Here is a 136274-nt window from a genome sequence, read left to right as displayed (position 1 = left end):
CCCCTCTGCCTGGAACACTCTTTGGTTACAATGCCACAAACTTTGTTTTCACTTAGAAGACCCCTTATATTAAAAAGGGTCTGATCCAGTCTTGTACCCTTTGAAACCTGTCAAGCTGTCTGTGGCTCAAATCAAAGAACCGTTTTACATCTCTTGTCATGTATGTCAACGGCTGCCCTTTCAAAGCATACAAATATTGCCTTTGTTCCTGTGACAGACACCGTCCTGCCTACACCTCTCAGGGCTCCTGGTGTGGTTTCTGTGATTCTTTTCTATTCTACTGGAACTTCCTGCCACATCTGTAACTAAACAGAAACCCAAAAGGAAATCAGCTTTCACCTGTCAACTGCCATGCGCATATGACCTCCCCTTTTCCATCGCTTTCCATTAGTGTCTTTCATCGTTTCAAAGGCTTTTTTCATGTTTACTTCTTTTTCTATCTGCTCTTTTGGTAAGTGCCTGTCCTGGTTTTGACTGGGATAGAGTTAATTTTCTTCCTTACCGTTTTCCTTTTTGGTTACAGCCCCTTTGTTGTGTTTATTGCATCAAACCTACACATAAGTGCCAGCTCCTCTTTGTCCTTGGGAAATGCATCCTTTGGCCTCAGGAAGGGGTCTCCCCAACTGTGTCACAGTGATGGCCTTCCTATGAGGAGGGTTACCTTTGGCATCCACCGCTGCTTACCAGCCCAGTTCTGCTTTTGTGCAACAGCTGTTTGGCTCACAATGCTCAACCGTGTTCTCCACCCTACTGACCTATGCTATAAAGCAGCACTGGCTTGCAAAAGACCAGATGGATGGAGTAGAGAGATGTGAGGGATTTTTTATGTGACCCTAAATACTCAGAATTCAAGCAGATTTGGCAGATACCGTATACTCTACAGCAAAAGTCCCTCATTCCATAGGCAGAGGAAGGAAGAAACTTAAGCACAAATTAAGAGTGTATTCAACACAACGGTTGCACAACAGTTGTTCTGTATTACACAGCTTAGATTTACATACTCCCCAAACTTCCCAGTGTAAATAAACTGTAAGTCTATACTACTTATGAGCGTAAAACCACACAGCACTTAAAACCAGCCCATGCAACTACCATAAATACACAAACAGCACATGATCAGAGGCCAACTACTAATGTGGAAGATCAATATTGCTTGAAGCTATGAATCATTCAAATTTGATCCTCTTCAAATGTGCGTCAGATTGCTGTGTTTATTACCAGAACTCGGTAAAATAATTTCTAATTTCATCCATGCAATGTATTTTTATATATCTAAAAGCACAGGAAGAAATCTTGCCCCACAGAACTTGATCCAAGACTGGCCATTGACTTCCATAGAACTAAATATTTACCCATAGGATTTTCTTTCCTCTTCCACTGTTCAGGGCTTAATAAAATACAGAGAACCTCAGGAAATAGTTACTTTATTTTGAGCATCAATAAAGGGTCAGTCTTGTGGGAATTTGGAGGCTTAAGATTACTGGCAAGAGAGAGTTTTCAGGGGGCTGCCCTCAAACTGCTCACAGCATCATTGCATTTCTTTTGCAGAAACTCTCTTTCTTTGGAGGCTTTTGAAAGTGTGTCTTCATAGTACATGCCCTGTTAGGTACTTTCCAGAGGAATATTTATGTTCATGACCTGACTTGGAAAACATTCTTAGATGCAGGGTTGGTTTCCAGCGAGGTTCTGCCTGGCTCATTTTGGTTTCCATGAAACACAAAGAGCTCGTGACTGGCCCAGGATGATTCAGATCATCTGGTGTTAGATGCCGGCAGCCTCCTGGCACTCCATCCTCCCATCTGACCACATAACCACATATCCTCATAAGTATAAAACTCTGAATTTTCCTGCTTTGTTCCATTTTCTGCATGCACAGGCCATGGTCGTTATGCCTTACACGTTATGTTATGATAACGCACATAACCTGTATATTGTTCCAGCTCTGCTTTTCCCTTTGCTGTTTTCTCTCTGGATGAAACCTACACCTCTTTAAATTCAATTATACTTCTTTTCTGTATGCAAATAGCATCAAGATTTGGCCCAATTCACATTCTTTGTTTCATCCAGTAGTCAGGCCATATAGTATAATTCTATATATACATATATATACACCCATGCCTTAGTTACATTTTTAACATTGACATATAACAGTGACACTGAGGCGGTGCTTTGTGAGGACACAAAAAGGACTTTTTATTATGTTAGCAATCATTTTAGTGCTTATTTTCATCTGACCCTTATCAGCTTCCATCCAGATAGTTTACTCCTGCATAGTTAAATACATAAACATGCACCCACACACTTATCTCCGTGTTCATACACGTCCACACAAATAAACATTTCCAAACATTCCTGGGTGGTGGTGAACTGCTGTCTCTGAGAAACAGGCATACGGACAATGTGGACCTCCACATGCTCATCAGAGGAAGTGGTAGCCAGTGAAAGCAATGGCATGGACTATTAGACACCTAGTACCAGAAACTGTTGTGAGGAAAAGTGCAATCTAGAGTCGAGAGAATTTGCAGAGTGATGTTATATGTATATATATATGGCCATATTCCTGGCTTAGTTTCTGACATACACAGCAGAAAGAGGCACTTCTGAGAACTATTTTTGGTTTAAGTAAAAAAAAAATGGGTGGCATTTCTTATTTTGAAATTATGTGTTCAAGCACTAATAAGCTTGAATTTTAATATTTTACAAAAGTACAACTTACCTGTGGCAGGTTTTCTTTCATTTTTCAACACTGTCAAGTCAATGCACAAACACAGATGAGCTGAACTGCTCAGGATCCATATTTACAGATACTACACTCTCAAAGTGAGCTGCTAGATACTGTGCACTGATCTTGCAGTAGCATTTAGCAGTGATGTGGAGTGCTGCATCTTGGAAAATTCCTTCTTAGGGCCTTTCCAGTATCATGAAGAGACAGGATTTGGAAGTTAAACAGGATTTTCTGATCTTCCAACCACATTGTGTCTCTGTGTATGGGTTCACTCTAACAGATTACGATCCTCCAAAGTATTCATGCGCCTAAGTCTTCTTGGCATTAAACCCTTAGTGTTAGGCATTGAAGAACTCAAATCACTAATTCTATCTACTTATAACATCATGACTTCATATATCCAGTTCTCTGCCTTCCTCTCCCTTCAAACCCACAGAACGATGAGCACTGTCTGACACTCATACAGATTCAGCAGGGTAGCTGGGGAAGAACCGCAGCCTAGACCCAGCTGCGGCATAGCTGTTGGTCATGAGTTAGAACCAGAAGACACAATCTAAATCTCATTTCCCATGAGCAGAAGATCTCTAATGCTCTGTTTTATTAAATGGCAATCATAGAATAGTTAGGGTTGGAAAGGACCTTAAGATTATCTAGTTCCAACCCCTCTGCCATGGGCAGGGACACCTCACACATGTCACCCAAGCCTTGTGTTGGATGGTTTAGTGAGAGGTGTCCCTGTCCATGGCAGGGGGGTTGGAACTGGATGATCTTGAGGTCCTTTCCAACCCTAACCATTCTATGATTCTATGATTCTAAGGCTTCGTCCAACCTGGCCTTGAACACTGCCAGGGATGGAGCATTCACAACCTCCCTGGGCAACCCATTCCAGTGCCTCACCACCCTAACAGGAAAGAATTTCCTCCTTATATCCAATCTAAACTTCCCCTGTTTAAGTTTTAACCCATTACCCCTTGTCCTGTCACTACAGTCCCTGACGAAGAGTCCCTCCCCAGCATCCCTATAGGCCCCCTTCAGATACTGGAAGGCTGCTCTGAGGTCCCCACGCAGCCTTCTCTTCTCCAGGCTGATCAGCCCCAACTTCCTCAGCCTGTCTTCATACGGGAGGTGCTCCAGTCCCCTCATCATCCTCGTGGCCTCCTCTGGACTTGTTCCAGCAGTTCCATGTCCTTTTTATGTTGAGGACACCAGAACTGCACACAATGCTCCAGGTGAGGTCTCACAAGATTAATCTTTTAAAGAGAATGGCAGCCACCATGACTTTTTAAAAGCAGACTAATGTATCGGCATGTGCTAGAAACAATCTGGGAACAGTTCCCTCCTGGAAGCCTCATGGGATGAGGTGGGGAGCGTGTACCTTTCGGGGCTCAGTGGAGAGGATGACATGCCAGGCTGCTTGGCAGGGTCAGGGCTGAGGCAATTCTGGGTTTGCAGAAGGGCTCAAAACCAGAGAAACTTTAAAGCCAGAAAGTGACAGCCGCTTGTAGCTGAGAGGCCTCTGAGGTGAGGCAATAAATGATTAGTGGTTTCCATGATCTCACATTTTGACTTAGCTGCCCTGTTTAGCCTCTGTGACTGTTTATATGGAGCTAGCCCCTAGAAACCTCCTCCATGTGAGGCAAGAAACATGTGCCCCGAATAAGAACTGGTCTTTCACATCCTTTTAATGGTTTTAGGGCTCTCACTGAACATACTCTCATACGTTTTACAAGTACAGCATACCTGCAAAAAGTAAAGCCGCCAGCACTGACACCTAAAAAGAGAAGGATGTTTACCCTTCATTAGCTGACACCATGGTTTTAGGAGATGTCACTTTACTGACTGCAGAAAGTTTTCTAAACAGTGAACAAGAAGGATGATTATTTTTTCCCATTGTTGCTAAAACTGCCAAGTACATATTTCGAGCAGCACATGCTCAGAATATTGGTGGAATAAACTCTGAATCGGGATTTGCCAAATTTCACACTGGTGCAGTTACCAAATTCACAAAAGAGACTGATTTACATTTCCAAAGTCTGGACCCTCAAAAGCCAAGGAAGATTTTAAGTTGTCTAATTTTCCTAGGTATTTGGTTTCTGCCAGTGAAGTTTCCAAAGCACCTGCATACCTGTTTCTCATCATGGAGAAGACTGGAACCTATCTTCGCCTTCAGCCATATTGGGCTTCATAGGATTCCCTGCCTGTCAGTGCCAGGTAGACTTGCTCAAAACTTAACTTACCCTTTTTTACAGAAGAAAAAATGCTTCCTTTGATGTGCAATCAGATCTATAAATAGGCCTGTTGAGGCTAGTTGAAAGTCATTCTGTTATTGCAAGTGAAAATGCGGCACTTCCCTCAGGAATGTAATGACTCAAGTCCCTAAATAAGACAAAGCCAAATAAATAAAGACAATAACAAACCCAGGACACCTAAATTCCAAAGCAGTGTTTCAAAAACTTGTATTTAAGTCATTGCCCATAGACCACTGATTAAAGTACTTACCTGTAATGTAAACCCCAAGAATAATTTTTTTTGCTTTAGTTGAGGTGACTCAATCCTTACCTCACACAGATGTGCTCTAACCCTTATTGCTAAAATGTATGGCTTTCTAAAGTGGGGAATTTCTCATGTGAAAAGTATTTCACTTTGAATGGACAGCTAAATAGGCTTTGGGTAACAGAAAGTACTAGCAAATGAGGCTTTAGCCTGTGTTTAAAGATAGTAATATCCCTTGGAGGGAGGTTGGCTGGCCATACATCATAAACTAGCAGGTAGGCTGCAGGTGTTGCCAGCAGGCGAAGGTGCTCTCTATTTCTTGACCAAGTATTTGAGCCACAAGCCCCATACTGGGCTTTTTAATTGGTTGATTAAGAAAGACTGCTTGAAGAAAGGTTGGGAGTAAGTGAGCTGCCCCAGCCAGCTTGTGTGAAGAACAGAGTTTGCTCTGGCTTCAACCAGCAGCAGAGGAACTGACCCCAGCCCTCTTGCTGTATGATGCCACCCTCCAGCCTCAGTCCTGTTGTCTGAGTGGTTCCTACAAACCACCTGGATCATTTTGCCTCTTTGGTTTAAGTGGCCACCAGCAGTGTCTCATTCCCATTGCAACCCGTGCCCTGTCGTGTGCTCCCTCTGTTGGTATTCTGGACATCTCTGATACCATCTTTGCATGGCAGCATCCCATCATATAGAATCATGGAATAGTTAGGCTTGGAAAGGACCTTAAGATCATCCAGTTCCAATACCCTGCCATAGGCAGGGGTATCTCACACTGAACCATGTCACCCAAGACTGTCCAACCTGGCCTTGAACACCGCCAGGGACGGAGCATTTACCACTTCTTTGGGCAACCTGTGTCAGTGTCTCACCACCCTCACAGTAAAGAACTTCTTCCTTTCTAACATGAACTTCTCCTGTTTTAGTTTGAATCCATCACCCCTTGTTCTATCACTACAGTCCCTGATGAAGAGTCCCTCCCCAGCATCCTTGTAGGCCCCCTCAGATACTGCAAGGCTGCTATAAGGTCTCCAAGCAGCTTCTCTGCTCCAGGATGAACAGCCCCAACTTTCTCAGCCTGTCTGAACATCCCAGGCAAATTTTGGCTCAGGTTTCATCTTTATGCATGTGATAACAGCATCATCTTATATGTGAGGGAGTCTTTGACACTTTATAGGCCTCTTAGTCATCATTTGGGAGCTACATATTCTCTGTGGGCTACTAGCTGAAGAGCTCTGCTTGTGTTGCAAAGCAAATGATGACCTCTTCTTTTTGGAAAGAAAGTTGCCATGATTGCCAAACTAAGTGTGATGTTTATATGTATTGCGCACAGCTTGAGCACATCTAACTGACTAGTCACATCTCAGTATCAGATTGATAGAAGTCTTAGTTTCTGAACCTCAAATGGATTGAAGGATATAGACATCCTGTGTTCGCTCACTTCAAGCCTTAGGACATGGTCAGGAGCAGAGCACTAAGCAACTGCCTCATATCTCAGTGGTGCCAATGTGGACTACATGTCCCTCTCTTTTTCTTTCTTCCCCTGGTGATTCTTGGACTTCTGCCTCCCGAGTTTACTTTCAGGCTCTTTCTTTAGCCAAACACTGATTCTGTTCTTATGCCTGATTTTGGTTTTGATTTCATGAGAATGCCATGGTAATGCTAAAGGTTGGCCTAAAAATTAGATACTGGAATGAGGAGCTTGAGCCTTGCCAAGAAACTTTGTCCTATGCCCACCAACATGTCTGATAATACTTGTCAAATATTTGACCAATTCAACTCTGATTTCCTGTTTTCCTCAAGGTTTTTAAACCATCCTTGTTCTTAATACATGTTGTTCATAAAGCTCTCTGGGAATCCTACAATATCACTGCCCTGGGCAGGACTGCTTAATGGCAGAGCTAGTCTAAAGTTTGTCTTTTAACATGGCTTTTCTGGCCCAAGCTCCTGCATACAGTTGCCCACACATTCACTAACGTGGACAGATGCTTTGCAAATATGTTTGAGAGGAAGGTCAGCTCTGTATATCAAAAGTTCACAAGTCAAGCTGCACTGAAAGGCCTCTTTAACCTCAAACTTAAGCATCCTCAGCGTATCATTAGGAAGATTTGCAAAGCCTTTAGCACCCCACTGGATTTCCTTATGTATGGAAAGGCCTGGCAGATCAAAGGAAACATTACTTCAAATAGCTTGTGACTTATCTTGCTTACCCTAGCATCAATGACCTCTCAATCATCATATTTTCTTCCAGTAGGAATTGCTTTTAAGATCAACAATTTATCCTCCAAAGTCCTTCTTTTGACCTTTCCAGCTAAAATGTGTAATTAAAAGAAATGACAAACCAAACATTTGGCAAATAAAATGTGTTAAATATAAGAAAATAGTTTCAAGTCATAGTTACTGTGTGGTTCTGCTAATGAAGGGAGCAAGAATACAAGTGAAGTCATGTTTACTGTTTATAGATTTGGCTTGTACTTGGCAGAAACTCTTCACAAACACTTAGGTCAATGATATTTGACTTTCTCTGGCATATTCCAGCTAGGATGTGAATGACTACAGAGGGCTAAAAGGTTAGTCCCTGTTCTGCAGGCACATCCGTATGTGTTTGTAGTCCTTCACACCCACACGGAGACCTAGAGACGTCAGCTCAGTGTTTTCCAGCTGCAAGGCCCACACACATGGACTGATGTGAAGCATAGGTGCCTGCTTCATGAGCATGCTTTTTATAAAACTATTATTCATCAGCTCAGGGTATTAATCACTTTATATTTAAATTTCCTTCAGGGGCTTGTTATTTATTCTGTGGGTGTGTTTTAGCATGCTCGAATATGAAATTCACATTAATTTAATCAGCACTAAAATATTTTCAGGTTTATTGCTTACAGTTAAAGCTGAATTGAGATATATACATGCAAGAACCATGGAATGTGAGTTTGTAAATAAGATATTTGACCTTTGCCTTTTGCAAAGTTACAACACTGGCAACTCATGCCTACATGAATCATCTGAAGAATTAAAAATCACGTACATAATTGTTACTCTAAAGTATCTATTTCAGCTGAGCATCAGCTGCCATTTCCATTGTAAGTCCTATTTTCATGGCTATATAAGTTGATGTTTTCAATTATATGGGGCTTAAACTTTACTTAGTACCCTTAACTTAACAAATAAGCATGGCAAGACAAAGTGAAACCACTCTGTAGTCAGAGCTGGTTCAAACAATGCCATTTACCAAAGAAAGGATAAGATTTGTGTTCTAAGGTTTTTTTGTACAGATGGTGAGAAGGGACATGATAGATTTATGTTTTAGATCAGTTCAGTTTGAATTTAGTGACTGTGACATTTTAACAGCAGTTTAAACTAAGTATTTTGTTACTTCCATTCCATTTCTGCTTTAATTAACATTCAAACACTGCACCATTCCCACAGCTGGAATATGTATCATCTATCAGATATCATCAATCTCTCATCCTTAGACAGATGGGGTATGTAAACAGTCTATCACTAATTAGTTGCAATTAAAATCAGTATCAAAGAAAACATACAGTCTTTATACAGTGGTCCAGAGCATTTTGAGTCAGAACCAGAGATATTGTAAAGAAAGAATGTGAGAAATGTAATCCCAAAATCTGCTCCTTTAGCTGCCTTCTAACCCTGACACTGACAGAGAAATGTACCTTTCATTCTCTGCTGCCATGTAGATGTTAAATTTGTCAAAACCCCAGTGACATACAAAAGCCTAGGAAGAAATTCGTGAAACCCTGTTGTTTTCAAGAAGATAAATTACAGTTAGAATCATAGAATGGTTAGGGTTGGAAAGGACCTTAAGATCATCCAGTTCCAACCCCCCTGCCATGGGCAGGGACACCTCCCGCTAAACCATCCCACCCAAGGCTTCTTCCAACCTGGCCTTGAACACTGCCAGGGATGGAGCACTCACAACCTCCCTGGGCAACCCATTCCAGTGCCTCAGCACCCTAACAGGAAAGAATTTCCTCCTTATTTATTAGTTATTAGGGTCTATTGGTTATTAGTTATTAGAGTCTATTGGTGAAACAATATTTATCCTCTTACTTTATCTGTGTAGGCATGGTAGGAAGGCAGAGATGGACTGCAGAATTGATCCTGTTTTGATGATTAAAGGGACACCCACTTGTCACAATTAAGCCAGGTCTAACAACTGGTCTAACCACTGTTCTGAAAGCTGAGGAGTAGGTGTAAAGTCAGAAACCGAAAGATGATACACAGAAGGAATTAAAAGGCAGACTAGTAAGGAACAAAGGAGTAAATATTGGTGCAATATGTATCCCTGTGGGACACTGGCTGGATGCCACCACTTTAATAACACACATCTCAGGACAAAGAAGTGGGTTATCCTGGGTAAAAGTACCTGGGATGTGCCATGTTTCAGCAATACACTTAATGCTTTCAGGCATTATTAGAAGCTGAAGGGAAGTTGAGAAAAGGCTAAATACTGCCTTCAGAGCAGGGTATCAGCCCTGAGAATCATGGAATGTGGAATGTAGCACAGACCTGCCTTCATCTGTGCTAAAGGCTACATGATATGCTTGCCTTTCCAATCCGGTGGCACCTTAATTTCTAACATTCCCAAACCAGTGCTTCTGAAATGCTGGACATACGAGTGATTAGTCTGTTCCACTGGTTTGCAAAACCACTTGGAAGAAAAAAAGGGATCACCAAACTGAATCTTAATGTCCCCTGAGAAATCTGCAGAGCTGATTTAGGTCAACAGGAATCCCTGTTCCCACGAGTCCTTCCTGAGGGTGAACCTTATTTGAATAATTTAGTAAAAAGGGAAGGGAAAGAAAAATAGATCTCTCTCTCTCTTTATATCCAAGACTTCAGAAATACGCAGTCGAAACCCAGGTAAACTTTGTAAGATAAGGTTAATAAGTATATGACATATTCATGCAAAGCCATTAGCACTAGACTGAACACAGCTTTACCCAAAGGATTCTGCCAGGGTTTGATTTTTTTCCCCTACATTTCCTTCCTTCTTGGCTGAATTCATAAGCGCTGTATTTATTTCCCCCCTGAGGGTGCACTCACAAGTGCCTGGGCATGGCAGATGAGAGCTAATCCCAGCCAAGTGTAACATCATTGACATCTAAGGTCAAGGTCTTCCTATCATAACCCCAAGCTTTTCACCTGTTCATCTGGTGTATATTTGTAGTCTGCCAGCATCACTTTGCAGATTAGACTCGGGTGGAAAACTAAACAAATTTGGTACGTTGTTGCTTTCACTTGAATCCAATATCCATCCTTTTTCAGGCAGGGTATTAATGGTCCAAGTCTCTGTGTATTGTGGCAGGTTTTATGCCTGAGTGGAAGCAGAGATGGTTAGATTCCCTTTACTCAACTTTATTTGGTGCTGAGACCCTCTCCTAAGGTTTGACTTAGCAGCCCAGGCTTCTCCTGGTCATATACTAATACAGGATCCCCCCTCCATGCATGTCTGTCTGTCTTCTGAAATGGTTGTCCCGGGGAGGTGAGCAGAATTCCAGCAGCATTGCTCACCGCCATCATGCTTTCCTACAAAGGGGAATTGCAAACCAAGGCTGGCTGGTTCCCCCTTCACTCCTGGTGCCTTTGTTCAAGTTGCTCTTGCAAAGGCAAACCTACTGTGAGTGGCAGAGACCATGTTGTGCTGATGCATTTGGGGTGGAGGGATCAATTTCCACCTCAGTAGGCTCCATAGATTGCTGCTACCAAGGGTAATGCTATGCAGGCACTGGTAAGGGTAATCCTATACAGGCACTGGTAAGGGTAATCCTATACAGGCACTGGTACTTTCTCCAAAACCTGTGGTGCAGAGGGGAAGGAGATGTCTGATGCTGGCACAGAGCTGATGACCCTCCTGCTGCAGAAGAGGGAAAAGAGCTGTGTGGTGGGCTTCAACCACATATTATTAGCATTCATAAACCTCATTTCCTGCTGGGAACAGCCACTCAGCTCTGAAAAATCAGAATTTCACAGTAGATTGTCATGCAAGTTGAAATAAATCCCTGAGGCAGCGCACCACACGCTCTGTCCTGTAGTGTGGCATGCAGCCCTAGGAAGCCCACTAAAGGAGATACTGTAGAGATATACTCCATCTTACATGATCTTTTTTATACACATAAATGTAGGGGGGGTCTTAATATATGTGTATATATATGCAAATGTGTGTGTATGAGAAGCAGATAAGTACTCTGGGAAATGTAATTCCCTACGAATGATAGCTGTTATTAGGAAGAAATGTGAGACTCTATTCCACCTCTGTACCATCTGTGTTAAAAAACAGCTTTAGGGATCTGGCATCACTAAAAAAAGCTGGCAGTGCATTTTTCTTACCCTGCTGCCTCCAAACAGAAAAGTATTAAAGGTTCCCTAATATTGAGCAATCAAACATGTTTGCCAAAAGTGACCATCAGCTACACGCAATTCTGCTTTGGATTCTGTAAAAGGATGACTGAAATATTTCTTACCATTTACTGTGCATCTTTCTCCTGCACTTACCTTTTTAATAAGTATTTTAAAATATCCAGCATGGTCTTGCTGTTGCATTTTTAACAGTAGTTTGAGCAGATAAGCTTACTGATCTCTATATTGTGCTGAGTCAGATCTTCGCATTCAATTGCAGTGACCAGAGTAACAGTCCCTCCTAGTACTAAGCATTTGGCTCTTTAAAAGTAATGATGAAAGCTTGAAACTTTTAGGTTTTCACTTTTCATTTTTCTGTTGGATTCAGAAAACAAGCAGTAGTTTTCCCAAATAAGTCTTTTCTACAAGGCTTCTTTGCTCAGAGAGCTTTGTAAACACAGCTTGTAGAGAGAAGCAGCACTATAGGGCTGAGTTTGGTTAAGACGTCAAACCCCACAACCAAATGGAATAATTGACTGGGAAGATGGATGCATTTCAGAAGACACAAGAGCCAGGAATGCCATCTGCCTGCACTGAAACTAGCAATACAAGCTACTGCTTATTGTAACACAGAACCAAACAGAAGGAAATACTCTCACAAAATAATCTGCTATTATTATTATTATTATTATTATTATTATTATTATTATTATTATTATTATTATTAAGGACTAGATTCTGATCATTGTTAATGGACCAGGGACCAGCCTTTGGTACCACTGCATATTACACTTCTAAACCAGCATTAAATCACATATCCAGAGTCGAGATCTTTCACTTAGGCAGCTCTTTAGCTGGTATGATTTGATTCAACTCTATGTATTGTGCATGTATTTAAACTGAGTTATAACATTGCAGTGTAGATCTCACCTAACTTTGTGTGTCCTAATTCATCTTTGTAGTGACTGTCTTCTTGAAACCATAGTGAATAGCACAACTTGGAACATAACTGTTCCTGAAAGCCGAGATGGGATATGAAGTGCCTTTTTTATCACTCTAAGAAGCTATGAACTGTTCAATGTATGCTACTCTTTGTCAAGAGCACACAGTGCTTTATTTTCTTGCAAGTTCTTTTACACCTATGCAAGGTGCCTGTTTCAATCTACTTCTCCATGATGCAATTCATTAGAACAACATTAAGGGGCAAATCTGAATGCTTGTTTCTTTGACTACGCAACCTGTATGCCAAGGAGGGCAGCAGATAGATTACCAGTATGAAAACAAAGGTGTGAGCTTGCCCTGTAAAAGTGGCAGGTGCATTGCATGACTACAAAGGGAAACTGCTCTGTTTGGGAACCCTGCCATAAACACAACGGCCTAAGCAGTAAGGGTTACAATGAGCTCATATTTATTTTACTCTTGTTTGCTTCTCTGCCCAAACAACTCCCTGGATTATTTTGACCTCAAGTGTTCAGTCCAAAAAGGAGCTTATCTGTAAACACCACCTGCATGGTAGAGCACATCAGGAGCTACCACTGCCACTATATTGCTTTCTTATCATGCATAATGTGAACATTCGATTGCCCATACAGCCAGCCTGCGGGCTGCCAGGCTCTGCAGATGGCAAACACATGTGTGCACAACATTTGCATTTTACACCTCTGATGAGAACAATCATAAAGGCTTTTCCACCCCTATCACTATCTTGGTACAAATTGCCTTTTTTTAGTTGCTGTTTTGTACCTATCCCTATAATTTCCAGATGATGCTGATTTTAAGTATTTGTGCTTAATTTTGGCATTGGTAAGCAGTTGGCCCACCCACTGGATTTTCCTGAAGCCAATATTTTATTGGTGTTATCTGGTGGTTTAATTCATTAGCTTCCCTCCCTAGTAAAGGATTAACTTTCATCTCATCTTATCTGCTATTGCGTTTGTAGTGAAAGGAACTTCTCCAATGTAATTCCTTATTAGCTGGGTTTGCGTGGGTAGATGGTAAACTCAAAGGTTAAAATCAGCTCTCCTCCTCATGTCTGTCATGTCCTAGGGCTATGTAGTCACCTCACCCTTGTCAAGGCATTTGCACATGGACGGTGATGTGCACCTCTGAAGATGGTGGTATCGATCATGGTGAGAGCAGGAGCAAACCTGCATTTCATACCATGCAACATTGTGTGCTTTGGGTTTGGATTCACTGTGCTGTGTGTCTACAGTGAAGGTTTCTACTGGTTTATTGTCTGAAGATTCAAGCTTCTCCATTGACTTGTCCGAGGATATTTGGAACTGGTGAGGACACAACTGAATTACCACAAACTCAGCTTTTCCTATTGTTTTAATTCTGAATATCAAAAGTTGAACCTTTTCAGGGACTGAAGAAGGAAAGGTAGGGAACTCTACAGGCAGCAAAATATGCAAAGCTCAGACCTGCTTTCACTGAAGCAGACAAACTCACTGAAATATTTTCTATCTCTTTTGGCTCCTGAAAAACAGTTCTAATAAAATTATAATATTGCACATTAAAAATAAAATATTTGACTATTTACTTATTTATTAAAATGCCTATTCAGCTATGATATATCTAATACACAAAAGTGGTCTGTATAGTACTTTGTGTCCAGAGGAGTCATATGAGTCATGCAGACTTCAACAGATGGCAGTTTCCACAGGTTTCATTACCTAAAAGTATGAAGACAGTGATCTGATCACATGGAAGGTCTCACTACCTCAGTCCACTCTCTCATAGAATCATAGAATAGTTTGAGTTGGAAGGGACCTTAAGATCATCCAGTTCCAACCCCCTGCCATGGGCAGGGACACCTCCCACTAAAACATGTCACCCAAGGCTCTGTCCAGCCTGGCCTTGAGCACCGACAGAGATGGAGCGTTGCTCTCAGACAGCATCCGTAGACAAAGAGCAAGAACAGAGCAAGCACAGATGATTTCCTCACACAAGCCTTCCCTGCTTCTGTGTAGTTTCAAACGTGGTTTCGATGATTTAATAACCCTCAGTGGATTTCAATTCCATGAACTTGTCCAATTTCCTCTTAAACCAGTGTAAACCTTTGGCATCAACAATATCATCATTTGTGATTTTATAGACCCCATCATTACCTTTGTTGGCTGCCTCTCTTCTGGAAGAGTCCTAGTTGATTTGGTGGTTTCCAATGGGGCAGCCAAGAGTGATTGCTACTTTGTCATTCTTCAAATCGCTTCCAGCTACATAAAGAAGAAATGTCACAGGTGACCAGAATAGTAGATCATGTAGCAATTTTCCCATGTGAATTATTCTGTGCTGGGAAATGGGAGATATATGATTATCTTACACGGATACAATCAATCCATTTTTATCAATCCTTTTTATCAAGCTTTCTAAGTCCTACATGATATAATGATTAGAATGAGTGTATTGAACTTTAAATTGCCACTACATGAATGTCTCAGCCATCAGAAGAATGATATATTTTGGTATGTACGGTGTTTACAGGATTGAGAAAGCAACTTCTGGAAAATTCTTTTTTACTATGCCAGTGGTTTAGGAGCTTTCTGGTTATCAGACCCAATAGAGAGATCATTCTCAGATAATAACATCTACTTTTTACTGTAGTTCCGATAAGAGATTGTAAGGTGTACTATCAGTATAACTGCCTTCGGGAACAAATGGATTAAACAAAGTATGAGTTGCTGGAGCAGATAATGGTTCTGTCCTCTTGACCACATGCTGTTCTGTAGACATACAGGGAATCCAACTGCCCAAGTGCTCATTTACTCTTCACATGACCATAATTTACACAACTAAATGGTATTTTTTGATTGACTTATTGAGGACTTTAGATATCATAATTATACTCCCATGTTTAAAGCTGCGCTGAAAGTTTAATCGCTAACATTATAGTAGCTCAAAGTCTGTCCTTACATCAGTGTGTATAGTCTCAGATACTTGCTGTAGAACTTGCTATTTTTTCCCTTCTACTTTGAAAAGAATAAAAACATTTTAAATTAACACAAGGCTACAAAGAAACCAAAGGCTGTAAAACTGCCAAATAATGGATCTCATCAATATGTCCTGTTAGAAGTGAGACTACACAAACTGATGCAGACAGTCATGGTTTGGTCTATCTTCTGACCTAGCCAGCCATAAACTACATCTTCTTTGGAAATAATGTAGATGTACTAATATAAACTCAAGGAAAAGTGATGGCTTTAATGTGGCTACCCAGGTTTTGGTCTAAAGCAGGCTTATGTCTAGTCAGGTAGGTCTCAGGGTGGAACAAACATGATTCTCTGCATTTGTTGTTTAGACTTGCACACATGTTTTAAAGAGAGCATGAAGTAAAGGGTATGAGTAGGTCAGAACCAGCACTCCAACTCTTTGTATCTATAAGGTATATTTGTATCTTCTAGGGTAACTAAAATCAAATTAGCATTTTTGGCCATTATACTAAAAAAAAAGCAGAAAATGGCCAACTTGAGGTGCCTGACCCTGGTTATTTCTTTCATTGTTATTCCATTTCATTTTTGCTATCTGCAAGCTTCAGCTTTGTTAAGAGAAATAAAGACAGTAAAGAAAATAAAGTCAGGAGGAAGGAAATGTGTGCGTCTTTGTCAACAACTATGCATTGTCGTAGTAAATACAAAGGGATAGTTCTAGCATCCACTAGACTAGCATCACATTTGCTGCTGACAGTACGATCACTCAGTTTTATAGGAGAAAACCAAGAGCTTTTCCCTGTGTTAAGTTCTCATTTTCCTAATCTTATTCACTGGCTGGTACCATACTTCACAAATTGGACATTTTTCTTTCCAAGCCATGCATGGATGTACATTCTGATTCTACCATTAAACTTAATAGAAAAGAATTTGACCCAACCATGTCAGCACATTTTTATGAGTAAAACCCCAGAGTCTCTTATTCAAACTCTTGGTAGCTTATGAGTTTATATGCAGCTTTGGTGAGGGTTTTTAAACAAGTGACTGTATTTTAAAACAGTATTTGTCAGAATTCTGTATTATTACATTTTTTCCAATTCTGTTTATTTATATGTAATCTTCTCATTTCCTCCCTCTGGCCTGTAAAAATGATCCTCGCTGCTATGCTGGTCATATAGCAAAAACTGGCCAACTTGAGTTCAAACAGCTATTTGACTGACTCTGTCTTGAGAGTGTCCACTTGCCAAAAAATCACTTAATAATTATTTGTGTCTCCTAAATCTTCTTTCCCTAATTTTTTCCACTCTGTTGAAGCCCTTTCTTGACCTAGATATATGCTCTAATTCGACACAATTTCCTTGTATACTCTACACACCCTTGACCTTGTATGCATTTTCTTTTCTTCTGTATAACATGTAGACAGTCTATACATAACATACTAAGAAGGATCTGTATGGCTTGCTTTTCTACAAAATAAATACAAAGTACAACACATGCCCCTAATTAAGTCCCATGGCATAAAATGCTCTCAGCCCTCATATGGAGTCCTTTCCCTTGCACTTTTCTAGGGATGGGGGAAGACCCATCTTAATGCTTGAGAGAGCAAAGCTCATCACTGGTTAACACTGCATAAATGCAAACCAACATCATTTAAATGTCTTGTCATTTTTGGGCAGGTGACTCCCTGTTCATTGAACAATAGTTTGGCAACTCACCTATGGGTAATGTCTTCATCTTTTAATTTAACTTTCATCTGGGTCCATAGAGAACACAGCTTTGTTCACACAGCTGTAAGACTCTGACTTGCAATCTGCCCCCACAAGATAACCTCTTCTTAATTGGGTGTGTTGTGGGCTTTCCTTTGGCCACTGGCTCTAGTTATCACTTTGCAGCCTGCCTGAAAAAAGGCCTAGAACCTCTTAATGAACACTTTGTCTTGGCTTCCTGTCTCCTCTGTCATCTAATGACTAATTACTAATTTCCAGCCATGAATAATTTACATTACATCCTACTTCTTAACCCGAAGGGTATATCCTTGAATTTATGTGCTTTAGATTTCTGCAGACATCTTCATGTTCCTGCAAAGGCTGCATTGAACACCTGCCTAAAATAAACAATGATTTCCAAACAAGTACGTTTAAATATTTGACATCAGTCATAGAAATTAAGAAATTTATCACTGAGCGCTCTGCTAAATCCAATGTATCAGATTGTTCTTTTTTCTTATATAAGATTCTTTCAAAATGTGTAGTTTCCCAAATAACTAAACAGCTGCATTTCCCCACACACTGGCCCTTGATTAATCCTTTAGTCTTCCTCCAAAATCTTTCTGCAAAGCCTGGGTTATGATTATTGCCATAGATGTTTTGGCTGCTATCAGCCAACCTCATTATTTCATTATACTTTTTCTCACAATCATCTCTAGTGATCTGGGCTGACTATGAACGCCCAAGGGGATGTTTTCCCAAACATGCAGTTATTCCCAGTTTGCCACTTCAATTGCCAGGACTAAACCTCTGGCCAGTGTCTTGATTAGTTAGAATTAGAGCCTGTGGCATTGTGCTGTTGATCTGTCTTCCCTGGCTGACCTAAATTCCATTGTACACCTGCCATTATGCATTTGCTTAAATGTGGAACAAATTCTGGTACTTGATGTACTGCCAGTCTCAGGTTTTAATTTGGGGAGCTGACTGGGTAAGGTAATTTGTCTCTGCATCAACTTGTGGACCTGCCACAGGACTACTGTGCACGTGCTTCTGAGTCGACAAAGCTCAATGGGATGGAGGATGCAGCCTTTGCCCAGCACTACTCCCTCCTCAAGTGTGCAACAGTGTAAGACTGCTTCACATACGGCTTCTCGTTATACTGCTCCTGTTTTCGGTGCTCCATACACAGGAAGTTCTGAACACATAAAATGAGCACGACACTCAGAAGTTGTGGGTAAAAAAAACTACCATGGAAAAAATCCCTCATGTAAGAGTCACTTTTAAAAGCAACCAACATAGTTCAAAGCAAAAAGAAGTTTCTTGGAGAAATATGTTCACTGTCTCTATGTAGTTGTGCTTAGCTAGAAGGGGTTTGTAGCCTCACTGGTGTAGTACTGTGTGCAGATCTAGGGCCCCCAGCACAAGAAGGATGTGGAGCTGTCCAGAGGAGGCCATGGAGATGCTGCAAGGGCTGGAGCAGCTCTGCTCTGGAGCCAGGCTGAGAGAGCTGGGCTGGGGCAGCCTGGAGAAGAGAAGGCTCCTGAAGGGGAGACCTCAGAGCAGCTCCAGTGCCTGAAGGGGCTGCAGGAAACCTGGAGAGGGGCTTTGGACAAGGGCCTGTAGGGACAGGCCAAGGGGAATGGCTTGAACCTGCCCAAGGGGAGACTGCGATGAGCTCTTAGGCAGAAGCTCTTCCCTGTGAGGGTGCTGAGGCGCTGGCACAGGGTGCCCAGAGAAGCTGTGGCTGCCCCATCCCTGGCAGTGCTGAAGGCCAGGTTGGACACAGGGGCTTGGAGCAAGCTGCTCCAGTGGAAGGTGTCCCTGCCCATGGCAGGGGCTTGGAACTGGGTGACCTTTAAGGTCCCTTCCAGCACAAAGCATTCTAGGTTTCTATGATTATGATTTTTTCCTAATATATTATATAAACTGTTTTGCTCTTAACTAACATAAACTATTATCCAGCCAATGCCTTGAAACAAACTGCCTCAAAGACAGGAGGCAGCCAAGGTACTTGCAACAGCTGGCAAGAGCTCTGGGGCTATGAACTATGAATTTAAAGATCTATTCTTGGAATATCTCTAAAAAAAAATAAATCAGAATACCACTTTCTGACAATTTCAGATTAATTTTAATAGAATCTACTGAAATATAGAAACTGGAATAGACTAATTAAAATCAGGACAATGGGAAGAGTTTCCCAGAAGGCAGAAATATTCATGGCTCAGACTTTATGACACATACTGTCACTGCAACATATAAATTCAAACAATGTTGCAAATAGAATGAAAGCTATTGACATAAAAAATTTAGAGAAGTTATTAAGACAGACAGCAAAATGAATTATTTGTGTCAGTGTGTTATCTGTAGTTTTTCAGGTAACAATAAATCTAAAACGTTTCCTTATGTTTCATAAAGCAGGAATTATACTGAAAAGTACATGTCAATGTGGAAGGTAGCACTGGAGACTGGAATTAAATCTTCTATGTCTCTATTTGAAACGTTCACCTTGTCAAAAAATAGACCAGGAAATAAATTCTTTCCAGTTGTTTGCTGTTTGGGCAGGGACTTGTCTTTCTATGTGTGTGTGTAGTGCAAAGCTCATTTGGGGTGTGACTGTCCTTTTAAGGCTACCATTAATAACAATGTAAATAAGCTGTTGGCTAAATTCTTAAGCAATTCTGCCCTAAATTTTTGATCTTTTTACAATTCAAAGGCAATACATTGATAAGACAGTTTACATGGTCTCCTCATTTAGCTTATTTTATCTGACCTATTAGCATAGAAGTCCCTGGGTCTCATCTCTGGTGTAGGCTTTCCCTAAGGATTGGCATAACACACATCTGCTGGAACAGAGCTTCTGGGGTCAAACCTGATTATATCTGGTTGCTCCATTGCTAGATTTACTCTTGTACATGATATATTAAAAGATCTGGCCCGTTTATTTGCTTAATTCTAGTATAATTTAAATAATAACAGTTCTTCTATTTAGGACTATGTTTCCCAGAGCAACACTGCATATTCCTGCTGGTGGTTGTTAGATGTTGGCAATGGCCAAGTGTCCCTGTTCCCACAGCTCATGAACACAGCAAGATTAGCAAACAGCACCATGTCTTACGAGCAAAGCTGTATCGCAAGCTGTCTTTTAGACCTTTACAATTAGTCATGGAGCACTTACGGCAAAGTCTAAGTGAGATGAATGCGTATGTTAGGGTTTTCAAAGGAAGTGAAGGAATTAGAGGTAGGAAGATGGTGCCCACAGCCCTGTATATTCCTGAAAATCCCATCAAACAGATTTGTGCTAACTAACAAGAAGGATTAGGGCCTCCACATTGCGGGGGTCCTTCCAGTTGAGTATCCAATCCCTCTGGGGCCTTTTAGCATTGTAGCCTTGAAGGCAACTGAAAAAAAAATACATTACTGAATCCATGCCAAGTGGGAAAACAAGACAAACAGCCTTCCAAGAGCACAGAAAACAAAGATGAGACGGGAACAAATAAACAAGGAGAATGATAGGCCTATTTCATTCTGAAGTGGGGCTTACATAAAATAAATGGCGGTGAGATCGCTTTCCAAGTGGAACATGAGAGAGAGAGACATTGTGAAAGAAAAAGCATTTATACATTAAATATCTGGAGTTAGCACTTTCACTTAAGCTGAAAATGAAGTTTCCAAGGCATTGCAGTAGATTGTACAAATGCCTAAGAAAGAGTAAAGGTGTCTTGGATCAGGCAGCACCCAATATGTTTATGCAGCCTTGATGGGAAGGGGCGTGTTTATTCAAGCTGCTAGCCAAAATTATATGTGCTAGAAGCTGTTAAGGAAGGGAAAGAATTTATTATTTGTAACAGCGCAATGTTATATGTATAAGAAAACTCACCTAAGAAAAATGGATTGTAAGAAATTTCAAGTCGAGCTTTCACAAACTGGAGAAGGAAGAGGGGAGAAGAAAAACGGGGTTGGAAAATACTTTGAGTCGGAATCTTCATAGTTACTCAACAGTGGCTCAGTGTGACCCAGCTACCCTGCTACGTGCACCTCTGTCTTTGCACGCCTGTGGTCATGCTGTGCAACAGAGATCAGAGAGCCAAACTAGCTAAACCCCAAATATTTTTTCTTAGGGATTAGATTACACCCGGGTGAATTCCCTGAATCAAGGCACAGAACGTTTGCAGGTATTTTGGAAAATACTATCTATATAGTCCTCTAAGAATGTGGCATCTCATCATTAACTCCAAAACATAAATGTGAGTGAAAAGTCCTTGACCTTGTGTGTTTGAGAACTTGCAGAGTAACGCTGCCAGATTCTGCAGGGACTCCAAAAGGCGCATTTTCTAGCCAGAGCCTACTCACTACAAATATTGGAGCTCTATCTCCTTGCTAGACTGAGTTGCATTTTACCGTTGAAGTGTAACTCATGTGTAAAGGGCTCATATAATCTGCCTGAAGGAATTATTACCGCACTTAAAGCAAATTGTTTTGCAGGCACTGGGTTTTTAGTGCTGTAATAAATCTAGAGTTTCTTTGTCTTGCTTTATTTTGTTTTAGTGCATAGCATCCACTCACTGGCTTTTATTCCCAAGGTATTTGAATGCTTGATATTTTCAAAGCAAGAGGTTTTGTTTGCTTATATAAATATACTTATATAAATTTGCACACCTGAATGCACAGACAGAGAAAGACAGGGAAATGAGAGAGAGCAAAGAGAAAATGAGGGGAGCAGACTAAAGGAATTAAAAAACAGAAAAAGCAAGCTTCCCCTTAGAGTCACTGCTGCTCTTTGTCTCACATTTGTGATGTTTTCAAGGGAGGTTGAGATCACGGTTCTCAAATAGCACTTGGGAAGATCCAGCTACCTAACAGATCATTTTGTGGACATCATGGTCCAGTCCCACACAGCCAGTCTCCCACTGTCTCCCTTGGCAGGCCACTACCAGTGACAAGCATAGAAGTAGGGCCTTGCAGACCATAGGGTGGCTGAGTCTGGTTTTTTCTACATTAAAGAAGTGTGGAAATTCCCTTGGATATTGTTTCAACATAAAGGAAAAATCAAGGTTTTAACAAGAGAATATCCGTCACTCTCTTATCAAGCCAAACAAGGGGCGGGGGGGGGGGGGGGGATATTTTTCTGTTCTCCCTTTTCTAGTAATTCTCTTACAAGGTGGTAGTAAACTGCTCAAATCCCTGGGACTAGGCCCTTACCAACCTCATCCAGCCCCATGGGAATGGCAAGAGAGGTTTGGTTGATCTTATATTGACGGAGGCTATGGGTACCAGAAGAAACTAAATGGCTACTCAGCAAATACCAGCAATGTGAAGGAGAAAGGATTTTGATGCAGGCTGTGGTTAGATGCTTACCTGTGGTGTGGGGAATATGTTGCTTCATGCAGCAGCTCTCATTTTAGCATGTGGAAGCTGAATCCTTTGGGTTTTCTTCTCAGGCAGACAAAACCTTTCTGTGCTATTCTTAAGACAGCAGTTCCTCCCACTGGAAAAGCCCAGACACCTCAGCTTTAATTCCTTTCACCTAACCCACTTGGCTTCCCTATTGAAGCAATTTATCTGTTTGATTTCATAACTCAGTAAAATCAGAAATTACACTAAAATCTTCAAAACATTCAATAAAGTGGATTTTGTAGTTTCATAGACAGAGGTCTTAGGAACCTTTTTCTGTGTAGCTTCACTGAACAAATTTAAAAGCGAATCTAGGAAAGGATTTTGTTTTCCATGATTTAAGCATAGTTTTAAAGAACACTTAGCACCTGCTAGCTTTGTGCTTTGAGTATTAGCTGTTGCCAATATTGTTTAATCTGTATTACCTTGTATTTCACAGAATCACAGAATCACAGAATCCCAAGGGTTGGAAGGGACCTCAAAAGATCATCTAGTCCAACCCCCCTGCAAGAGCAGGGTAACCTACAGTACATCACACAGGAACTTGTCCAGGCGGGCCTTGAATATGACTGTAATTTCACAAACGAGGAATCTTGTTTCAAAACCTTGAACTGGGTTAAAATGTCACAGATCTTAATGGGTTTCCAAAGTTTTAATGAGGAATGGTATACGTTACAACTTAAGGATTAGCTCATCTAATTTCTGTCCAAAATCTTCATTTAAACAAGAATTTGGGGAGAACCTTTACATCCATAGTCAAAGTTGAACCGCTGTATAAAACCCTGCAGCGGCTGCCTGTGGTAAAGAATCTGAATCCCTTCCATACCACCGTGTGACACATACAGTGAGCTGGGAGCCCTGGGAAAAACTCTCTTATCACATGCATATCCCATACGTTGCTCTGAAGTGTTGAATTTGTATCATCATATTCAAGGACGAACAGAGAAATCACTAGAGACTCCCTTTCCAGGCTTTTTCTGAATGTTTAGGAAAGCTTCTGTGAGTTTTACCCTGTTAGCCCTCACCAGAATGTCAAAATACAGAACTGCCATGAGAACATGTCAAAATAACGAATAACTAACTCACTTTTGAGATAATCTAGCATATTGTACCTGGAAAGGACAGAACTATACTGGTGTGTCAGTATTTTCTATTTGAAATAACTGTCCTCAGAAGATTTTAGCAAAGAAAATGTTAAGGGCATGAATAAATCACTGTGTCATCTGATAACCCAAACCACTTGGATCAAACGGGACTCCCCAGAACTCATGAGCCCTGAGTCTGTGCCTGCTACCAAAGGATTCTAGCTTAACAGTACAACCCCAAGTGCACACACATGAGAGTCTTGACGACCAGCGTGTTGCATTGAGGAGGAAAAGCCTGGTTCATACATTGTTTTGAGATTTCTTCCGTGCCTTGTAGAGAACAGACAAACAAGAAGAAAGTAAAAATATACAAAAGGATCTTCCAAGAAAGTTTTGCAATGAAAGAAACTCACAAAGAATTTCCTTTGTTTGGAATAGTAAATACTAAAAAAATCTTTACAAACAAACTTCTTTCAGTAATGACATGAGTTAAGTTCACAGCGTAGGTCGTGAGATCCTGAAGCATTAGTTCCATTTTGGGAGGAATTCCTGGCAGAAATTCCTCATAACCCTGGTGAAGCCTGTTGTATTTGACAATATGGCGAGGTCTCCAGCTGACTATAGGGTTTACACGCACCACCACTGTATCTGCTTATTGTAGCTCCTTCAGGAGAAAACAAGCTCGGTAGAGAAAACAGTAACTCTTCACAGATAAATAGGAAGCTGCTAGTTTTGATATTGCTTATGCAACATGGAGACTGCCATCTTCAGGTCCCTAGTTAAACTATAACACAAGAACATCAGCTGATCTGACGGCCCTGGTGAAACCATATGAAGGGCACTGTCCCATTTCTAACATGTCCAGCAGCCTGGCTCAGCAGGAGGTTCTAGGTGTGAAGGTCAAGTCCGTCTGAAAGCTTGCTTTATGCCCATGGTATTTTTTCTATGCTTCAGTATCGTCTAGTTCACTGATTTAATCTCGGTCCATTTCCAGGAGTACGTAAATCATTGAACACTGTACTCCTGAATTTGTCCTAGCAGGATCTAGCAAAAACCAAGAGGTTTAGATCAACATTTTACCTGTGACAAGTAGAGCTGATATCAATGTGAATGATGTATGTATGTGAAAAGGAGCCCCTAGAAAATGCCAGTCACTGCCTCTGAACCAATGCTGACATTGTAGGCTGTGCGCTCTGTGAATGCAGCACATCTATTAAAATGCAAAGGTTTTTGCCCTGAAATGCCTGCAGAGAGAGAACATTTTCACTTTTATTCTCTATTTATTAGTTTAGCTGAAAAATGCAAAACAGACATTTAAAACCTGAATTTAACAAAAAGGGCACAAGCAGTGTTTTTCAGTGCCTTCTGTGTAAATCTCTGGACATTTTCTACATAAAGGTGTCTGAATAATTATTTGTTTTCATCACATATTTCACTGAAAGTGCTTTGCTTTTTCCAGCCATGTCTTCAAGCCACATAGCTGTGACCACACTAATGTCCTATTTCTTCTGTACAGCTGGTATTTCACTAAAGCACTTTGAAAGAGTGGTCTATAAATCCAAGGAGAACATGGCAAATGTCAAAAGAGGGGATTAAACTGTTTTAAATGCCCAGAACGGCTTCCTTTCTTTTCTTTCTTTCTCAAGTCAGAGCCAGCAAATATACCCCCAACAGTATTAAAGGGAACATGCAAAGGACCCTGTAAACACAGAGCTTTTTAAATCTACATACTTTATAACATAAAATTAAATGTTTAAAGGTTTACTTTCTTATCTATTTGTTGGGCGGTTTGTACCTTATTTAAAATCACAGTTTTCACTATGTTTTTTCCCCTCTATTTCCCATGTGGGGGACCAGTACCACAGGCACTGTGAACACTTGCTCCTGAACAGAACAGATAGGAATAGTAAAATGCATAAAAAGTTACTTTAGAAACAGTTTCTAATAGTTAGCTTCAAATTCTGGGCCTGCCAGCCAAGAACATGGATTCTTTTTGAATACAGGGGAAGTATGTAATTTTAACAGATGAAATAAATGGAACTAAGCGTGTAATAAGGGTACTGTTCAGTATAAATGCAACAGAGATGGTCCAATAAAGATTACCTAATGAGGATTAGATTGCCTCCTCTAGTTACAAAGCAAAACCACATAGCTCTTAATGTTCTGCATTAGTAAAAGGCCCTCAGGAAATGCCCAAACGCAAACTTTTAAACATCAATCTCCAGTGTAGAAAATTTAGTCTTTTATTTACTAGCGATGCTACTAGGTACTCCTTGTATGAATATCAAGAATTCATACAGCCTAGTTTTTTACTGTCTTGAAAGCAAGTGAAGACAGCCACGAGAGTACTTCCAGATGTTAAATGGGCCCGCCACATTTCATAGATTCAGGGTTTTCTTTTTAAGGCTATTTATAGAACTTTGGAAAGAGCACAGGGTATCATGTTATTAAAAGGTGGGGGGGAGTGTTTTATTTTTACAACAAATTAAAGACATGACTTAGTTTTTTGCAATCACTATTAACATCTGTAGTCCAAAAAAGAAATAGCTCTACATACCTATAACTAAATAAGTCCCTACCATTATATCAATGGGTTTGCAACTAAGGAGCATGTTCAAAACTCAGATGTAGCAAATTATAAAGCATCCAAACATTCAACAGTGTCTGATGTTACTGTGAATTTAATGGAATTTATAATAATTCAGGCTGCTATGTTCAGTGCAATGAACCTTGTGATCCTTTGAGCATTAAATCCCAAAAAATAAGAAGAATTAGAGAATGACTTCCTAGAAGTATTACAGAAAAGGGATATTTCTTTGCAGTTTTAGGGAAACATGCTAAAAGATCACACAACATAGAACAGAGATCACACACAGTGCAGAGCAAAGCAGAAGCAGTAGCCAGTGTACACTGTTATGCTTCATACAACATTTACAGTCTCAAGAAGAATGGAGGAGTATGTACCAATGATAAGAAGGGAGAGAGGGAGATGACAAATACCCACATATTAAAATGAGAGTAGAGACTTCTAAGACAAGGTTGAATTAATTTCTTTACCCTAAAGTTGGATTCAGTTTGATGAGAATTGGAAAGAACGACCAGCAAATTTAACAATTAACGTGGTCTGCTTTTTACATTAACAGGCTGTCAATAAGCCAGGGCAGCTTGGTAGCCTTGAATTTGCCTAGTTCTGACTAAGTTTTACCTTTTTATGCAAACATTAACTCATTCCTGGCATGTACTGTTTTGTAAATCCTAATCATGTCATAGGTTAGATGAGCATGAAACAGATTTTGCCTATCAAGTTCTACTAAAAATTGTAGGTGTGCAGTCAGCAGCATACTTGCCAAAGGCAACAGAACAGTGAAAATAATGTAGAAAACAAGCCTTCATCTGTGTAGTTACACAGCACCATAGTCCTATTGTGTGACAAAGAACTTTTATGGCAACTGGCATGGTACCAGGAGTTTTAATGATCACTCTGTGAGATGTCTCCATGGAATGATCATGGTTATTCAAAGCAGGTTCTACTTCGTGAAGCTGGTGAGTGTATAATAAAGTCATCTACAGGTCCTAACCTATAAATTACTCTTATTAGGTGATGTAAGTAGCTGCATTGTTTATGCACATATTAGTTCCGCTATACAGGAGCAAAGGTTAGTGCAGGCTCTTGCAATAAGGTCAGTAAATCATACTTCTCGAAGCCTCATAGGCAGCAGGATGAAGATGCATCCAAGGCCGAGCTTTACTTCTCTTCCTTTCCTCTTTTACCTATGAGAACTTTAAAAAATATAGCCAGCTTTTATCCCATCTGGCTACAGGTTCAACCTTACAGCTTCTGGATTTGCTTTTCTATGTCTCCAGCCCTGCTTTCATGGAAGAAACAAGAGACCCTCTTGAAACTTCACATAATTTGGGACCTACTAGAAGCTTTGAAACAAACCAGAAGAGAAGGATGAAAATCTACCATTCTAGTTATAAATAACTCTGAAAAAAATAAATTATGCTGAAGAAAACTGACAACATCTGTTCTTGCCTTCCAGGTGCTTGAAACAACATTGTGGCTGAGCTTCAGGGATTAAGGGAAGAAACTGTATTTACCTGCTGTAGTGAGACACGGAGTCTTTAGGGATTCCAAAACCTGCACAAAAACATGGAGGAGAGAGGAAATAGCTTTTGTGGGCAGAAAACCAGTCAGACCAAATTTACAGTTTTCCACTCAAACCAGAGAACACGCACGTAAGCCCAGTTGGTTGGGTTTCTTTTTACAAAGAATATTATTAACAGAGGTGATTTTTCAGCCAAGTATTAAGCTTGTTTTAGGAGACAGAAATCAACATGATTTAGAAGATAAGAGCCCATAGACCTTTGTTGTATAGTTTCTTACTTACGGAAGGGCAGCTGGTGCTGGGAAGGGCACTACAGCACTCAGAGGAATTTATCATTCTTCTTCAAGCCATTCTTCACATATTGATCATAATGAAAGGAATTTTATCACCTATTTTTATCCTGTTCACCTGTGAGAGTGGCATCTGATCAGCAACCATCGCCTGGAAACATATTAACGGTCTCTGCACTGAGAAGCTTTTAGCTGATGTGAGTGAAATCCTTCAGCTGAGACACATGAACCTTTTTGAATGGGAAAGGTTACTTTCTCACCAGTGTGGTGGGAATTTGGCATCCTACTCCCTAAAACAATATGAAAAAACTCAACCTGAAACAAACTCAGATATAAATCTAACAGCACCCAAATATAACACATGATGGAAAGCCTTTAAGATCACAGCATGAACAGTAGCAGATGAACCATCAGCATAACAGTCAATGAACACGGGTACAAAAGTCTTGCCTTTATACAGTGCTTTAATTAAGGGAAGTTTTACACCACAACGTGGTGCACAAAGAAAGGCTGTGTGCTTTCCTTTTGCATAAAGGGAAAATAGCTCTGGAATTAAATAGATAGACTTAGGCTTGTTGCCACAGTAAATCTCTCCTAAATCCTTTCACCCCACTCCAAGGGTGGGAGTGGGAGGTGAAGGACACGGTAGGGTTAGCCAAGACTTCCATTTCTCCCAAGAGAACTGGGATTGGTTCAGCTGCTAAGACAAGGAGCACGGATTTATGCAGCATGTTTGGAATAGCACTTGTGTTAAGTAATATATATTACTTAGATGATAAATATTTTCTTTTCTCAACCATGTATAACATGGCTATACATTTCTGGAGTAAGGAAAAAAACAACCCACACTTCATGATCTTTAAGATAAATTCACACAAAGTTTCTGCAGTGCGTATGATGCTGTTCTACTGCAGCTGCAGGCAGTTAGTTGTGTCTGAGGATCCCGGATGATCCTTTTTTGTACACCTTTTGATAACGATGCCAGGCACTTCCTAAAGTTACACTGCATCAAAAAGGAGTCAGTGGAAATTTGCTGATTTACACCAGCTGTGAATTCATACAAGCATTTAGTGGAATATTACATGCTGCTCCTAGTGGAAAAAATAAACTCAACATTGAAATTGCTTTTGGTATTATTCAGGTAGTCTGTGTGTATATAGAGTAATGTGATGACCTGTTGCTCTTTAGTCTTAAGAAATTAACAGGTGACTTCAAAGACAAAAAGTCCCTTCTGCCCCTCCAAGAAAAATCATGGGTAGTCAGCTGGTATGTTTTCCCTAGACATGTTTCTAGAATAACGGATGAAGTGATACAGATCTGTAGGTGAATTCGAGTTATAAAGTTATAGCTGTCTCTATATAAGTTGGGTTATTTATATCAAGTTTAATATAGCAGCCACAGTTTCAATCACTGTTATTTTAGCTTATTTACTTAAAAATTAAAGAATGCCTTAGGTTGCCTGCCAGCTGTATCACAGCCACATAGGCTATCGTGCAAGAGATCAGTCATTTGAAATCAGTGCATGACAAAGCGTAGGAAAAAGAAATATTCCCACAAATGCAAACATTATGAGGAAAGTGCTTTATACGTTGTAAGCCGCATAGTCAGCTGGTTGTTTTAACTGAAACATTCACTTCTTTCTCCGTGTTTATAAATAGCATTATGAAGGGTGTGTTATATGCTCTAAACTACCCCAAGAACATAATTTTAATATTCCACAATTCACATGTTCATTTACATATGGTGAGAGAATATAATGTTAACATCCAAACTTGGAAGCCTCTAAAACCCATACTGTCTTGATGGAAATAATTATGATGAAAGCAAAGCAACAATAAAACTGTCTTCCAGAATCCTGGGTGACAGAAGTCACGGAGCTCAACGATGCACCAAAGCACAAACCTTTATCTCATTTGCTTCACTTGTTCAGGAAGTTCTCTGGTCTAAAAAATGAACTCATGCCTTTGTTTCTGTGACAGGTCAATTTGGTTTTAGTTTAATACTGCTGGGGAGTTACCTTTCAGTCTGATCATAAGAGACAGAAGAAAACAGTGAGGGAATAACTAGACACAATCCAATTAGTCAGGAGGTGATGTCAAGGCAAGTTTCAATTACAGCACGATTATTAACTGTGGCCATGTTAGCCTAAGATAAATACACTCAGTCTAACACTAGACATGCTAATTTAAATTTAAGCCTTTATTGAGGAGCCACTATTACAAAGTGTTAGGCACAAAATGCTCAGAGGAAGCAACCAGAGCCATTGGCTGTAGTTGAGATGCTTATGGTGAAGATCACAGTGAAGCCAGCACAGTTGTGGCCTGTTTCAGCAGCCCTGAGGGGTTCACACCAATAATGAGCCAGGAGCTGACCAGCCCGTTTGGCTCTGGCAATGGTCCCTGTGCATAAAATTGGGGAGGAGTGGACACAAGGCTATGGTCTGCCTAGAAATACCATTATACCAAGGCAAGCAGCCCTGGGGACACCATCTCGGTGGGGGTTTCTGTAGCCAACCAGCAGAAGAAGCTTGCTCTTCAGGCCCTGTTGTGTTTTTCCATCCGTAGGATAAAATTCTGCTCCAAAGCACAGGGAGATCCTCATGCAAGAGGCAGCAACACAGTCCCAGGTAAGAGAGAGGTCCCAAGTTTCAAGCAAATTCATGCGCAAAGGGAAGTTTACCGAAGGAGATATGGCTTTGAGAAAACATGCAAGAAGTGGGAAAGGTTTGGGAATAACACCTCATTTTTAGTGTTAGGAGAGGAAAGAATGTCCTGCTGTGGTCTGGTTATTGAATGTGAGAAAGCTGATGAGAAGGCAAGAGACAATCTACTAGGATCATAGTAAAGGGAAGACTCTTCCAAATAGAGTTTGGGTTAATGGGCAGATGACTTACACCACTGAGCCAGTTCCAAAAGAGTGCCTTCCCTGGAGAACAAAGCCAGGCACATAACCCATGCCTGAGGAATTCAACATCCAAATAACTGCAAAACATAATGGTTTTCAGGACAGCTGAGGGTTTACATCACCAAGTGATTCAATGGGATCACAGATCAGGCAGTCTGTCTATCGTGATCTGAATAGCTCCAGTGGGGGAGGAATCTGGTCCCACCCTCAAAGGAGCTGAAACAGGCTGATTACTGCTAATCATTCCACTTCCCACTGTATTATCTCTGTATGGTTTTGACAGAAGGCTGTGTGAGGCTTTTCCACTTGGGGTGTGCAATGTACCTGAAACAGCTGAATCACTGGGTTCCTGAAATGTGACTTAGAAGTTCTGTTGGCAAAAGACAGACAAGAAATCCATGACTAACCACCAAAGCTTAGTTGACCAATAACTAAAAATCAGTGCAATCATCGTAGCAAAGCCCACACTTCTGGCAGTTTAATTCATTTCATTTGAGAATCCTCTGTAGAGGGATATTATTCTGCCATTTTAAGTTCCATTTAACATTAACATTTAACAGTACTGCTGCTAAGCTTAATTGATATATCCTCTTTTCTTGTTACATAAAGGCACAAAACCGAACAAACCTTCCAATCGAAAAATCTAAATTTACTGCTAACCTAAAATATCTCCTTAATCTGAACAGTTACGATGAATTGAGTTGGCAATCATGGTCTAGAAGAGATGGAACAATTAGCCTGCTTTACTGGGATTAGAGTTTTATAACTCATCAGTATAACTCATAAAATGAGCTGTAACCCATATAACCCTTATAGCCCATAAAATGACCTTGTTTAGACTAAGGGTTTTTGCCTTTTAGATGGGAAGACAAACTGAGAAATGGCAAATGATAAATCTTCTCCCGCAGACTGACTGTAAATTCTAATGATGCTAAGTGATGCTAAGTAGGTGACAAAACATCATCTTCGATCTTATTAAACACCAAAGGTATGTATATGTAGGCACTGAGTAAGCAAAAAGGAATTAATTTCAGGAATGCAGGCATGTTCCTATGTGACAACCACACTGGGATCACAAGACAAAAAGCCAGTGGTGCAACCAGCAATTTCTGTGTGGTAGAGAGGATCGTTTAAATCAGAAGCTGGAATTCCTTACACACCAGCAGAAATCCATTTCATGGTCAAGGTCAACCCTGTTACATCATTTTCTTCCACTGTCACCATTCTGTAACAGTATACTTAAATTAGGTTCCAGAAGAGTCCTGCTGGGTCTGTCACAAACTTGGATTATACTACCTGAGACTTAACAAGATTGACCTTGAATGGGTTGTCCACTTACCTTCTGGCATCACCTTCTCAAAAATGGATACAGCTGCCCATCCTAAGGTCTGCCAGGTTGCAGGAAAATATAGAGACATTATTTTTAAGTGCTATCTTTAAATTAATTAATGTTGCTCTGGTTTGGAGAGTTAAAATTGACCGACCATTTTGTATTGGGTGGTCAATAAATGATGCATGTTTTGCTTCTGAAAACATACTCTTTATAGAAAACAAAACAATGAAAGCTAATAGTACAAAGATGTTCTAGATCATATCACTTCTTTGTATGGAGCTTTGTATTTGTGATGTAAAACCAAAACAATCTGTTCTTGGGTTCTGTTTTCTCATTAAGAAACAATCTAACACAAACTCTTTCCTCTTCACACAGTCTCTGTTCATGAATGTGATGGCCTTAGAAAGATTACTTTCTATTTCTTACTAACAGAGGTTTTCTTTGTTTCAGTGATGTCTCCATTTGACTATTTATATCTATTTTAGAGTTCTAAACAAATATCAGCACATCACATAAATTAAGAAGATTAAATAGGGGCAGCACTAAAAAAGGCAAGCCAGGCTTAACCCTGGTGTAAAGGATGAATTAAGCACAATGACATCAAACAGGAACAGGAAACTTTGAAAAGCAGTAGATGATTACTGTCTCTTAATTTATGAGAAGGATTAGAGCGTAGATGCTTGAAAAGAGTACATAGAAAGACTAGGTGCTTTTCACTACAGAACAACTATATGATATAAGACAGGGACATCCTCTGCCTACTTATCTTACTGCAAAGCACTCCTCTCTAGCCATAGAAAGCCTAAAAACTTCTGGTGTTTGAAAAACTTTTTCTCCATTACATAGTAATGAGAAATTCAGCCCTCCCAATAAATCACTTCAACCTGCCCTTTTTGTTCAACACTGTGTTCCCTTGTTCCTCTCTTTATTATTAACTTCAGCTCCACAGGGCATTACCATATTTAACATCAAGGACTTACAACCTGTAGTCCATCACCCACAGAGCTGACAAAGGTGCAATGAAAGCTGTGCATTGCCCATGTTGTGCCTTGGTGATTTTCCTCTATGTGGTTTAAGCTGTAACTAGTGATCGATGTGATCCAGCCTGACCTCTTCCCAACCTGTCTTAGCAGCTCCCCTCTTGGTATGGCCCCTCTGACATTTCTTGATTTAAATGCATAATGTACAGCTCGACTGTATTCGCTTTTGTCTTCCAAAAAGATGAAAGCATGAACGAGAGGAACGCGATGGTTTAAAGGCAGGGTATATCTGTGCTATTTCAAAACACACCAGAACATTAGCAAATCACCAGGAATTTGAGATTATCATTATAGATCTTGCTACGTTCAAGAATTTCAAAAGAACTCGCCATAAGAGCTGTTGCATGAAGCAGCCACAGCTGTGTCACTGAGAAAACACAAATGCATCTTGCTTTTTACCTTTCTGAGTAAATACATATCTACCTTTGAGACACAAGCTGTCTCTTGAAACTTCCCAAAGGATCTTGTAGGCCCTGAACTAAGCTTTCTTATAGCTGCTAGCACAAAGCTCTCACAGCAGAAGGTACCACGTCTTGACATCTCTGTGGCTGGACTTGGCTCCAATCTGAAAACAGTAATTCATATGAGAAAACGAAGTGTCACAGAAATTCTTTGCTTTGATCTAAAATGAAAATGATGCTTTACTTTTATTCTGGTGATGTAGCACATTGTATTAAAAAACATATTTTGATCTATTGCAAAGTGACTTTCTGGGGTTTTTTTATTGTCCTTATTGAGGCTTCTGGGAGTACTTCAAGAAACAAAGGAAAATCGATTTTTCCATTTATTCATATCGTCCTTCAGTTTTCAACGACACATTCAGACCACTAACTGACATGTTTTGTTTCACCACATCAAATTCATGCATTCTGATAAACTCCTGCAAATAGCTTACTCCTGTCTCAGCATGCCAGACACAGTATGTGCAAAAGTGTCCTTAGAAGATGGGAAAATCACAGTAACAGATAAAAAAAAAAAAAATCAGGGAAGGTAGAAATGACATATTAGCAATGAAAAATGCTACTAAGAATAAATATATTTTTGCTTGGCACAAATAAGAAGCTTCTCTTTCATTGCCAAAGTAAAGTCAGATTACTTTTCAGAGTTATGCAAACCTCAAAGTTTTGCCTGGAGGAGATCCTGAAAGAGAATTTGAGGAAGGCTCATTCCAATTGCTGCTATTTGATCCACAAAGGAGAAATACTGCTGGCATTAGCTCAGCACGCCCTGGGATGCTATTGGCCTGTCATCCTTGAAAGAAGAGAAGCATTGCTGGTAGGGAAAAAGGCAAGTGGTCTCCATGCGTGACTTCCAATGAGCCCCAGACACAGGTTATTAGAAACCTAGACCTTCACCAAGCAGGATTCAAAATCCAATGTGAAGTTAGTTGGCTATTTTACATCAGTGCTGCTGTCATTTCAGTATTCTTTTGTATTTCAGCTTCAGTTATGGATCAGGATATTTTCATGCCTTAGTTAAACATAACAAAAACATCAGTTTCTGTGCAAAAAGATAGAAATGACCTTTCCTTTTTATAGTTCCAGAGTTTAGTGCCAGCATGACAGGGTTTTGACAGCAATGGGACGTGTTTTGTTTGTTTGGCATTCCAGTACTTCACTGCATGACACCGAGAAAGATGGAAAAGACACTTTTGGCACTTGCATACTTGAATCGTGCTACAACTTGCCAGTAGGGAAGAAACAAAACCAGAGCCTGCAGGGGCATCCTGTATTGATGTCCATTAATCCAAAAAGAGTAATCAGTTACCTGTCAGACAAGATGAGTTTAGAAAACATTTTAAGTAGCTTCTCCACTATCAGTAGTATAAAGAGCACAAATCTGCCATTTCTACAGTCTTCTAAACCAAAATAAGTCCACAGCACTTAAAGCAGGAGAACAGCCATTAAACTTTAAGGATTGTGTTAATACAGCATTCGTGATTCTTAAGCAAAGCAACATTTCCCCAGAGCTCTGTTCCCTGTAACTCTTTCTTCTTCCTGACAGAGTGGATCTTTATCGTGACACTGACTACAATTTGCAAACAATCTGCTAATAGTGAAGAGACAAAGAAATTGTTTAATCCTCTTATTTCCTTTTCACCATGCTTTTAGAATTACTGTTCTTTTCTGATGTGCCTTTATTGTGGTGTATCGCACTGACTGTAACCCTGCCTATACTTACATCATTCCAGGTGTGACAGCAAGAGGAGAGTAATGTTCCATTACTGCTGGGATAATAAATTCACCTCTGCCACCTGTGCGATTAGTCTAATCAGTAGTGTCTTACAGGACACAGATGCATAGCACTGCGCACCTTCTGCAATATAACAGAAGTGGGAAAGATGCCTCAGGGTCCAAGCTTTGAGAAGAAAAATTCTCTTACTCCTGCAGGACAGTGAAAATATTTGAACAAATCACAATATAAGGCTTAAACCTATGTCCTAGCATGGGAGACAGACATATACCCTGTTTTTCCTTTCCTACAATGAAATATCAATATAGAGCCATCCTAAGTTGACTTTTCCCTATGAAAACCCATGGGTGAAAACTTCAAGTGGTTAGACATTTGATCGTCGTTTTTTAAAGACCTATCCAAATCCTAAGGTTTGTAAATGTCCCCTCAGCCTCAAAAGATCTCTTTAGGCTTTTTTATTCCTCTATTTTTTATATATTACAATAGATGGAGGGGATCTTTCTTTTGCTGAGAAAACAGATGCAAAATGGTACAAACTCCATGATGTGTGTTACAGTTTTCTTCTGTGAAAAGCAAACTTGTAAATATTGCACCCTGGGATTCCCTATTTATTACCTTGCAATTATTTCTTGATCGAACATATCCAGTTTAGCACTGAAAGGATGGGTTTTCTACTGCTGGTCACTAAGAACTCAACAAAGGTAAAGCCTGATATTTTCTGGGTCATACTCTCTGAAAAGATCTTATAATGAGAATGTTGAAAAATCTCACTCACAGTATGTGAGCCAGAAACCCAGTTAGCTTCGCCTTCTACAGGACTGAGAAACACCCCTGAAGAGTAACAATGGGTTATTTAAAGACCAAAGTACATAGATCTGAGTCTAAGTAGACACAGGAAACAGATCAGTGACTCTTGATTGTACCAGGAGAGATATAGATTGGATATTAGGAAAAGTTTCTTCACCAAAAGGGTTGTCAAGCACTGGAACAGACTGCCCTGGAAACTGGTAGGTTCACCACCCCTGGAGGTATCTCGAAAGACATGTAGGTGTGGCATGGTAGATGATGGTTTAGTGGTGGACTTAGGTTAATGGTTGGATTTGATGATCTCAAAGGTCTTTTTCAACCTGAATGATTCTATGATTCTATAATGGCAAAATCTGTACAGTAGCTTTTTGTCAAGAGGCCCTAGCTGGGGCTCATCCAACAAGCATCTTTCTACCAGGTGTTTGTTTAAGCCTATGAAGATGCAGATTAGCCTCAGGCAACACAGGGCAGTAATATTTTAGTACATCCTATAATCTTTTATTCTTGGGGGACATGACCACATAGTGGCTTTGCAGGCAAATATAACCCAATTCCACCTCTATCCCAATCTCTCTGCAGCTTTTTCGCCTTAGAATTACTCCCATATCAATCATGGCTACATCACCTCCTGTTTGTTTGGATCGGGGCGAGGGGGAAAGAAGCCATGCATGCTAGTAAAATCTGATGCAAATACAAGCTAGCCCCTGCAGCTAGTATCCAGGAAAAGGTTTTTGACAAAACAAACACACTATGTGGTCTGAGACCTCTACAGCTCCAAGCTGTATTACTGCCACGACTTCAGACCACTGCTGTGACGGGTTTTATAGGGGTGCAATGACATTAACTAGTATAGTACGCAACTATGGTATTTTTCTAAGTTGTTACAGATGGAGATGAATTTAGTCAAACCTTTTCATAGCACTGGACCAGTTTTGTGGGCACGGGTCTCCTTCAGTGTGATCCCATTTATTCTAATTTACTGTACTTTTGGCTGTGTTCACGAGGATCAGGACACCCATGGCTTTCCTTTAATTTCTCCTTGAGCATAGGGCTGCCTTGCCACACATGCTGCTCCACACAGCAGTTCGTCAGCTGGGAAGGTGTCAACCATGTTACAACCAAAGGGCAAGTTTATAATGAAATGTAGAGGGGAATAAGAAATTTAAAGACCTAATGTGGAAGATTTGTGTGAACTACTTCTGTTACTGAAACGCTGGAGACAGGCCAAAAGACAGATGAAAGAATAACATGAGTCCTAAAAAATTTGGAATAATTTTAGACACTAGGTCTATTTAAACTTCCAAAGGGGACCCAACACTATCTATTCCATAATCTAGAGTGAAATGGATAAAAGAATTCCTGATATAAGAGGATTTTTATAAAACATAACAAATAAAGCCTTGCCAAGACTGGAAGCTGAAGCTACATAGATTCATATAGGAAATAGAGTGACAACTTGTACCTGATCGCAGCCAATCACTGCAAGAAATCATGCATGGGTTCCCCATTGCTTATAGGTTTTAAACAAAAGTGGACATCTTTCTAAAATATAATGTTTTGTGGAATAATGCAGTTTTCCCTGTACCACATAGTAAGTAAAATATTCCCTTCTGGCCTTAATCTATGAATTGTAAACTTGTTATATCAAGTTGCTCGTCCCTATAGAACAAGTTTGTCTCTTCCCCACTCAAGGTGATGATATTTTCAAGACATCAAATGAGCTAGCCAAGACAAGGTGTGTTTGACAAACAATGTGCTGTTAGCTTGACATCTGTGAATCACAGTTGTACCTGCGGGGATGTTAGTAAGCCGGCCTTCAGGCTGAGATCCTAAAACACTGGGTAAACAGCTGGTGCTATGTCACACATCTGGGTGGAGGTGTGCCATCCCACCCTGTTCTGGAGTTGACAACCACCCTCTTTGACCCTTTCTCCACCCCACTAATAACAGGGAGACAATTTGCATTCACATCTACAGCGACTATTGTGCATACCCACCCCCAATTTCACAAACAAAACATGCCTGATCAATAGCTGCATCTTTTTTCCCTGCATTACAGATGTTGTTGCAACAGCTTTGCAGAGAAGTTACAGGTGGGCTTTGCACTCCCATTGCGTCCCACTGTAGACGGTCCCATACAACAAAGCCTTGCAGGTGTTTCCCATATCTTTGTGGTTACTCCTTTTGAAACTCATCTTGCCTACTGGTTGAAAAAATCCTGCTTGGCAATGCAGGTTGTTTACCTTAGCTTTAACTGCCCACCCACACCGAACCAGAGTGTGTTTTATGTTATTCAGAAAGGCCACGGGTACAATGTGAGCCTTTGAACAGCAAGGCTTCCCTCCAGAGTGGGAGGCTCAGAGGGGAAAGGTGACCCAGGGATGTGGTCACATTTTTCACCTCAACCTCACTTTCCAGAAGGGCAGTGCTGTAATAGTTGGCACCGACTGCTTTACCACCTGCCGTCTCCTCAATGTCCCAGCAGAAAACTGCACAAAACCCAGCTTGTCTTTAGGTAATTGCACTTGTAAAGTAGAAGCAGGTCACTTCAACATTACACATGGTATCTTATTAAGCACCCCATGACACATAAAATTAAGACAAATGAAAGAAAATTTCCTAACACACTTCTGTGGTCACAGGCTGGATAGTTGACTCGAATTTGGTAAGGTTTCCTATGTTATGAGCCCATGCTTCCTATGACCTTTTGGAAAAATTTTGATTTCATTTTATTTTGCTTGCATAATAATTGATATCCTGTGAAGCAATCAAAATTAAACAAGCAATCAAAGTAGGGTATACGAAAACAGACCCAAAATACATCTAGCCTAGTGTCAATGGAGGCTCTACACTGATCACTTCCGATTCTTAACATGAGCTACTAACTAAGTTGGACTTGTGAAGCGGTCTGGAAGGGACCTGAAATTCAGAGGGTTGCATTGCACAGTATTAATTTACTTCACTTTGATAATTTTGTTATAAAAGCAGCACAAGGTTGTTGGGTTTTTTTTCAAGCCATGGTTTAGAAACCACTGGGAGTTATTTGGATGCTGCCTTCCAAATTCAATGCTTTTATGTTTCAGTATCGTCATTCCCTGGATAGGCCAGCACTTGCCAAATTCCAGCCAGTTCCTTTAGAAGCAGTGCCCAAAACAGGCAGGACCTCGCTAGCACCTAATTGCTTTTGGAAAATAAACATTTTACTTCATATTTCCAATGCTCTGCCTAACAACATCGTGGGTCCTCTGCCTCTCATGCATGAAAAGAGATTAATGAGGACTTGGTTATCCCCCCCTCTTCAGCCAACCATCAACAAATAGGTGGGAAGAGTTGCTACTTCTTTCCTTTGCCTAAACTAGACAGCTTGGTACAGGATCCTAACTTTTAAACAGTTAATGGCTGATGCAATAAATCCTCTTCTTACTGTGAATTTTAGAAAGTTTTTGCACAGGAAAGTTTTGCACAGAAAAGAGCACTGGTAACTGTAGAAATCTACCAGCATGCTCCTGACCCTGAAGAGCAATTCTCTAAAGTTTCCATAGGACAGTAATCTACACACTTTCTTCCTCATTGCCTGCTAAAAAAGGAAGCTCTTTATATTTTTGGTACAATCGATTCCTTGAAGTGTACATCTTTGTACCCAAATGCTCTGTAGAGCACATTCCTGCTATTCTGTGCAAAAAAAAAAAAGGTATTTGATTTGCTTCCAGTTTGGTTAATTCTAAGCAGCAGTGAGACCTAAGAATGATAACTTTTAATATAGTGGTGTGTTATGTATAGGAGTCCTAAATTTCCTAAGAAGTCTTTTATGATTCCCAGTATTGTAGTAGTAATAATAGAAGTTTCAGAAGAGTTGCGTATGAGCAACTCTAAGCAGACAAAATTCTTTCAATCGTGCTAAATTAGTGTAGGCAGCTGCCACAGACTCGTGGGCGTAGTCCATATTCCTTAAACTAGGCTACTAACTTAATATGTATACCTAATTACAGTATATATCTGAAAGGTAAACTTTCCTATGCATTTTAGTGTTTTGTATATCCTCAGATATCATCCTATATAATTTCCCTAAAGAAAGTCCAAAGAAATGATGCATGGTGATGATAGATTAATGAATGACGCTCTGCTTTCCGAACTTTCTTATTCATCCTTTTCCCTTTAGATGCCCTGGTCTTTATGACACATGTACCCAATCAGTTTTCATCTTTCTTCTATTTTCCTTTTTTTACCTCAGGCATAGCAAGAGTTTTAATGATAAGATACATTCTCTTAGTCCCTTATTTAAAAGCTTTAAAAATTGTTCTTTTACCCACAAAGGTCAACTGCATTTGAAATAATTGCACTTAAACAAATCCAGCACATTCTAGTTCCTCAACAAAGTTTTCTGTATCATTGTTAATGAAAGTTTGGATGGACACGGAGAAAGAATGCACTGCGTAAAGATTTGAGCTACGGAACCACACACTTGACACCTCCATCCATAAACATGTTACCTCATTTCTTACAACCGGTGAGACAAGGCTGTTCCAAACGTTCTGCGGGGCCATGGGTTTACCTGTTCAAGCAAATGAAAGGTAGCGTTCATAACCCGAGGCTCTTGACCTGATGACGACCCACTTGCTCCCCTTCTTAAGAGACTTCTATGAGGGGAAAAAAAAACAACACTAAAGTGCTTGTTTGAGTAGCTTTCACAGGAGAGGAATCTTGTTAACCTCGAAAGACACTTTCCTGAATCTAAGAAAGGCTCCCTTATATCTTTCATCTACATTATACTGCTGTACTTAAATTAACCAGAATAGATTTCAGACGCCTGCGCTGTCATTTCTGAACAATACTGGTCATTCTGTCTTAAGATAGATAGGCTAAAAATAGAGAATGGCTCATTCTATAGCATGAAAGCAAACACAGATTAACAGAGAAACACATGGAACAATATAGGCTAGGTATTACCTGGGTCATCTTAAATACGGCAAAATCTAATTTATATGCCTGTAATTGGAAAAAGAAACTAAAGAACTATCAGTGGGAAGGCTAACCTGGGTAAAACAAATCTGGTAAGAGAAGATGGAACTAACTTCACTTTAAAGCCTGGTGATTTAAATCCTCTGCCTTAAACTCCACAGATCTCACTGCTGAAACAACAAAGAAAAGACATGAAAAAATGTAATGGGAAGTACACAAGTTAACGCTGTTTGACTACAAATTAGGCATCCAAAGGTGGTGGTGTCATTGAAAAGGGCACATTCTTACACACACGTCCCTGAGAAAATCCTATTGTTACTTCTAAGTGAGGCACCCATTGTTTATTTCACAGAATGAGCATACACTGTACAGAAACCCTTCTCAGTGAAATGCAGCGAAAACAGAGCAACAGTGTTCCACCAAAGGAGCAATGATGGACACCAGCTGAGGTCCATTTCTCATAAAGGACTTTCTGCTTGGAGCTGCTGCCACCCAGCTCCTCCTGTGCGCAGGAGCCACCCAGAGTGATTATTTTTGCCTGGGATTTAGCTTCATTGATGGGCACTAGGAACAGGAGGTCTGTATTAAAGAAAGATGGGAAAAGAATGAAGCAAAAATGTAAGAATATTAGAGGCTTACAGTAAAGATTTAGTAGATAAGAAGGAAAAAAAGGCACAGAAAGACAGAAAACCTCCCTAATATGTTAAGAATGTATCCAAAGGCCTATATTAAAAAGAGATAAGAGCCATCGGATGGCTGATTTGTTGGCACCTTTGCTCAAATTTGGTTAAAAGCTTGTCCCTTAAATAGTATAGTAAGTGTATTGTCTGTATATGCTACTGAAATCAGTCCAGTTGAAACTTCATGCTCAGGTCTGAGAACCTGTGAATATAGTGTTAGACAAATACTGATAGAAAGAACAAAACTGAAATAGGTTCATGTTTATCACTGCTGGAGATCAACATCGTTTGGAGGTCAAGAAATAAAAATATTCCATGTAATGTCACAAAATGCCACTTTGTTCTTTTTAAAATGGCCTTATATTTCACCAAAGTCTTAGGTATAGACACCAAATTTGGCTCTCCAAATGCCAAAACCTTAAGTGAAATATATTCAAAATGCTTTTTGAAATGGTACAGAAAAAGATGACCGATAATCAGACACTACAAAAGCAAACAGCATTGTTTCCACAGTTAGCATCACCTTCTTTTCCCAGAGTTAACTTGTTCTCACTATAGCATTAATGCCTAGTCATCAACCAATGTCAGCCTTGAAAACAAATAAACTGAAGTCCATTGGTCTTTCAAAGACCTTTAACTTTATGAAGAATACATTTCACAGTAAGTCCCCTGCAGAATGATGTTACACTTACGTTGCCCTGGAACTAGAGCAACAATTTCCATTTTCCCTATTTCTCTGCAGCCTCTTCCCCTCCCATGAGTGTTGGCCTCTTCAGCAAATTCTTGTTGCTGTCTTGTCTTCAGGGAAAGCCTTAGATGTACAGGCTTATCTTTGTGATTTAAACACAGCTACCTAAGGATGTGATGGATTCCCTTTATTTGCAGTCCTCCAGTCAAGACTAGACAGATATCTATGTGACATGTTATAGCTCAGAGAGAGAGGTGCCTGATGCAGAAATTACAGGGTCAGATTCAAAGGCCTGTGTTATATGGGAGGTCAGGCAAAGTGAGCTTGTACTTCAAGCCAGTGCACCTACACTATACATTTCAAAGATGGCTGTAAAATTATGAAACTCACAAGGAATTTAATGTAAAGCATTTACTTTTTCCTTTTGTCTGAACCGTACCCAAGGCTTTGCCTTTCCATCACATCAGTCTGAAAGGAAATTAATTTCCCTGCTCACTAGTTTTACTGAAATTATTTAAAGTAATTTCTCAGCTACCACTTACTTGAGCATAGAAACTTTCTTGACCCCAAAGTGCTCTCATTTCAACACTTCCCCTCTGACAAGAGCTCCACCTGAAACAAAAATAATTTCTCTCCCCAACCTTTCAACCTAGAACTCCCTATTCAGCTCTAAATGTGACCCTAGGGAAAAGGATTTCCCTCTCCTTTTACTTCATATTAGATATTTACTCACTTACCTGTAATCGTCTAGTCTTTCATCACACCCTGGTCCTGAAAGGGGCTGGTTCATACAACATTCACGGAGCATCACTGAAAGCAAAGACGGTCTATCTGAAGGGAAGCTCCTGGAAGGGAACTTTACATTTGGGAAGTCTTCAAAGAAAGGATGCAGTGCATACACAGGCTCAGCACGCTGGCTTTATGGAGCTTCTGCCCATCCAGGACCTAGTAATATAAAATTTAAAACTCATTAGGTGCCCCATCCCTGGCAGTGCTCAAGGCCAGGCTGGACAGGGCTTGGAGCAACCTGCTCTAGTGGAAGCTCTCCCTGCCTGTAGCAGGGGGTTGGAACTGGATGAGCTTTGAGGTACCTTCCAAAGCAAACCAGTCTGGGTTTCTATGATATGGTATTTACTACATGGCAGTGGGGCAAAAGTCCTCAGTAGCTACTAAGGGGAAGGGGAAGGTGAAGAGGAAGCTGGGTCCACTACATTAGACTTAACATAGTCAAAAGTGATACCCAAAGGCTAATTCAAATTGGCTGTTACTGTCCCCACCTAAAGTCAAAGGCTGCAGTTGATTACTACTCTTTACTCACCTAGAACCAGTCTTTGCTCTATAGCCAAGAGTGTCAGCTCAGGGTAAACACTGGCACATTAGTTTCTCATATCCTAACATCTTATGAAGATCAGGCAAGGACAGAGTGTGCCATGTTTAACTGCTGTCCAGCTGCAAAGGAAGAGTAGGCACACAACATGCTGGACCTAACTGTAGGGTCATGTCTGGAACTTGAGGAAGCTCAGAAAGAGAAGGAAACAACACTAAAAAAACAAGCCTCGTGCTTTGTACCAAAACAAGCCAAGGAAGTGCCAGGTTATCATGAAACGGAAGCAGCTGAAAAACAGTAAAAGAACTGATACTTGCAGCATTGAGAAAAGAGCTCATTCAGAACACAGCGCTGCGGGGAGACTGAAAACTGAAGTCATGTAACTGTAAACAGAAATGGGATCATGTTGGCTACCTGCAAAAACACAACTGTAATGCAGATCTCGGAAAGCGAGAGCTGAGCAAGCCTCAGTCGGGGTGGCAGCAGCTGCCCAGGTTTCCTAGCACGGGGCCTTTATGAGCTGAGCACTTTAATGAGCATGTTTTCTTTACTATTTATTTTCACAGAATCAGCCTGATCTCATGTTCCAAGAATGAAACCCTGGCGTGGAAGTGGCATATCTGCTAGTTAATGTCAACATTTGATGTGCAATCAGAGAGTAAACAGGATTCTAAATTGTGGTATAAACTGAGTTACTATTTGCTGTAAATCTATTTTCTTTGTGTCGGATACGTTCAGAGTCTTGTAAAATAGTAAAAGAATTTCATTCTTACTTAAAAAAAAAATAAAACTACAAAAAGAGGACATGCATCTACAAGTTCAAGCAAGATGTTGTAATATGTAGCTAGAAATGAATAGCTTGAAACATCCTTTGCAGAAAATATCATGATAAAAGACCACAGTGATTTGCACAGCATGAAACTATTCAGGAGGGAAAGAGCAAACTTAACTGTGAACGAACTACCCTGTAGCTAAAGGAAATTCCCCCGACTTAAAAACAGGCAAGGCCAGACTAAGTTATCATGCTGAGTGGGTACAGCTATAGAAATTATGCCATAGAATCATAAAATGGTTTGGATTGGGAAGGCCCTTAAGGTCATCCTGTTGCAATCCCCTGCCATGGGCAGAGGCACCTCACGCTAGACTGTGTCATGTGTGAATAACCCAGTTTATCCACATGCTTCATTATCCTTTACTCTTCTCAACAAAAGATCACAGAACATCCTGTTTCAAACCATGATGTACCAAGTTGGAGGAGACCTGAACTATTGGGACCTCCACTGCTGTAAGAAGTTGGTGCTCAGAACCACCAGGATTTAGTCTAAGGCTCACAGAGTCATTGAGGGCAACCACACTGGCACAGCTCTTCTGTAAGTCTTAGAGCAGAAACACCTGCAGCATATCCCACCCTGGCAGGGAAGGGGAGCTGGTGACCTAACAGTCTTTTCCACCTAAGACTTCTGGGGTTTTATGAATTGTCAGTCACACCTACGTGTGATATCGCTATAAAATCCCAGCCACGTAGGAAAGCTGGCAGAAGGCTTTGGCTGTGCAACTCTCTGGTTTTATGCTTAGTCCAAAAGACTGAAAGGAGGTAGACAGATTTTACGGAACAGTGCTGATGTTTATCTTCAGGTATCTTCAAAGTCACAAGACCCAGTCACACAGACAACAAACTCACCTGCAGTTTGGGTTGTAGGACAGATGCAGCTTTGAAAAGAAACCATAAAGGAAAAAAGAAAAGTAAACCATACTCCCTCTAAACACCACCTGTATGGAGGAGAGACTGATACAGCTTCGGTGTTCAAAAGGTTGGCAAGGACTTCTCTGTGTTGCAGAAAGTCCCTAGAGCAAGGCAAGGGAGCTAATGCAGGCTATGTAATCGGTACCGGCTCTCTGCTGAGGTGGCCATGTGAATCAATAGAAGTGATTGAACATGGGTTACCTGTGACACCTACCCAGCCACCACTACCCTGACACTGGGACAGATCTCACTCCTGAGTGTATTCTTCTACATGATATACTGCAGTAGGAAATTTTCTTTGTTTCTAGCACAATAACAGTTCGATAAAGCAATAACAATATGCATGAGACAGAGAGGCAGAACTGTTTCCTTCTCTCCCGCAGAAACCCTGTAACGGGAAAAGAAAGTGCTGGAAATCAGGTCTTTAAATCATACACCAGTACTCTATACCTGGGACTGTCCTACATCTCACGGTATAATCATCAAGAAAGATTTGGTTGTATATTGCATAGATCTATACGGCATCTGTATTTTTCCAGAGTTTGGAAGTGTTTATTCCAAAGCATGGTTTAAATCACACTATAGAAAAAGGCCACTCAACATGTAGAGCTGAAAAGCAGAACTGCTGGGCTGTCTGAGGTATTTTAAAGGAGATTTCAGTCCAGGTCCCTCTCTACCATGTCCTCATGTTGGGAAAGTATATCCAGAGCTGACATGGCTTTCCCAGGTGTTTTCTACCGGGACAGAGTGCAGGGTGTGCAGTTAATCATGAGTGCATTCAAGTGTCCTAAGGTCTTTGGGTGAAAGCTGTTACAGACATTGAGAAAGTGCTTAATAATCAGAGCCCCATGTCCTGAGCACTGCCTGGTTCATGAAAGGTCACACACCTCTTACGAGGTTTAGGCCAAAACATAAGGAGGCCAGAGCCAAGCTTCAGCTTCAGATGGCGGCAGGGACTACACATAGCTGGGACTCCCGCCCAGGAAAACCATGGTGGGTATGTCCACACTGCCCTTTGGGGTGACCCATGCAGTGCTCTTGGGATGTGAACAGATCTCAGGAGGTGCATAACGGCATCTACCAAAGGAACACCCATTCCAATCACCACTAAGTGATTGCTACCCAAGGGCACTCCGCTCAATTCATTTTGGCTTTTGTACATACTGATTTTGTGGGATCATGACAATATCATAAGGCATATGCTGAGTACTACTGCTATTATAATCTGCAGGCACAAAGTTACTGCGTGCCGTTCTTTACAGTTGACAGCAAATACTTTTTGTCACAACAACCTCAGTTTTAAGTAATTTCAGTTGAAAATACCTTTGAATATCCAGCTGAAAATGAGCATCCTCAAACCAGCACGGGGTCTTTCAACTAACTGGAAGCACTTTGGCAAGACACAATGCTCTGTTCTTCCTCATTTGCAGTATGCCCTCTTAAAAAGAAACTGGGCATATGAAGGCATTTTTCCTCTGAAGAAGGGGATGAACACTTTGCCTCTCTCTTTTAAGCTGAGGGTGGAACAGATTCAGCAGGTTCTTCTCACAAATACAGACAAATGCAGTAGGATAGTAATGAAATGGGCGCTATTCCATGCTATTACACTGTACAGACAGGTATGGCACAACAATCAAGCTGTAAAACTCTGAAAAAAAGAAAGGATTTTTGCCAGAAGAAAAAAGAAGTAATTTCTATTTCTATTTTGTGTAAATAAAGACAATGGCAGAGCTGCCTTGTGTAAACTTTTCTTCTTAGAAGAAAAGCATAAAATCATCATAAATTAAAAGTCAGTAATAATTTTCTAGGTTTTTTCCCCTCATTTTTTGTGATGCACTTTAAGACTACAACAGTGTCCTGGGTTCAGCAGTAGCAGTCATTTTTTCTCCTTCTTAGTAGCTAGTGCAGTGCTATGTTTTCATTTTTTGGCCTGGGAAGAGACCTGATAACGCTGATGTTTTTAGTTGCTGCTCAAATGTTTGGTCTGGCCAAGGACTTTCTGAGCCTCATGCTCTGCCAGGGAGGAGGGGAAGCTGGGAGGAAGCAGAGACAGGACACCTGACCCAAACTGACCAAAGAGGTATTCCATACCACAGCATGTCATGGCCAGGAGGTAACGGAGAGTTACCCGGAAGGGCTGGGACTGCAGGGTTGGACGAGGTATCGGTCGGTGCTCTGCTGGGGGGAGTGGGGCGAGTTATTGGTCGGCTGGTGCTGAGGTGTATTCTTTCCTCTTGTTATTTCCTTTATCATTATTGTCATTGGTGGTAGCAGCAGAGATTTGTGTTATACCTTACTTACTAAACTGTTCTTATCTCAACCTGTGGGAGTTGCATTCTTTTCGATTCTCCTCTCCATCCCTCCAGGAGCAGGGGGAGGGCAAGAAGGGGGGGGAGTGAGTGAATGAGCTGTGTGGATCGGTTTAAACCACTACAAACAGCAAAATGTTTGAGTTTTTTCCTTATGTAAAAACCTTGGACAGGTTTCTTTTCCTCTTATGAGGGAGGAGTTACCCAAACCAACCTTAGATAGCTGAAGGTGAGTTTATCTGCAACTTCTGTAGCTGTTAGAGAGAACATAAATAAAGTTCTTAGTTCTGCACAAAGCGGGAATGGAAAGGAAAGAGCCTATCACCCTATACAAATAAACACGTATGCAAAGAAGTATCTGCAATAAGGCTGGCTTAGAGAGTCATGTCAAAAAGGTATTAAACACTCATTGTATTCTCAATGTAGAAGTTCCCCACACAGGCAGTGCCTCATGCCAGTGGGGCAGGAGGAAAAGCAGCCTTTTTCCTTTCAGACAGCACTGGCAGCTGCTGGACTGTCCCTGCTCCAGGGAGCGGGAGCTCTCCAGTGGTGTTGGGACAAGCAGGATCTTTAGATGGGAGGCCAGTGAGGTTGTGCAGCCTGATTGTAAACATCTCAGGTGCACAAGGCCCTTGTGGTATGCATCCACCGCTCCTTCCTGCAGTATAGAGGCTTGCTTCTGTCATAGAATCAACCAGGTTGGGAAAGACCTGGAAGATCATCAAGTCCAACCATTCCCCAGCACTGCCAAGGCCACCACTAACCCATGCCACTGAGGGGCTCATCTAAACAGTTTCTGATCACTTCCAGGGACAGTGACTCCAGCACTGCCGTGGGCAGCCTGTTCCAGTGCCTGAGCACCTTTTGGGGAAGAAATTGTTCCTTATTTCCAGTCTAAACCTCCACTGGTGCAGCTTGAGGCTGTTACCTCTTGTCCTATCATTTGTTATTTGGGAGAAGAAACTGTCCTCCTTGACCTCCTGCTTTTAATGTTTTTGAGTATTGTTTGCATGTATTTTTTTAGGTGTATCACATACTCTTGTACACCAACTGTGTACAGGTTTTGTATCACTTTAGACAGCGAACTCCTCAACACAATGCTGAACTGTGCCACAGCACTGTGTTGGGTTCTTTTTTCTACCATAAACCGATTAAGAGAAGTTAATCATTAGACAACTAGTTGCACATTGAGACAGACTCCCTTCTTTGTCTTCCAGCGTTATTAAATGCCTTCTGCTTTGAAATGCCACATAAAAGTGATAGATGCCCTTTCCTTAAAAGTCAGGCATCTAGTCAAGTTATGTTTTATATTAGTTCAGCGACAAAGAGCCCTCCTTGTTTAAATATAGAAGCGTAAAGCAGATAAGGTTAAGTAAGCCGGCTGCTGTGAGAGCGCCAGGTCTGCTCTCTGCTCAGATAAGCAGCTGGAGGAGCAGGGGAGTATTCACTGGGCAAGATTGCACCGTGTGAGTTACAGCGTGGAGACAAGGCTACGAGGCAAAACCAAATTAAGCAGAGGCCAAAGATGCAAACAGTCAAATATATTTGTGATAAAATGGAAGGCTGCTGGCACTTCCTGAGGACATTTAATGGCTTTTGAGAGACAGTTTGGCATGGAAGCAGCTCCTTATAACAACTTCAGAGCAAACACTCCTGTGTACAGTGGAAAGGGTGTGTGCATGGGTGTACGTGTGTGCCTGAGTGTGCTCGCTTGCATGGGTGGGAGGTTTACCCTTCTAGTTAACGTTTGTGTGCAGAGAGCTTCAGGAGTGCTTTCAGAAGTAATGCCACCTCCTCAAAGCACACACACGATCCTAAACAAGAGATAGGTGGATGAATAGGGAGGCAGAGAAGCAGGCCTGAGAGAGCAAGCAAATCCCCTTCCTAACTCATGAGGAACAAAGTTTGTACCCGGAGGAACTGTAAGCTATATTTTTGCTTACCAGTTTTTACAAGGCAAAACTGTTGCTCAAGAGAATAAACACCTTTTTGTGCCCCCCCCTGGAAGCAGGAGGCAGTCAAGTAGCTAATGTATAAGCTACATTTACATGTCAAAACCCCCTCTTATTTAGGTTCTTGATTTACAATCCCTAGTTTTCATAAAAGTCAGTCATTCCTGGTGAAAGAATGCGGCGGCGATTTATAGGACCTACATTATGCCTTAAATCTTGATAGCATTTTTAAAGCGCTTTCATGACTCATTGTAAGAAATGTTTTCCCTCTATTTTCAAGGCATTACTGTGTAAAAACAGATCCAAATCTTTGCCTTGAAAACAAGAACATTTTAACCAACCACGCTGCCATCAACTCTACTGCAATGCTAAACACTGTCAGCAATGGCTTTATAAGCCTCTGCTATCAAGGGTTCATAGTTTGAACGTAAATATGCTTTGTGCTAAGGCTTGTCTGACAAGATCTCTACCTGCATGAGCAGTGAATTTGTTTTCACCATCACAGTCAAAGTAAAACAAATCTCTGGAGGCTTCTGTAAGGTAAAGGGCCCGATTCTGTGCCTTCTCCCCAACGTCAGCCTCCTCTTTTGTTTGAAAAGTCTGTTTGAAATATATGTAACCTCAGGCTCAGTCCAGTTAAAAGCAGAAATACCTCAAGTACATTAATCACATGCATACATACAAAAGAGACCTTAGAGCAGCTCCAGTGCCTAAAGGGGCTGCAGGAAACCTGGAGAGGGGCTTGGGACAAGGGCCTGTAGGGACAGGCCAAGGGGAATGGCTTGAACCTGCCAGAGGGGAGACTGAGATGAGCTCTTAGGCAGAAGCTCTTCCCTGTGAGGGTGCTGAGGCGCTGGCACAGGGTGCCCAGAGAAGCTGTGGCTGCCCCATCCCTGGCAGTGCTCAAGGCCAGGTTGGACACAGGCGCTTGGAGCAAGCTGCTCTAATGGAAGGTGTCCCTGTGCTATGATTCTATGACTTCACCTGACAGAAACAACAGTGATGGGGAGCAAACAACTATCCCCCAAATTCTCCTTGGCTACAAACCTGACTGCCTTCCCTTTCTCTTCAGTTGTATCAGGCTTATGTTTCTGTCTGCACAGTAATTCAGCTTCAACAAGAGAGATAGACAATACCTCAACACAGAATAGCCAAGAGCCTGGAGTGATCTGCACAATATTGGGAGAACTAAGAACTGTGGAGACAAGACCAGTTCACCCACCTCTCTGCCAATACTGTAGTCATGAGCTAGCCATGGAAAAGATGAGCATTAGTGACAGCATCCACAGCTATAACAACACGATACCATCCTGGGAGGAGGCAAGAGCTACATGGAGGTAAACAGGCCAGGTGATGGGCACTTAATTTTCAAAGCCTGGGCACGACACAAGAGACAAAACAAAACCATCTGGATCACTGTCTAGTTACAGGTGCCTGAATTCCAGTGACATGTCATCTTAAGTATGTAAATTTCCCCCTAGATTTGGCCATAAGGGTCTTCAAAGTGACTTCTCAGAAATATAGACACAAACACATCAGGATCCATATCATGGCTCAGACTGAACTTCAGTATTTTTGTTTTACATTTTATCTTTGGATCTCAGCCTTTATGATAAAGGAAATTCAAAAAGATTGAATTTTTGAGTTTTGTTTTGTTTAAAGAATATGTTCTAAACTTTGGGTTTTTAACCTGAAAGCATTCTGAATGAGCGGAAAATATCTGTTATACGCTGGGCTATTAGAAGCTAGAGTAAGCTGATGTATCATCATAATGAAAAAGAAGTTGGGAACAGCAAACATTTCCAGTAAATTATAAATATGCTTTAGAGCATTTTGAATAACATTTCACAGCACTCGGAATTTTATCCCACTAAATCAAGTATTTACTCTGAGTCCAGTCTTTAACCATCGCTCATATGAGTAGTCTCATCTGTAGTAACTGGATTGTGAAGAGCACTCACTTGGGTACACATCTTTAGAGCCTGCTGTTATTCCCTTAAATGCTTTCAAATTAAAAATTTCCATTTACAATAACATTTGATATGAAAAACAGCTTTTAAAACATCCATCTCCTCTCCAAGGTAGTAAAACTTTAAAGATAAACACCACTTACAATCATAGCTATTACCTTGGTAAATAGCTAGATTTTTCAATAGTCGTTCTTCAAATGTCATTTTTGTATAACAAAATAATAAATAATAATAAACACAGAAATAAAAAAATCATTAAAAATACTAAAATAAAAAATAATAGAAATTGGTATATACTGCGCACAGAAGACAGCATCAAACTACACCACCACATCATGCCACTTTATATTAAAAATACCTCCTCCTTAAAGTATTTACTAATCAATAGCTTAGAGCTTAATAACTGGTATATAACTAATTTAGCTTAGAGCTTAATAACTAGTAGGTGTTAAAAAGCAAATCATATTTTGGATACACACATGCCATTTTGAAAGCCACAAAAGAGGTCAGTATCAACAAGTAAATAAACTCAGAATTCCTACCTCCTACATTCCCGATGACAATAAACATGGATATTTGTATTCATCTATTAAGCTGAATCCTAAGAGAAGAATAAATAAAGAAAAATGAAAACCCTGGGGGGTGATCAACAGAACTCAAATTACTTCCAGCCATCCAATATTAATAATACATACATACTTTAACAGGTATCAACATGAGATGTGTTTAATACGATATTCAGAGTTCTTGGCTTTGGTCAGCCAAATAGTTAAACAGATGCTTAAACTGCAGTGTGTGAGGAGTCATACCGAAACTTCACATAACTGTGTGCCAAGCACTTCAGCTCTATAGACTGCTACTCCAGAGCATGCTTTTGCTGCTCTTCAACTATTTTCAGTGTTTAAAGTTTAAACTTGGGCGCAGTTCCTGCCCTTCGCTTCATCTTTGCAGCCCGGAAGGTGAAAGAAATAGCAAAACTCTCCTCTGCTGTCCCCTGTGCAGACTGGACAGTGAGGTCCACAACCTAACCTGAAAACTCACATCTGGGAGCTCACAAAAGCACAAAATTAAAGCCTCTGAAACCCTGATCAAGTGTTCTGCAGTGGTGAAGGCATCTGAAGCCCCTGGAAAAGCTCCTTGAGTCTAGACAGGGACTACACTGCAAAAGCTCCGTCTGGCACCATGAATCAGCTATTCTCTTCTTCCTACCCTACCTGATGGTCTCCATCTTACAGGCAGTAGTAGAGTACCCCTACCAGGTAAGACCCAAAGTGAAACACTGCAAAGCAAAACACCAGCAAGAATTCCTGTCTGCTGTCTTCCAACAAGGTCCAACCAACTGACTCACTTTACCTCCTAGAAATCATACATACAATCATAGAATAGCTAGGGTTGGAAAGGACCTTAAGATCATCCAGTTCCAACTCCCTGCCATGTGCAGGGACACCTCACACTAAACCATGTCACCCAAGGCTCTGTCCAACCTGCCCTTGAACACGGCCAGGGATGGATATCTTGTATTAATTGGAATAGCTACATCAGAACAGATTGGATACTCTCCCAAAATAGAGAGGTTCAGTAACAAAGCTCTGCCTCCAAAGACCAGTGGTATATGTGCCTGTCTTTCCACAGAAAGAGAAGTGCCTCAAAGGCCACTAGTGTCACATCTGTCTCACGATTTTGAGTATCTAGAGTCAAGTGGCTTAACACACTGATAGAAAAGCCTTCACTCACAAGGCCAACTGGAGCATGTTATCCCAAGAGGCTATGAGGTCTGCATCCTTAGAGGTTTCCAGGACCAGATTTTGGGAAGCCCTGCACAACCTGGCGTGATCCCAGAGCTGACCATGGCCAGAGCAGGAGGTTGGACTAGAGCTCTCCTGAGGTCCCTTCCAGCCTGAATTACCCTGGAGTGTTAAATAGTCATTCTCCTTTCCTTGTCTTCCATCTGCTCCCAAACTAAGGTTTTTCTATGAGTATTTTCATTTTTGCCTTAATATTTTCTTCAATAAGCCTGCTGACATTAAAGAAAGCCCGGTTTAAAACAGAATTACACCTTTATGAATACTGTTGGCAATCTCACACATCATACACCAACATTTTGCTACTGTCAAACCCATAACCCTTTTTCCCCCAAAGTGAGAGCTGCCAGCTGCAGTTTCCAAGTGACCATTGTAATTAAACACTTTATTTTCAAACATATCATTTATAGAAGCAGGAAATGTTTGTCACCTCCTGAACTCTCCAATAGCTCAGAAGCATACTTTTTCCCTTTTAACAAAGCTTCAATAATTCAAGTGTTTGATCTGTGTGGAGGAGTTTATGGCTGAACACATTGGAGTATCTGAATGCCAAGTGAAACTCAAGAGGCAACATCTTTTAAGCTAAACTGGAGAATGTAATTTATACAGGCAGCAAAAACATGTTATCCAGAGAGAAAACTAGAGTGGAGGAGACCATGAGAAGGCAGTCACTTAACCTTCTGCCTTTGGACAGTCAACCAGTGCTGTTCTTAGCATATGTGTACCTTGGTTTCCTTAAAAACAAACCTTATCTGGTAGAGATTCCACCATCTCCCTTAGCAATCTTTACTTGAGGATGTCAAATTACAAGGATATTCTCACATGTTCTGAGGGTTTTTCTCTCATTTTAGTTGAAATGTGTCCCTTTTTTAGTCTGATTTTTTTTCTGTCATGTATATACCATGCAACCACAGCTTGTACTCAAACTGACCTTGTGCTTCTAGACATGTTTACATGTTACCTCGTCAAAGTATACATGTGAGGAAACCTATTCCCTGACAGTTTAGAAGTTGTTCATTGGATCTCTTGACAACTAAGAGCTGAGCATTCATTTAGTAAGATATTATTAACATTGACAAGTAGGGGCAAGTTATTAGCCACAGACACAAAAATGCATACAACTTGTTGAAGCATGAGTTACTCTTGCTCTAGGATTGCATTAGCTCACACATTCCTCTCTTGAAAGCTTCCTTTCATTAAGTATACATTGTGTATGCCTTAAAGCTAGCGCTCCCTTTTTGGCTTCATCCAGTTTGGAATATGAATAAACCACTTCAGAGGAAACTTTTGGAGATGATGAGAATAGTATTGGCTGATGCCTTGTACTCCCTATTTTAACTTCATGTCCCAGTGCTGGCTCAAAGTCTGCTCATCTGGTCACCTTATTGCACGATCATAAGCAGATATTGCAAAGGCCTTTTGAAAGATACTGAGTCAGCAAAGATGTAACAGGGTTTAAGGCTGAGTCTCCATCCCAGCTGCAGAGAGGCTGTTAGAGGAAATGGAAGAGGGAGGAGAAAGATGTCAGGGAGGGGATATTGAATTAGGATTGAGACCACGAGAGGAACGCATTCTGCAGTAGTTTGGAAAAACAAAGGTGATCCGTGGATTTTTGCCTCTCCCCCTCTCAAATGCAATGGGAAAGTAAACACTTCCAGAGATTTAGTACCTCAGTAGCCAGCTACTCATTTGATGTTCAGGTGTTCACATGTATGTTTGACATCTGGGCTGCTGATCTGAATCTGATGCCCTCCTTTGACCAAGTTCCACCTTAGCCATGACAATTTTATCCTTAAGGTCTGTTTTTGGAACCTGAGATTCGCCATGAAAATTTCGGCCCAAACAAATTGCATTTTCTAGTGAAAAGCATTTTCTTCATTTCAACATTTTCTAGTGAGAGCATTTTCTTCAGCTGGCACCTTCTGACCAGATCCAAGTGATGTTTGGTGACAGGAAAGATGACTTCCTTATCCGTGTCACAGGATCAAACATCTGTCAACAGAAATGCTGGCTCACAGACTGATCAGAAGTTATGACTACTTTCCAGGGCATAATGTAAGAGGTAATAAATTGTTTTTAGAAGATGGTAAAGAACTCTGCGGTTCCTTAGCAAACTGCAATGGAAAAAACACTTTTTACACTGAATAGGCTTCTTCAAAACTCTTAGTATGCTGCAGGCACACTGCTGTCATACCTAAACTTAGAAGATGAAGTATAAAACAACACTGTAAATCAAACACCTGTGGATGGCAAACATCATCCCTCAATATTGCAGCTACCATAATAACTGGGAAACCGCACAGTACGTTATGGACACCCCTGGCAGGAGAGATTATTTCTGTTTCCTCTTGCAATAGGGTATAATTCTGGAGTGAAGGCTTAGTAAAGAGCAGCTTTCCCCTTCCATTAGCTTCACATATAACTGAGTTAAAACATTTGTTGCAATTTTCCTGGACTCTTAGAGTTTAATTTGGAAGACGGTCATGGTTCAAAGATTCTGCTTGATACATAACATGAAAATATGACATGAAAATACGATGGCTAATAAGTGATGATGATTTACTGGCAGGAAGAGATGACAGCTTCTGCTTTAAAAAACACCAGACCAACAAACAAATCCATCAGCAAACACTAATGATACTACAGTGTTTCCACTCCATTTGAATTCATGCTCTGGTTTTCACTTGATAGCAAGGCACAAAGTGAGTCCTTGCCACGTCATGCCAGATGCGCTTTAGACTCTCTATTAAGCGGTCTGTAAACAATATTTGGAGTCGTATTCCTTATAGATGTCAGTCACAATTGCCACTGAAAAGTCTGTTTTATTCCATGACCAGCCATGTTGAACATGCGCTAATTTGCTACCTCATAGAAGGAGCAATGAAGGCCCTCTACTTCTGATCATCATTCCAGGAGACCACACAGAAATGGAGAGCAATGTTACAGACCTGAATTTAGCTTATTTTATAACCACTGAAGCCCACTGAAAAAATAAAGAGATCAAGCTGTGATTTATGTCTAGAAATATCACTGGAATGTGTGACTAAGGAGACATTAGAGCGATCACCTTCATCAATTAGCAGCATAGGAAATATTTTTAGCATATCCATGGCTTGATTTTTCTGCTTTGGGCAGGTAACTCGCCTGACATTACAAAAGACTGCTTGATGAAAGCCTTTGCTGAAGGAATCACTGCCGCTGGGAAGTTCAGAAATGATTTTCAGAAACTGAAACCTGATCACAGTAAAATCTGTGTTCAGCTCTCAGACAGGCATTGGTAAAATGATGCTTTCATGAAAGCGTTTCTAAGTGGGAAGGAGATCAGCAAGCCATTTGGCAAAACTCACATGCAGTGTTTCAGCAGGGGTCTTTGAGAGAAATAGAATAACCATGTTACACAAAGGCACCAGAGATGCTGAATTTGACTGATTGCATTGTCTTAGAAAACAGCCCTTTGTAGTTCGAGAACTTCAGTGGGCAATGATTAAACTGTGGAACCAGAGGGAGACAGCAGTGAAAACCGTGGGGCATGTACACATCCCACTGTGCCAACATGATAAAACAGCAGAAAGCAAGCCTGCTTTGAGCTGGGAGCTGAAGAACCCCAATAGTGCAGCATGAAGGAGCCATCAGCCTTGTGTTGGGGCTCAGACCTGGCTGCCGTCCAGCAGCTCTCCAGGTTTGACATACAGAAACACCCTCAGGTCGACTTCATGATGGATGGCTGGAAGCTGAAACTGGACTAATTCAGTGTTCAAATACAGCACGTGGACTTTTTAGCAGAAGATGTAATTTTAAATGAGACTCTTGATCTGGAGAACGCATCTGAGTGATGACCTCCTGCCTAACCAACAACCATGGGGCAGGTGCAGAATCACGTGGCATCTTGGAAGACAAGCTGGCTTTTCTACCTTAGGAATTCATGCATATCAGACATGAACTTCATTTCTATCCTTTCCCACTGTCCAGAGATGTCAGAAATCAGTTTATTTCATAGACTGTCAAGGCTCCCTGGGAATTATGTGTATTTTCTCTCTCATACAGAATCCATCTTTTCTCTGAATAATTACTGACAGAGCTGAATCAGAACCTGCCAAAGTTGCAGAAAAGAATCCAACTCTTTTCTACAAAGCAAATATGAACTTGCTTTGCTGGTCTTTGTTTTTCTTCTCTCTGTGAAAAACTTTGCATGAATGAATCCAGTGAAGGCGTGGTACATCAGAAATCTTTGGGCAGATCCTCAGCTGGTATACAATTGGCTTCAGAAAAGCTATGCTCAGTTACATCCTGAAGATGCATCACTGTGAACTTGAAAAGCTCTCTTGGAGATTATTCACTTTGTATGAATGCAAGCGTTCCCATCATCTATCTCATTTTGAGGATTTTAGCTATTGAGTCAGAGGACAGACAATAGTATGGGATTGAGCGCAAGCAATTAACTCTTCACTCAGTTTTATTACTGAGTCCTGCACTGGACTCCCACAGGGAACCTGTAACAATGCTGGTCAAAGAAAACAGAGCAAAGTTTTAACTGATTAAAAGTTTGGAAGACAAAATGAACCAGCAGCATTTTCAAAAAGGCAAACCCAAAAGAACATTAATTGAAACCTTTAATCCCCACAAAGTATTCATCCGGACACAATTACTGCCATAAAATCCTCTGCCACAGAGTCACTGACAAGAAAACCGTCTTCAAAAGTTACCTACGTAAGCAGCATAGAACTCGAGAAAAGAGTTGGCAAGGGTGAAACCCTGCAGAGATGGGAAAAGAAGGAAAGATTTTGGAAGGAATTGAACCTTTCTGCATAAGTCATACCTCTGTGAAAACATGTTATCATTTAGAAGACACTGAAACAAGAAGAGCACGGGGAAGATTTGCTAGCAGAAAGTCAGTTCCTCTTAGAAGTAAGAAACAAGTGGGTAAAACAAATGAACAGCAACAAACTGGGTCTTGAAAAGCTGTCAGAAACACAGGTGATTAAAACTGAAATTACTTATTTCTTACTCGTGGTACATGAAATGCTGTAATATAAAGAAAACAAATGAAGATCTGCATTGGGATTCCTCCGTTCTTTCCAGCTAGAATAGTTTCTGAGATACACAACATTAAAACTGTCACTGTCCTTTGCTCCAGTCATGCTTATCTTGGCACTTACCCAAGGATGACAGCAACTCTTGGAGCAAAGCAATGTTCAGTCCCTGCCATAATCGTGCTTCTTAAATGTTGGGTTTGGTTTATTCTAGTGGGGAAAAGACACATGCTTTTTAATATAAAAGAGGTTGAATGTATCTCAAATCACTTTGTCACTCTCTATGTACTGGCTAAGAAGCTTTGGACCAACAAATAAATATACTTGCGAAGATCTCCACAGTGCTCTTTTCCACAATAGCAATATTGTTGCAAGCCCCCGAAGGATGGAGTCCATTGGTATTGCACAAAGTACCAGCAGCTGTCCCAGGAAAACACTCCAGTCCATGCATGATGGTTGTTTCCTACTGACTACTTACTCCTTAGTTACTGATTGCATGAACCATTGTCCATGTGCAATAGCTCTTTCCTACTGATTACTTACTCCTTAGACTGTAGTGATAGGACAAGGGGTGATGGGTTAAAACCTAAACAGGGGAAGTTCAGATTAGGTATAAGGAGGAAGTTCTTTACTGTGAGAGTGGTGAAGCACTGGAATGGGTTGCCCAGGGAGGTTGTGAGTGCTCCATCCCTGGCAGTGTTCAAGGCCAGGTTGGATGAAGCCTTGTGTGGGATGGTTTAGTGTGAGGTGTCCCTGTCCATGGCAGGGGGGTTGGAACTGGATGATCTTAAGGTCCTTTCCAACCCAAACCATTCTGTGATTCTATGATTCTATGATAAAGATGGCTTTGACATAAGTTTTTACTTAAAACTTCATATGGCAAAGGGATATACTTATCACGGATAATTTTGTTGATGTATTTTAAATGTTTTTAACAACTGCATACCTACCCAAACATCTCTACAAACCTATGTCGTTGCTGAAATTTCAAGACAAAACAGTTGGGGCTTTTTCCCTTTTTTTGCTCATCAAGTTTAATTTTGTATTTGGAAGACAGATGTGTACTTGATATACAGAGGGGCAGCCTTCTGAATGTTACATTTAGTTACTGTTAAAAATGTTCTTACTCTAGTAACACCAGAAATCCATACAGGATAGAAATATTAGCAGATTTTTCTTCCTTTTTTTTTTTTCTTTCTTTTCTTTTTTTTTTTTTTTTTTCATTTTGCTGACTTTCAGTATCCTGAATATTACACCAGGGTATCTGGGTGGGGCCAGGATCTGGTAGTCATTCCCATGACTTTCTAATGCAAAGCATCACATAGCAGCACTGTACCACAAAAAACTGCATACATCTTACATGCGCAGACCCTGTCAGAAGGCTGCCTAAAGAGACAAGATGTTCAATTACCAGCCTCATTCTGAATATCCATCACAATGAGGGCTGGAAGACTAAGACAAAAGTTATTTTAAGCTCTAGAGAAGTTGCTTCAACTTGCTCTGCCATAGGCTTAGAGACACAGAGCGGCAAAATCAGGAGGCAAAACCATTCCATAGCTTCCATTTCATACCACTGCTGATGCTGGGGAACTACCCTGATTCCCTACCTGCAAGCAGCCCTACCTCTGCTAAGCCCAGCTCCCCAGTGTTTCACCACTGGGGCTGTTCTGCAAAGACCCAACTTGTAGTCCCATTCAACGTATGCATGCATTAGACACAGTGTTCAAGTGTTCGTGCATCAAGCATTAGATATGGAGTTCAAGCTTGGTTTAATTGGTTTTGTGGAGGTCTCAGTGCACTGGTTTTTAACCATGCTGCTTGTCTTTTTGAGCCTTCTGGCCTTTCCAGACTGAACTGTGACATTCGTACTTACCTGTGAATAAATCTACCAAAAAGACTCTTTAGAAGTTCTCCCCAACAGAGCAAGAAGCCATGAGAAATAGACATTTTTAAACATAAAGCAAAATAAACTCGTTCAGAGCAGGTATTCCTGATTCATATGGGGATAAATGCCAAAATCAGCCAGACCTGTAAGCACAGATAACGGGAACTGGTGCAGCGGCCCAACTTTGCTGCTGGGAGAGGCAAATTCATTCCTCAGACATCTTATAACAGGAGAGCGAAGCACAGACTGCACCAGTGAACCCAGAATTGCCTTTGGGAGGGAGCTCCCCTGACATTGCCAGTGTTTGCATCATCTTTATTTATGTAAGCGATTTATCACTCTCCTGAGGTGCAACTGCTGTCTGTCTGAGCTGGCTTCAGACTAGATGTGCAAGCGAAAGACTCAGCAACACTCATTACTCAGAGCATCTTACCACCTCCTCAAGCTCCTGGTTGAACAAGTCCAAACCTCCCAAAAGCCAAGACAAATCCATGCCCAAATCCATGTGTTGAAGGGGCACCTTTCCTCCCACACCATGGGGCCGGCTCCAGCCAACAGCCATAGAAACCAGCCCTCCCTCAGACAACTGATGCTCTCACACACTGCCTTCCCCTGGTCCCTTGGGCAAACACAACCCCAGAGTGAGCTAGAGCTGGGAGGCAGACAATTCAATATGGAATATGAGCTCCTTATATATAATCTTTCCTTAAATCCCTTGATCCAGGGCGTGAGCATGAGCAGGCCTGCACTTTAAACTAGAATTCTTTGTTCCATAAAATTATCTGTATCTGAAGAAAGCATCAGGCAATATTTACCTTCATGTTGGTTGCAAACCTTTCTTCGGTAGACACTGCAACAGTTTGTGTCTTCAGGTTTTTCAGGGCATTTTCTTCCTGATAAGCTATGATCTTCTCTGACAAATGGTGTGAATGACGTGCAATGTACAAATATACCATCCGTGATCCCCAAACCCATCTAAGTCATGAGCCTGCAATAGGAACAGGGCAAAGAAATGGAAGGGTTCTGGAAAGTTCATGGCATGGATGGCACAAGCGCCTTGGAAGTGCTGTCAGGGTAAAGGTGACAGTTATTTCAACATCAGATTCGTCGCTCCCCTTGTTTTCCTACCACTTTTGACCATGTTAGCTGAAGTAGTGAGATGCTTTGCTTTAAGCACAAGAGCAAACCTCCCTGTACTTATCATCCACCTAAATCCCACAGGGATACACACAGGGTTCAAAGAAAACCATGCTTTTTGTAGAGCTGGACCTCAATAACCGGCACTGCCATGTGCTCTTGTCACTAGTTACACATATTTGATGTTTCTACCAAAAAAAAACCCCACAACTGTTCTTTTACAGATGAAAAATGCAGGAATTGGTTCCTGCTGAACTAAAACTGCTCTGGGTGCAGAACTATCTCATGCAGGGCTGTAAGCACCATGACATAGTTCAAACTGGTTTCTTCTAAAGGGGATGCCCTGAAGCCAACAGGAGTATTCAGTGTGTGATGAAGCATTAATAAGCTTTAATAACAATAATCAAAGATTATTTTATCATATCTGTTTGTCCAAAACACACTGGTGCCTCTGGTTGGCTGTGCTCATGGTACTTCTCGCTTTACTCATATATGCTAAACTCATACTCAGATTCACAGACAATTCACTGCTCACCAGAAACACCCATTCCAGCAAGGGACGAGATACAGATCTTTGAAAACCATCAGAGAGAACTTTTCCTGTCGTAAATTTTCCCTGCTCCTTTCCTCTTCCTACACAGACACACACCAAATGTGATCTCTGCTGGCACACAGGAACGCTGCCAGAGCTTTACTGGGGATTATTGGCACAAGCATCCCCTCATCCTGCAGGTAGACGCAGAAGCGGTTTATGTTTGTCACTTGAACATAAGATTCACATGCTGTAATTTCTGTGTGCACCAGATCTGCTTTCAGCATTTTCTGGAAAGCAAATCTCCCCTTTATTGTGAATAAATAACCCAGAAATAAACTGAACTAGACTTGACCACTACGAGCCGCTGAGTTTTAAAGCAAACCATACCCTTCCTGCATTAGATGCAAAACAATGTTTTAAATCCTTTGTATTAATGCATTTTCAAGCATTTCTGACTTGCCAGATCAAAATAGATTTCAGGTGAGGTGTGGCCTTGTGTTTAATAACAACCCTAATTCCTGCTTCCTAATTCCTAATTCCATCTCTGGTGGTGTTCAAGGCCAGGCTGGACAAAGCCTTGGGTGGCATAGCTTAGTGTGAGGTGTCCCTGCCCATGGCAGGGGGTTGGAACTGGGCGATCTTAAGGCCCTTTCCAACCCTAACTATTCTATGATTCTATTTAACTGCCTTAAAACTGGATACTCTGAATTTCTTTCTTTCCTTTCCACACAGCCTGCAGTTATTTATGAAATGACACTAAAATCCATAACTGGGATTGCTCCTGCTTGGCTGGTGCCTTGGAGCTGCCACTTTTTAAGGGCTGAACATAAGGAAATCAAAACCCCAACCCTTCGGCTCACGTTATTACACAGCGCTAGGGTCCCCCAAGCCTTTCCATTTGCTGATCTCTGCTGCCCTCTCCTGTAGGAGCTGGGAAGTCTCCTTCGAGGATTTGAATGGATAAACCACGTTTATCTAGGCTGTTAATGGTGACTTACCTAAATCCCGAAGGGTTGAGGCTGGAGTTTCAGTTTTAGGGGAAAACTGATGCTGAAGAGGCAAAGTGCTCAGGACAGCTGACTGAATGGAGTAAGGAAGAAAATTATTAATAACAATAAGAATAATGACAACAACAATAAATACTAAGAATAGGTATATGCAATTCTTGATGCGTATTTGAAGGCTCTGCTAGAGAGATATCCAGCAAGAGAATATCAAGTTTAAAAGTGGTAAACTTATCTCTAGTGTGTATATAAGGAGGTAAACGCTCTGTTGCTCGCATGAGAAGCAGAGTAGTTGGTTTTCTGCCTTGAATTTCTACTGCAGCCATAGAGTCAGGCTGAAGCACAGAGCAGTGCCATTCCCCACCTTGGAGATTCTCCACCTATGGCTCAGAAATCAAGTAGCTCAGTCTTCCCATTGCCTCCAGGTTGTAGAAGATGAGATCTGTGGCCCACTCAGGTTACAGGAAAAGCATCCATATTATTCTCCATACAGGATCCGTGCACTTCTCTCCAGTCCTGCGAAGCCTGATCTTTATTTCTCCCCTCCATTCTCAGCATTTCTTCACTCACTGATCTGCACCCTATGTACTGTGCTTTTGTTTTTCTTTTTTGTTCGGTCTACCTTTTCTGTTATTATTTAACTCATTCAGCATTTCTTTGAATAAAAGCTGGTGAATCGCTAAGAACTAGATTGCCTTGGAGATCTGCTTGGGATAATTTTTAAGACTGCTTTCACACTACTTATTGGGTTTGAAAGTTGAAGTTATACAGAACCCCAGCCTGGTTTGGGTTGGAAGGGACCTTAAAGCTCATCCAGTTCCAACCCCTGCCACGGGCAGGGACCCCTTCCACTAGAGCAGCTTGCTCCAAGCCCCTGTGTCCAACCTGGCCTTGAGCACTGCCAGGGATGGGGCAGCCACAGCTTCTCTGGGCACCCTGTGCCAGCGCCTCAGCACCCTCACAGGGAAGAGCTTCTTCCTTATATCTACCCCAAATCTCCCCTCTGTCACCCTAAAGCCATTACCCCTTGTCGTAATATCATGTTATTATCACAACATATAGCATAAGCTATGTATAACACAAGTATATAATAATATCGCACCATATCATGTATCATACCATAAGATATTATCACAAAGTACTGGAATTTCACAGAAACACAAACATTTTAACAGTTCAGAAATGAAAATGTGGTGGAATGGGAAAGAGAAAAATGTACTTCTCAAATAATTCTGGGGCTGAGGAATTTGCCTGCAAAGCAGTCAGAAAGGATAAACAGAAGATTTCAGCTCAGTTGGAAGAATGTGCCTTGGCTTTTTGATGAGATGGTTGTGGCATAGAATAATAATAAAGCCCCCTACACATTGGCTTAGTCCTGCTGCGAGAAAAAAGCTGCTACCAGAAAACATCAGGACCAGGCGATCACTGACAAATTACCTTCCTGCTCTGTTTTCATATTAGCAAGGTTGCTTTTTCTTGCAAGGCATTAATCTGCCTTTCAGCTTGCTTTTAATCAAAACCAGGTTTAACTTTGTGGAGTGGAAAAAGAAAGCAGATGCTGAGGTAAACCACAGAATAGAACTGGAAGAAACAGTCACAAAGGAAAGTCTCTTTGGCTTGATAAATATGTAAGAACTATTTTTCTAGAGGGAAGGGAGAAAGAAAACACTCCATTTTGTTCCAGTTTGGAAAAATGGCTACATCTGCCTTCTTTTCCCAATTGTAGGAAGAATTAGCTGCTTTGTACAGTATTTTTTGCATGCGACAACTCCTATTCAGTTGTGCAAGATACAAAAAAGCAGGAAGTAAATGGTGATGATTTGCAAAATGGTCATGGAAATAAAACATTTGGGTTGTTGGGAATCAAGAAACGCAGAAACAAGTATTCCAGGTTAGGCAGTTGTTCTGCGTGGTGCTGTATGCAAACTACTACAAGTCAAGATACAGCACTTCAGTTACTGTAGATACCAATTAGTATTTCAGATGCAAGAAATTACTGAAATGAGAACATGGTAAGATAGAAGAGACTTGGACATTTGTAGCTTCATGCCTTGGGTTTTGGTTTTGTTTGGTTTTAGTTGGGGGTTGCTTGTATTTTGGGGTTATTTCATGTTTTTAATGACAACATTTTCCAGCTACTGATGGCACACATCAGCAACACCTGACGTGTGCTACCTCCAATGCAAATGATTGTGTTGGTAACTTCAAATGCAGATGTTGCAAGTCAAATTTTGTCATTCAAAATCAAAACCAAACCCCTCACATATTTCTTTCTCCCCAGAGGCTTCAAAGCAAAAGCCTGGTTTCATGTTCTGCACAAGCAATTTGAAGACCCAAATGTCAGACCCTCACATCTGCATTCACCTCTCTGTGCCTTAGTAAGCAGGGAACTGACCTAGCAAAATGTTAACCTAAAAACCTCACAAAGACCTTTAAACAAACGAACCCCATTATTTTCCAGCCTGTTCAGCCTCTCCTGTGGCTGTGCCCTACAGGCATCAGCACAAGAGCAAGAAAAGCATGGGTGTGAAGGAAGTGAACATGGGCACGATAGCACACCATTTACTGACCTAGCTCACCAGGAACTGACTTAGCCCTGTGTTTGTGCAATTACCTAGCTCCTAGCGGAGAGGATGGACAGTGCACACTCCTTTCTCCTGAAAAAGGCATTAGATACAGCCAAAGTGCTATAAAGATATGCCGGATTATTCAAAGAATTAAGAAGAGAAGAGGAAATGATTTTGGGGGAATTCTCCTAGTCAAGGGAAAAGACTAATTAATACTACTCATAGAATCATAGAAGAGTTAGGGTTGGAAAGGACCTCAAGATCATCCAGTTCCAACCCCCCTGCCATGGGCAGGGACACCTCACACTAAACCATGTCACACAAGGCTTCATCCAACCTGGCCTTGAACACCGCCAGGGATGGAGCACTCACAACCTCCCTGGGCAACCCATTCCAGTGCCTCACCACCCTAACAGGAAAGAATTTCCTCCTTATATCCAACCTAAACTTCCCCTGTTTAAGTTTGAACCCGTTACCCCTTGTCCTGTCACTACAGTCCCTGACAAAGAGTCCCTCCCCAGCATCCCTATAGGCCCCCTTCAGGTACTGGAAGGCTGCTCTGAGGTCTCCACGCAGCCTTCTCTTCTCCAGGCTGAACAGCCCCAACTTCCTCAGCCTGTCTTCATACGGGAGGTGCTCCAGTCCCCTCATCATCCTCGTGGCCTCCTCTGGACTTGTTCCAACAGTTCCATGTCCTTTTTATGTTGAGGACACCAGAACTGCACACAGTGCTCCAGGTGAGGTCTCACAAGAGCAGAGTAGAGGGGCAGGATCACCTCCTTCGACCTACTGGTCACGCTCCTTTTGATGCAGCCCAGGATATGGTTGGCACTGGCTTATCTCAACTTGTTCAGGAAAAACTGCAGAGTAACATCAGGGTGTTCTTGGTCAGCATCCATCCAGAGGTGTGGATGTTCAGAGAAACCTTTCTTCAGCATGTGGCTTCAGCATTAGGTTGAAACCCTTCCAACCAGGGCAGCTCTGCCAAGTTTCCTCTCTCCAGCCAAAACACAGCTCAGCCCTGTTTGTCTTCGGCCCCAGTCTAGGGAGCAGAGCAACCCGTAAGTAGCAAGAGAAGGTCAAAAGCCACTGACCTCTTTGATAAGAAAAAACAAGCCTTGCCATCCTGAGAGGCCAAGAAAAGACTTTCTGACTTTGTTTTCAGTTGGCAAAGGCCAAAATTAATTCAGAAGTTGTAAAGGTGCTTCTGATTAGGAGGAAAGATCAAATTATTCCCAAAATATGAAAAAATGCTCATATGGCTCTTGACATGCGTAATTCTCTGGTTTCAAAGATACTTCCTCTGGCAGGACAGGGAGTGGAAATCCTGTGCAAAAAGGAGTATAAAGCTGTTGTATTCAGAGCTGTGTACCAGTGCCCAAGATGCCCTTATCACCCACAAACTAACTTAAAGCAGCTTCTTTGCAAGTATTTTCTCAGGCAAATTTTGTTAAGGTGCAAAAATTAACTTAATAACTTATATTTTCCATCCCCAGAGATCCCAGTTTCTCTCCAAACACTATGTCCATTGCTTTCGTACATGTCATCTTGTTCCTAGGGCCATTCTCCTCTGCGGCAGCAAGGTGGCTGCTTACCAAACCACCAAGTAGTGCACAATGAAGTTCAAGAAAATTACTCCAGAAGATTGCATAAAACCCGTTCTGACTAAAAAAGATGAAAAGAGTTTCTTTTAGCTCATATGATGAGAAAACTTACAAAGCTACAATGCAATGGACAGTGTAGAACACGACTGCTGGTGTAAGTCAGTGTGATCTGGGAAGTCTTGTGTTTTACAGCTGGAGGTCAAAAGTACTGAAATACCCTCTCTTGTATGTACAGAGCTAAACACTGTGGTAATGGCAGAGAAGCTTCCTCAGCAGAAACAACAAACCAAGATGGGGAGAAAGGCAAAGCAGCCAGTGGTGCTCCTGGAATAACCAGGTTTGCATCTCTTCCTCCTCCCCTTCTCCTTCATTTCCCCAGCATGGACCAGCGCTTTTATTGCCATAGCACCATGCCATAGCTCCAACTTGGCTTAAGAGATGGTTGCTTTGGTTAATTTACTGCTGCAACTTCCATGATTCAGTATCATGGCTTAGTAGTAGGGAAAAAAGCAAAACTGGGAGGGTAGCGCAGAGGCAGATCTAAAAGAGAACAGCCTATTCCAAGCCAGGGTAATTTTGCTGCCATTCATCTGTGCATAACTTCATATTTTGTTCTTCATCTGAAAACCACCTTCTTTGTAAATAAAGGGGAGAAACAGGATGGAAGGGAGGGAAGGGGAAGGGGAAGGGGAAGGGGAAGGGGAAGGGGAAGGGGAAGGGGAAGGGGAAGGGGAAGGGGAAGGGGAAGGGGAAGGGGAAGGGGAAGGGGAAGGGGAAGGGGAAGGGGAAGGGGAAGGGGAAGGGGAAGGGGAAGGGGAAGGGGAAGGGGAAAGGAAAGGAAAGGAAAGGAAAGGAAAGGAAAGGAAAGGAAAGGAAAGGAAAGGAAAGGAAAGGAAAGGAAAGGAAAGGAAAGGAAAGGAAAGGAAAGGAAAGGAAAGGAAAGGAAAGGAAAGGAAAGGAAAGGAAAGGAAAGCCATCCTGAGGCTGGAAGATCAACTTTTGACAGGGTGAATAAGGAGCACGAGAGCACAGTGATGTGATCAAAGCTGTGGTTCTTGGAAAATGACACCTGCAGCAGCAATCTTGCTAGTTCTTCGTAACACAAGATAATGGTAGAGCTGAAGTAAGAGAAAAGAATTAAACAGTAAATCCAGACGAGATACAGAGCCTGAACATCCTGAGTATTTGCAAATGTGCTGAAATGAGGTACTATTATAGCAAGTGTAATAGTAGCATTAAACTGGAATTACGTCTCCAAAGCTGGATGTGCTGTACTGCATTTTGTGGTGAAAACTGTTTGAAAAGTTGACTCCCAGATAACACAGGGACCACGTTCTACACCTCACACCTCCTGTTCAGACTGCAGTTTGAGATACCATACCTGAATGAAGAAGAGAACCTGAAAGTCTTCCTGTTAGGAACTGGAATGACCCTGGAGATGGCAACTGAAAAATACACTCAGAAAAGACAGGCGTGTAGAAATATGGTAACCTTTGCCTTTGTATCCGTGACACTCCAGATCCTGCACCCATCAGTGGTAAAAAAGCATCCCTGTGAAAGGCTAGAACCTTCACCAAGAGGGAATCATGAATGTTATGCATTACACTACTAAGGAACTGTGATTTGTAAAGACATATGCTGTGCATGGTTCTTTTTATTTAGTTAATATCTATGACTGCTTCTTACAAGCTACTGTAAGATTTCATTCACAAGCAATACTGAGAAAAACATTTTCAAAGGGTCACCAAAATGTGACCAGTGCCTGAAAGCAAACGACCCCTCATAAAAAGAAGCATAGACAAACTTCCTTTTGCAACTGAAATTTGTTGCCTATAGCTTCTTACTAGAGACAGCAAGGGGAACAGGAGCTAGACAAGTCTAATATAACCCTATTATCTCCTCCTACATTAGGGTGAAAAGTAATGACAACACACTAGGGGTTTTCTTAAAGCACCTGTTGTCATCTGGCTTGAACACTGTATTATACTATTGCTCAGTAACTCTCTGGAAAGCAGTCACTGAACTGGAGTTTGTCAGCAGGAACCACACTGAACCCCAGGCAGTATTCGCTAAATGAAGCGGTGGTGACAATGACATGCGGTAAGAAAGTATTTTCAACTTATGGATCAGATTCCAGGAAAGGAAACCACTGAGTATGGTTTAAACATCCTTCCCTTTGCCACCTCCTGAGTTTGGAGTCTAACAGACAACCTCGACTGACTTGTAACATTGCTGCCCTGCTCATAAGCCGCTCTATAACGTGTAATCACAAACTCCCGTCATTCGTGATTCCTGCTGCTGCTGCTGCATTAAAGAGGAGAAAGTAGGAAGCTGGAGGAAGAAGTTTAAGTTAGGAAAGGGGACCAACAATTTCAATGAATACCATGCAAATAAACCTAGTATCATATTATTGCTTATCTAAGATTTTCAAGACTGAAATCAAACTTAGCACTTCCCTTCCTCCAGCAGACATAGGGGGGCACCACTTACCTTCTGCAATTGCATTTTGAGTCTGTTCGTTGTTTCCCTTCTCTGAGCATACACATTTTTCTTCCACAGTTATGTCCAAGCTAAAAAGCTATTTAAACCCTAAAACAAACAAGTTAAACACAAAGAAATCACAGAAATTTTATAAATAATTAAAAATAATCTAGATGTTCTATTTCAAATATATTTGCTTGATATATTTTCAGATTATATATATATATATTCAGATGCGTCTTGCAAAGCCAACCCATTTCCCCTTAAAGAATCTGTGATCATTATTGTTTTCTGTCTCTAGGGTCAACTGCTGCGAAGATTCACCTCTTCGATTTACTCAGGCACCGAAGACATCATCATTCTGGACCAGGTTCTCTTGATGTATAATATATGCCCCTATCTGCTTGCAAAGTCTCTAAATTAGCAAACTGTTTGGTTTTTAATGGAAGTAAATTATAAATTTATAACACAGTACTAATCATTTTACACTGCAATAAAGTAATTCATTTTGTCATTTTCCATAGATTATTCCCCCTGAATAAAGTAAATGCATGTGTATATGTATGCACGTACATGTATGTATAAATACATGTATGCACACACAATATATAACAATTTTTTGAGAAGTACTTCAGAAGCTGATCCAAATAAGACAATTTTGGACACTGTTATTCAATACGATTAATTTACAGATACTGCCTTTATTGTGAGGCACATCATGTTTTAATTAAAGCTCTCATTAGGGCTTGCTTAAATCAAAACTAAGCTGCTAGACTATTTTCTAGTCTTTTAATTACAGCTAGAAGAAGTAAAATTCATGATCATAAAACTCAAATTATTTGGTCTTAACCTTCTTTAAGAATCACATCAGGAATTGAAAGGAATAAACCTCTTCTTAAGATTAGGTACTACCAGAAGAGTCCCATGAGAATATTTACCATCAGCTTTTCTCAGGTTGTAAAACCACTAGTTGAATGCGAGTGTCATGGTTTAAACCCAGCCACACCGCTCATTCACTCACTCTCCCCCTTCCTCCCTCTTTCTTTCTTCCTTCTCCCCATCCCCACCCCCCATCCCCCCCCCCCCTCCCCCCGCTCCAGGAGGGATGAGGAGAACGGAGAGAATGTAACTCTCACGGGTTGAGATAAGCACAGCCCAGTAACTAAGGTATAACACAAATCACTGCTGCTACCACCAATGATAATAATGAAAAGGGAATTAACAAGGGGAGAGAATACAAATACCACCCACCGAAACGAGCCTGAGCCCCAGAAGAGAGCCCGTGCCCTTCTGGGTAACTCCCAGTTACCTCCCTGGGCATGACGTGCTATGGAATGGAATGGTATGGTATGAAAAATTGACTGCTACTGCTAAACCCAGGACAGTGAGCACACAGATCTAGAAAGAACACATCTGTAGGACTGAATGAGCTCACACAGAGGTACAGATTTCAGAATGCTTCACTGAAATGAAGACAACTTTTCCCTCCCTGGAAAAGTTAATTGTATGCATGGTATTTTGTCAGTCATACAAGTCCAGAATGATGTATATGATGTAGTGAAAGGGATGACCACCACCAGTTAGGTTGTTTAGATGTTTTCCATCTAGAAGTTCCTCACCTAAACAATCCAAATGTCCAAACGCCTCCTGATTCATGGACAAATATTCAAGCCTTTTGCAAATGAGTCTTTAAATAGCTACTGAGTAATCTGCTCCAACAATCAAACATTAAGCTTAATTAATATAAGACTCATGTTGAAGGCCAAGTGGATACAGAATCTCTCTATACATTGGCTTGAAAACCCAATTCTACCATTTCTTCACTGCCTAGAATGGTCAAACACAGGTTCCATGATTACGGCTGCATTACAGACTTCACTGTTGATAGCAGCTTTACAATGCAAAACCTGGAAAATACGATTATAAACTTCCATTGCACTTGAACTATTCACAGTGGTTTGAGGAAGGAATTTTCTAAGGGATTTGAAGGAGTTAAAATTATATTTATCGGAAACTTTTAAAAATTCATTTGGTTCACTTACTTTAGATGTTCCAAACTCTCATGCTTGTCCTTCAAGCATACAGTGAGAAACTTCTCACATTTCACTCACTACAAGCCAATTATACACAGACAGTCATCTGTATTTTTTTAAACAACTTCTAAACCAAAGTGACAAAAGCATCTGAAGAGCCAAGGGGAACATCACACGAACTAGGAAGGAGAAAAGCAAGACTTTGCTGACACTGAGCATTGCTGAATGCATTTCATATATTTCAGAATCACAGAACAGTTTGGGTTGGAAAAGACCTTAAAGCTCATCAAGTTCCAACCCCTGCCACAGGCATGGACACCTTCCACTAGAGCAAGTTGCTCCAAGCCCCATCCAGCCTGGCCCTGAACACTGCCCAGACAAAACCAGGATGTGCAACGCTTGCTGGCATCAGCTGAGAAGGAAGGAAAAGTCTTGTATTACTGCCTGTGGGGTAGCATGAAAACAGAAAGGAAATTACTTTCTTTCCTTACTTATTTCCTTGCTTTTAAAAATCAGGAAGTACAGAGAGTGTCCTGCTCTGATTTGACCTTTTATGTTTGTTAGTTAAGCTTGGGAATTAATTCTCCTCAAACCCAACGTTGCATTGGTACTAATATGGAAAATGTGACTAGTGTGTATAACTCTATGTACTAAAACCAGCTCTGAGCACTGTTCCGGTCCTGAAGGCAAAATAACAATTACAAAATGAGCGCTCAATCCCAGTGCAACAGATGACATTTTTATAGTAAATCAAGACACACAGAGATTTTTAAAGGGTTTTTATTTATTTAGTGTGACTGCATTATCATCCAAATAAACTTTTCAATCACTTTTACACTCTCTATTCATCACAAAGGTTTCATTTGGGAATGCCACACAATATTCTACAACCTTCACACGTAAGTTTATAGAAGCATTCAGTATTAAAAGGCCTTTGCAATGTGCTTAAAAACATTTATAAACCCAACCGTATATTAAAGCAGATTTTTTTTCCTGAGACCCACTGACAAACAATTCTATGTGATCTCTCTCAAAGAACAAGATTTGTGTGCTTACATTAACTATGTAGTAACCTTGTCCATAAGTACTGCTATCAATAAAAAGAGGAATTGAGGAATGCTGTAGTAGTGAAAGTGAGACAGAATTTTGGACATTATTAATGACAATTAATTTTGCTCTGCTCTGCTGCTCACCAGTTGATAAGGCAAACTTCACTGTAGACTTGTTTGCCCAAGCTAAAGTCACTACATAAGTGTTGTCCATACTGCATTGAACAGAAAGGATTTTATGGTATATGTAAGATGTGGCAAAAAGAAGTAGAGATACACTGCAGTTAAAACACTTCTATGCTTAGAGTGATGAAACTACTGTTTTCAATTTGTATAAAAGGCATCATTATTGAAAAGCCTAACTTCAACTTTTATCAGAAATGCTATTTTAGATATGAACTAAAAGGCTTAAGGAGTTAGAGATGTCCTGACGCTGGTGCTCCCCCAGGAAGGAGTGTAGAATACATATCCACAAATACTCGAACACAGGGAGAATCCAATGCACTATGACTTTAAGTAGACAATGCATAAATTACAGCCAAATGAAAGACCCTTTACATGACATGACTCTACTGCATAAACTTCAGTGGCTCCAACAACTTGGTTTAAAAAAAACAGGTTTATTTTTTAGCCAAGACAGATTTTCACATGCCGGAGTCTTCAATTGACAAGGGGGATTTAACATCAGCATCCACTCCTCAGCTGTGAAATTTCTCAGTCAATCAGTAATAAATAGAAAAGGTACATGTGACATAAGAAACAATAATGCAAACGAAAACCTAAATACTGGCACAGAAATGAGAAAATACATTATTGGTGCCATCCTTAAGTATCTGGACCATAAGATTGTTAGCATAAAAAGTAACTAATTAAGAAGCCAGTATTTGGGCTTTTTTACCTATGGTTAGTCACACATTCAAATAAGACACAGAACAATTAACCATGGAGACAGCATAAGTCTCCTGAATATTCTGTAGGCAACTACCTTGCTTTTGAAGTAGGATCTTCTCCCATCCACCACTCAACACAAGGCAGAATTTAGTCCCTAAAGAGTGCAGGGAGTGCACATTTGAGAATAACACAGAATACAACAACACTTTAATTGAAAAAACAGGATGTTTCACGGATTTTCGGAATGTTCCATAAGTAAACCTGTTAAAGATGCCATTAAAGACAGTTACAAAAATTACATACATTGAACTGATTGAACATAACAGTAATTTTAAAAGGGAAAATTAGATTGAGCAAACATGATGTTCCAGGAAAGAACTGTGTGTTTTGGGATCTACATTTAAACTTTAAATATATTTATATTTTTATAGTACAGATGGACTCATTTATACATATAAATACAACAGTGAAGAACCAAAAAGATTTGATTTTTAGACTTAAATGGATGAGACTTTTACACATGTATAGAACTCTTTCAACACATTTCTCAATTTGATTTCTGCTAGAGTTGAAAAAGTTGGAAATATTCTTGTATAACTTTATCATGGGCTTCTTTCCCCTCTCGTGGAAGTGAAGGCAATTTCAACAGAAAAATGAACATGAAACAGTTCTTAATCTCACCTCCACCCACATTTAACAATATTTGCTCAAATCACACATACCAGTTATTACAGTGATCCGAGAGAAAAGTGTACTTTCACACAGTAGAATCTCAGTCTGACAGACAACCCAGATCTCCTTCGAAACATTAAATTCTTACTCTTGTGTCACTTCTTCTTTAGGCTGTTTGAGCTCAGTCAGTAACTCTTTACCACTTTCCCCTGCTTTTGAGGCAAAGAGAAGAGCTCCCTGTTTAAAGCCCAGCAGCTTCAAGCTTCTGGCATAATCCGCATATACAGCATGGATCAATTTATGTAAATGAAACATTAAGGAAAACACGAATTAGTAGCAAAATGAAAAAACTCTGTATTTGTTGTTTTGTTCTCACTCCTTAGCTTTCCCCAGCTGAAAATCATAGAATCATAGAATAGTTAGGGTTGGAAAGGGCCTCAAGATCATCCAGTTACAACCCCCCTGCCATGGGCAGGGACACCTCACACTAAACCATGTCACCCAAGGCTTCATCCAACCTGGCTTTGAACACCACCAGGGATGGAGCACTCACAACCTCCCTGGGCAACCCATTCCAGTGCCTCACCACCCTAACAGGAAAGAATTTCCTCTTTATATCCAATCTAAACTTCCCCTGTTTAAGTTTTAACCCGTTACCCCTTGTCCGGTCACTACAGTCCCTGATGAACAGTCCCTCCCCAGCATCCCTATAGGGCCCCTTCAGGTACTGGAAGGCTGCTATTAGGTCCCCACGCAGCCTTCTCTTCTCCAGGCTGAACAGCCCCAACTTTCTCAGCCTATCTTCATACGGGAGGTGCTCCAATGTTTTGCAGCACAAATAAAGACAAAAGTTGCTTTAAATGCTATTATTGAATGCATATTAGAATTTATCAGGCAATATACAGAGTGCTATAAACTAAACCAGATACATTTCAGATATCCATAACTACCTAACATAACAACATGTCATAACTTGCAAAAGGAATGAAGAAGGCCATACTACAAGTATGACTACAAGGTCATACTACATGTGTTAATTAGATCTGGAGTTATCTAAATGACTGATTAGTGGCTTCTTTTATTTACAGGTTGACAGCAGTGATGGCTCTGTAAAATCCTAGGAGGTATTATTTACACATGCATTATTATTTACTGCATACAATACAAATGTTAGAGCAACTGTTCAGCTTCCAGAACACCAGGCTGGATGTGCAGAATGTAGTGATACTTCAGATACTTTTAAAAATACTTACGACATTTTCAGCTCATCTGAACTTGACCTTTAATTTTGTTTTCACTGTCTCAGAACTTAGTCCTCCACGAAGGAATTCAATAACTACAATACTATGTTGATGTAGGGGTTCAGTGAAGGGATTATTTTTCACCTGAGATACAGTGTTTAAAAGATAAATGAACAGATCAATGGCAGTGTTTAAGGCCAGGCTGGACAGAGCCTTGGGCGACATGGTCTGGTCTGAGGCACTCCTGCCCATGGCAGTGGGTTGGAACTGGATGATCTTAAGGTTCTTTCCAACCCAAACCATTCTGTGATTGTATGATTTCACTACATAGGCTGCAGTAATAGAATAATTTCAAAGCTTTGCAAAGAACATTTTATCATCCATTCTTTCCTCTCTTATGATTCCTTTTTTCACTTTTAGTTTGTTTTCCACTGCCACAGGCCTCACAAAGCATGAGGAGGAGGAGACGTTATGGGTTTATGCAAGTGACTCCTTTTCACTTCTTTCCTCACACTTCCTTCAAACTACATAACCTGGAAAATAAAAGTAGGAACTCCTGCTCCTGTGCAGGTGAATTCATCTAACCTTGGCTCACGCATACTTACTGTGTATGAGTACAGAGATGCAAAAACAGAATTCCAAAAAAAGGATATTTGTATCATCATTGACTTCAAATGCCCCGTACTTCAGACAAGCTTCAACAAATAAAGCTGCTCTATCAAAGTATCTCATACTGGTAAATGGAAAAAAAAAGAGTGAATAATTTGTTAGGACACAAAACAGAAAAGTATTCCAGAGCATTGCATCAAAACACTTGAACACAAGCTTCCTAAAACTTTGCACCTAGGTGTGGAGAGGCAAATCTCTTCTGCACTGAGAGCTGAACAGGCTTCTGATCATCACCAAGGTTAAGCAGTATCACCATTTAGCCACCACTATGACACACGTTCACGCTTTCACAAAACACACTGTTTTCATTTTCTAATGCTGCTGTACTTTGCTCTCTGCACCTTCATGCTTCACAGTCCTTACGGTTTCACTACACCAGGACAGTGCTGAGTGCTTTCCTCATGTCTGTGAATGCTGCTATGCTGCTCCCAGGCTGTATACAGGAAAAGTGCATACTGCTCCCATGTCCTGCCTTATGTTCCTCCTGCACCTGCTCATCTGGCACTGCCGTCTCCCCAAGTTCTTACATCTCCCCCGCCCTCCTGCACTTAAGGAACTGACACTTAATGTAAAACTTAGAAAGATCAAGTCTCAACTCAAAAATAATCATAGCTACTATAAATTGTTACTGCTTGGTCAGCGGGGTGCTAGCAAACTTAAAGCCTGCAGTAAATTTAAATGCCAGTGTATTTCCTGAAATTGCAACAGAAACATCAGTTCCAGCACACGGAAATGATGCACTGCTGAGTTCATTAAAGAAAAACATGGTAAATAGAAAAAAATGTCAGAAACTGCAGACCCCCTTCCTCCCCATGTTATAAATGCTTAAATAACAACTCTGGCCAAGGGAAAATACAGAATGCACTGTTTCATCTTTACCTGTGCAGCATCTCTGCAACTTTTGTAAAGCATCCAAGTGACAAGAGGACAAGAATGGCTTTGGACTTCTGGTTGACTTGTGGAGAGCAAAGATGATCTACCCAGCGCTTTAACACATCGGCACACTCCTCTGAGTTCAGACGAACCTTTATAAGATGGGAAAGCCAGTGATGAATTCTCAGTTGCTAACTAAAGACAGCATTCTACTTCTGTTCCAATTTTTTCAGTGAAACACGTTGGGCAGAAGTAAAAGCATCCAAAATGAACCAGTTTTGTTTTCAAAAGTACACTTATCCCTTGAATTAATCTAATATAAAGGAAAATCAGAAATATATAGGCATAAAAATACTCCACTCAGGTCACTCCACAGTTACATGTGATTAACACTATCTTTACCACAAGGCTTTTCTAAAAGCCCAAGAATCAAGAAGCTGGAAATCTTTATCCTATACTGAAGACTTAAGAAAAGTTAAGTATGTTTTGTCCTTAAGAGCAGAATTCTCTGATTTACAAAATCTGAGCATGACTTTTTCCACACTTTCCGCAGACATAACAGAAACTTTAATTAAGGGGTACAGACAGATCATCATGCTTACTGACTCCTGTCCATTTTAATTTGGAGAATTGATGCTGTTTCTAGGTACTTTTACTGTAATAATGTGTGCATAGCAAAGCAGAAATTGATGCAAATTTGAAGTCAGTACCAACCACATAAAGTCAGCACACAGGCTAGCTGGAGCTCAGCATGTCACTGCCAAATTATTTATTCACTTCCAGGAATGGGGATTTTTTGTACTTTATCAGGAATTCTGTACTGCTGCAGCTGTATGCAACTTCATAAACCACTGCTCAAAAATTAGAAAATTAAGTATTCCGACCATTATTAGGCCCCAATCCTATCATTTGGACAACCAAGGCAGACTTCTGTAGCCAAAAGGCTGATGAAGAACCTGCCAACACTTACTGAATGGATTGGCTTTTTATAGCTTACCACATGGAAAGAACTGATGATGATATTTCAAATTGGTTTTTAGGCTTCTAACTTTGGAGAACTTCAGCATCCTCATCAGCCTTCACACCTATATGTACTAAGTAGGTCATTTCTGTTAGCAAACTGAGAATGGGGAAATTGCAGACCTTTGCAAGCCACGCTGCACGATTCCATTCGCCGTAAGTTTGCAAGTAACGACAGGCATCAGCAGCCTTATCAATCAGACACAGTAGCTGTACACCCTCTGGAAAATAAAAAGCACGCTATAGAATAAGTTAAAGGAAAAAAAGAGTTGCAATATAAGTGCGAGCAGATCATTCCTCCCCAGACAATGATCACTATATCCTTCTTAGCATATGAAGATGTTGAAAACCCCTAATTTCTACCATCCGGCTCTCCATATAAGCTAGCTGTCAGCTTTTATACTTTTTTTTTCTGGGCTACAGGGCTTAGAAAGACCTCACAAATCTCTCATTTATCTTCGTCCTAAATACAAATGACAAAGAGTTCACTGGACTTATCATCACAAAGAGATAATGGTGTTTGTAAATCTTATAAACAGATTTCACAGCTAATCCTTTATTTTAATGTTGCCCATAGTGTAATTATTGACAGTGAACTGTTACTTTTCCACAGAATATTGTTTTCAGGCAAGTACAGACAATTGTACTTTCTCTGCATGTCTTTTGAGTATTTCAGTCAATCATCATAGGGTGAACATCTCTTCCATTAGGCAAAATTAACCTGCATGTGCAAGTAGACACACTTTTTGAAACAACTTCTAAACTGGAAAGGAAACTCAGTCCATATTTAAACTTCAGGAATAAGAAACAAATTTTTAATTAATTCTTTAATTAGGAAAATGTAAAAACACATGGTTCTATGGGCTTGGCCTCTTTTTGTGCAAACAACTGCTACGAGAATTACTCCAGAAATATGCTTTCCAATAAAAATTAATCAAAACAAGTTGAACTTTACAACTAAATTAGTGATTATTTTTGTGTTAACTACTCCAGGTAGTACATACTATTACGTATGCAACATACAAGATCTATTACAACAGGACTTTCTTCTCTCCCATCTCCATTAGCAGCCTTAATAATGATCAGAATTACTGGTTTATAAGCAAATGGAAAATTAAAGTTGCCTTTTACCTGCGAGCTTTCCATTGGCTATCATGTTGGTTGCTACCAGTTTAATGGTACTTTGAGATGGACCTGATGAGGTGACAGTTGTGACTAAACAAGCTTTGAGTGAATCGCAGTAATAATGTGCATTCTCTGAACTTGTTTCTAACAGCAGTTGCACTGCTCTGTCAGTCTGGCAAGAGAAACAAAAATGTAACTTTGACCACAACATATTTACTTTTGGTTAAAGACTTAATATTTGTACCCTTTTAAAGACATGGAACAAATACCAGCGAAAATTATTCTGAATTAGAGTGCAAAAATATCTACCAGAATAGTAATAATTAGGATTCTATTTCAATTAAACATATGCAGTAGGATAACATTTAAAACCCCATCATGAATATGTTTAATCACAGACCAACATTTCTAGAAGAGAATATTTATTTCCTTGCTTACATACACTTTTGCAGAGTTATAAAAAGAGGAGAAAAATAGGCAGAGAAGAAATAAAACTGTAAAGATGCAGAAACTAGCCAGGATCTCAAGGACTGATTCAATTTCTGCTATTTTAAAACAAAGGTAGAATTCATCCATTTAAAATGTTAGTTACAGCTAACATAGAGCTGAGCACCTAATCAGTGGGGCTCATTACACTGCCTGCAGACACCTGTCTCCAAATGGAATGAATCACTACAGGCATGTCACCTCTGCCTGTTCCTAAAATGAGGTGCCTGACTTCTAGAGAGGTCATTTTGGTGAGGTCAGTCAAACTGAAGGCTTAGGTAATTACAGAAATAATGACAAGCCCCATTAAATACATATTAAAATCCAGTGATTCAATAAGCTGACATTTTAGGAGTTCAAGAAACTGGCATTTTAAACTTACTATCTACAGACTAAGTATTTCTGGCATCTTCTACTGGTAACGTGTTGACATGCTCAAATGCAAAGTGACATAGAAATCAACTAAGTTCAAGCCAGCAATACCAAAGCTATTTCTGGAAATGGATGCAGCACACCTGCACTTGCAGGGAATAGCTCATGAGTTATCCTGTACAGGGTGTCAGTAAGCAGCTCTGTACAGCGTCTCACTGCTCAGTACAGATCTGCCAAAAGCTTAGGTTTATCCTTTGTTACCTAAAAGGATTTTTTTTTAGGGTTCCCATGAAAATGGAATAGTCTTGAAGCAGGTAACAACAAATATTACCATAGACTGTGTCACTACACAGAGTCTGCAGTGCAGTAATACAGTAAGACAGCAAAAAATGTGCACTGGGTGAATAGAAGTATGAAACAGTACATATGAATCAGACAAAGCTTTACTTGAACAGGGCAAGTACATAAAATGGACAGATAAAAAATTCAGATATTACCCACAAACCTGGCCCAAGAGAAGAAGTTGATCAGCACATTTCCTGGTATGATCATATGTTGATCTCTTCACTTCCTGGAGATTTACCCTTTCCAGTTGAAATTTCTGCATGAAGAAGAAAAAAATATTTGAAATGTAAGACTAAGACAGGAAATAAAAAAAAAAAAAAAGCATTTACAAGATATGGAAATATTTTGAGAGTTTTTGGAACACCCTTTAATTTTAAATAATGAGGAGTGATTTAACCCAGAGTGGTATGTTACTAATAACAGTGAAATACATACAGTGAAAAGCTAGTAAGTAAGATTTCAATGCTGAGCATTTATTGTGCTGATGACATTCTTATTACAGATATTTTCTAATTCCTCAAAATACCTGGAAGTAGTCATTTTCACACAGTATGTCATAGCATATATCCAAGGGATTAACCAACTGTTCTTGAAGGATAGCGGTGTCTATTTGTTTTGCTGGCTTTTCTTGGGATAAGCTATGCAGATAGTGGGCAGCAACAGTCCAGAAATGCAGTTCAGATTCATCCCCATACAGTCTGAGAAGACGCAAATCAGGACATAAAATACGTTTGTCTTTTTTATATGTCAGATAAAAATATCATACAGTTAAAATATCTTTCTACAAGGACCATTCTTGTGTATACCACAAGTACTTTGCATTATCAATGGGACAAACTACAAGATAAGATTAAGGAATGACAGTCAGCAAGCTAGATAAGTAAGAGGCTGTGAAGATTGTTACAATAGCAATTAAACTCAGTGAATGCTCAACATATAAATATGTGGAAATTGATATTTTATTAATATTTTACACTTAGGAACCTTTCTGTAATTGAAAAAGGGTATTAGTGATTAAGTCTGAAAAACATCCCTGAATACAGACAGCCTAAAATAAGCTACAGTTTAGGCAGAACAACAGAGAACAAACACACCTGAAATAAAAAGCAGGCCTTCGCATGTTTGCAAACATTCTATTGCGTGTTGTGAAGCTCTGAATTACATTCTTGGGCATTGTAAAACTAAATGCAATGTAGGCAGGAGAACCGCATTTGTGCAAGTACTGCCAAAACACAAGGAAGTTCTCTGCATGCAGCAAGTAAACCAAAACTGCTTCAGTAAGGTAATATTGCCATTTTCAGCCCTGAAAACACTCTTAATACATGGATAAGTGGTTTAGGAATTAGACTGAGTTAAAAGAGAGTTAGTTGAGTACTTACACATCAACACATTTACATACATTAATATGATCAAGACTTATTAGGAAACATTGGATATAGTTATCAGAATCTTTACTACCTGGCAACTAGGAGGCATCTTTGCAAGAGAGTAAAATCTGGATCAAGCAAAAGTTTCTTTATGTCACTGCAAAAAAGAGATAAGGAGAAGGCCATGAACAACCTGTAAAATGCTGTGCAAGTTTTTGTTATTGGTTGGTTTTGAACAGAAATAGGATGTATCACCAATAAATTGAAACAAAAATCAAACCCCAAAATACACAATTTCTTTTCTGAAATGAAAAAAATGCATCTATCAAAACAGTACAAAGAAGTATACATAATCTGACATATAACTGATCTCAAGACACATGTCACTCAGTTTAAATACAAACAGCGAGTCCATCAGTAACCCATTATTCATGTAATAAAGGGAGCAACCACAAGGGTGTACACAAAGCAATAAATTGGTCTGCAGTGATTCTACAAATTACACAATTAATTCAATTACAAATATTTTTGCAACTCCGCAGTGCCACAGTCCAAGAAATCCATGTACATGAATTCAGGTTTTCTACATGCTTCAGGCTGAATAAAAATATGCTAAGTTATCTTTTGCATCCTATTAAGTAAAAGAACATATGGAAAATGGAAAACCTTCTGTTTATTTTCTTTAAATATCATAGAATCATAGAATCACAGAATGATTTGGGTTGGAAGGGACCATAGTTCCAACCATAGTTCCAACCCTCTGCCATGGGCAGGGACACCTTCCACTAGAGCAGGCTGCTGAAAGCCACATTAAACCCAAACTTTTCATAGTTTGAATGGAATATCAAAATCTGTTTTCCGTGTAAGCAGAACAATTTGTAAAAACATTACTCTGGAAGTATACCTTCAATAAAGGATTTTTACAATTGTTTGTCTTTTCTTCCTCAGAGCTTAAATATTGTAACAAACCTTGGCGTATATCAGCACCAGTGTCCAATGAAGTCTGGACCAATATCAAAGAACCAAACATCACTGAGAAGTACTGCCATAGAATTATGAATTCTCAGTGGTCAGTTACAAACTATATACTAACCCTAATCAGAGTCTTTAAAACTCTTCTTGTCAGCCACTACTATGGTAAGTCCATGTTAAAAATTCAGTACTGATTTCCATCACGCTTTACATGTATATTCAGAACAATGCATTCAGAGCACTGAATCAGTATTTAACCAACTATTTTGAGACAGTTTGCTTACTTTAAAAAAAAAAATATACTGTTCAGATTGTATTATGGTGCATTTTTCATTAGAAAAAAAGAAATAAAAAATTAATATCCTCAATAAGATGAATACAGCACCACCTTGAAGAACTACATAAAAATAAAACTTAACTGGGTTTAAAATAAAAGCTGTCATTACTCAAGCTTATCTTTAGAGAGGCAAAAAGCATTCTTTCTACATTAAGTTGTTAACTGCCACAAATTCAGGGGTTTTGCCTTCCCTGAATTCCCTAGCTTACTCAAATATTAATAAGGAAAATTCTTACTTGGACAACGAATTCAACTGCTCTTGAAGGAGGTTTTTAATATTTTCATTCTCTGGGTAATCACTGGATATAAAAGAAAAAAGAAAAGAAGTAAACAGGTTTCCTATATTAACAAAATGACAGAATTATCTGAAATTAAAGAGTATTAGTGGTTGTAGAAAAACACAAGCGCATATATGGAAATAACCTTTCATATTCTTAGGGTAACCCATTCATTCAAGATTCTTTATCTAGTTAGTAGTTCCAAAATAGCAGTGAAAACTTGGGTTTGCTTTCTCTCAACTTCAGTCAGCGCCACCAATCTTTCATTCACCACTTTTGTTCATGAACCTTGAATTTTATGAAAATGCCAATGCCAAATCCATTGATATGTGGCCACCAACAGTACACAAACAATAAAGGATAAAAAAGGTGCTCCAGCTATGATGTGAAGCACAGCTCCCTAAAAGAAAAAATCTTGCCAGCACCTTAGAGAGCAATTTTCAATAGCCAAGTTCTACTGAAAGTCAAAATAAATAAAATACTTCACCTTAAAGCTCTTTCTTTTAATTGTTTTTAGTAATAAATACCAAAGCTATTATTTTCTTGACTGTCTCAAAGAGTGAGGAAACATATATGTGTAACAGTTACTTGCACAGAAAGACTAACAAAAGATGTAGGCTTAAAAACAACAGTAACATTTTACATATAGATACATAGTCCTTCTTACGTGTTTATAATATCTAGAGAGTATTTCTCATTCCACGGCTGATGCAACAAGAATGCTTTTAAAGCTAATGAAGCCCTTGGAACAAGCAGATAGGGGCACCAAGCAGGTTCTGAAATAAGGAAAAGATTCATTGTTGAGCAGCTAATGTGCAATAACACTGTGCTCAGTAACCATAAAATGTACCACCTTGTTTTCGAGTACCAGAAGAAACTCATAAATCACAGTCTTTTCATATACACAGCATAGCTTACTAGACATAAAAGATTATCTTTACACACAAGCAAAAACATTTCATTGAAGGTAGAAGGTTATCAACCATGCTCAAATGAGAGTTTCAGGAGATTCCCTATTAAGCTTAGCCAGATTCCTGGAATACATTAAGTAGAGCTGTATACAATGATTATTCCTACTACAAGGACATGCTGGAGAGCAAGTACAGCTATACCAAAATCTACCACAATGCAAGTTCTAGTTTACAATTGTAGCTTCTACAGCATTATACAAGGATAAATTCCCACCATTTGATGAGAATGGTGTGAAGTTTAATACATGTCTATATTAGTAAAGAAATAACATTAAATTACAGCACTAACTGTGCTATATAGTTGTATGCTAATCATACAACTTTAAGGCAGTAAGTCTATTCGGTATAAGGTTTGGATGATAAGCACAGTAAACATTACCCACTAACTTAGGAGAAAAACAAGTATCAACCAGCTACATTATTAAATATTCAGCAATTCCCTGTACTTCATATGCACTGAATGATACAGGAATCTTTTATCTTTGATTTTGTAAATAAAAGGTTATCATAGTGTAGAGGCAGAAGGACAGTTAAATCACAGGCAGCCTTAAACCCCGGCATATCCCAATTTCAATGTGCTTGGGTTTAGAACATTAATTTTTATAGCTTAATATAACAGAATTAATTTGATAGTAAAAATAGCTGTGATAAACTATGAGTTTCCTCAAACATCCCACACCACAGCCCCCCACACTGTAATTTTATTGCATATGTCTTTATTACATATGTCTTATGTTAGGGAAATTGTACAAGTGAAGGCAGGATTGACCAAAAAAGACCAAAATAAATGCAGTTATTTGGAACATCAGTAATAAAAAAATGTAGCTTTGCTAGCAATTTAAATAGTTCAATATTTAAATTCCCTTCTTAAAGATACAGCCAAAAAAGTCAAACAGCACCAATATGGCTATTTTAGAATTCAATGGGAAAATCTACTTTGAAAAGCAACAGATCAGTCTACAAACTGATCTCTGGGAATATTCAAAAAAACATTTTCACACGTTAAGAAATCTTTCAAAATCATGTAATGAATATAAGTGACGGAGGTACTGACACTCAACTGACGTATCCAGGATTTTTAGGTCAACTTGCTAGAAATCTGTACAAAACCCTCTTATTTTGTTATCTTATATTGCAATTAAGATATTAAAAAGTATAGCTTATTCAAGAGATTAAACGTGCACGAAAAACACACCTATATGACCTAAGCCTAAAAAAATTATCTGCATCTATAAAAAACCTACTATGGGGACACCTAATCCTCTAGATGTGACAATTCTCTGTTCTAATGGAAATGCTGAACACTTTTATGGTTCACTTTCAAAGTGAAGTACCTAGCAGTCAACAGCCAAGAAGAAATCAACATACCTATTAAGTCCTGTTCATCCATTCTAAAACATGATGGCTTCATGGACAAGTCTAAAACTCGAATGCACCCATCATCTGATGCCAAGACCACTTTGTCTGAAGTGCACCAGTCCACATCCAAGATTCGGAAATTGACGTTCCTTCCACTCCTTAAACTGCTCACCATTTGTACCTTGAAAAGTTATTTTTCATTTTTAGTAAGCTTTCCATCACGCAGTGTAAGACTCTGCCACACACCCATAAGGCACACCACAGAATTTGCAGTAAAAGGTGAAGTCAGTCATAAATCATTTTAATGTTGATCTTTTCTGAAGAGTAGGGAAATTCAGAAACCTTAGAGTAGGGCATATGGTTGCCCTGAAACAATACTTCCCAACTGATAGCTGAGAAAAGATCCTTTTGAGCACAGCTGTACAGCTGCCTTTTGTGGTTTTTGTATCAATCGTGTTTTGTCTGACGTAACATTTCCATGGTAAACTGGTTAAACTCTTCCATTCCAGTCCCTGATCAACATGCATCAAGGCAAAAGTGAGTGTCTCATTAATTAAATCATGCTCTTCACAAACATATACTTTCTTGATAAATAATGAGCTTGTCCAGAAATACATTTTGACATACTATTAACATAACATTATAGGAATAGGATGATTTATTGTCCACAAACAAACCAGAGAAGCAAAAAATTCCAAACTGCACTTTTAACCACAGGTCAGTAGTTAGACATTTTGTAACCCTTCTGTAGCATCACCAAACGTTGTAATTGTTAATATAAGGAAATACTTATGAAGCCTCTGCTGCACTCAGCTTTCTGCTGTTTTGTTCCACTTACTCTAGGGCAAAGCATGGAGTTAGAGAGATTAAAAGTCCAACAGCACTAGAGCATGATTACTCTCAGCTGTGATAGAGAAAAATGTAGAAATACTGGTAACTGGTCGTAGGTAAAGTTCTCAGGAGAGGATTACATGGAAAACAGTAAACTATTTCTATAGATATTCTGAAAGACTTTTGGCTGAAAATATGAATTAATTATAAATGCTTTCATGTAGGAAACTCTTTTCCTTGTCCCAGAAAAAAAGAGAGTGAACAGCTACAGGAGGAGTATCCTATGCTATCAAAACTACTTAAATGTCCTTAATGGCGTAACATTCTACTGTGCCTACACAATTCACAGGTGTTGGTTGTATCTGCTGTCCAATTCTGATCATCAGAGAGAGTTTCATATTGTTCAAATTAAGTGTTGAAGTAAGTTCGGAGCTGGTGCCCATTGCAAAGTGAACAGAAAAACCCATAAATTCCCATTTCATACTCTCATGTCCCAGATTTACTCTGAGGGGCTAAGTTAAAACAGTACAATTATCTTTCCTGCCCCATGGTACTATAATCCCTCAAAAGACCCATGAAGCAAACACAGAAGATATGTGAACATTTCAGAATTTCTGAGGAAGAAACTAGTCAATGTTCATTAACAAGATGTTCCTGGTATTCCCTACCAAATTAAACCCATGCAATGACAAATCAATACTCTTGACTATGCAGAGAATTTAAGAAAGCTGTAGTAAAAATATTCTTGTCCATAAATTAAATTGTAATATTGAGGATTCCTCTTAAAATTTTCAATGTCTACCTCAAAAACATTACAGAAGAATGACAAAAAGTATCTCAGAGACACTGTCGGCCTTATGTGTGAAAGGAACTTTTCACTGATGACAGCTTAAAAATCCTTTACAGGAACTAAAAGCCATACAAATTTACCACATAACTGTCAGCAAGAAATTGGGACTAATTAAAACTTAACCACTGATTAGCCCTGATTTTCAGAAGTAGTATGCCCATTTTGCAAAGAAGCCCATACCAAAAGAACAGACACTCACCTCTTTTGAATCCCAAATTTCTGCTCCATCGTTGTACATTGCAAGAACTTTTTGATTTCCTTTGCCTGGGGCAAAACGGATCTTTTTCACCCAGCTTCGGTGTGTAGGAATCCCCCTAAGAAAAGCAAAGCACAAAAATTAGTATCAATCATCCTGTACCTAATATTGTGGACAGTTAAATCCTTCCCATGAATGTTGCAGATCCTGGTATTTTACAGATTGAGAAGGAGAAAAATCTATCTTTCTATACACACACATAAATGGCTATCCAAATTATAAAAACAAAAAAGTTAAATGCTTTAAATAAATGTTAAAATACTCAATGTTTTATCAGAAGCCATTGCAGATTTAATATAGAATCATAGAACAGTTAGGGTTGGAAAGGACCTCAAGATCATCCAGTACAAACCCCCTGCCATGGGCAGGGATACTTCACACTAAACCATGTCACCCAAGGCTCTGTCCAACCTGGCCTTGAACACCGCCAGGGATGGAGCATTCACAACTTGCCTGGGCAACCCATTCCAGTGCCTCACCACCCTTACAGTAAAGAACTTCTTCCTTATATCCAATCCAAACTTCCCCTGTTAAAGTTTGAACCCGTTACCCCTTGTCCTATCACTACAGTCCCTAGTGAAGAGTCCCTCTCCAGTATCTTTGTAGGCCAGAAAATATCTATCTAGCTACTTTAAAAACGCTGCTAAAGAGCTGCTCCAATTACAAACACAAAAGATGAAATGCAGAGAACTGTATCACAGGAGGAATTTTCTGAAACTGTATTTCAGAATACTTGCATTTTTTCCTTCAAACACTACAGATGACCTCCTACAGTGAAGGCAAAAACAAAGGTGGGGAGAAACATCCTAAGACTCATTATTTCACATTTGTCAGACTTAATTTCCATTCATACCTGGATACTCTAGCTTTTAAATCCCAGAAGTTTAAGTTTCCATCAACATCACCAAGAACCAGGGTATCTCCTTTCCAGGCAATACATGTAATGCTACCCATACTTCCCTGAAAATATTTAAGAAGCAGAACAACATCTCATGATTAATGGAGCCAAACAGAGGAACAAACATTTCTTTTTTTAAATATTTTATGACATGACAGACCAAAATCTATCAGTTAAAACAGGAACAATTCTATGAAATATAAGCATTTATCACGTCAGTCATATTTGCTTCAGAAGACATTTCCTTGTAAGAAATTCCGGATTTAAAGCAATGGAAATCAGGTCTTTATCTCTTGTTGCAAGGAAAGACCAAAATGACAGACCTCATTTATCACAATACTAGCATAGAGTCAAAAAGAAAACAAAAAGAAAAGAATTCCTATTTGTAAGTTCAATTTATCAAAGCCTTCAAAAAACAACTGAAAGAAAGACTATTCTTCAGAATAACTAAGAAAAGAAAAGCCAACTTAAAATTCAGAAAAGAATGCTCTGGCCCACCAAAGTCCTTATAATGCAAGATAAAATCCATTAACAGAACACAGTCATGCTTCAATAACATACTCTTTGTTATTCAAGCTTTTGTATACGCTTTATTAAAATTCCTAAAAATAGGTTGTGTAATTTATTCAGAAAGCAACTGAGGGCCTATGAAGATTCTAAATTCTAAAAAAAATCATAGAATCATATAATAGAATCGTAGAATAATTAGGGTTGGAAAGGACCTTAAAATCATCCAGTTCCAACCCCCCTGCCATGGGCAGGGACACCTCACACTAAACCATCCCACCCAAGGCTTCATCCAACCTGGCCTTGAACACTGCCAGGGATGGAGCATTCACAACTTCCCTGGGCAACCCATCCCAGTGCCTCACCACCCTTACAGTAAAGGACTTCCTACTTATATTCAATCTAAACTTCCCCTGTTAAAGTTTTAACCAGTTACCCCTTGTCCTATCACTACAGTCCCTGATGACGAGTCCCTCCCCAGCATCCTTATAGGCCCTTTTCAGATTACTGGAAGGCTGCTATTAGGTCTCCACGCAGCCTTCTCTTCTCCAGGCTGAAGAGCCCCAATTTTCTCAGCCTATCTTCATATGGGAGGTACTCAATCAATCAATTCATTGATTTCAACAGTATTTTCAATAGAAAAATTAAGATTGTAAAACCAGAATTGATATGGCTTTTGATGTTGGAATTTTAATTACATATTTCAAACCACTGCATTAATGCCCACTTGTCACTACAAGGCATATTCCTGATTTTTTTTCTGGCAATAACAGATAAGAAATTAAAGCATCAACAATACAGGAAATTTGAACTCACATCAGGAGGAATTCTTGCACTGTCTTTTACTGAGTTTCCTTCTACTGTGAGATGATAAACCTGCCAATCAGCACCTGTAAACACAAAGTGCTCTCTGGCAGAAATATTCTGGCTCAGCTCTGATTTACTTTCGGCTTCCTGTAATAAGCTTTAAAGAGAACACCATGAGACACAAGTATTTCTTTCTTGAAATTAGAATTGCAAAGCAAATTCTCTGTAACTAATGCATAGAGGCAGCACAAAAATGAATGTATCCTTCAAAACAACTTATCCAGGAGCAACAGCTAACTCATTTATACACTTGTGGAAACTTTCATGGGCAACTTTTCATGGTTTTACTTCAAGCATCAGGTAACTTCTGAACTGCTGCACCTGAAAAACAGGTACTCTATTTCGCTCATCCAGCAATACATCAAAGATCCATATCTAAAAGCTAAAAAGAGGCCCATTAAGTAGCTCTGTGGTAGGCACTTGAGAATCAATTCCAAAATATTTTGTTCTGTAGAACAATGGCACAAGGTGGAAAAACAACTGATGCATGATATCATATTAGAATGAGAAATACCTGATCACAGAAGATTCTACGCTGCTAACTTCAGTATCTGATGCAACCGTCTGCCGGGCCATGGCCTCACGGGCTGCTAACTGCTTCTTCCTCAGGCTTTTTAAGTTATGAGAAGGTGACCACTCCTGTGAAGAAAGGAATGGGAAAGACAAATGTTTACTCCCTGAATTTGCTGGGGATTTTTCTGTTAATTTTAATGATTTCAGTGAAGACTGTCTTTCTATAATCCCTCCATCACCCAAAGGAGCAGACTTGATTTTTCCACCAGTACCTGTTTTTTTTTCTTCCCTCTTATTTGACGACAGATGAAAACGGAAGGATGACAGCACTTATCTGTATGCTACAGATACAATAACATTTTGCTGCAAAGTTGTTCAGAGGTTTTGATACTATCTCAACATACTACATTTAACAAAAAGTAACAGATTTTATTCCTTACCAAAGCAGTCGCTATAGGGAAGTTTTTAGACATTTCTCTGAGCAGAGTGCATGTTCTGACATCCCAGATCTCCAGTGGTTTGTCCTTAAATACCACAGCCAGATACTGCCTAAAACAGGTAAGAATTTATTACATCAATATTAATCATTCCATATTAATTTGAGCATTTCACTTCACACGTGTTGTCCATAGTACCACTGTGGAAACCCTCTAAAACTAAGGAAACAGAGTAATTTGGCGAAATCCCACTCTAAAGGTTGTAATTTCATTGTGTTGCTGAGGTGCAAAAGAGTGTCTGAAGATGAGTCCTCTTTCAAAACTAGAAGAATTAGAAATTTCTGTCATGTGGTGCTGCTCAATTACTGTAAAGAAGACCACAGAATTCATTCCGAGAAAGCAGCAGCTCCTCTAATTTAGCCATAGTCAGCCGAGTTGATGACTGCACAAGATATCTGAAAGACATACTAAGACTGTAGGTTGGACAGATTTTTAATCTGATCCAGACACATGCCATTCCTCTAATCCAATGATAAATGAACATAAAATCCTCTTGCACTAAACCACTTGACAGTTATGTCTTCAGACCGTTCATCTGTGGAGCCAGATGAGTACACCACTTTCAGTCTACCACTTTTCACATTTAACTTGAGAATACAGAGGCTCTGCAGCTATATGTAACCCTTCATAACTGCATTAGTCTCCACTGAAATGAACTATCCTGTCTTGTTCTCAGTTAACAGTCTAGTCTCTTCAACTATGCCCACAGCAGGTATTAATTTTTAATGCATTAATAAGACCATTTTATGGTTGAACTCCTCCAGTTCTGGTTCACATACATACTACCAAAAATATTCCTATACAAGCTTAGAGAACACTATTTTTTTTTCCTCCCCTGTAAAGAAAAAAACACTCACTTTTAAAATTTAGAGACAGTGCCATATTAAACTTGAGATTTTTAATTTCATTTACGCAGGAAAGCAATCTCAGAGTACTACTGTTATTACTTTTGATACAATAAAGACCAACGTCTCCTGTCACAGGCACTATCTCAAACATAAGCAGGACTTGATGCAAACAATGTGGTCATTTATCAGCTGACTCCTCAAACAACAATACCTCACATCTGGTTTTCCAGTAGACAATTATTACAAAGGTGTGAAATACGTAGTTAGAAAAATTGATGAATACAGCAAAAATCATCCCACCTTTAATGCCAATCTTCTAGTTTTAAGCATGCCTTAATTTGGAGAAAAGAGAATTAAGTCATAACAATCATAATTGACAAAAACTGTTCAGCACTTTCATTCTTCCTAATATTAACAAAAGGTCTGTTCAGTGAATTCAATTCTTAAAAACCCTAAAATATTAATGACTGATCTTGCAGTGTGTTTGGATCCTGAAGTGAGAAAGTCAGTCACACAAAGATTACAGCTTTTGCACTTTGAACTAATATTCTAAAGTATTTTTCTCTTTATGCTTTGCACATTTTTCTGTGCTCTCTGGAGTGTTTTTTTCCTGGAATTTCTATTATGTCTATTAAATTGTGAGGATCTTCATGCAGTAAAGTAAAATCTATAAACTTCACAAGGCTAATGTACTTACTTCAAATGAGACACCTTTATCATTTCAATAGCTGGCTCATCATTACCTCGCTCCCCACGAAATGCAATGCTCCTGCCTGGAAAGCAAAAATAACATGGGAGAAAACAGGAAGAGTTACTAAACTAGTTTATTAACTATTCTGTTTGTAAATAGAAATAGCTTACAAACTAAACAAGCATATCTCCAATGTAACCTGCTGTATATTACTCTTGTCATTGTCGAACTTTTACTGCATTTCAAAGAATTAACTTACAACCTCACTCACTTCCAGAGCACTGAAACCGATGCATCATCAGCATTACATAAATACATAGAAAGAGTTATAATTTTGCAGTCAAAGCCAATGAGATCCACTCCCAAATCCCCAAGGTGGAAATTCATGCATAGATTTCAAGTTTTGTAAGAGAAATGAACTCTGCCATAAACTATGCCTGAAAGCATTTCCATGGTGAAGTACTCATTCTACATTTAGCAGAACCATTTTCTCTTTCCAGTTAAAAGAATCAACCCTAAGATGTTATAGTCTTATCCCCAACAGAATTTTCACCCACCTGTACAATGTGTTGCAGAATTTAAGATGATATACATTATCACTAAAATAACTAACCTACAAACACCAGGGTATCATGGCATCTCCTGTGCAAGTTTCATTCCCCTTAGCTTTCAAGGAAAAGTCAAGTTTTCAAACTTTAGCCGCTCTTGCGGCTGCTCATAGCTACATTACTTATCTTACACCAATCCTGTAAATACATCTAGCTATCAGCGATGCTTGTTAGAGCTCTCATGTCAGAGGCCAGGCTACAGGAAACCTCCCAGCTCTATTTTCTTCATTAATGATGAACAATCTTAGGATTTTTCTTCCTTATTTTAATCCAGAAACATAAATGAGAATTTTGTCAATATGTTTATGAAGTAAATACAAGTCAGCACAGTTTTCCTAGCCCTCAAATAGGAAGTTGGGCTAAATAGTGATGGAAGAACCAACAATCAAAGAGTTAAGTAGTCATGCCTTTCTGGTAAGCTTTGAAAGAGGAAATGTAACATTTTCTAAGCAAAGCAAAGCATATGCTTTAAAACATATGCATAAGATCTCAGATATTCACATTTACGTGAAACTTGGTTGCCTGAGGAACTACTGAACCTTTTACCACTCATAAATGTTTCAATACTGATTTACAAGGTGAGGGAAAAATCAAAATCCCATTTTACATGGGATCAATTTTACAAAGTACAGATCTTTTTTGTTTTGATTTTAAACAAATGAACAAAAGACATTACACAGAAAAAAGTGACAACAGTGTCATGTTAAAAGAACAGTCTCTTTGTGCAGCACCCTGGAAGTGAAGGAACTGGGTCTTTTTTATAAGCTTAAAAAAAATACAAATTCACTTTATGCTACATAAAGCAATTTAGAATTAGCCCAAGTGCTACAAGATTCAGCACTTCATTAGACATTAAATGGCTCCAGGTTTTCACATTCAGAAATAATTTAAAATCATTCAATGCTTCCTATTTTGGGCTGTCTAATCTCCCAAATTATACCTCCTAGTATTGTGCTCTTGAGTTCAATCATAAATATATCTGTCATTCATTTTAAGGCCAGAACAGCTGAAAAAACACCAATCATCTGTTAAGTTTGCTATCAAAGTTATTTATTTTTTAACCCTTCCAAATCTTCTAAAATTATCATGTTATTACTAAAATACCCCTTTTGCATCAATACATACACTCAAATTCTGGCCACATGCCTGGCCTAACATGAGCTTGAACAGATCCCATTAAAAAAAAAACGCTTTATGCTACTCATTAAAATCAATTAATCTAGTGCTGATATAAACCACAATAAATAGTGCAACACCATTTCAGACGCACATGAAACAACGGGTTGAGACTGTGACAAAACACATTTGAAAACACACGCGTTTTGTGAGCAAAACACACCACTGTACTGTGTGAATGCTTCTCAACCTCCTGCAGACACATATTTATTGTTTTAATAATCCAAGCCACAGGCATTTTTGCAAAGGTGTTGTTTCAAGCTTGTAGAGAACCAGATGGAACATATTACGTGGCTTCACAGAGACAGAGGAGCAGAACAAGTTAAAACTCCTCTTTATTATTTTGTCATGACAACAGAAAGGCAAAAAAAGGCAGAAAGAACTTATGTTTGTCACTCCCCAGCAAATCTGTCAGCTTGTACAGATTTCTCAGGAAGTACTAACCTGTTGGTAAGTCCACAAGCTGCAACTCATTCCTTACTAGCCCCAGATTGTTAGGTGTTGATGTGGCGAAGGAAATAAACCCAGTCAAGCTTATCCACTCAATTCCCCTGTCATCAAAAGAGTACACAGAGCATATAAGCCAAAATATTCAGATGGCTTAGCAAATAGCTGGACTGAAGTACAGTAGGTTTTTTCACGCATATTCTTCGATCTGAAAACAGCACGGAAGTAATTTTTTACAGTTTATAGAACACTATAGAACACTATATTTAAGCATAAAAAGAAGTTGCACATTTACAACTACGATATAAAAATGAAGTTAGCAAATTAAAGATCTTTCTTTTCAGACTACACTTGTTTGGTTGGAAGAAAAATTTCAGTGAGAAAAACACTGGTAACTTTTTGCAAAAATCCCTCACAGATGCTCAGCCCCAGAGTATATTAAAATCACTGCTCTGATTAAATCAGTAGTTTACCAAATGAGAACTATCAAGTAACTTGAATTTGCCAGCACACAGAAAAATATTCATACGGATAGCAGTGTGCATAGACTTGATTCTTTCAGTTCAGAGAGAGGAAAAACAACCGATGAGCAAAAAAGAGAAGTGCTGAACAGTTTTGAAAGGCTTTTAGAAGAGAACTGAAAACATGGTAATATTTTTCTGTTGCTTTAGATGATGCCAAGGCAGCCAAAAACCAAATTACCTTGAAGCCTGGCAAGGATGTAAAGTTACAACATACTGTCAGCACATATGGATTCTAATCAAATTCTTAAAATATACCACAGGCCACAAAAGAATGGGAAGTGGCACTAGGTGGTACTGTTCTAAAAGCAGATAGTCCTCCCTCCCCATTGCCCACACACACTTTGTGCCAGCATAAATGGCTGAGTGGCTTATCTGCGAAATGCATCAAGGAACTGATTTAAACAAAACTTGAGATTGTTTTAACATGGCCCCCCAAAAGTTCATTTTAACAGATAAATGGATTTAGGTTTTTCTCCAATCCTTCAACCATAGATTACTTAACTACTTCCAGGACAAGTCTTCTGTTACATCAACTGAAAGAGTCATGGTCTCTCTTGCATGAACATACGTGAAATATGAGAAAGATAAGTAACTGTATGTATGATTTACTGTCAGTAAATCCAACTCATGTTGTATTAAGTAGAACTTTCCTAAATGCAATTTAGACATGTGAAAGCAAAAAGCACTCCCATAATATTTTGCACATATATGTTACAGCCATATTTATCTTTTTTTTTCAGTTCAAGTTTTAAGAAAATGGGAAGCTTTATTCCCATTATTCCCCTAAGTCCTCATGTAAAGTTAAAAATTTAGGACTAAGTCCTTTTTCCAAGCAGGACCTATGAAAGTTCAATTGAATTACTGAATATTTAAAGTTATTGAATAATTTCAATCAAAATGAGAAGTACTCAATTATTCATTCAAACATTATAAGAATAACTGAACAAAAATCTACAACTGCAGTAATGTGTGACACTGCAAGCATCCAAAGGGTCGTAAATACAAGGAGCTTTCTGGAATGGAAGAAATATCACTTCTGACACCTAATTTTTATCTATTATTCTACCACGTTTTTTTGGAAAAAGCACAGAATACTCCTGATGCATTGTTATTGCCAGCAGCAGTCACCATTCTCGTTCCAAGACTTGAGGCATTTTCCATACTTCTTTTATCCGCTCAGATTGAACAGGACAAGTCCTTTTTCTTTGCTGCTACCAGACAGTCTGTCAATATCAATAAAAATCTACAGAAACACAAGATACTCATAATTAAAAGGAAACCTTAGCATAGCTAACTGCTGGCACCTGAAAAAATATGGGTTTTTTTATTGTCATGCAAGTAAATGGAGAATCTGAAGATAGTGGTTCAAGTTTTAATGAAGGAAACAAGTAATGTTTTCCCTATTAAAAAGTCTCAATTTGCAAAATTTCCTTATAAAAGACATCTCTGTCTACTAGAATTAAGGGTTACATTCAGCTGTAAGTTATCCCTCAGACTGCAGCCACTGTTAAAACCTGAAATTACCATAGAATCCTAGAATGGTTTGGGTTGGAAGGGACCTTCAAGATCATCTAGTGCTAGGGACAACCTCCTCTAGACCAGGTTGCTCAGATTCAGGGATTCTTTACACTCAACTTGTCTCAGTTATTTCAAGGGTAAGATTCAGTTTTGATTAATGATTCCAATGCAAACAAATTGTGCTGAGTGTACTGAAGCAGATAAAAACACAAATTACTCTTCTAGTTGGGAATGGATTGTTGTGACTCGACATCAAGTCAGCTGCTTACCAAACCAGTTATAAGATTTTTAAGAAAAAGGGAAAGGTAAAAGTGGAAATAAAACCTTATCTAAAAGCAAACTGTATTAAAATCTCAATCATATTATCAGAAAATACATTCTGCCTCAAATTTTATTATTTAAAAAAGAATTTTCTTTCTACCTTCCAAAGTATCTGTATGCTCTGCGTGCAAAAAGCGTGCGCCAGCAGTGGAACAAGTTTTTCCTTTCTAAGAAGGGGATGGCTAAGAAAGAAATTACAATTACGTGCTGAATATGCTACTTTTGAGATCAATGTACAGCCTGTAATGGCAACTTGAGAATTCAGTTCTGAATACACAGGGTTTCATTGCAACGCTGCTTATACTTGTCAGTTAACATGCATTTACTAATGCACACAAATAAATCCAGCACAAGAACACTGTATGACAGAAGTGGCAAATAGTTTTCATTCATCTTTATGTGAGGAAAGCTTCTTGAAGAGGTGATGAATGTTTGCAAAGCAGTCTTCCAAGGGGGAGTCAGCTTAAACAAAACTGCTAAACCAGCTGAAAGTGCTAAAATTTGGGTGTAATGCAGTGATTTTCAAGTTTTGCCTGCAGGCCATACACATTCTTGTTGCAGTCAGTGAGATTTTAATTTCAAAAATTAAAGCTGTTGCAATCTTGAACTTGCTGAGTTTCAATGAAAAAGAATGAGAAGCACTGCCCCAGCCACAGTTATCTCTCAGAATAAGCAAAAACAATGAGGCAATTCAAGACACGCAAATAGAGTATCTGCAATGCAGCCTCTAGTTCACTTTCACTGAATATGTAGCTTCTACAGAAGAGCACTTTAATCACCGAAAAATGTCACAGCTGCTAGTACCTAGACAACTCAATGGCCACTATTTTAGCACACTTGATATATAAAGGACAGTTGCATTCCAAAGACCTTAGTTTTATCACATTCTCAAACTATAGAGCACTGAAAACTCTGATGGCCTTGAGTTACAATTTCAGGGTATTCCCAATTACATACTAAAATAATGGTGCTCCCTGGCGGTGTATTTTCAGACAAAATTGATATAGGGGCATTAACCAACCTGTCTGCATTTGAGAGGTAAAGCAAGAATTTCCACTGAAAGAAAAAAACTGTTCCACTCCATGAATATTAATTAATCCACCCCCCCACCCCCCCAAATCCCTGTGCCTTATTCTGCATTGCTTAAAGTATTCCCTTAAACTTGTAAAACTGATGTGGAAAGTCACTCAGAGCATTTAGAGTGGGACTGAGGAAATTAAAACCGATGATTAAACACTCACCCAGATAAGAGCTTATGGCTAAACAACATTCACAATCATTTTAACTTTGTTCTACAAATACCACTTGTGCGAGGACAGCTGTTAGAAAGACAATGGATTCTTGAAGTCTTTCAAGTGTTGCAAATCCCTTACAAACTGAAAAGCCCAAACTGACAATACTTCCAATATACAAAGCCTAAATAAAAGCTAAAGAATTATTTCTTCAGAAGCTTATTTCCTCCTGTCTCCCCATCTTAAATTACTTTTATTTTAACCTGTGAAATGTTAGTAGTGGTTTTCATTTTGAGTTTTATAATCATCTTAAAGGTGTGTGCTCTCGTTCTGCGTAATAAAATGAATTCTTTAAGTAGTTAACGGTATGAAACCAGAAAACTCATATGGTTTTGAACAGAAAGGGGAATTCTATTCTTACAGTGCCAACTAATCACACCACAAAGATAAATATACTTACATGCTTTCTGCGCTAGCTTCAAAGCAGGTTTCCATAATGAACTCTTAGTGTTATCTATCCTCAGCCACCTCTACTTGTCTTAACTTTTCACAGAATGTACAGGATAATGAAGATCCTAATCTGACGAATGCTTCATGCCACAACTTTGATAGGAATTTTCACTAATATTACTATTAAAAATAAGTATCACATTTTCAATGCTTAAATTGTCCAGAAATATGTATCTAGCAAGCACCATCTTGAATATGTTTGCCACTAGTTATCCAAAGAATTATGCCATTGTGTACACAGTACAGGAACTTTAAAACTTACTCTGTACCTCCTTAGGCTGGATAAATACTGAGTCCTGTATTCGGTCTTTAAAATCTTTTAACGCTAAAATTCTTTTTACTGCAGTTAGGACTAAAACTGCCTCAACAGCAATTTCAGTCCCAAAGAGGCAAAGGAAATAAACCTTGGTGTACAAACCAGAATTATTTCAAAGGACACCATCTGTGAGTCACAACAGTTATATAAATAAGACACTTTATTACAGTTTCTTGTCCTAAAAAGGCTTCTTTGTACTACAATGCACTAAAGAAACTGGAATTAGTTGGTATGCATTCTAGATCGGCAGGCACACATACAATTCAAATATTTCGTTCAAGGGAACATTCACTCTGATTAACTCCTTATACATAGCAAAAATACTGTTAGGGGAGACTATTCAATAGGCAATTTTCTTGATCATCATTAACAATGAAGTAAGATACCCACCCACAGCATTAGTTAAATGTTTTACTATTTGTCTCCCAGGAGGATTACAGTAGGAATTAAACTTAAGGTCTTACTTGACTTCACAGGAGTGGATGCTTAACTCTTTGTGTAAGAGTCCACTTGTAAGATGAAACACCAGGACAGAGCCATTACTTGTACCTATAAAAAATATATATACACCCCCATTTTATTCTTCCCTTCCATACTTCAGTAAAAATGCAGAACTTACAGCTATTTCTCTCTTTTTCCTCCGTTTTATTATCTGTAACTATTATATTTTACATTTTTAGAAAAGGTATTTGATTTCTAGTGTTTAAATCCCAAATATTAAACCCTGCAAGGTTCTCTGGTACCAGTGATATTTGGAACCATTTGGGTCAAGACATTTTCCTGAATTTATTTGCAGAGCCTCTACAAAATCTTTTCATTCTTCTTGCATTTTCACAACATACCCAGTTGCAGGAGAAAAGAATGTTTCTTTTTGTTTTGATTACTCAAGGTGAGTAAATGACTCAAGGAAGAGTATTAACTGTTATCTCACTGCAACCCCAGGGGAGAATCATGGGTAGATGTTACCAAACCATTAAAGCAATTCTGCTTTCTCATCCCTGAAATAATGACCTCTTTCAAATTACAAATCAATAACTTAGTAGCTATTGGCTTTAATTAGATCAAAAACCTTCTGAAACACTGAAGTTACAATTATCTGTTAGACACTGAGAAGCCTTGTTCTCTTTTTTCTTTATACTCAGATCAACCTTATTAATACAATAATGGATACCTAAACAGTCATTAAGGTACTTCATGTCTAGAATGCTGCAGACTTTGCTGTAAATGCATTTTATACCTACCTATTAGTTTCCTGATCTTTATATTTCATCTTTTTTAATGGCTATAGCTTATGTAAAATCAAAAGTTACATTTCAGTAACATCATGTAATGATAGCTTGCTTACATTTTAAAGCACAACTACTGATGGTAGTTCCAAGCTCTGTTTACCATGACAACTGCAAGGTCCTACACCTGGGTCGGAGCAATCTCAGGCACAGTTACAGATTGGGCAAAGAAGAGATTCAGAGCAGCCCTGCAGAGAAGGACTTGGGGGTGCTGGTCGATGAGAAAATGAACATGAGCCGGCTTCAGCGTGTGCTCGCAACCCAGAAAGCCAACCGTATCCTGGGCTGCATCAAAAGGAGCGTGACCAGCAGGGCGAAGGAGGTGATCCTGCCCCTCTACTCTGCTCTTGTGAAACCTCACCTGGAGCATTGTGTGCAGTTCTGGTGTCCTCAACATAAAAAGGACATGGAACTGCTGGAACAAGTCCAGAGGAGGGCCACGAGGATGATCAGGGGACTGGAGCACCTCCCGTATGAAGACAGGCTGAGGAAGGTGGGGCTGTTCAGCCTGGAGAAGAGAAGGCTGCGTGGGGACCTAATAGCAGCCTTCCAGTACCGGAAGGGGCCTATAGGGATGCTGGGGAGGGACTCTTTGTCAGGGACTGTAGTGACAGCACAAGGGGTAACGGGTTCAAACTTAAACAGGGGAAGTTTAAATTGGATATAAGGAGGAAATTCTTTCCTGTTAGGGTGGTGAGGCACTGGAATGGGTTGCCCAGGGAGGCTGTGAGTGCTCCATCCCTGGCGGTGTTCAAGGCCAGGTTGGATGAAGCCTTGTGTGGGATGGTTTAGTGTGAGGTGTCCCTGCCCACGGCAGGGGGGTTGGAACTTGATGATCTTGAGGTCCTTTCCAACCCTAACTATTCTATGATTCTATGATTCTATGATTCTATAATAATGGAATTATTACGAGAACTGCACACAAATATATGAATTATTATAATGTTTTCATTACTGGAGGGAGATCCTCTTTGTAAGCTCCTGCGTAACATTCAACTATGCAATACCCCCTTCATCCCATCAAAAAAATCTATGAAGACTCTATAGTACATGGAACCTTAAGAATAATGAGAATCTCCCAAGTCTGACTTGCAACAGGCAGAGTCTTTACTTAGACATCCCCAAAAATATCTTATATCTCAGAGTTCTCCCTATTTAAATGAGGTGCTTACAAGCAAGTATTCTAATATCTAGATAAGTTTAACCAAATTTGCAGTAATGCAGAATAGATTAATTCAAGAAAAATTAAGTGCTTTAAGTGTACTTTTAGGTACATGTATCAGAACAAAAATAGTCTCTGTTAAGTTAATTTATTCTAGGAATACAGTGCTGTAGAAGTGTGTATTTATTGATGTTTAGATTAAGGTGAGAGCAGGGTGTAAAAAGCCAAGTGTCTCAACAGACCAAGATCATAATAAATGAAAGGATAAACACAAACGTGCAAATATATTGCAGTTTTTCAGGTAGCATTACTTAAACCCAAGGCAGGAAAAAAAGAATCTGAAAATTATCATGGATGCAAACTAATACAAGGGTCACTATCTATCATTAGTCACACAAGATCAAAACTTAGATATTATTTTTTTATGTATTAGTAACTATATTTGTATTTAATATGGAATATTTTTTTTCAGAGCAACAAATAACCTACTCAAGGTGCTTACCAACAGCAAGGATTGGCTCATACTGTTTGATGTTTTTTGTCGTAAGAGGTGGGCACATGCGGATAGCAAAGGGAGGCAGAGGAAGTCCTGACAGAAGTCCAGTCAGCAGAAATTTAAGGTGCACTTCTTGCAGAAAAGGACTCTTTAACTGTTCTTCTCCAGCAATTGTGCTTTGCCCTGCTTAAAAATTAAAGCTCCTCTTAGTATTAAATTTTCATTGGAGATGGTATGGAAAGTTATCAGACACAGGAGTTTATAAAATAAATCTTACAAATAACCTAACGTATAAACCAGCAGTGTAACAGTGTTTATTTAAACATGCATTCCTACCTGGTGAACTCTGTATGACCGAACTTTTTGGAAGCTTGCACTGCTGATTTCTCCAATACTTTATTTCCTAACACTAAGAAGGAAGCTAGTTGCAAATACTTGAAAACTATTAGACCAATTCAAAGATGTAGGGAGATACAACTCCAAACAGTAAAAACTGAGTGCAACCTATGACTAGAAATATAGGGAGTTTTCTCAGATACAATAATATTAATTAATTAAATTATTAATTAATTAAACAGGGGAAGTTTGGATTGGATATAAGGAAGAAGTTCTTTACTGTAAGAGTGGTGAGGCACTGGGATGGGTTGCCCAGGGAAGCTATGAATGCTCCATCCCTGGCAATGTTCAAGGCCAGGTTGGACAGAGCCTCCGGTGACATGGTTTAATGGGAGGTGTCCCTTCCCATGGCAGGGGGGTTGGAACTAGATGATCTTAAGTTCCTTTCCAACCCTAACTATTCTATGATTCGAATACGGACATGAAAATGATGTAATCCCACTGCTGTATATTTTCTGCAGTCAGTTGTACCAGTCTGAGTGATATAATACCAAAATAACAATAGCTGCTATGTCAATGAATGCAGGAAATGCACATAAGTTTAAAGATGACATTTTTTTCTTATGAGGTAAAGTGCAAAAGAACCTCCCCCGGTGGTATGCTGCCTGCACCAGATAATATGGACAACTCTTACCAACAGCATTTCCAAATCTGCACCTTTGCAACTGCAAGCACAATTTTACTCTTCCACTAAAAATCAGGTTTACAACACAACCATCTTTAGGGAGCATTTCTCAATATTAAAGTGCTGGCTGCTATCTAAATTCCAAAAAGATGGGATACATCAAATAAATTGCCTTCATCCATTTAAGATTACTTCCAAAAAATGAAGGAGTTTTGGCCAAATTCCATTTTAAATTACATTTTTTTCCCCCCCAGAGAACATGTATTTCAAACATTGGTCTTTAATATAAAATGCTCCAAAATCTTCATTTGATCATTTTTTTAGAGATCAGGAATTACTTTCTTTCAGAATCACTATTTAGATTGCACACAAAATAAGTCTAACACATATAGTTCTAAGGAAGTGTCGTGGTCTGAGCCCAACCAGCAACCCAGAACCACGCAGCCACTCACTCACTCTCCCCGCCCCTTCCTACCCCGTCTCCTGGAGGGATGGGGAGGAGAATCAGAAGAATGTAACCCCTATGGGTTGAGATAAACACAGCCCAGTAACTAAGGTATAACACAAATCACTGCTGCTACCACTAATAATAATAATGGCAAGGGAAATAACAAGGGAAGAGAATATAATACGCCACTCGCTGACCGATAATACCCAGCCCGACCCCGGCAGTCAACTCGCCCTTCCGGGTAACTGCCCCCACTGCTACACCCTGGGCATGACGTGCTGTGGTATGGAATACCTCTTTGCCTAGTTTGGGTCAGGTGTTCTGTCTCTGCTTCCTCCTGGCTTCCCCTCCTCCCTGCAGAGCACGAGGCTCAGAAAGTCAGAGTAAACATTACTGAGCAACAACTAAAAAAAAAAAATCGGTGTTATCAGCGCTGTTCTCAGGCTGAAAGTCAAAACCACAGCATTGCACTAGCTACTAAGAAAGCGAAAAAATGACTGCTACTGCTGAACCCAGGACAGTATGCTAAAATGCACAATGAATTAAAAATCCTAGAAATGAGTAACAGTAATATTAGTGAAAGAAATTCTTACCAATCATGCTGTCTAATGAGAGGTCTGGAAGTTTATTTTGGAATGCTCCTACAGGAATCCCACAGAATGAGACTGGGGAATACAAAGGTGATGCACTTGAACTGCTGTAAAAGAAATGAAAACATGTTCCTAATACAAACTGGATCGCCTGTTGACTTAGTTCTTCAATTTTGTTTTAACCCCAGGCTATTCTTTCAGTATTTCTACCACTTCTCTACTTGCAGAATATTCTGAGATTATTCCCACCACCAACTTCCATGAACAACTCTACCAGGACATAATGCACAGAAAAATGTATAAAATTCAAAACAACTTTCATCTTCCTTACAGAGATATTTTTAAGGAACAGAAAAACAGACAGATGCATCACTTCTGAAGCAAGCATTGAATGGAGGCTTTAAAATACATTGTGTATTAATATGTAGAGCTATGTCAGTGAATACAGCTAAGCACCGACCATAAAATATTTCGACATTTAAGAACAAATTCTCAAACTTGGGGAATGTTTTTTTAACCTAGATAAACTTCTTAGATAAGTTCCAGATGACAAAACCCATAAATGAAGCAAAGCCTTTCACCTAAACATATGAAACACAATTGCTTCTGCATATACAAAGCTACAACAGAAACTTCAGTAACTATGTTTAGTCTTGTATCTATGCATCAGGTTTTTGTGTTATTTTTTTCCCAATGACTGTCACTAGGTCCCAGTGCAAACTCCATCTAGAAGGAGCTCAAAGCACCCTTTGCAGCCTTCGTAATCATATTTGGCTGCGCTGATGGCAGGTGTATGCCATATGCAAAGACCAAAGACTACTGACTGCACATGGCTGTGCATAAAAACGCAGTTTAAGGCACATACAAAGCCTTTAAAAACCTCACTTAAACAGACTCTGAGTTCAAATTTTAATTAAGACCATCAAATCCAGCAGGATAAAGAGCTAATGGAGGAAGACATCTTCAAAATCCATTAAAGACTCTGTGTCAACCAGAAACATGCTTTACTTTTCAGTACAATGCAACCATATCCAGAATTCTCTAGGCTCAGTGGTTCTTCTATTATTATTATTATTAGCAGATTTTTCCTGGTTATATAATTATGACAAAGATCAATGTTTTAGAAATGAGTCTATGAATACAGTATGTAAAACTCAGCAACATATGGATCCTGAAGAGCTCTCTTGGATATGCATCACATAGAATTCATCTGACAGCATTTTTGAGAACATGAAGAATAAAAACATTTAAACACTTATGAGCAACAAAAGAATCCATGTTGAAAATCTGGTACTACTGACATTTAAAAGTACGCTAAGAATTCTGTATTTCTTTTATGGTAATAAGTTGCTTTATTCTACAGTACTTTAAAGGTTTATTGCAGCAAAATGACCTTAATACACTGAAAGCTCAAAAGAACCATAGCACTTCATATAGCAGTTTTTGAGACTGCTCAAAATCTAAAATTCTAAAGGCTTTGTATATAAAAACATTGTTTGTACCATCATATTCCAGCCACCTGTTGCGCAGCCTCATGTTGCTCTGTGTCAAATTCACACAAATCTAGCAGAACACCTTTCCCTTACTAAAAATGTAGTCCTTCCCACACTCATTTTGAAGTCCTTTCATGTGACTGGAAAGTGAGGGATCCATTCCTGAGGAAAATTATATAGCCTGAAGAAAGCCAAATGTTTCCCCAAAATAATGTGGATATTCATTCTATCTTTCATTTCCCTTACTCCAACCACTTAGTATGGAATAAATTTCTAAAGAAAGAAAAGTAAATACAGTTCCTTCACTGTCCCAGAGCAAGGGATCTAACCTATGTGGATAATGCATTTTCTTCCTTTTCCTTTCATTTATGTGCATGTTGCTACACAAGGAAATCACTTGCTTTTAGAATCTAAATACTACTGCACGACACTTGCAAATGTAACAGATGGAAGATTTGATAAGAAAAATAAATCCGATTACCTGTTACGCACATTTCTGCCAGCAATACTGGATTTTAATTCCCAGATCATTACCCTGCCATCACTGACTATGAGAGCTGCAGAATTCTCATTCACTGGGCAGCACACCATACTGAAGGGTCGAACCGTTTTTGTTACCCTGATTGCATCACATTGACTTCTTAAATCATAAATCAGCTCCTGAACTGGGTCTGGATCTGTAACATCAATGTCCCACAGAGGACAAACAATTAGAGTGGAAAACACAGGATATGATCAATCAACAGAGGTAAATGTGCAGCATGACTGAGCAATTTGGTTGAAATCCACATGCTCCCTGTGCAACAGTCAGGAAAACAGATCAAAAACTACATACTGCTCATCTTGCTGTACGCGACCCAGCTCTGAGAAGTTCTCCAAAATGTAAGTTTGTAATTAAAATACCTTATTCCACACAAATCTTGCAAAAATTACTGTTTGATATCTGGGTAAAAAGCACATCTGCTCTCCACAATCCAAAGGAAAGTAAATCATTTGATTTACTGGTAAACCTGGAAGTAAGTAATGTAGCTCACTAGAAATTGCCAAACAGCCAAAACCAAAACAGACCAAACTATAATAAAGTTATATTTACATTTACAGAAATATATTTTCTTTTCTCCAGTCTCCTCCATTATATTTAAAAGGTCACTCTTAGTAAGATTTCATAAAAGAGACAAAGGTTTAATAATTTAATCTAAATATAAGCTTATGTCTCACTTCTATAATCAATTCTTCCAATTGAGAAAATTACTTCTAAAGCCTTGTGTTTGCCTGAAAAATGCTTTTTCTTAAAGAGAAAATGAATATACTAACCATCTTTTAAACATTCTTGCATATGTGACTCTTATGCCACTTCATAAATAAAGTATTTATTTTCAGGATATTAGTATTGCATATTGTGCACTACATGTCAGAAAAGTCAAGAATAGAAGGGCTGTAATTCACTAATCTGTATGAGGCATGACAGCAAACACTGGTGTTAAAGTATTAAATAGAATGCCTCAAAGTTCATTTCTGGACATTTTTGACACAAAAGTTACCTGGCTCTTCATTTGGAGTTCCAGTTATACTGCAGTTAGATCTGCGAACTCTTAAAGTTATACAACCATTTTCATGTAGGCAAAATAACCCATCACGCTGAAAACAAGGAATTACCTAGGTAAAGAGATAGTACATTATATCATGGTATCAATGTTTTACCCTTTGCAAAGTACACTTGCAAATGAACATACAATTCTTGATGTATTAGGAAGTCACTAAAATTGTTACCATTAAAGCAACACTTCAAGAATTTCTTTAGCTATTGTACTTGTGACTAAGAAAGTCAACTAATTTGAGAAATTTATTGAAAGTTTTTGTTTGAATTGCTTGCTGGTTTGGAGTTTTGTTTTCTTAAAACAATGAGGTACTCATGCATATTCTTTTTAGCTATCACTTTTTAGTATCAGAATTCATGATTCCAAAAGAATAAAAATGCTGCAATAAGACCTCAGACTAGACATAACTGTCTAATTAAGCAGAGGCAGATGATCAGAGAACTAGCATTTGTGTGTGTAAGAAGCTTAATCACCAGAGAATGAAAAGTCCTTTTTCCACAGCACTATTTCCACACTGGTAACTTTTAACACCACAAAATGAAGTAGGTTTGCTGCAGACATCAGGAAACTAAACAGTTGAGAGAACATTTTTTCCCCTATCAGCTAACTTCTAAATAAATCACAAACTTACATATGATCTTAATAAACTTTTAGAGTGGCAGAAACCAACCAAATTTTCATTACCTGTAAGAAAGGCACTCCTGTTCTTTCAATTGCAATCACACCCACTGTCTGATTCACCTCCAAGTCAAGAATCAGAATTTCTCTGGGATACAATAACAGCATGTAGTTTCTTTTGGAGGGCAGATATGACAACTGAAGACAGTCATTAAGTGTTACAGATTCAGCACTGTAAAACATCAGATATAAACTTTAATCAAGTTGTGTCAATAAATACTTCAAGTTCAAAATAAAATTAACAGTATACATTTTCTTGCAGCTACATTTTTTGGAGTATTCCCTATTTCAATCAGTAGGCAAGTGCATATTTGTGTGTAATTGCTACAGCAGTGCGAAGCATCACTGACCTTCAAAAGAAAAGACACTGTCAAGAGACTTTTGTCTAAATAAGATTATAATTTTTAAAATACTATGTGATTCAAATGGAACAATCTCAAACTCCTGCACATGTCAAACAGAGAGCAATTCAATTATGAACAGTGCAAGCTGCCATGACATTTACTGATATTCATGGGAAACTATCCTTAAACATACTGCATACTTCAACTTTTATGTTATTATGCAGAACTGCAGGTTGGAAGGGACCACAGGGATCATCTGGCTCAACTTTCTAGGCAAAGCATGACCTGGACTAAATGTCCCAGACAAATCTTAACAGTACGCAACACTGGGGAGTCCACCACTTTCCTGGGGAGATTATTCCAATGGCTGGTTGTTCTCATCATGAAAAATTCTCCTCTTGTGTCCAGACGGAATCTCCCAGGATTAACTTGTGCCCATTATGCCTCTTCTCCATGTGACTCACTGCAAAAAGAGTCTCTATCTTTGTAGCCACCCTTTAAATACTGGAACAGTATTTACTGTGTGTGTACAGTATTTAAAAGTATAATTATATTTTGAAATAAACTGAATATCCTATTAAAAATAACAGTCTTCAAAACTCAGAGGAAGCAGCAAAAGAGCAGAAAAGTTCATCATTTTGTTGAATGTTAACAGAAGACTGGCTGCAAGGTTCATTAGGTACATGCAACCAGTGAGCTGTACTTAAGCCACACTGAAGAAAATCATCCGCATACCATGTACAGTTTTGAAAGCCTCTGAACTCATTTAATATCATCCCTTTTGAGAGGTTGTGTTTGGTTTTAATCTCCTCTTCCAACACAGACTAAGCCTGCCTTACACACTTCTTGCATCTCAGTCCTTGCTTCAGGCGTCTGAATCCCCTTTTGTCTCCGATCACTTTCCTGACAATCTCCTGTTTCTCTTTCCTCAAAGTTTCTCTAAACTCATATAAATATGCTGCTACAATTTTTCTTCCCTTTTCCCCATTCTAGTCTTTTCAGGTGTTCTGGATAGAAGAGGGAAATAAAGACTATCATACCTTTGGCAATATTTGTACATAACTTAAACTCACAATGAGGAGAATGCAAAAACAGCATCTCTGTTGATTTACTGTTATTACAGAGTGTACATAGGGCTGCAGCAGCATATATACTGTCTCAGTATCTGCAAATCAGGTGTTCTGCCTGATGCAGCACAAATCAGGCATTATGGAACACAGTATGACAAGATCATGCCGATTAACTCTATATAAAAATCACAATTTCTTAAATAATTACTAGAGGAGGTATCACCATCTTCTCCCAAGTTTGCAATTTAAATAGCTTATTAAAACAGAGTGCAAATTTTGTTGCCAGGCGCTAACTGATAATAGAGTCTGGTTAGTTTGTTCTTCACATTTGCTTAAGGTTAGAGAAATACTTATATTATTCAAATATAAAATACAAAAGGAAAAAAAGTTACATCACACAAGAGTGGCCTAGAGAAGTTCTAACAAGAAAATAAACCAACACAAACCACTGCAAAATGGTTTTAAAGGAAAATACACAATTAGGTATGTATAAATTCCATTTTTATTCATACACTTTTATAGAACCATAGAATAGTTAGGGTTGGAAAGGGCCTTAAGATCATCTAGTTCTAACCCCCCTGCCATGGGCAGGGACACCTCCCATTAAACCATGTCACCCAAGGCTCTGTCCAACCTGGCCTTGAACACCTCCAGTGATGGAGCATTCACAGCTTCCCTGGGCAACCCATTCCAGTGCCTCAACACCCTCAGAGTAAAGAACTTCCTCCTTATATCCAATCTATTGCCTCCTACTGCAGTATCATGTACAACACCAGTATGACAACTTTTCCCAGGTATCAGTACTTACATAATTTTTACCCTGTCACTACACCCCTTCGCATTCCACAATCAAAATAAATTATATGAGCCCATTTTCATCCTTTTTTCCCTCTAAGAAAGATCTTTCTGAATCTATAATGCATGAAAATGTGTTAGCAAAGACAGAACATTGTTATTAACTTATATAAAACATGCTGGGATGATATGGCTGGTTTTACGACAGAACTGGATGAATGACTGTCAATGTTGTATTCTTAAATAATTCCTCATCTAGGATATCCATCTAACAGCCTAGCCCAAAAAAAGTCTCTTTTTTAAACTACTTACCTTACAGGCTTTAACTTAGTAATATCTATAAAATATACAAGCGTAAGGAGAAATACTTGCAACCTACCTTGGTTTTTCATTACTGATTAAGATTTTTACTTTATCAAGGGCCTTTTTGGCCCCTGTAGCAGCAGCCAGCTTGTTGTGAGAAGGACTGGAATGGGGACTAGAGATGTAAACTTTCTTCCCTGAGCTGGCAGGAGCTTTGGAAGGCGAGAAGTCGGAGATGAAGACTATTCCTTCGCTGGTGAGCACTGTATCAAGAAAACAAGTGTCAATATAGCAAAATGCAATCTCCAATTTGATTTTTGGGTTTCCATTTTAATGAAATTTTGGGGGGGAGAAATGCTAATAGCTTTAATAATACTGTATTAGGTAGAAAACTCAGAATTCTAGACAACCGGCACTTTCTACTAAAAAGAGCAGCAAATGGTCCATTAGAAATAATATCCATAAATCTCAACTTTTCAATATTAAGTCTATAGTAAAAAAAATACCGTGGGTCTTACTAGCACAAACCTCTTGGTTGTTCAGAGCAATTATTCACTCATCAACTATTTTTCTTTAAGCTTCACAATGCAAACAGAAGTTAGCTCTGTCATCTGCCCACGTTAGCTCTGTCATCATTTTGTGTTCTCAAGCAGAGCGTGGTTCAAAGAATCATTAACTCACATTATATATGCTACAGCATAAAGATTCAGCTAATCTGTAAAGATGTAGCTACATGTTTATGGAAGGTTGAGTGGTATGGCAGATAAAAACCAATACAACTACAAAGCCTGGAAACTGCACTGTTTCATTAGAGATCACGAGTGTGGAAGCTAAATTAAAGATTAAAACAGTGACTCTTTTTATTTCTCTTAGTTTCTTTCTGCTAAAATGTGAATAAATCTGCACTACATCTCCCTTGGCATCTGAACTGCTTCTGAAACTGATGCTCACACTGTATTCCTTAAAAAAAAAGAAAGTCCTTTCTGTTGAAAGTAACATTTATTTTTGGTCTACTCAGCTCACTCAGCATCCACTCTTTTATAGTTTTTTATGCCAGTATAATGGGGCTATCTGTATCTGGCTTCCTCCAGCTCCCTGTCTACACCCTTTACATCTTCTTTTCTATAGTCTCAAATATTTCTTTTCAGTTTCTAACTTCTCCACTGATGCCTACTTGTCTCCTCCCCTCACAAAATGGCATCTCATTTTAGAAGATTCCACACTGGCCAAAACCTCATGTCTTTGTTTTGAGACTTCTAGCATTTATGACTTTATCCTCTCCAATCTATTATTTTTAATCATAATCTTAACATTTTAGCTTAACATTTTTCCTGGTCACACATATTCAGGTCACGCTATTTTATAAACTTACAAGCCAAATGTGATGGATCAAAGGGGTCAAATGAAAAAGACAGGATATTTTCAGCATAACTTTTCTTCCACAGTTTGGTGCCTGTGTCTGCATTCCACAGTACAATATAGTTCGGTGGATGAACAGCAAGCAGTAAATCTCTGGATGCATCCTGATTCCACAACCACTGCATGTCTGCCAAAAGACAGAAGGAACAACAGTGAAAGTAATTTCCAATAAAAGTTCTATTTTAAAACTACCCTTCTTCTACAACACCTTGTTGTTCAAGAAATTAACAGTGATTTATTAGTAACAAGATGCTTCTATTTCACAGTTGTAAAAAATAAGTTCCTTTTATGGCCTGAATATATGTTTTTAACAAGCAGCAATAAACAGGGTTACACATGTACACAATCCACAACCTATTTAAAGAAGTCATATTTTTTGGACAGTGAATTTGTATATGAAACAACATACCATACTGTACATACATACAATGGAACCACTGAAGAGTCAAAATTAAAAGAACCACACACCATCTCAACTAATACTTAGGATGACACCATGAACTGTAACACCATCCCAATTAATACTTGGGATTGTATCAGTACTGGACCTGGAAACAAACGCCTTCTCCACTTCAGATACTTTTAAAACAGAGAGTCTGAAGTTCACGAGCGAAATGCAACTAACACATAATCAAGAATGAGTACAGCTCTTAAATGCTGGGTTAGTTTGAAAAGATATGGCTGCCAGTCATCATGGCTGGGCATCATTTAAACATTCAAAGTAAACGGATATAAAACACTATGTTTTCTATCAATAAGAACAAAGAGATGCCTAACTTACTTGAAAGGAGCTGTATTAGAGCTACCTACATGCTCCATGGGGCAGTGTTTTAGACAATAGATTGGACTGGGCAGACAGTCCAGCTCCTACCACTCACAGCATGACCTCACCAAGGCACAACTTCTCCACAGCATGGTCATTTATATCAAGATGTCACAAAAAAACCCATAACTTCCTTCCTCAGCTGTTTTTCTATCAATTCAGCATTTTCAGAGCACTGCTAAGTGCTCTTCCGTGGGTTTCAGAGGAAAATAAATAAATCCAGCCATGTGTGTCCTCACCAGTTACACTGCAAGTCAACAAAAGGTTAACTCCTTCTCAGCCGAGTGCAGAGTTTGTATCAAATAAAGAAGAGTGCCTTACACTGATGCACCACTCTTCTCAAAACAGCAAGGCTCCAGCTGTTATCCTACTAAGCTCTTGCAAGTAACACAGAGAACCAGCAGATCACTCTGGTGCTCAGTCTCTATTCGAACCATTTTCTATGGGCTCATACAAAGCCAGAAGCCTCAGTAACAGATGGAAAGGAAAAGAAGCTGCAAACAGCATAGTCAAAACTCCACTAAAAATCCAGTGAACTGGTGTCAGGAGCAAATAAAATGCAACTTATAACACACACGAAAAGAAATCAACCTAATAAAATTAACTGCAGTGAACAGAGTAAATATTCAGTGTCCCACTATGAGACTCACAATATTGTATCCATTTTCACAGGATTTATTAAAAAAGAATAATAATAAAAAAAACCAAACAACCTGGTTTCATAAGTGAGCTTTCATATAAGAGAATTCAAAGTAAAATGCACGTATAACACAAGCATCATCACAATTTTTTAACACAGTCCAAATAAACTGTAAATTATCCTTAGAAACTCATTATGGTAGTTTCTTGGGGGGGGGGAAGTGTTTTAAATTTCACTTCAGAAATATTTTGCAGACATATTGCTAGCATGGGCAGCAGCAGCAGCAATAAACAGAAATGCAGAACATGCAGCACAGCATGTAGCTGTTGCTGTACTTCCAGAGTTGTCACCCCCAGCTCATTTTGAATGAGCCAGCTCGATGCTAGAAGCGGTCCACTGGCAGCCCCAGCCCAGGTACTTGAAGCAAACTAGCCAGAGCAGCACAGCCACAAAGCTATCAGGTTCCAGGGCTCCAGCCAGCTCCTGGTCAGCTCTGCTCCGAGTCATTCCAATAGACCAAAAAGTGTCTACCACAAGTAATTAGAACCAAAACCCTGAGTTGTACAATAGTAGGAGAGTACTACTATCAACTACAAACTGCACCTACCTATTGAAGCAGTAGTAAAAATCATATTGACTGTTGATGCACCAAGGAATGAAGTCTATATGTTTCCCTTTTCTGAGTTCTAACCACTTTTTCATTGATGTAGCACAAGATGCTAACTAATGAAAGGGAGCATTTGATGGATGACACCTTATTAATAGACGAGCACAAAACAAATCAAGGAACAAGGACAATTATTCCTTTCCAATATATTCTCTTAATCGTGTTAGACATGGCCAGTGGCTACATTTTGTGTCCTTCATCAGACCAATTAAGATAGTACTGACCTCTGTGCCAGGCTTCTAGACATTCCTGCCTCTAGCACAAGAAAACATAAATCTTCTAAAGCTTACACCATCATAAATGCATAGCTCTTTTTTCTCCACGCTTTTTTGTTGGCTTGGTGTTCTTTGTGGGATTGGTTTTGGGGTTTGCTTTCCCCAGAGACTTGTGGAATTCCTGAATGAGATCATAGTTTGTTTTTTTCTGGTCACAGGATAAAAAATCTTCAAGAATCCAGCTGCCCAGAATAGTCCGGGTAGAGTTTATTGGGTATTTTTCACTGCACTGGGCTACCATTTAAGCCTACACTTGAAACCTAATTCAAATTTGTCATACTCAGTTTGGAGACTGCATACTACCAACTCCAACACTACGCAAAACCTACCTTATTTACAACTGTCTCCTGATCTAAATGTTCCACAGTATCTCATTCTTTCTCCATTTCACTTTTCACATCTTAATATTGCAATGCATAGAAAAGTCTCCCTGATGCTATGAATCTGACAACTACAAAGACACTCAAAAACCCCTTCTTTCCCTAGTAATACTGAAAATGTATGTTATCATACTAGTATATTTGATCAGAAGTAGCTATATAATGACCTATCTAAAAAATCATCAAAGTATATGCGCATAATCAAAGCTCTTCACTTGCAGCAATGTAATACTCTTAAAATACTGCAGCACTACAGATGGCATTAACAATCAGGTGCGATGCAAACTGCACTACATCCCTAATTCAAAATCAGAAAGATGTACCTAACACTGTAAATATGATTATTTCAATCAATAACATAGATAAAAATAGATTCTAACTTGTTGTCAGATATTGGAAAGTATTACTATAGCGAATTCAATCTCACAGCATCCTTCTGGGAGACTGTAAATCTTACATTTACACATCAGTAAGCAAACACACAGAAAGCCAGTAATCTCAAAAGTAAAATTCAGTGGCAGAAGCGAGCATAGTTTACAAAACCTAGGTGATGGATTCATACCAGATGCTCCATAAAGTAACGTCTACACAATCATCATGCACTATCATTACCTTGAATCGGTTTTGCATGTTCTTGTATTTCACAACGAGCTGTTCCTGTTGCCACATCCCATACAATTATTTTTCCAGTAACATCAGCAGAAGCTAAACGTAAAGAATATGGAGAGCCGATATTGTGATGGTAATTTTCTTTAGCCCATTTAACCTGAAGATACAGATAAAAATTGGTCAAAGGAGGCAATCGTGTAACAAGACACCATACTTTATATTCTTCAGATGGATACACAAATCATAAACTCAATCAAACAACAGTAATAGTTAACATTAATAGCATCTTTATGCCAATAAGAATACCATTAAACTACCACCAGTTGTGCAAATTTAAGGTGCATTGCAACTGTGCTGCATGACTGCAAGGTTGATATTACACAAATCTATAATCCTTAGTCCTGATGTTATCTACAACAATCCATAAATATATGCTATGTATATAAAAAGTTTAACATATATAAGAAACTAAATGGCAATATTTAAGGTTCTGTGGGCATCCACGAATTTCCCCAAAATTACAAACCTGGTGATGTCCAAACAAATTACAGTTGAAAATTTGTCATCTAACTTTAATATGCATCCTAAAACATGCCATTTTCCAAATCTGCCAAATATATTACAGCATAGCGGAGGAAGGAAGGTTAGTCTTTCATCTATGCATTGTCCCATGTCAAGCTATTGCTGATATTTGCTATCTTTTTGGTCCTTTTCAGCATGTTGCCACCTCTGACTTCCACATACCACTTTCTGGTTTGGGATTTCAAGCTGCAGGGGCTTGCAAGTTGGCAATACTTACAAAAACTATGTGTCCTGAAATCTGAAACATTCCGTCTACGAGTCTCTCAAGATTATACAGAGATAACACTGACTTCTTCCTTATCTAGTCAATATGGATTTGTTTTGCTACCTGGTATAAAGTGAACTTCCGCCCCTAAGAGAGACTGAATAGAATAAAGAAACATAAATGCTAAGCTAATAGGAATTTATTTACTACAAAAATGACACTGTAGTTAGCTAGCTGTATGCTGTCACAGTACCTGACAGAGAAAGGGTGACAGCAAACACAAGGCTTTTTGCAGATATTGAAAGCATGGCATTAAAAACATGGAAATAGAGTTATCATTAGGCACCACTAACTTTGCAACATAAATTAGGTTTGTACAAGTATTCAGAGCACTGCAGCCACCTCTGTGCTATCCCTTCTCAGAGGTGTGACCAGGATCGATCTCAAATGCCTAGCTGAGTAATTTAAACAAACATTACACATGCACAACAAGCACTTTTCAGAGAGCTCTGGCTATAAACCCAAGGCATGTTTCTATCAGAATAACAAAAAATTCTTGGGAGACTGTCCTCTACCTGCAAATTTAAGCTTTGCAATTCCTGCTTCCCTGATGTTCAATAAAAATTACCCATGAGGCTACCTGCAAGTAGCTACTAAAAAAACTAATTGTAGAACCTACAAAGTTATTTATTCCCGAGTTAAATATATATTAGTTGGAAGCAATTTCCAAGTCTGCAAAACAGAATTTCCCACGGGAGGAGCTGTCACCTGAAGTTCTGAATAACAAAAAGGAGATCTTCGCACAATCAGTCTCAGAGCTCATGTGGCACACCTGCATTGTAAACCCTCCTTTCTCATTGCAGTAGCACTGCTTCAATGAAGTCCCCACACACAGCCTGAGTGTCTGCTAGAAGAAATTCTTTTCATGCTGTATTGGTCACTGCCTATTGACCCTGACTTCAAACTACTGCAGCACTGGACATTAAAAAAGTAATCTCTGGTTCCTGTTTAATTTTCACACCTAATTTATGAAGCCCTATTATCCCTATCAAACATAATTTCAACCCTCTCATTTCTTGTTCTAGCTCAAAAAAATCCTCCTGTAATTAAATTTTCTTTTGTAAAAACACTCTTTCAAGGTACAAAAAAGATCTGATATAATCTACTCCATAAAAAGTCATCAGTAACACCTTAAGAGCAGAGGAACATCTAATATGGAACAAGTTCCAGTGAAACTATTAACTATTCCAGACACAGCTATGACAGCCAAAGGCCAGGAAGTATTTAAAGAAAAATACTTAAATGGGCTGCAGAAGGATTGTGAAATAATTGCTTTTTTATTGCAAATAGTGGTGTGTTTTGGTATTTTCAGAACTGAAGCATGGGGTTTTGGCAAGAAGATGTTGTGTAGCCTGACTCCGTAGGTGTGAATCTCTACTACAAAAAGTTTAATTCAGATACACAACAGACTTCTTAGAGATCCCCTTCAGCTTACTTATGCTTTTAGCATTTATAAACTCTTTAGGAAAAAAAAGTTAGGAATTGAAGAAAATTTCTCAGAAATGTTAGGGGATCTTCAATGGTCAATGCCTCATACTGTTTTCTCACATAATGCCTATTTCTTAAAGTACCACAGAATTCTTCCATTCTTTCTCATAAATTAGTCATTTTCTTACAGTCTATGTCTGTTAATAAAGTATCAGATAGTGGCTTTGAAAATCTACCTTATAAGTTATATAAAAACTATTTGGACTTTAGCATTTGGTTTCCTACTGAGATGATGTTACTGTACAAAGCTAATAAATATAACTGAAGCACATTAAAATGCTATCACTACATGGATCAAAACCTAATTTTGCTACAACTTGTTATGTAAGCTAAGTGAATACTTCAAAGCAGAATCATCATTACAGCTGCTACCTCCATTACACTTACATTTTCTATTTCTTTTACACAATTACAGACACTGGAAGTGATTTATTCACTTCAAAGGTCAGCTTGAAGACAACGGAGGCTAAGGGTGTGCTTCCCCAAACAAGTTGCTAAAAGGCAAGCAAAGGTACTGATTCAGAGTGATGCTGACTCTGTAGTTGCTGTCGTGTACACACCTTTGCTCTGAGATAACAAGAGAAATAACCTCTCCTCACCGTGAGTCAGACAAGTTGCCTAACATTTGTCACCAGAGACACTATTCCTAAGAGTGGCACAAGCTCTCAGTTGAAAGCAATGTTCAGGCAAACCCAAGAATCCTCAAACCTCCCAGAGAGATTTGGGCACATATATAGGTATGCTGGAGGAAAAGTTTTCAGTCTTTTGTGACATTTTAGTACCATTATTAAACATGTAGGTTACCCTGCTCTTGCAGGGGGGTTGGACTAGATGATCTTTTTAGGTCCCTTCCAACCCTTGGGATTCTGTGATTCTGTGATTCTGTCACAGTACACCAGTCTCAAAAAAAAAAAATATATAAAGTATCTATTTTGAAACCTAACCTGCTAAAAATTTCTACATTCCTTTTTTGCCAGTCAGTTTCAAAATTCTCTCTCATCAGGCAAAACTAATTCCTGAACTTTACAGCCATTTTTAAAGCTACAATCCCATTATGCGTATGGCTCTTGGCCAAAATCATGAATGGATCTGAAGCAGTTTTGCTGTACCCAACATCTTCTTCCAGGATTTCAACACTTGACTTATTATTATAAAAGCACATACTTAGCTGGACTCTGTAGCACAGAAATACATTATACTACATAGAAATACATAAATACCACCAGCTGTGTAATTACTGAATATACTGAAACTTCAAAATCACTCCACAAAAAAGCTGAAGCTCTTCAGTGAACAGGACATTATCAGAACATGATGGCTCACAATGCAATACATAATCAAACCCAAGGAAAATACAGTTGTGTTTAATTTTAAAATACTAGAGCTGCTGTATCTGCTATATTAGCGTATATATACGAAGATGGTCCATTTAAAAGAAATCGCACATGGGAAAAAATAGTGTGCAATCTCCAGAAGGCGCATTCAAATTTTTACTACAAAACCCACCAAAATATCCCCATCTAAAAATCTGTTTTTCCTCTTAAACTACTGCCTGCTTTCTAATATAGCATTTAGGCCATGGACTATCAAGCATTACATTTGCCAGTCAAACATTCCTCTAAACCTTGAATGAATATGCCATTCTTCACACTCAAACAAATGATGTATCAAAGAAACACAGCCCATTCTACACTTGACCACAGGTCCACCTTCGTAATTTCAAGTCAAGGATCTTCAAAGGAAAGTACAATTACCCTACACTTAGCTTAAATTTCAGCCATTTTTTATCACTAAAATGTATGTTTGGTTTCGTCTACTACTATTCCTTTTCTATATGTAAGAACAGTAAAAACACAGTAAAAAAGACATAAAAACTTTAAAATAACTTCCTAGTCAAATGGTTACCCCAACATGAAAGATTTGCAAAGATACCTACAAAGAGATTCACTTGATATTTTGTAATGTTCCTTTGAATTTCCACCATGTTAAGAGCTCTCTTAGAAGCATCTCTGTGTTCTAGAACACCACAAAATGTTTCTATACATTCTATACCTTCTACATATTCTATACCTGCTATAGATATATATTGCCAACCCCAGCTCAAATTTCAGCATGTATGGTTTGATTTAGCTGTAAAAGAAACCATGTAAAATATAGGTAATTTACACCAAATTTTATGTGAAAATCAAGTGCAATACGATGTCAAGCATTTACACTGATTTGGAAAAATAACAGATATACCAGAATCAAGTAATATACCTTAAAACACATACATCTCACCTTCACAACACTAGCTTTGTGTCTTTCCAAAACCTGTAAAGTCTGAGCGGTATTGGCATCAACTACCAGCACAAGAGAATGACATCCATATGCAATCAAACCTTGCCAGCCCCTAGAAAAGCACATATCAGCATCAAACAAGCAAAGAAGAACAAAAATCACTTCACAACAAGAATAAGGCTTTCTTCCTTGTTTTGTAAATTGAATGCATGCTACTAGACACAAACATCAAACAGTAACCGTTCTTTAATAACATAAAACTGAAGAGCACTATAAAATGACATTGCTACGCTGTTCACCGTCTGCTGATGGACCCTTAACCCACCACAAAGCATCTCTTTGTGTCCATCTACAATAAACCTCTTGTAAAAATTTAAGACATAGAATCATAGAATCAGCTAGGTTGGCAAAGACCTTTAAGATCACCAAGTCCAACCATGATGTATAGAGTCATGAAGCACATTCCCAGATTTTATAGATAAGCATGCGGATAAGAAATATATTTGCAATTATATAATTAATTGTAAATTTATTCTTTCTTAAAGCCAAAAAGGGATCATGCGAACAATGACTACAGTAATAGTGGAAATCTGCTGAGGCCCATCTGATTTGAGGAGAGGTTACTGGGGCCACCAATGGCAATTATAAAGCTGCCATGAACAGCAACCAAGTGGGAACCGTCAGAAGTGAAAAAGAAGTTTCAAACTAAGCACTTCAGAGTCTTTCAATGTTCACAAATACTGCAGAAAGCTAAAGGAAGCAGGTTTTAAAAATCACTTGGTTCAGCTCATTCATTTTATAGAATGATGAAATCATTTTCTCTCCTTAAGACTCAGCAGTATTAGGATAATGGTCAGCTGGGTGAACTCACTGTTCAGAACAATGAATGCACAAACCAATATATGGACGGGCTTTACATCAAGCCTCACAAATAACAGGAACAGAAACCAGAAGCAGCCGCTCTGATCTCTGCAGCTCGTTGCACTACCAAGACCTCTCTGCCCACGGAAGCAAGTGTCGCTGGCAGAACGGACCGGACCATGCTCATCCACGGCCTCGGCTTTGCTCTTGCTCCAGAGCTGCACAGCAGCAACAGCCCCCGCCGCAGGCCGAGCCTCCGCACCTGCGGGTGCACGAACGGCACATTCAAAGCGCGATCCCCGGCTGCCGGAGAGCGGCAAGAGGCAGAACCGGGCAGGCACCGGAAAGCGGCGCCCAGCAGCGGCTGAGGCGAAGGAGCCGCGGGGCGGCCCGGGACACCCCAGCCATCCCTCTCCCGTTCCTAGCCCTCCGGCTGCCCGGCCCCTCACCAGTCCGCCGCGCCCCTATTCGGCGGGCTGAGGGCGCCTGTCAGGGTCCGCGCCGGCAGCTTGATGTTGACCGTAAAGCGCTGCATTTCGGGACCGGAGAGCGCCGGGCCCGGCGGGGCAGCCGCTGGCCGAGCGTACCTCAGCCCTACCCAGGGCTGCCGCGCAGGAAGCGCCGCCTCGGCGGTGCCGCCGGTCCGTGCGCCGGGGTCCGCCGGGGCCCCGCGGCTCGGGAACGGCAGTTCCGGGGCCAAGCACGGCCGCGCGGCTCGGAGGGCCTGGTCAAGGCCGCGGCAGCACCCTGCCCCGGGCAGAGGACACCCAGCGCGGCGGCAGCTCGCTTCCTGGAGCCTCAGGGTCCGTGCCGGGGCGTCCGGATGGCAGCCGCCCCCCCGAGCCTCCGGGGGACCCAAGGACAGTTACCCGGGCCTTGGGGCACGGGTTGTGCTTGTTGGCTTTAAGTAGTAAACGTAACACAAGAGGGACGTGGGGCTGTGGGAGCCAGTCCAGAGGAGGCCACAGAGATGCTGCGAGGGCTGGAGCAGCTCTGCTCTGGAGCCAGGCTGAGAGAGCTGGGCTGGGGCAGCCTGGAGAAGAGAAGGCTCCTGAAGGGGAGACCTGAGAGCAGCTCCAGTGCCTAAAGGGGCTGCAGGGAACCTGGAGAGGGGCTTTTTACTTTTACAAGCGCGTGTAGGGACAGGACAAGGGGGAATGGCTTTAACCTGACAAGAGATTTAGATTATACGTTAGGAAGTAATTCATAGTGGTACCATGGTAATACGTACACAGCTATGTGTGTATCCTGGACACCCCCAGCTCATTCCATGTCCTCTGCCCCCACAAGTGGAACCTCCTCAAATGGCAGAGCATCTGCCATTTCATATGATCATCATCATAAAATGAGCATCTTAAACAAGCCTGCCCTTCTGCGCCTTCAGCTTGAGATCTCCATGTGTAAAGGTAGGTATGTTACAGCTGTGTCATATCACAGACTCTTGTTCAAGAGAGTCATGCTCCTCATCGCTTGACCTGATGTGGCACTGGGTTTGGTTTTTTTTTCCTCAAGACAAACGAGAGGTCTCCATTCAGAATCAGCAGAGAATTAGGTCCTCTTTCAGTGAAGCACTCTTCTTGAACAAAGAAGCATGAGCAATCACGTCCTTATTCAGCAAAGCATGCTGTGCAACAAAAGACTTCAAGTGTATCTAAAGCTGCAGGGAAGAAGGGGCATGGAAACATGTCAAGGCACCCCTGAAGGCAGGTGGAATTCAATGTGCCCTCCCTTGTTTTGAGTATTAGTGTGGATACCTTTGTTATTTAAAATGAAGCTAGTGAGGTTTGGTTTGGGGTTTTTATGCAAAGGGAATGATCTGAAGTCAAGATTCATTTAATCACAGCCTAATTTTGTAATCCTAACAGGGATCTTTGTATTTTCAGGGGGAAAAAAAAAAAAAAAAAAAAGAAAAAAAAGAAATAAAAAGTTCAAGGTATTGATGGTAGAGATTCTATTTCTGGGATTTAAGAGTTCTGCTAAAATTAACATAAAAATAAAATCAAGATATGAATTTCAGAGTGGGAAATATTTGGCACCTTACAGCCCTATCAGTTTTATGCAAAACCATATGGGTTTTGACCACTGACTCAAATACTTGTCACCCTTCCCAAAAGCTTTCAGCTCAAAAGCTCAAACATTACCCAGAAACTCTCCTCCAAGGGAGCATGTGTGGTCTAACCCAGTTCCACTGAACTTGCTGGGCATGTAAATGTAAACTTTCAAAGGCAGTGAAGCAAACCGAAGTGAGCTCTAATGACTGCCTGTAGTCTCACTTTGTTTTGACTAAGTGTCATCAGAGGAAAAACTTAACAAATGGCCTGGTGTTTTCCTCCAAGAATATTTTTCTTAAGTTTTTTTCTAAGGCTCCAAAAGTTAAAAATATGGAGCAAGTTGTTTTTATTCACAAATTAAACTTAATTTCTGTGGTGCCAGTTTTGTTTCATTTCTTTTTGTTTTCATCCTAGCCTCAAGTATCAGTGACTGCTCTATCACAGTCACTGAGAGACTCTGGCCCTTATATTTCCTTTTTCATCCTTTCTTTGAATACTTCTGCTGCTGAGCATTCACACACCTTCCTGAAATACATCACTATTACCAGGTTCACATCTGGGGTGGGTTTGCAGTCTGCTATTGTTAAAGAGAATCTTCATTAAATTTAACTCCCTGGGTTTCAGGTGTGATTTCAGGAAATGGCACTGTTAAGAGAACAGTCCTCTGACCAGTATTGCTCCTCTTGTGTCTAGTAAGGCTGATGCTGACAGCCTCTGTCAAAGCTTCTTTTAGCCATTTTTGGGGCCAGGAATCTCACCCCTTTGGTATCTGTTCTTACTGTGCAGCTCAGTATGTGTCTGAGAAGACCTGGAACAAGAGCAGGCATGTGGTCAACATGAGAAGAGCGGGTTGAGCAGAGAATAGAACGAGCTTTCTACTGTTGTATTGCTCATGGTTCTATGTGACTCCTGCTGCCTGTGGTTGCTGGAGAACTTGTGTGTAAGAAAAAACCACGAGTCCTCTAACCCTTTTAAATATGGACATATGTATCCTCCTCTTCTGCCTGGTTTTGTTAGTCTTTTGTGAAGGAAAACTCAAAAAGTATTTAGGAGTTGGAACCATGCATTTTAATAGTGCTGGACCACAGTATTAGGGTGGCTTAATCCTCTGAGTGAGGGATGAAATGAATCATAAAAGATCTAAAGCTTTTGTGAAAAGAAGACAGGATTATTCTGTTACTGAGACAACACCTCTTCCAAGCGTTGGTGCCATTACATAGTTAACTGGAATAATCTTGAACAGGTAGATTACTGCTGCATCAACCTTGGCTGTTGTAGTAGTTTGTTAAATACTTTGAAACACACCATCAGAGAAGTCATAAATAAAACAAAGAGAAGGCTAATGAATGGCACTGAGAGCTCAGTCTAGTTCTCTATGAACTTGCCAACCTCTAAATCATGCCACCTTATTTAATGCTGACCCATTCAGTTCCCATGCACTAAACAATACCCAGAAAGAGTGAGTTTATCAGGATCTACATCTTCTTGACTCATTTCCCACCCAATACAAGACAAGGAAGCACTTTTTCTTCCACTTCTCTATTCATTTTGTGAGGTCTTGAGGGAGGTTTTGTCTGTTACTCTGCATTTGTACAGTGTCTCGTGCTCAGAATTCATGGAAGTTCCAAGTTAAGATGCAGCCTACATGAAAATAGTAAGACAAAAGAAAAACGGTGTACCCATCAATCCTGTAATATCCTGTACACTTACAATGTGAAGAAACTCCTGAGAAATGCATCAGACAAACAAACGTAGATCTGAAACATGGGTGTAATCACTCACAAAGACGGAATAAGAGTGTTAATCCCATATATCCACACCCAATGCCAAATTTGATTGATTTGGACTTCAAAAATTAGTTTTTTTCCTAAGAAGGGAAATCAAAATTTCAACTAACATAACTCTGAGCTTTCTTAGTGGTGACTCTTACTAAAGTTCATCTTCTGTGCACACATATCTGCTCTAGGTTAGCAGGAGAGTTTGTGCCTGGGATGTGCAATAACTATCCATGCTGCTAAATGACCTAATGAATGGATAAAATGAGAGAAGCTCAGGATATCTCAGAGCTTTAAAAATGTCCTAACAGTCTGAGAAAGCATCTGTTTCCTATTTTATGAGGTATCTACATAAAGTAGTATTTTTTGTAGGTAATAAGTAATTTATCAGCATCAGTGCGTTTTACTTTAAGATCTAGTATAAGAGTAACAGCGTGGTGAAGCTGGGATTTGAAATCTAAGTGAAACAACGCAATATACTGAAGACTGATAAATCAATCAGTGTTCCTGACAACCCAGTGTGGTATGACATAAATGTTTAAGGAGGAAGAAATTTCTAGGAAGACACGCTTCATGAAAAAATCATGGACAATGAAGCAAAGACTGATTTTTAAGAGCCATCTGCAACTCCATGACTACAGATACTGAAAATGTGAACGCAGTAATTTATTGAACTTGATAAAAGGGTATGAGAAGAAATAAAACTGTCCTCATGTGTATTGCATATTAAATGGGTGGAAAAAGTTTTAATCCATATTACCAATGTTTTGGGTTGTGTTTTTTTTTTTTTCTTTTAAAACCAAATTCAGAATTTCATGTCCAGAAACCACAATAGCCATGTAAATCCAGTAAAGTGCTATTAATTACTGCAAATAATATATCCTACACACCAGTATTTGGGTTGGATACAGCCCCAAAAATATTCTAAGACCATAAACCTTCAGTTATTCTAATTTCACTTTCATTAAATGGTTTTGCCATTCTTAGGACTTGCCTGATTCTGGTGTCCAGTGAATTTTGGCATTTGATGTCAAAGTATCGCCCTGCCTCAAAAGTTCAGATGGAAGACATACATGGAAAATGACAATATGGTGCAAAATAATTGTATATAGTTCAACATGTGGCAGTGCAAACTACATGTGGGAAGGGAACAAATAGCCTCCTAGCATATCAGCCACTTGAACCATTATGTCTCTCCTCCTTGAAATGGGATAAGAATTCTGTGCTCTCGCCTGGGTTATGACTAATTGATGCTGTGGAGCTTTGAGCCTCTTACAAGCTTAAAGGGAAAATCAAATTCCCTGACATAAGATAGGTATGAACTTGTTAGAGCAAGTCCAGAGAAGGCCATGGAGATGCTGTGAGGGCTGGAACAGCTCTGCTCTGGAGTCAGGCTGAGAGAGCTGGGCTGGTTCAGCCTGGAGAAGAGAAAGCTCCTGAAGGGGAGACCTTAGAGCAGCTCCAGTGCCTAAAGGGGCTGATAGGAAATCTGGAGAAGGGCTTTTTATAAGGGCAGGTAGGGACAGGACAAAGTAAGCTGTGGCTTCCCCATCCCTGGCCGTGTTCAAGGCCAGGTTGGATGGGGATTGGAGCAACCCGATCTAGTGGAAGGTGTCCGTGCCCGTGCCAGGGCATTGGAGCTGCATGAGCTTTAAGGTCCTTCGCAACCCAAATCATTCTGTGACTGTGATTCACAGGATGTCTTCAGCTTCTCTCAAAAGGCTTCCTTAATGTTATTATGCCTCTGCAAACTGTTTTTTTCCAGCAATTTTGGAATTTCTGCACTGTGAAGAGGTATTATATTGAGTTTTAACACAAACAGCCACTTTCTCAGTGACAAGATCAACAGATCAAAAACTGTGAGCCCCAAACACCCTTTCCTGCTTATCAATTCTATCAGTACTGAGAATGTGTAAAGCTTGGTGAGATGCTATTTGAAGAATCAAATAAAAGGCTAAGATGGGCTGTGAAAGATGAAGTCCCCGTTTAAACACAAATGGCATTAACAAGCAGACAGTGACAGTAAAGTAAGATTTTGTTCACCACATTTGAGGGGCCTCCAGTCCTCATGAAAGTTACTTGGCCACCAGTCTTATGACCACTTGTTTAGAAGTTAGGGATGTATTTCCACTAGTTCCTCTGAGAGGTATCAGTGTCTTTAGGTAGTAGTTTCTAATAGGGCATTACACATTCAATCCCAGTAGCAGCTCTGTAATTGCTTCCCCCCCCCCCCCCCCCAATAAAATGAAAGTGTTACGCAATGGTTTGCTATGGGATTGGGGTTCTTTGTTCAACCTCACTGCTCCTTTATGAAAAGCATCCTGGAAAATGCTGTGATCTTTTTGATTTACTGATATATATTAGGTGGAGGACCAAAACCTTGCAGAGAAACAGAAGCAAAAAATAGGTGTTCCAGGAAAATTCTGGGAATAATCTGTACAAAGCTTGCTTTCCTTCTTACTAGGCAGGGTGATACCTGTGACGTGCCTCTAGCTGTGCTTTCCGTGGTTTCTTTTTATCTGCAGTAATTATAAATTGATCACAGGCAGGAAGAAAAGATGCAGGTTTTGCAACACAAGGTCTAAGTGCACCAGAGTTCTTTGTCAGCCTGATTTGGGATTTGTCTGTTTTCCAGTTTAAATAAAGCAAAGAATGATCACAATACAAACTAGTCGGCAAGAACTGGAAGACCACGCAGCAGTCTGGCAGGACTGATCTGTGCAATCTCTATATTGGCAGCATAATAAAATATCCAGATTTGTGAGAGTACTTCTACACAGCTGCTGGAATCCAGATACTGAATAAAAATGATTTAAAAATCAGATTCTGAAGCTGGTTCACTGATGATACTTTACAAGCTACTTCACATATTGTGGCTCTTGGGCGTGCAGGGTAAGAGCACTGGTGCATCCGGGAGGAAGGAATGGCAAACAGCCTTTGAGATTTGGTTAAGGGATGAAAAATGACTCTGGAAAGGCTCTGAAAGCAAACCAGTGTAGTGAACAGCCCAGAAGCATGGGCACTGGCTATGGGAAGCTGTGTGGTTTGGATGGCCTCCACCTCATCAGAGCATGTAGAAGGCAGCTCTGCAGAAACATCACTCATGTAAGAAGTGGACATTGATAGCAATTAGTTTAGATTAGAGTCTGGAAACTGCAGGAAAGAGAAAAATGTGTGGTCAGCGGAGCGAAGGCAGATCACAAGGGCTTTCTCTGCAGTAAGGCTGACTGCTGCCATGGCTGTTTTTCACACTTTAAACTGCTTTCTCATGTGGCATTAAGTTACTGAAAAAAAAAATCAAGTGAGTCTTAGTACTTTTCCTATGGTGATGTGTTACTGTTAAGATTTCAGATTTTAAAGAGCTTATGTAAGTGTTTCCCATAAGTATAGTAATTATTTGATCTGACACTGAAATAATGCTGAAAAAGCAAGTTTTATGATCACTGATAAAGGTAATGTAGAGGTAAAAATCCTCACAAGGCCCATCACATTTGACATATAAAGTGTCCTGTTCTTATGAATGTCTGCGGGGGAGAAAAATTACTTGGCTGAGATACTGTATCTATTAACAGACAAATACCATGTATCCATATAGAGGAAAATCATTCTCTGAAGGGTCCATTTTAGAGAAATACTGACGTTGCAGTAGAGATCAGACCCCTGCATTATCAGCTAGGAATAAAATACATTCCTTCACAGTCCTGTTTGAGCTGTATATGTTGGGTTATATTCTGTGGCATCAGTAGTATTCATCTTTTTCCCCTTCACTGAAAGTAGTGGAGGGAGAGAGTTGTGCCTTTGCTTTGTTAGTGATATCCTAAAATGTTCAGATCCTCTTTAAAGAAGATCCCTTAGAATGTAAAATTGTTCTCCCAACATGAAGTGGATGTCAGGGAAATAATAATAGCTGTTGTTTTGGTTCATTCTCATATATACAGGAGACAGTTTGACTGGCTTCAGCCGTGTAATAAATTGAATTTGAGGCACTCCATTCTGTGGCAGTATTGCTGTACATGATTTTATTTACCTTTCAATTTCTGACTTTTGGCTCTTCATCACAGAATAAAAACAAAGGCAGATTGAAAAACACCAACCAACCAAAAAAACCCTCAAAACCACATACAAACCAAACAACTCAACACCCCCCACCATGCCTTCAGGGCTTGTCATGAAAGCCTTTGTAGGAGTTTGATCAGTTAAAGACATCTCATGCCTCAGAAATATGATCTCTGATCGAGGATGAACTATGCTGAAAGGCAGGACTAAGACACCTCTGGGACTTCTACAAGGATACAGAGTGTTCTTCCACACCCTTGTTAAGCTTGCCTGAAGTGACCCAGTCCGTGCTGAAACAGTTCAGAAAAGATAAACTACTTGAAAATTTCTCTATTCTTTTTTAACTTTACTCATTGTCAGGTCATAGAGCAGAGCTATAAGAAACCCATGTGGGAACTTCAATTTACAGGGCAATTTCTGCAGGAACACACAAATGCCTAGTGATTTCTTCACACAAGTAATATTTGGAAGCATCTGACAACTCCTTTTTCAAGACAAACTTATGCGGAAATAACCTTTAAAAAGCAACGCTGCATAAAGTAATTTAAGAAGTCAGATTTTTCCAGAGTGCAATGTGGCGACGGGATTTATGGCATTAAGTGGGATTTTGCTACATTTTTTGTGGAAATGTATCTCTAGCCCTTTTTCTTTTTGCAAAACATTTTCAGATTGTTGCTTTGAAACTCTGCCATAAAGGAGTTGCTCTATTCGTGTACTGCAGATACTGGGGATGGTTTCAGATTTCCATCACTTCTCCTCTCCAAAGTAGGACTCCCGTGAACCCAGGAAAGAAGGAATATATTCATTGTGAAGCCAGTTATCTCAGGCCATACCTACAATAATATACTTGGTGACTGGCATTCTTAATGGGACATAAATTGGGTAATAACAATATTTGGAAATAAAGGTCTCTAATAATTTATCCTTTTTTGTCCTATAAAACAATAAAATTAATTTCACTCTAAGACAAATCTTCAGTTCTGACAGTGCTGAGTGATAATGAAAGTACTTTTTTCATTAAAATTACAGCTGGAATTTTGCATCTATGTTGATATTTTCTGTACCTACATACTAGGGAAGGTGCTCTTTGTGCTGCACACCTGGGCAGACTCAAAGGAGCATCCCACTCCTGAGGTCCCTACCACCAGAACCTGCCCATTCAGCTTCCAGCTTGTTTGCCTACATAATGAAAGTGCCGACAGTAGGTGGAATACAAAGCAAGACTGTTTATCTTCCTCTGTGGGGTAAGGGAATATTTTCCCTAATGAAACACATACACAGTTCACTTATGTCTGGTTTAGTCTCACTTTGTGATACATTTGTCTGCAAACTTTGCCAGACTGGCAAGTTTAGATGAAATATTTCTCTTCTTCGGTATGCTAAGCCCTCCCCAGATCCCTTGTAATAGGATTTTCACAAGAGCTTCAATATGAAAAGCCAGAATATTTTTTTACTAGGGACATAATGTGTATATATCTTCCTTTGAGAAGGAAGTAATTGAAAAGATTACTACTGCCAAAATTCACTTAGTTTAAGGATTTAAGGATTCCTTAATTCTGAATTCATATCATTTGATAAGTATCTGCATTGGTGACCATGTGGCATCAGTATACTTGAGGCTTTCAGTGTAGGACAAATTACTTTTGTAAGACTTAGCTGTTGATGGATGTTGGAAGAATATTTCTTGGGCTCACTTGGGGAAAACAGCAAGTTTCGAGGCTTATTTCTGTACTAAAAGCACAGTATCTGATGTCACTAACGTTCCCATCTTCAACACTTTAATGCATGGCAGATGCAAACAGCAGGTGACTGTGGAAAGAATTACATTTCTGCATGCTGCTCAAAGTGTAATGTTTAACAGGTGAAGCATTTAGCACATACTTTTACGAAGCAGAGGCTACCTTGATCTATTCCCCTCTTTGACAATGTGCACAAAACATGAAAGAAAGGAAGCTTGATGGATTTGAGAAGCAAAAAAATCTTCTCACATTTTATCACACATTAATCTAAGCAATATTTGATAGATTAATGACATACATATAAGGATGCTAGTGCTTCCTACATACTGAGGGGAGATGATCAGTTCTCTCCAGTCCTGGGATGATGTTTTTTCACATGTAATTTGGGACCAATGGAGTGCCCTGATTCTTCAAAGTCAAAGGCATGCATTTCTCTCTGAACATGCTCCTGGCCACACAAAGAGCATCACTCCTGTTTTAAGCAAAGATCGATTATATAGTTATTTTGTTTTACAAAGTAAAAAGATTACTGCAGTATCAGAATGAGGTTTTCATTCCCTATTCTAGAGAAATGCTAATGCTCTTTCTCTGCCAAGGGGCCTATCAGTCTTATTTAATAGGGAGCCAGCTCCCTGTGGCCTAAGAGTCCCTTTCAGTCATCATTTCATTACCAAATGAAGCTGATGTCTTAGTCCATGGTTAGAACTTTGCACTTAAGAGCTCACCTAGCACAGCTCCAGAACCCAAGCTCCTACTGAAGTGTCATAGGAGAGACAGCAGGGAAATTTGAAAGATGAAGGACTGTAAGACAACCATGAAGCAACGGTGATGCACATGACAGAGCTCAGCTTCTGGAAACATGAATCTATCATAGACATAATTTTTGAAGGATGTGGAACTTGTTAGGGTGAGTACAGAGGAGGCCATAATGATGCTGCGAGGGCTGGAGCAGCTCTGCTCTGGAGCCAAGCTGAGAGAGCTGGGCTGGTTCAGTCTGGAGAAGAGAAGGCTCCTTAAGGGGAGACCTTAGAGCAGCTCCAGTGCCTAAAGGGGCTACAGGAAGCCTGGAGAGGGTCGGGTTTCTTTTTTTGTCTTGTGGAAGGTGTCCCTGCCCGTGGCAGGTGTCGGAACCGGATGAGCTTTAAGGTCCCTTCCAACACAAACCAGTCTGGGATTCTGTGATTCGCAGGCTAAGTCTCCAGCTACTCTTGAAAGGCTTCCTTCATTTTATTTCCTATTCACCTGCAAGCTGTTTATTCCAGCAATTTTGGAACTTCTGCTGTGAGAGTAGATGTGATATTCAGTTTTAATCCGAGCTGAACAGCCACTTTCTTAGTGACAAGAGATCTAAAACTGTGAGTCCTAAGCACTTTTTGCCTGCTTAGCAGTCCTGTTCCATCTTCATCCTTGTAATTTCATGTTCCTTCTCTTTGTCTCTTTGCCATATTTTGAATATAACTGGGGAATAGAGATGTTTTTCATATATTGGATTATTATAGATGAGTTTTCCATGATAAAACAGTGCTCTAGCTTCCTATTCTCCACAGACTTTGAAATAAAATATCTCTGATTTTAAGATAGAGTGATCAATCTGAACCAAATCCCAGACACAGAAAGCTTCAGAGGAGGAAATATATATAGAAAAGATATTTAGTATGAGTTTTGCAATATTAAAACCAAAGGAGAGTTGAAGTCAGAGTGCTGATGTTTGCAAAACATTCTCGGTTTTGATAGCAAAAAATACTTAACCTCTTAACAAATAATTTCTCCAATAAACCCATAATCTCCTATAGCTAACTTCCTAATATTCTGTAGAATGTCTCTTTAAAGTGTTAGTGTGTACTGCTTAAAACTTCTGCCTCGCCTTTCAACAGGTTAAAAGCACAGTCTACATTTAAGTTTCTTTTGCTTCAAAAATCTGAGTATTCTGAATTTTTAAGGCTTTCTAATAAACTGGTTTAGCTAAATATAAAATGTGAGAGCCCTTGCAGGGCCATTTTCAGCGTAAGGCGAGCTGCAATCTTCCTGTCCATAGCGATCAACCTCTCAAGGCTTACTTACCCAACCATGGGTGCTGAAGCTACCAGTTAAAGAGATCAGGTGCAAAGACTATTCACTCAATTATTCCTTCACTAGAACAAGAGTTGCTTTCTCTCTGGAAGGGGAAAGGTGGCCAAGGTAGTTTGTCTTCCATCTACATGAGAGGAGGAACCTTCCAGAAAGAGAGAACATATAACAAGTTAATTCTCCTCTTATTTGGCTTGAATATAAGAACCTTCTGTGCATGCTATGCATGCAATATTGTTGAGCACATATAGAAATTAAGCAGACATAGACCCATAAGGTTTTGTATTTGTCAAAATTGTTTTAAGTATGAAATCTTAAATTCTGGAAGACTTTTAAGTCCCCTGAGTTTCCAGGGTGTAGAAATGCTGATCGATATCTAAAGTCAACGGATTGGGTAGATACAGATGGCTTGCATGGCAAACAGTCATGATTTCTTACACAATTTTAGGGAAGAAAGCCTGTTTTCAATCATAATCTTGTTGTCCATAATATTTTGTAGTCTTTTGTAAAGCAATTTAAACACAAGTAATCTCAAGGGCTTGATTTTTACATGGTATTGACAAGCATGTCTAATCAATAGAATCATAGAATCATGCAATGGCTTGGGTTGGAAGGGAAATCTCATCCAGTTCCAACCCCCCTCTCACAGGCAGGGAAACCTCCCACTAGACCAGGTTGCTCAAGGCCCTGTCCAATCTGTCCTTGAAATCTATTTGCTCTATAATATACCAAGGGACAATTGCTCCTTTACAAAGAAAATAATAAAAAAATCTGTAGCCATTTTTCTCTTTAAATGATATCCCATTTCTTCAAGTTTTGCTTTATTTTCCAGGTTTTAAAACATGGAAGGACCGATGACTCACAGGAAAGTATTTTTTGCAACAGATGAGAATAATTATGCAGGCACTGTGCATATTTACATTGTTCCAGCCCTCTTCATATTCTTATTTATGCATTAAATGTTGGACAGAATAACAATTATTTTAGCAAGATTAGAAATTAGGCAGGGATAGTGGCAAGGAGGAATAAGAAACAAATATAACTCTGATTATTTCAGATATTACCATTGGGATTGTATAATTAAGTGCATTCCTCATTTCATTTCAAGTTCAACTACTTTATTTTTAACAGTCAGCAACCTTCCCCCTGCAACTTTCATGTTGATCTCCTCAATCCTCAGAAGGGCCACTGGGCAAAATGAGTTCTCACATCTTTGATTAGCTTGAAAACAATCTGATTTTCAATGTTTCAGAATCTGTTCTGTTCAGTTCAGTGAGTCACTGTCTGAGACTCTTTTGTTTACAACAAGATTTAGTAAGAGGCAACACTGTCAGATTGCAGATAGATCACAAAATGCTAGTAAATATGTGGGGGTGGGAAGATGATGAGTTTATCTGTAAGTAGCTATGAGGGAGGAATAGAAAAACTGTGCTACCCATACACTGTGTTTTTCAATTACATAAAGGAAGCTTTTAGTGATCAAAACTCAGTGGTACCCTGGATTCTAAAAGCTTTTCCTTTGGCTAATTGCAATTCCTCACTGTGGTAACGGCAGTGGCAATTAGGCCTGTTAAGTGTTTGCTGCTGTGTCTGTCAGTGTTAGTGACCTGGCAAAGGTGTTCACAGGAAGAGATTGCAATGGTTATTTGCTTTAAAGAGAAAAGATTTATCTTATAATTGTAATAAAGATACTTATGTGTTGTGGTGCATTTGACATTCCTCACCTTCTGAAAGAAAGAACTATCATGATGCTTATTTTGCTGCAGGAAAAACTCACACAGGAAGATGAAGAGGCTCGTCCAATAAACCGGTGGCACAGCCAGGAACAATGTGAGTCTCTGCTGTGCCAGTCTGATGCCCTGTCTGTGTTCCCTCAAAAGGATTCACAGACAGTAGGCAGCTGCATAGCAAATACTCCTCATTAACTGATAGATTGTGGATTTCCTATCGACTTTTCTTTGAAAATCACTGTTTAGCTGTAACCAGCCCAGGTGTTGCCCATAACAGTGTTTGTAGCACTGAAGACACTTACAGCTACTGGGATACAAAGCACATCTGTCAAAAGAAAATCCTCATTAATAAAGTATGAGAATTCTGGCTTTTTACAAAGCCTTAATGTGACACAGAACCCCTTCTCACCGCTTGCCATAACTTTGCCTTTGAAAACAATGAAGTTTTGTAATGCGAGCTCACATCAGTGGATTCACTGCAAGGAGGAATTTAATCAATCCATTCTTTTCTTTCTTAATAGCAGTGAAGAAAGCAGGTGCTATGAGAAGAAAGAGCTGCAAAAGGCACATGAAAGCAAACAAGCTGTTCTGGCTCTTCTGTGTTTTTGCTTATACCATGAGAGGGGAGTCAATGCTGTGCACAAATTGTGTGTTGCCACATGCATTTGGCCAATCATCCTCTCATTGGAAGGGATGCTGCCTGGGAGCAGCATTTGATTCCTTTGCTCATGGCTTACTAAAATTCAGCCTCCATGTTATTATTTATCATATTAAGTAACCTTATTGTATTGAGTAACCTCAGCCTTGTTATTCTGTTGAAAGACTACAACAGCAATATAACAGTATAACAAATTAGTTGTTTCAGTGAAAACCTTTTTGCCTTTTAGAGCTTCCAAATTTCCACATCAGCAACTGGTGTGAAACTTGAAGGCATTTAAATTTTTAATTTTCCCTTGCAATGACTGGGTTTTAATTAACAAAAATCACAGTGGCAGTGACTGGCACAAATAGATGCTGGAACTAATTACTAAGGTGGCATGAGTTGGGATTTAAAATGTAGATTTAATTTTGGAAAAGAACAATATAAAAGTTCAACCCTACATCCTTTATGAAGATAATGGATTGCACCAGTGAGATGACCCGTCTCTTACAAGAAAGTGGATTTTGTCAGCATATTTGCATGCAATACTCTGCTATATATACCGTAGCCTTTCCCAGAGGCAGTTGCTCATACATTTGTAATTTGTAATTCCTATTCATCTCTTTGATTAAACAATTGAACCCCCTTGTAGCTATTCTATTTTTACATATTTTAATCCATTTGGTCACTGTAGGGATGTTTTCAAAGCCGTCTAGAAGCATGTGATGAGTCTTGGAGTTTTCATTGTACCACCTGGAGTCCTCAAAGGCAATGACATCTTCTAATTAACAACCAGCTCTGAGTAGATTAAAAATGTATCCCCACAAGTTCATGGCTGAGAAAAAGGATTTAGAAATTAGTTTGACAATTTGCTTGACTTGGGTTTTGTTATGCTCTATTGCTCTCATGTTTTTATATATCGCATCTTTTCCAGAAGTCAGAGAGTAGGGAAAGAAAGACCAGAAATTGGAAGGGAAGTAGAAATGGAAAGAAAAGGAACAGAGAAAGGACTAAAGAATGAGGTTTCAGTCACATCTAGTAGTGATAAAGGTTTCTAAAAAGCTAGATAGAATATGTCTGTTGTTTTCTCCTGCTATATTTTACCCATAAAGTCATCAAGTGGCTGACTATTTTCCT

At 39.6% G+C, this 136274-nt stretch overlaps 1 protein-coding gene and 1 long non-coding RNA gene across 5 annotated transcripts; both read right to left on the bottom strand.

The window, feature by feature from the left end:
- Positions 1-14139: 14139 nt before the first annotated feature.
- On the bottom strand, positions 14140-22654 carry LOC136011319 (uncharacterized). Its single transcript, XR_010611331.1, has 3 exons — positions 22566-22654; positions 14689-14793; positions 14140-14253 (listed from the first exon to the last, which is right to left on the bottom strand). It is a non-coding gene; the product is annotated as an uncharacterized LOC136011319 (long non-coding RNA).
- A 47407-nt stretch (positions 22655-70061) lies between these two features.
- Positions 70062-121723, bottom strand: WDR11 (WD repeat domain 11). 4 transcript variants are annotated; one of them, XM_065672392.1, is made up of 29 exons: positions 121529-121721; positions 120219-120330; positions 115607-115760; positions 112163-112336; positions 110867-111053; positions 108285-108450; positions 107544-107658; positions 106484-106679; positions 104513-104616; positions 102457-102636; positions 99971-100055; positions 95083-95189; positions 92861-92936; positions 91259-91367; positions 90820-90944; positions 90255-90402; positions 88887-88993; positions 87977-88091; positions 86106-86277; positions 84434-84542; positions 83725-83787; positions 82271-82336; positions 81339-81510; positions 80973-81068; positions 79616-79781; positions 78608-78705; positions 77471-77616; positions 76528-76655; positions 70062-70144 (listed from the first exon to the last, which is right to left on the bottom strand). In XM_065672392.1, the coding sequence occupies exons 1-29, from the start codon at positions 121612-121614 to the stop codon at positions 70134-70136; spliced, it is 3573 nt and encodes a 1190-aa protein (XP_065528464.1). In that variant the 5' UTR covers positions 121615-121721; the 3' UTR covers positions 70062-70133. The 4 variants fall into 4 exon arrangements, with proteins under 4 accessions (XP_065528464.1, XP_065528462.1, XP_065528463.1 ...); XM_065672390.1 differs by lacking the exon at positions 70062-70144 and adding an exon at positions 72834-74983 and having other exon boundaries at positions 76576-76655; positions 121529-121720; XM_065672391.1 differs by lacking the exon at positions 70062-70144 and adding an exon at positions 72834-74983 and having other exon boundaries at positions 76576-76655; positions 102457-102633; positions 121529-121720.
- Positions 121724-136274: the final 14551 nt, after the last annotated feature.

This window comes from Lathamus discolor, chromosome 3 (assembly GCF_037157495.1).
Source record: "Lathamus discolor isolate bLatDis1 chromosome 3, bLatDis1.hap1, whole genome shotgun sequence".
In the NCBI taxonomy this organism is placed as follows: Eukaryota; Metazoa; Chordata; class Aves; order Psittaciformes; family Psittacidae; genus Lathamus; species Lathamus discolor.
Note: the sequence above shows the minus strand (reverse complement) of the source record. Positions and strands in the feature narration are given on the sequence as shown.

What these genes read in the sequence shown, in the direction of transcription:
- WDR11 (XM_065672390.1), bottom strand. Translation starts at nt 121,614, where the DNA reads ATGCAGCGCTTTACGGTCAACATCAAGCTGCCGGCGCGGACCCTGACA. An exon ending in TCCCTATAGCGACTGCTTTG is followed by an intron (nt 90,945 to 91,258) that starts GTAAGGAATAAA and finishes CTTTCTTCACAG; the next exon opens with GAGTGGTCACCTTCTCATAA. An exon ending in GTGCAGCGTGGCTTGCAAAG is followed by an intron (nt 77,617 to 78,607) that starts GTCTGCAATTTC and finishes CATCTTATAAAG; the next exon opens with GTTCGTCTGAACTCAGAGGA.